Consider the following 123,437-nt stretch of genomic DNA (forward strand, 5'->3'; position numbering starts at 1 on the left):
GAAAGGGGGACATGAGTGAATTCACTCATTACCTTTCATGCATGTCCCTCAGTAATCCAAAAGCCCTACACACACAGCACCTGATGTTCTACAGCACCTCCCCAAAATGTCATGACTTAGCTCTTGTAGTCGTTCTGGGAAGCTGACCGCCTCCTGCACCTTGTCCGGGAAGGGAGGCCTTAGATTTATCCCTGGTTGAAAAGCACCGCCCAGAAGAAAGAGGAGTTGTTGAAACATCTCGTAGATCTCGGGTCGGTGGACTTCATGACAGCAGAAACAGCTTCTTTTCCTGGAAGAAACCTGGGACCCCCCACTCAGAGGCAGGCGCAAAATACACGTACACTAAGGAAAGGGGAGCAGGGCTTCCCCGAGCACATCCTCTGCCCAGGAACCAGTTGAGATCGACATCACAACTGAGCCCATACATCCACCAGCAGCCAGCTTCATTGGCCAATGGCTGGCAGAGTGTGATGGCATCGGCCAGGGCTACTTACTGACCTAGCTGCCCTGTTGAGGGCAGCTTCTCTATCATGTGGAAAGCAGCCGTGGGTTTACTCACCCGATGGGTCGCCCTGTGCCAGAAGAAGGATGGGTTTGTGTGACCCTGTGGACTCTCTTGGCCCTCTTGGCAGTTTTCAAGCTACCCTTCTGGGAAGGCTGTCTGAAGTTGGGATGTGAAGTGGCATTTTGCAACCCTTCCACTGCTGCCTAGAATGCCCCTTAGACCAAGAGGGGGTAGGGGAGAAGGGATCTGCCTTACAGCGGTATTTGACCCCCTTGCTATTCAACATTTACATGCAACCACCAGGACAGGTTCTCCAGAGGCACGGGATGAGGCATCACCCATGACACCTAGCTTCACCTCTCCTTCTCAGCTCATAGCGATGAGCCAGTAGAAGAGTGGGCTGGATGAGGGCCAATAAACCAGGAATCAAGCCAGACGAGATGCAAGTGTTGTTTGTGGGTGGTTCATGGATCCGGTTAAGTGACACTTGCCCTGTTCTGGAAGGGGGGATGACAGGCTTCCTAAAGGATGAGGTCTGCCGTTTGGGGATGAGGATGGATCCATCCTCATCTGCAGAGGCACAGGCTCCCTCGGGGGCTGAGAGCACCACCTGTTCAAGGAATCCTTTTTACTTCTTAGAAGTAGTAAGTTTAACTCTTATTAAACACTTTGCGATTTTCTCTCCTGCTGCTTTTAGTTTAGTATATTTAGTTCTAGTGTTTGAATCTTGGCCAGTTTTATTCTGCCTTACTTTTATTCTGTTTTAATGTCTATTTAAAATGTTTGGTACACCATCTGGGGGGATTAGAAGTGCCGGAAAACAAAAGAAAAAGAAAAAACAGAACCAAAAAAAAATACAACTAAAATACAAAGGGAAATAAAAAAAACTGCGACCCCCGTTGAAACCCACATGATGAAAAGCCACGCTGAGCCACTGAGGGAGCCTGTGCCTCTACGGACGACGGTGGAACCGTGACCATCCCCACCAGAGACGTCACCCTTTAGGAAGTGTGTAAACCCGCCCCCACCAGAACAGGGTGAACGTCACTAAGCCGGAATGATGACCCACCAGCAAACACTACCTCTATTCTGTCTGATTTGAATCTGAGTTTATTGGCCTTCATCCAGTCCATTTTCCTCCCCCTGTGCTGGTTCAGAGCTCCGACTGCCTCACCTCTATGAGCTGTGAAGGAGAGGCATTTGTGAGGGCTCAGCGCGCGCCCCCAGTTAACGTCTCCTGGCGGTTTGATGTAGATGTTGAGAAGAATGGGAGTCAAATACAATGCTGCAGCACCCTGTAGCAAGACTTCCCTAGGACAGAGCCATCATCCCCTAACACCTCAGTATTCTAGGCGAGAGCAGAAGCCTCGCAACACACGACTTCCCACCCCCACTCAAGACAGCCTTCCCAGATGGAGAGCATAAGAGGACCAAGGGAGTCCACGGGGTTGCAGTTCCCCTATCCTTCTGCAGGAAAAGAGAGGGGACGTCACCCCCCAACCTTCTCTTCATGCCGGTTGACCCAGGAGTGACCCCCCTCCTCTAAAACAGGAACAGATGTCTCATGCTTATGACCCCCGTGGAGCTGGATCAGATAACGCTTCAAAGATTATTAGGGCATTTCTAATTCTCAGTTGTTCACTGCAATTACAGGGGTCCATACAGGCAATAATCCATTCACACATACAGTTTAAGGTGAACCAATCTTCTGGCCAAAAGTAGACTCATACAGAGAGACGACATTGAAATGACGTTTGCCGTCATGATCTAGAACACGAACACCAGGACCGTCCCCAGCAACATGTAGGGGCGTGGCCAGTCGTGTTCCTTCTAGAACGTCCCCCTGGGGGCGGAAAAGGCAGGAACTTATTTAACGATCCATCACAGCAGGACACGCAAGAATAACTTTTTGTCTGTTACATATCCAAACAAAACACCTGACAAACAGTACTTGCCTGACTAAAGACATCCCCCCCTTCCCCCGTGCCTGCCTGAACCAGCTTCTCAGAGATAAAATCCTCCCCACCCCATGGCATGCCTTTAAAGTTAGCGGAGGTAGCGGCAGCAATCCCAGTCACCGGTGGCGAAGGGGAAGAGAACAGAAGGGGTGCAAGAACAGAACCCAAGGAGTGTGGAAGTGCAGGAGAAGCTAGAGCAACTTTACGGGCATGTCATTGACACGGCAGGCTACCAAAAGAGAGGCTGTGTGAATTCACAGGCGTACCATGTGCAAATTCATGAATGTGTGTAACCTACCCTCCTTAACTGTTTTGCCTAGCCCTCTGCTGCCTAAAAATCCCTGCACCCAAGCTTATCTTGACCTTGTATGGCACCACAAACCAGAAAAAGTAACTTAGCTTTTTACTCGATCTGACGACCTGTCCGCCTCCTGCTGTGTCAGCTAGAAAGACAGACCGTAGCCTTACTGCTGGTTAAACACTGCCGTCCATGAGAAAGCTGAGTTGTTGCAGCTTCTCATAGATCTGGGTTGGAGAACATCAGGCCTGCAGGATCCGCTTTCCTTCCGACAAGAATCCTGAAAACCACCACCCAGGACAAGTTGCAAAACAGAAGTGCAGGAAATTCACACTAACCCTAAAAAGTTCTAGACACCAAAGCCCTAACACTTAAAACTTCTAGAAGTCAAGGTGCTAAAGGTTCAAAGTCCTAACGTTTAAAACTTCTAGAAGTCAAAGTGCTAAATGTTGAAAGCCCCAACACTGAAAAGTTCTAGAAGTGTAAGTGCTTAATGTCCAAAGTCCTGAAGCTTAAAACTTCTGGAAGAGAATGGGATAAATGTTCAACATCCTAATGCTTAAAACTTCTCAAAGTCAAAGTCCTAACCCTGAGGCCCCTGCACCTTGCTCAGACCAAGCATTAAAGATTATAAAGCCGTTCCTAATTCTCGGGATTTTTCTACAATCACATGCACACACTAATCCATTCACAAATTCAGTAAAAGGTTGAACTAACCTATCGACCAATAGTAGACTCACACGGATGGGTGGCATTGAAACAATATTCCTCTTCACAATCAGGAACATTAACGCCACGACAGTCCTCAGCGACGCAAAGTGCCCTGGGCCAGCCATGATACTTCTGGACTTTGCCTTCCAACAACATGAGGGAAGGTATTGAATGGCAGTTCAAGACACACAAGGATAGTATTTTGTCATTTCCATTCTGAAACAAATGCATGCCAGACACTATCTGACTTCTGAAACCATCCACTCCACTGGAACCTCTGCCCACCATGGCATGCCCTCAAAGTTAGCGGAGCTTGTGGAAGCGTGGAAGCAATCCCAGTCACCGGTGGCGAAAGGCAAGAGAGCACAGGTGGTGAAAGAACAGAACCCAAAGAGTGTGGAAGTGCAGGAGAAGATAGAGCAACTTTAAGGGCATGTCATTGACATGGCAGGCTACCGAAAGGGGGACATGTGCGAATTCTTGGGGAGGGTCGATACTTGAATTCATGAGAGCTGGATTATCAACACTCGTTAATTTTTCTGCATGGCTCTTGGTAACCTGAAATCGCTCCACACACACACTGCCGGATGTTCTAGAGCACCTCCCCCAAAAGTCATGACTTAGCTTTTGCAGGTGCTCTGAGAAGTCCTCGGCTTCCTGCAATCCTGGCCGAAAAGGGAGACCGTAGTCTCACTGCTGGTGAAACCATGCCATTCATGCAAAAGACGAGGTGGTGCAGCTTCTCAGAGATCTGGGGTGGAGGATATCAGGCTCGCAGGATCTGCTTTCCTTTCTAGTTTTACGAGTTAGGGCTTTGAACATTTAGCACTTTGACATCTAGAAGTTTTAAACATAGGGCTTTGACTTCTAGACGTTTTTAGGGTTAGTATGAATTTCCTGCACTTCTGTTTTGCAACTCGTCCTGGGTGGTGTTTCACAGGTTTGTTCTAGAAAGGAAGCAGAGGACTTCTCAGAGCGCCTGCAAAAGCTAAGTCATGACTTTTGGGGGAGGTGCTCTAGAACATTCGGCAGTGTGTGTGTGGAGCGATTTCAGGTAGACTCACACGGATGGGTGGCGTTGAGACAACATTCCTCTTCACAATCCGGAACGTTAATGCCACGACAGTCCTCAGCGACGCAAAGTGCCCTGGGCCAGCCATGATCCTTCTGGACTTTGCCTTCCAACAAAATGAGGGAACGTATTGAATGGCACTGCAAGACACACAAGGATACTATTTTGTCATTTCCATTCTGAAACAAATGCATGCCAGACAGTATCTGATTTCTGAAACCATCCACTCCACTGGACTCTGTAACCCTAACCCTAACCCTGAGGCCCTGCACCTTGCTCAGACCAAGCATTAAAGATTATAAAGCCGTTCCTAATTCTCGGGATTTTTCTACAATCACATGCACACACTAATCCATTCACAAATTCAGTAAAAGGTTGAACTAACCTATCGACCAATAGTAGACTCACACGGATGGGTGGCGTTGAGACAACATTCCTCTTCACAATCCGGAACGTTAACGCCACAACAGTACTCAGCGACTCAAAGTGTCCTGGGCCAGCCATGATCCTTCTGGACTTTGCCTTCCAACAAAATGAGGGAAGGTATTGAATGGCACTTCAGGACACACAAGGATACTATTTTGTCATTTCCATTCTGAAACAAATGCATGCCAGACACTATCTGACTTCTGAAACCATCCACTCCACTGGACTCTGTAAGATGGAACCTTCTGACCACCACGGCACGCCCTCAAAGTTAGCGGAGCTTGTGGAAGTGTGGCACCAATCCCAGTCACAGATAGCAAAGGGGAGGAAACCCCCATGGGTGCAAGAACAGAACCCAAGGAGTGTGGAAGTGCAAGAGAAGCGAAAGCAACTTTACGGGCATGTCATTGACACGGTAGGCTATGGAAAGGGGGACATGAGTGAATTCACTCATTACCTTTCATGCATGTCCCTCAGTAGTCCAAAAGCCCTACACACACAGCGCCTGATGTTCTACAGCACCTCCCCAAAATGTCATGACTTAGCTCTTGTAGTCGTTCTGAGAAGCTGCCCGCCTCCTGCACCTTGTCCGGGAAGGGAGGCCTTAGATTTATCCCTGGTTGAAAAGCGCCGCCCAGAAGAAAGAGGAGTTGTTGAAACATCTCGTAGATCTCGGGTCGGTGGACTTCATGACAGCAGAAACAGCTTCTTTTCCTGGAAGAAACCTGGGACCCCCCACTCAGAGGCAGGAGCAAAGTACACGTACACTAAGGAAAGGGGAGCAGGGCTTCCCCGAGCACATCCTCTGCCCAGGAACCAGTTGAGATCGACATCACAACTGAGCCCATACATCCACCAGCAGCCAGCTTCATTGGCCAATGGCTGGCAGAGTGTGATGGCATCGGCCAGGGCTACTTACTGACCTAGCTGCCCTGTTGAGGGCAGCTTCTCTATCATGTGGAAACGCAGCCGTGGGTTTACTCACCCGATGGGTCGCCCTGTGCCAGAAGAAGGATGGGTTTGTGTGACCCTGTGGACTCTCTTGGCCTTCTTGGCAGTTTTCAAGCTATCCTTCTGGGAAGGCTGTCTGAAGTTGGGATGTGAAGTGGCATTTTGCAACCCTTCCACTGCTGCCTAGAATGCCCCTTAGACCAAGAGGGGGTAGGGGAGAAGGGATCTGCCTTACAGCGGTATTTGGCCCCCTTGCTATTCAACATCTACATGCAACCACCAGGACAGGTTCTCCAGAGGCACGGGATGCGGCATCACCCATGACACCTAGCTTCACCTCTCCTCCTCAGCTCATAGCGATGAGCCAGTAGAAGAGTGGGCTGGATGAGGGCCAATAATCCAGGAATCAAGCCAGACGAGATGCAAGTGTTGTTTGTGAGTGGTTCATGGGTCCGGTTAAGTGACACTTGCCCTGTTCTGGAAGGGGGGATGACAGGCTTCCTAAAGGATGAGGTCTGCCGTTTGGGGATGAGGATGGATCCATCCTCATCTGCAGAGGCACAGGCTCCCTCGGGGGCTGAGAGCACCACCTGTTCAAGGAATCCTTTTTACTTCTTAGAAGTAGTAAGTTTAACTCTTATTAAACACTTTGCGATTTTCTCTCCTGCTGCTTTTAGTTTAGTATATTTAGTTCTAGTGTTTGAATCTTGGCCAGTTTTATTCTGCCTTACTTTTATTCTGTTTTAATGTCTATTTAAAATGTTTGGTACACCATCTGGGGGGATTAGAAGTGCCGGAAAACAAAAGAAAAAGAAAAAACAGAACCAAAAAAAAATACAACTAAAATACAAAGGGAAATAAAAAAAACTGCGACCCCCGTTGAAACCCACATGATGAAAAGCCACTCTGAGCCACTGAGGGAGCCTGTGCCTCTACGGACGACGGTGGAACCATGACCATCCCCACCAGAGACGTCACCCTTTAGGAAGTGTGTAAACCCGCCCCCACCAGAACAGGGTGAACGTCACTAAGCCGGAATGATGACCCACCAGCAAACACTACCTCTATTCTGTCTGATTTGAATCTGAGTTTATTGGCCTTCATCCAGTCCATTCTCCTCCCCCTGTGCTGGTTCAGAGCTCCGACTGCCTCACCTCTATGAGCTGAGAAGGAGAGGCATTTGTGAGGGCTCAGCCCCCGCCCCCAGTTAACATCTCCTGGCGGTTTGATGTAGATGTTGAGAAGAATGGGAGTCAAATACAATGCTGCAGCACCCTGCAGCAAGACTTCCGTAGGACAGAGCCATCATCCCCTAACACCTCAGTATTCTAGGCGAGAGCAGAAGCCTCGCAACACACCACTTCCCACCCCCACTCAAGACAGCCTTCCCAGATGGAGAGCATAAGAGGACCAAGGGAGTCCACGGGGTTGTAGGTCCCCTATCCTTCTGCCGGCAAAGAGACGGGGACAGCAGCAGGGTTGCACGCCACCCCCCAACCTTCTCTTCGCACCGGTCGACCCAAGAGTGACCCCCTCCTCTAAAACAGAAACAGGTGTCTCATGCTTATGACCCCCGTGGAGCTGGATCAGATAACGCTTCAAAGATTATTAGGGCATTTCTAATTCTCAGTTGTTCACTGCAATTACAGGGGTCCATACAGGCAATAATCCATTCACACATACAGTTTAAGGTGAACCAATCTTCTGGCCAAAAGTAGACTCATACAGAGAGACGACATTGAAATGACGTTTGCCGTCATGATCTAGAACACGAACACCAGGACCGTCCCCAGCAACATGTAGGGGCGTGGCCAGTCGTGTTCCTTCTAGAACGTCCCCCTGGGGGCGGAAAAGGCAGGAACTTATTTAACGATCCATCACAGCGAGACACGCCAGAATAACTTTTTGTCTGTTACATATCCAAACAAAACACCTGACAAACAGTACTTGCCTGACTAAAGACATCCCCCCCATCCCCCGTGCCTGCCTAAACCAGCTTCTCAGAAATAAAATCCTCCTCACCCCATGGCATGCCTTTAAAGTTAGCGGAGGTAGCGGCAGCAATCCCAGGCACCGGTGGCGAAGGGGAAGAGAACAGAAGGGGTGCAAGAACAGAACCCAAGGAGTGTGGAAGTGCAGGAGAAGCTAGAGCAACTTTACAGGCATGTCATTGACATGGCAGCCTACCAAAAGAGAGGCTGTGTGAATTCACAGGCGTATCGTGTGCAAATTCATGAGTGTATGTAATCTACCCTCCTTAACTTTTTTGCCTAACCCTTGGTGGTTTCAAAATCCCTCCGCCCACACTGAGCTCGACCTTGTATGGCACCGCACTCCGGAAAAAACGACTTAGCTGATTTAATAGATTGATGACCTGTCCGCCTCCTGCAGTCCCAGCAGGAAAGGGAGACCGTCGTCTTACTGCTGGTGAAACGCTGCCGTCCATGAGAAAGACAAGGTGTTGCAGCTACTCGTAGATCTGGGGTGGAGGACATCAGGCCTGCAGGATCCGCTTTCCTTCCGAGAAGAACCCTGTGAACCACCACCCAGGACAAGTTGCAAAATAGACGTGCAGGAAAGTCACACTACGAATATGACGTCCCTGCAGCTGGCTCAGACCAAGCATCAGAGGTTATGAAGGCGTTTCTATTTCTCAGGCTTTTTCTACAATCACATGCATGCAATAATCCATTCACGAATTCAGTAAAACAAACCTTTTCACCAAAAATGGACTCGCATGGATGGGTGGTGTGGAGACGGCATTCCTCATCATGATCTGGAACATAAACGCCAGGACAATTCTCAGCAACGCAGACCTGGGCCAGCCGTGATCTTTCTGGACTTTGCCTTCCAACAAAACAAGAGGAAGGTATTGAATGGCACTGCAAACCACACAAGGATACTATTTTCTTATTTCCATGCTCAAACGAATGCATGCCAAACAGTATTTCACTTCTGAAACCATCCACCCATCTCGCAGTCCACTGGCCTAAGGTGGAACCCTCTGCCCCCCACGGCACGCCCTTAAAGTTAGTGGAGCTGGTGGAATCATGGCAGCAATCCCAGTCACCGGTGGCTAATGGGAAGAGAGCCCAAGGGGTGCAAGAACAAAACACAAAGAGTGTGGAAGTGCAGAAGATAGAGGCACTTTAAGGGCATGTCGTTGACACAGCAGGCTACCGAAAGGGGGACCTGAGTGAATTCACAGGGATATGATACTTGCATTCATGAGTTTGATATCTACACTCATTACCCATGGTAACCTGAAATCCCTCTACACACACACACGCACACACTGCCAGACGTTCTAGAGCACCTCCCCCAAAAGTCATGACTTAGCTTTTGTAGGCGCTCTGAGAAGCCCTCTGCTTCCTGCAGTCCTGGCCGAAAAGGGAGACAATGTCGTCCATGAGAAAGACAAGGTGTGCAGCATCTCGTAGATCTCAGCCCCTGGAGTTCAGCTTCTCCAGGATTGGCTTTGAATCCTACAAAAACCCTGTGACCCACCACTCAGAGCCCAGGGCTAAATACGAATCATAGAATAGCAGAGTTGGAAGGGGCCTACAAGGCCATCGAGTCCAACCCCCTGCTCAATGCAGGAATCCACCCTAAAGCATCCACTAGCCCCCTGAAGCCAGCTCAGATCAAGCATCGAAGCTCATGAATGCAAGTTAATTACTCAGCCTTTGGCTACAACTAGAGGTGTCACCCAATACAGTAACTGACAAATCCAATATGTGTTTTAAAAAAACCTTTTGGCTGGAACCAAACTCACAGGGATGAGTGGTGTTGAAAAGTCATTGCCTTCCGTGATCACGAACGCAAACACCTCTACGGTCCTCAGCAAGGCATTGGGGCGTGGGCCAGTCGGGATCCTTCTGGAACTTTCCCTCCAAAAGAAGTGGGAAGAAGTTGCTGAACGACACATCACAGCAAGCATTCAAAGCTTGTGATGTACCTGAACCCAGGCCGGAGAGTATTGCCCTTCGTAAAGCCAACCAACCACCCCTTACTGAACCAGCCTCATTCTCCCCGCCCCACGGCAGGCCTTTGAAATTAGCGGAGCTTGTGGAAGAGATTCCAGTCACCAGCGGAGAAGGGTAAAAGAGCCCAAGGGGTGCAAGAAAACAATCCATGGAGTGCGGGAGAAGCGAGAGCCACTTTCAGGGCCTGCCATTGACACAGCAGGCTACTGAAAAAGGTGCCGTGTGAATTTGATCTTCCAGTTCATGAGCTAACAAGATCAATGCCCAGTACATTTTCATGCATAGCCTACGGTTGCCTAACATCCCTGCTCACCCATCAACTGATGTGGTCTAGCACCCACACACACAAAAACACAGAACTTAGCTGTTGCTGTCACTCTGAGAAGCTGCCCACCTCCTGCAGCCTCGGCTGGAAAGGGAGGCCTTAGATTTATCGCTGATCGAACAGGGCCATCCAGGAGAAAGGGGAGTTGTTGAAACATCATGTAGATCTTGGGTCAGTGGACTTCAGGATGGCAGAATTGGCTTCCTTTCCTGGAAGAAACCTGGGACACTCAGAGCAAGGGGCAAACTAGACATACACTAAGGAAAGGGGAGCAGGGCTTCCCCGAGCACATCCTCAGCCCAGGAACCAGTTGAGATCCACATCACAACCGAGCCCATCCATCCACCAGCAGCCAGCTTCATTGGCCAACGGCTGGCAGAGTGTAATGGCATCGGCCAGGGCTACTTACTGACCTAGCTGCCCTGTTGAGGGCAGCTTCTCTATCATGTGGAAACGCAGCCGTGGGTTTACTCACCCGATGGGTCGCCCTGTGCCAGAAGAAGGATGGGTTTGTGTGAACCTGTGGACTCTCTTGGCAGTTTTCAAGCTATCCTTCTGGGAAAACTGTCTAAAGTTGGGATGTGAAGTGGCATTTTGCAACGCTTCCATGCCTGCCTAGAATGCCCCTTAGACCAAGAGGGGGTAGGGGAGAAGGGATCTGCCTTACAGTGGTATTTGACCCCCCTTGCTATTCAACATCTACATGAAACCACCAGGAGAGGATCTGCAGAGGCACGGGATGCGGCATCACCCATGACACCTAGCTTCACCTCTCCTCCTCAGCTCATAGAGGTGAGCCAGTAGAAGAGTGGGCTGGATGAGGGCCAATAACCCAGGAATCAAGCCAGACGAGATGCAAGTGTTGTTTGTGGGTGGTTCATGGATCCGGTTAAGTGACACTTGCCCTGTTCTGGAAGGGGGGATGACAGGCTTCCTAAAGGATGAGGTCTGCCGTTTGGGGATGAGGATGGATCCATCCTCATCTGCAGAGGCACAGGCTCCCTCGGGGGCTGAGAGCACCACCTGTTCAAGGAATCCTTTTTACTTCTTAGAAGTAGTAAGTTTAACTCTTATTAAACACTTTGCGATTTTCTCTCCTGCTGCTTTTAGTTTAGTATATTTAGTTCAAGTGTTTGAATCTTGGCCAGCTTTATTCTGCCTTACTTTTATTCTGTTTTAATGTCTATTTAAAATGTTTGGTACACCATCTGGGGGGATCAGAAGTGCCGTAAAACAAAAGAAAAAGAAAAAACAGAACCAAAAAAAAATACAACTAAAATACAAAGGGAAATAAAAAAACCTGTGACCCCCGTTGAAACCCACATGATGAAAAGCCACTCTGAGCCACTGAGGGAGCCTGTGCCTCTACGGACAACGGTGGAACCGTGACCATCCCCACCAGAGACGTCACCCTTTAGGAAGTGTGTAAACCCACCCCTACCAGAACAGGGTGAACGTCACTAAGCCGGAATGATGACCCACCAGCAAACACTGCCTCTATTCTGTCTGATTTGAATCAGAGTTTATTGGCCCTCATCCAGTCCATTCTCCTCCCCCTGTGCTGGTTCAGAGCTCCGACTGCCTCACCTCTATGAGCTGAAAAGGAGAGGCATTTGTGAGGGCTCAGCCCGCGCCACCAGTTAACGTCTCCTGGCGGTTTGATGTAGATGTTGAGAAGAATGGGAGTCAAATACAATGCTGCAGCACCCTGCAGCAAGACTTCCGTAGGACAGAGCCATCATCCCCTAACACCTCAGTATTCTAGGCGAGAGCAGAAGCCTCGCAACACACGACTTCCCACCCCCACTCAAGACAGCCTTCCCAGATGGAGAGCATGAGAGGACCAAGGGAGTCCACGGGGTTGTAGGTCCCCTATTCTTCTACCGGCAAAGAGACGGGGACAGCAGCAGGGTTGCACGCCACCCCCCAACCTTCTCTTCGCACCGGTCGACCCAAGAATGACCCCCCTCCTCTAAAACAGAAACAGATGTCTCATGCTTATGACCCCCGTGGAGCTGGATCAGATAACGCTTCAAAGATTATTAGGGCATTTCTAATTCTCAGTTGTTCACTGCAATTACAGGGGCCCATACAGGCAATAATCCATTCACACATACAGTTTAAGGTGAACCAATCTTCTGGCCAAAAGTAGACTCATACAGAGAGACGACATTGAAATGACGTTTGCCGTCATGATCTAGAACACGAACACCAGGACCGTCCCCAGCAACGTGTAGGGGCGTGGCCAGTCGTGTTCCTTCTAGAACTTCCCCCTGGGGGCGGAAAAGGCAGGAACTTATTTAACGATCCATCACAGCGAGACACGCAAGAATAACTTTTTGTCTGTTACATATCCAACAAAACACCTGACAAACAGTACTTGCCTGACTAAAGACATCCCCCCCTTCCCCCGTGCCTGCCTGAACCAGCTTCTCAGAGATAAAATCCTCCCCACCCCATGGCATGCCTTTAAAGTTAGCGGAGGTAGCGGCAGCAATCCCAGGCACCGGTGGCAAAAGGGAAGAGAGCCGAAGGGGTGCAAGAACAGAACCCAAGGAGTGTGGAAGTGCAGGAGAAGCTAGAGCAACTTTACGGGCATGTCATTGACACGGCAGGCTACCAAAAGAGAGGCTGTGTGAATTCACAGGCGTACCATGTGCAAATTCATGAATGTGTGTAACCTACCCTCCTTAACTGTTTTGCCTAGCCCTCTGCTGCCTAAAAATCCCTGCACCTAAGCTTATTTTGACCTTGCATGGCACCACAAACCAGAAAAAGTAACTTAGCTTTTTACTCGATCTGACGACCTGTCCGCCTCCTGCTGTGTCAGCTAGAAAGACAGACCGTAGCCTTACTGCTGGTTAAACACTGCCGTCCATGAGAAAGCTGAGTTGTTGCAGCTTCTCATAGATCTGGGTTGGAGAACATCAGGCCTGCAGGATCCGCTTTCCTTCCGAGAAGAATCCTGAAAACCACCACCCAGGACAAGTTGCAAAACAGAAGTGCAGGAAATTCACACTAACCCTAAAAAGTTCTAGACACCAAAGCCCTAACACTTAAAACTTCTAGAAGTCAAGATGCTAAAGGTTCAAAGTCCTAATGCTAAAAACTTCTAGAAGTCAAGGTGCTAAAGGTTAAAAGCGCCAACACTTAAAAGTTCTAGAAGTGAAAGTGCTTAATGTCCAAAGTCCTAAAGCTTAAAACTTCTGGAAGAGAATGGGATAAATGTTCAACATCATAATGCTTAAAACTTCTCAAAGTCAAAGTCCTAACCCTGAGGCCCCTGCACCTTGCTCAGACCAAGCATTGAAGATCATAAAGCCGTTCCTAATTCTCGGGATTTTTCTACAATCACATGCACACACTAATCCATTCACAAATTCAGTAAAACGTTTAACTAACCTATCGACCAATAGTAGACTCACACGGAGGGGTGGCGTTGAGACAACATTCCTCTTCACAATCCGGAACGTTAACGCCAGGACAGTCCTCAGCGACGCAAAGTGCCCTGGGCCAGCCATGATCGTTCTGGACTTCCAACAAAATGAGGGAAGGTATTGAATGGCAGTTCAAGACACACAAGGATAGTATTTTGTCATTTCCATTCTGAAACGAATGCATGCCAGACAGTATCTGACTTCTGAAACCATCCACTCCACTGGACTCTCTAAGATGGAAACTTCCGACCACCACGGCATGCCCTCAAAGTTAGCGGAGCTTGTGGAAGAGCGGAAGCAATCCCAGTCACCGTTGCGAAGGGCAAGAGAGCACAGGAGGTGAAAGAACAGAACCCAAAGAGTGTGGAAGTGCAGGACAAGCTAGAGCAACTTTAAGGGCATGTCATTGACATGGCAGGCTACCGAAAGGGGGACATGTGCGAATTCTTGGGGGGTTTGACACTTGAATTCAAGAGAGCTGGATTATCAACACTCATTACTTTTTCTGCATGGCTCTTGGTAACCTGAAATCGCTCCACACACACACTGCCGGATGTTCTAGAGCACCTCCCCCCAAAGTCATGACTTAGCTTTTGCAGGCGCTCTGAGAAGCCCTTGGCTTCCTGCCATCCTGGCCGAAAAGGGAGACCGTAGTCTTACTGCTGGTGAAACAATGCCATTCATGCGAAAGACGAGGTGTTGCGGCTTCTCGTAGATCTGGGGTGGAGGATATCAGGCTTGTAGGATCTGCTTTCCTTTCTAGAACAAACCTGGAAACACCACCCAGGACGAGTTGCAAAACAGAAGTGCAGGAAATTCACACTAACCCTAAAAACTTCTAGAAGTCAAAGCCCTACGTTTAAAACTTCTAGATGTCAAAGTGCTAAATGTTTGACGACCTAATGCTTAAAACTTCTAGAAGTCAAAGGGCTCAATATTCAAAGCCCTAACACTTAAAACTTCTAGAAGTCAAGGTGCTTAAGGTTCGAAGTCCTGACGTTTAAAACTTCTTGAAGTCAAAGTGCTAAATGTTGAAAGCCCCAACACTTAAAAGTTCTAGAAGTGAAAGTGCTAAATGTTAAAAGCCCCAACACTTAAAACTTCTGGAAGTCAAAGCCATAACACTTAAACCTCTGGAAGAGAATGGGATAAATGTTCAAACTCCTAATGCTTAAAACTTCTCGAAGTCAAAGTCCTAACCCTGAGGCCCCTGCACCTTGCTCAGACCAAGCATTAAAGATTATAAAGCCGTTCCTAATTCTCGGGATTTTTCTACAATCACATGCACACACTACTCCATTCACAAATTCAGTAAAACATTTAACTAACCTATCGACCAATAGTAGACTCACACGGATGGGTAGCGTTGAGACAACATTCCTCTTCACAATCCGGAACGTTAACGCCACAACAGTACTCAGCGACTCAAAGTGTCCTGGGCCAGCCATGATCCTTCTGGACTTTGCCTTCCAACAAAATGAGGGAAGGTATTGAATGGCACTTCAGGACACACAAGGATAGTATTTTCTTATTTCCATTCTGAAACGAATGCATGCCAGACAGTATCTGACTTCTGAAACCATCCACTCGACTGGACTCTGTAAGATGGAACCCTCTGTCCCCCACGGCATGCCCTCAAAGTTAGCGGAGCTTGTGGAAGTGTGGCACCAATCCCAGTCACAGATAGCAAAGGGGAGGAAACCCCCACGGGTGCAAGAACAGAACCCAAGAAGTGTGGAAGGGCAGGAGAAGCTAAAGCAACTTTACGGGCATGTCATTGACACGGCAGGCTATGGAAAAGGGGACATGAGTGAATTCACTCATTACCTTTCATGCATGTCCCTCAGTAGTCCAAAAGCCCTACACACACAGCGCCTGATGTTCTACAGCACCTCCCCAAAATGTCATGACTTAGCTCTTGTAGTCGTTCTGAGAAGCTGCCCGCCTCCTGCACCTTGTCCGGGAAGGGAGGCCTTAGATTTATCCCTGGTTGAAAAGCGCCGCCCAGAAGAAAGAGGAGTTGTTGAAACATCTCGTAGATCTCGGGTCGGTGGACTTCATGACAGCAGAAACAGCTTCTTTTCCTGGAAGAAACCTGGGACCCCCCACTCAGAGGCAGGAGCAAAGTACACGTACACTAAGGAAAGGGGAGCAGGGCTTCCCCAAGCACATCCTCTGCCCAGGAACCAGTTGAGATCAACATCACAACCGAGCCCATACATCCACCAGCAGCCAGCTTAATTGGCCAATGGCTGGCAGAGTGTGATGGCATCGGCCAGGGCTACTTACTGACCTAGCTGCCCTGTTGAGGGCAGCTTCTCTATCATGTGGAAACACAGCCGTGGGTTTACTCACCCGATGGGTCGCCCTGTGCCAGAAGAAGGATGGGTTTGTGTGACCCTGTGGACTCTCTTGGCAGTTTTCAAGCTATCCTTCTGGGAAGACTGTCTAAAGTTGGGATGTGAAGTGGCATTTTGCAACGCTTCCACTCCTGCCTAGAATGCCCCTTAGACCAAGAGGGGGTAGGGGAGAAGGGATCTGCCTTACAGCGGTATTTGACCCCCCTTGCTATTCAACATCTACATGAAACCACCAGGAGAGGATCTGCAGAGGCACGGGATGCGGCATCACCCATGACACCTAGCTTCACCTCTCCTCCTCAGCTCATAGAGGTGAGCCAGTAGAAGAGTGGGCTGGATGAGGGCCAATAACCCAGGAATCAAGCCAGACGAGATGCAAGTGTTGTTTGTGGGTGGTTCATGGATCCGGTTAAGTGACACTTGCCCTGTTCTGGAAGGGGGGATGACAGGCTTCCTAAAGGATGAGGTCTGCCGTTTGGGGATGAGGATGGATCCATCCTCATCTGCAGAGGCACAGGCTCCCTCGGGGGCTGAGAGCACCACCTGTTCAAGGAATCCTTTTTACTTCTTAGAAGTAGTAAGTTTAACTCTTATTAAACACTTTGCGATTTTCTCTCCTGCTGCTTTTAGTTTAGTATATTTAGTTCAAGTGTTTGAATCTTGGCCAGCTTTATTCTGCCTTACTTTTATTCTGTTTTAATGTCTATTTAAAATGTTTGGTACACCATCTGGGGGGATCAGAAGTGCCGTAAAACAAAAGAAAAAGAAAAAACAGAACCAAAAAAAAATACAACTAAAATACAAAGGGAAATAAAAAAAACTGTGACTCCCGTTGAAACCCACATGATGAAAAGCCACTCTGAGCCACTGAGGGAGCCTGTGCCTCTACGGACAACGGTGGAACCGTGACCATCCCCACCACAGACGTCACCCTTTAGGAAGTGTGTAAACCCACCCCCACCAGAACAGGGTGAACGTCACTAAGCCGGAATGATGACCCACCAGCAAACACTGCCTCTATTCTGTCTGATTTGAACCTGAGTTTATTGGCCCTCGGTTAACGTCTCCTGGCGGTTTGATGTAGATGTTAAGAAGAATGGGAGTCAAATACAATGCTGCAGCACCCTGCAGCAAGACTTCCGTAGGACAGAGCCATCATCCCCTAACACCTCAGTATTCTAGGCGAGAGCAGAAGCCTCGCAACACACGACTTCCCACCCCCACTCAAGACAGCCTTCCCAGATGGAGAGCATGAGAGGACCAAGGGAGTCCACGGGGTTGTAGGTCCCCTATTCTTCTGCCGGCAAAGAGAGGGGACGCCACCCCCCAACCTTCTCTTCATGCCGGTTGACCCAGGAGTAACCCCCTCCTCTAAAACAGAAACAGATGTCTCATGCTTATGACCCCCGTGGAGCTGGATCAGATAACGCTTCAAAGATTTTTAGGGCATTTCTAATTCTCAGTTGTTCACTACAATTACAGGGGCCCATACAGGCAATAATCCATTCACACATACAGTTTAAGGTGAAACAATCTTCTGGCCAAAAGTAGACTCATACGGACAGATGACATTGAAATGACGTTTGCCGTCATGATCTAGAACACGAACACCAGGACCGTCCCCAGCAACATGTAGGGGCGTGGCCAGTCGTGTTCCTTCTAGAACGTCCCCCTGGGGGCGGAAAAGGCAGGAACTTATTTAACGATCCATCACAGCGAGACACGCAAGAATAACTTTTTGTCTGTTACATATCCAAACAAAACACCTGACAAACAGTACTTGCCTGACTAAAGACATCCCCCCCTTCCCCCCGTGCCTGCCTGAACCAGCTTCTCAGAGATAAAATCCTCCCCACCCCATGGCATGCCTTTAAAGTTAGCGGAGGTAGCGGCAGCAATCCCAGTCACCGGTGGCAAAAGGGAAGAGAACAGAAGGGGTGCAAGAACAGAACCCAAGGAGTGTGGAAGTGCAGGAGAAGCTAGAGCAACTTTACGGGCATGTCATTGACACGGCTCCCTACCAAAAGAGAGGCTGTGTGAATTCACAGGCGTACCATGTGCAAATTCATGAATGTGTGTAACCTACCCTCCTTAACTGTTTTGCCTAGCCCTCTGCTGCCTAAAAATCCCTGCACCCAAGCTTATCTTGACCTTGTATGGCACCACAAACCAGAAAAAGTAACTTAGCTTTTTACCCGATCTGACGACCTGTCCGCCTCCTGCTGTGTCAGCTAGAAAGACAGACCGTAGCCTTACTGCTGGTGAAACGCTGCCGTCCATGAGAAAGACAAGGTGTTGCAGCTACTCGTAGATCTGGGGTGGAGGACATCAGGCCTGCAGGATCCGCTTTCCTTCCGAGAAGAACCCTGTGAACCACCACCCAGGACAAGTTGCAAAATAGACGTGCAGGAAAGTCACACTACGAGTGTGACGTCCCTGCAGCTGGCTCAGACCAAGCATCAGAGGTTATGAAGGCGTTTCTATTTCTCAGGCTTTTTCTACAATCACATGCATGCAATAATCCATTCACGAATTCAGTAAAACAAACCTTTTCACCAAAAATGGACTCGCATGGATGGGTGGTGTGGAGACGGCATTCCTCATCATGATCTGGAACATAAACGCCAGAACAATTCTCAGCGACGCAGACAGACCTGGGCCAGCCGTGATCTTTCTGGACTTTGCCTTCCAACAAAACAAGAGGAAGGTATTGAATGGCACTGCAAACCACACAAGGATACTATTTTCTTATTTCCATGCTCAAACGAATGCATGCCAAACAGTATTTCACTTCTGAAACCATCCACCCATCTCGCAGTCCACTGGCCTAAGGTGGAACCCTCTGCCCCCCACGGCACGCCCTTAAAGTTAGTGGAGCTGGTGGAATCATGGCAGCAATCCCAGTCACCGGTGGCTAATGGGAAGAGAGCCCAAGGGGTGCAAGAACAGAACACAAGGAGTGTGGAAGTGCAGAAGATAGAGGCACTTTAAGGGCATGTCGTTGACACAGCAGGCTACCGAAAGGGGGACCTGAGTGAATTCACAGGGGTATGATACTTGAATTCATGAGTTTGATATCTACACTCGTTACCCTTGGTAACCTGAAATCCCTCTACACACACGCACACACTTCCAGACGTTCTAGAGCACCTCCCCCAAAAGTCATGACTTAGCTTTTGTAGGCGCTCTGAGAAGCCCTCTGCTTCCTGCAGTCCTGGCCGAAAAGGGAGACAATGTCGTCCATGAGAAAGACAAGGTGTGCAGCATCTCGTAGATCTCAGCCCCTGGAGTTCAGCTTCTCCAGGATTGGCTTTGAATCCTACAAAAACCCTGTGACCCACCACTCAGAGCCCAGGGCTAAATACGAATCATAGAATAGCAGAGTTGGAAGGGGCCTACAAGGCCATCGAGTCCAACCCCCTGCTCAATGCAGGAATCCACCCTAAAGCATCCACTAGCCCCCTGAAGCCAGCTCAGATCAAGCATCGAAGCTCATGAATGCAAGTTAATTACTCAGCCTTTGGCTACAACTAGAGGTGTCACCCAATACAGTAACTGACAAATCCAATATGTGTTTTAAAAAAACCTTTTGGCTGGAACCAAACTCACAGGGATGAGTGGTGTTGAAAAGTCATTGCCTTCCGTGATCACGAACGCAAACACCTCTACGGTCCTCAGCAAGGCATTGGGGCGTGGGCCAGTCGGGATCCTTCTGGAACTTTCCCTCCAAAAGAAGTGGGAAGAAGTTGCTGAACGACACATCACAGCAAGCATTCAAAGCTTGTGATGTACCTGAACCCAGGCCGGAGAGTATTGCCCTTCGTAAAGCCAACCAACCACCCCTTACTGAACCAGCCTCATTCTCCCCGCCCCACGGCAGGCCTTTGAAATTAGCGGAGCTTGTGGAAGAGATTCCAGTCACCAGCGGAGAAGGGTAAAAGAGCCCAAGGGGTGCAAGAAAACAATCCATGGAGTGCGGGAGAAGCGAGAGCCACTTTCAGGGCCTGCCATTGACACAGCAGGCTACTGAAAAAGGTGCCGTGTGAATTTGATCTTCCAGTTCATGAGCTAACAAGATCAATGCCCAGTACATTTTCATGCATAGCCTACGGTTGCCTAACATCCCTGCTCACCCATCAACTGATGTGGTCTAGCACCCACACACACAAAAACACAGAACTTAGCTGTTGCTGTCACTCTGAGAAGCTGCCCACCTCCTGCAGCCTCGGCTGGAAAGGGAGGCCTTAGATTTATCGCTGATCGAACAGGGCCATCCAGGAGAAAGGGGAGTTGTTGAAACATCATGTAGATCTTGGGTCAGTGGACTTCAGGATGGCAGAATTGGCTTCCTTTCCTGGAAGAAACGTGGGACACTCAGAGCAAGGGGCAAACTAGACATACACTAAGGAAAGGGGAGCAGGGCTTCCCCGAGCACATCCTCAGCCCAGGAACCAGTTGAGATCCACATCACAACCGAGCCCATCCATCCACCAGCAGCCAGCTTCATTGGCCAACAGCTGGCAGAGTGTGATGGCATTGGCCAGGGCTACTTGCTGACCTGTTGAAACCAGATAGACTTCTCTATCACATGGAAATGCAGCCGTGGGTTTACTCACCCGATGTGCCCGGAGAAGGATGGGTTCGTGTGACCCTGTGGACTCTCTTGGACCTCTTGGCAGCTTTCAAGCTATCCTTCTGGGAAGGCTGTCTTCAGTTGGGCTGTGAAGTTGCGTGTTGCAACACTTCCACTCCTGCCTAGAATGCCTCTTAGAGAAAGTGGGGGTGGGAGAGAAGAGATCTGTCCTACAGCAGTATTTAACACACAACCCCCGTGCTTTTCAACATCTACATGAAACCACCGGGAGAGCATCTTCAGGGGCGTGGGCTGAGGCATCACCCATGACACCTCGCTTCACCTCTCCTTCTCAGCTCATAGAGAAGATCCAGTGGAAGCTCTGAACCAGCGCTGGATGAGGGCCCATAAACCGAGATTCAATCCACACAGCGTAGAAATACTGTTTGTGGGCAGTTCACGGTTAAGTGACAGTCGCCCTGATCTGGAAGGGGGGTTACAGGCTTCCTAAAGGGTGAGGTCAGCCGTGTGGGGATGATGATGGATCCGTCCTCGTCTGCAGAGGCACAGGCTCCCTTGGGGGCTGAGAGCACCACCTGTTCAAGGAATCCTTTTTACTTATTAGTAGTTATTTTAATTATTATTTAACACTTAATTATTTTACTGTTTTTCTCTACCGCTGCTTTTAGTTTAGTATATTTAGTTCAATTGTTTGAATCTTGGCCTGTTTTGTTCTGTTTTAATATCTTCTTATTGTTTAAAATATTTTGTACACTACCTGAAGACCATTCGGATGGGGGGTGATTAAAAGTGCAGTAAAACAAAAAAGGAAAGACAAAACTAAAACAAAATACAATTAAAATACAAACGAAAACAAAAAAAACTGTGACCTCTGTTGAAACCCACGTGATAAAAACCCACTCTGGGCCGCTGAGGGAGCCTGTGCCTCTATGGACAATGATGAAACCATGACCATCCCCACTATAGATGTCACCTTTTAGGAAGTTTGTAGGCCGCCACCCCACCAGAACACGGTGAATGTCACTAAGGCGGAATGATGAACCACCCGCAAACAGTATGTCTGCTTTGTCTGGATTGAATCTGAGTTTACTGGCCCTCATCCAGTCCATTCTCCTGCCCGTGTGCTGGTTCAGTGGTTCAACTGCCTCACCTCTGGAAGCTGAGAAGGAGAGGCATTGGTGAGGGGTCAGCCCCTTGCCTCTGGTTAACATCTCCCAGCAGTTTGATGTCGATGTTGAGAAAAATGGGGTCAAATACATCCCTGAGGCCCCCTGCAGCAAGACCGGTGTAGGACAGAGTCATCATCCCCAAACACCACCACCTGCAGAATTCTAGTCAGGAGCAGAAGCCTCGCAACGCACAACTTCACACCCCAACTCAAGGCAGCCTTCCCAGTCGGACAGCGTAACTGCCACCAGCGTAAGCTCCCAAGTGGTCCAAGAGAGGCCACAGCATTGCCGGTCCTGCCTCCTTCTCCAGGCAAAGAAACAGGGACAAAAGGAGGGTTGTGAGCCCCCATCCCTCGCCTGCCACAGGCCGACCCAACAGCAACCCACCCTTCACTCAAACAGGAATTTTCAAATGCATGAACTCCTTATTAGATGCACGTGTCTTGGCTAGGGATGTGCATTGCCAGGAAATCTGGTCCTTTTAAGGCTCACGGGACTTCTGAGTTGCACCCAACTCAGCTTGCTTCCATAAATCGAGCCGTGTGGTTTTATCAGGTTCAAGGGGCAGAGGGTTGGTCTTGGTCATAATTTGACCAAGTTGGAAGTTGCACACATTACACCTGCAATTTGCACACACTTGCATAATTACAGCCTTGATTCATGAAAATTGCAGAAATTACAGCTGAAATGGACATGATTTCCAGATTACAGCCATCGCACTCGCAGATTCAGAAAAACTGGAAATCTGCTCGCTGGCCCTACTTGCTGAAGGCCACGTTAGTCTAGTTCGCCTAAGGAGGAGTGGAGTCTGGGGGGAGGGGTGGGGAAGCCAATGAACGTTTGTCAAACTCCACCCCCCTACATGCAAGTGACCGGTTGCCTATAACCAAGCACTGAATCTACATCTCCAGCACAGCTGCACCAGGTGGAGTTCCCAACACCTTCACTGCTTATTTAGTTATTTATTACATTTCTATACTGCCCAATAGCCGGAGCTCTCTGGGCGGTTCACAAAAATTAAAAACATTCAAAGTATAGAACAACAGTATAAAACCATAGTACAAAATACAATATAAAAGCTCAACCAGATAAAAACAGCAGCAATGCAAAATTACAAATTTAAAACACCAAGTTAAAATTTATTTATACACTGTTAAAATGCTGGGAGAATAGAAAGGGTTATTGCTGGAGTTGAGCCCACTCACGCAGCTGTGGCAGATGAAAACCACTTTGCTTTCAAAGGGTCTTGCACACATTCCCCAGAGCACCCGTAAAGTCACAACTCACCCTCTAGCTGGGATCAATTGCAACAGGCTCTTCACCACCCAGGAAAGCTCCAGCAGCCGGCACAGGGGAGGAGCAAAGGAAAAGGTGTCCCTCTTTGCCACTCTCTGCCCCAGTGGACAGACTCTAACCCTCCTCCGGACTGGTGCCAAACACGAAACCCTGGTCTCACGGACTGCTGTTTGGAGAGACAGGAGCCCTCTACTGAACGGCAGGCGGGGAGACTCTCAGCCTCAAAAGGACCCGGAAGGCACCCGGTGGGACACCCCTGCTCTAAACCGTGTCAGCCCTCAGTTACAGACCAGGGTGGAGCATACTTGACTCAGTGTCCCCAAAATGTAAGCTTGCTCCATCTACATACTTGAGAAATTTGACTTGGAAAGGGAGCAGGAGTGAAACCAGCTGAAGATGAAGCCAGAGAGGGAGCCCTCGCTGGGCAGCGCTGAAGGCACAAAGCAGCAAAGCTGCCCCAGGAAGGCTCCGCTGCCGCTTAGGGCAGGGCAGAGGCTTCTTGGCGCCTCCGAAACATTCTCCTCCTACAAGCCTCCTTTATATCCCAGCCTGCCACTGTACCCAGAAGCACAGAGCTGAAGGCAAATAAAAAGTGACACCCCCACCCTAAACTTAAGAAAAAGCAGAAAGAAACACTGAAAAAGAGCAGGCTGGCAAACGCACAGCACCCGCCTTTCCCTTGGAAGCAGCTGCAGGGAGAACGCAGCAGCAGCCCCCACCCTACCCCAAGAGAAGCCCCAGCCTTCCCATCCCCCCTCCAGTACTGATGCTTTTGGGCTCCCCCCAACCACATGATAGGGAAGAGGCTACTAAGGGGGTCACTTTGAAAAGGAGGGAATAAAAAACAGCAGAACGAGACCTCCAGAGGGGGGAGAGTGTTCCAACTAAGCCCCATTACAAGCTCTGAAAGACAGCGAGCTGCTGCAGCCCTCGTGACTCACCTCCGGAGGCAGCTCACCTTCAGCATCTTCTGGGGCCAGCAACCACCTGCCAGCCCTAATTCCCTTTTTAAAGCCCTGAGCCAGTCAATCACATGACCCTACACACACAGAGCGGGACCCGAGTCCCTACACACAGCCCTCCGTTTGCAAAGGGGAGCTGAACGCAGCCTGCCTTTATATCTCTCCGCTGCCCTGTGATTTGGGGTGGACACACCCTCTCATCACCACCTGTTATTGCCACTCCCTAATTATTCAATGAAATTTTGGCCACGCCTCCAATTCACGGCTGGAGATGGAAGGGTTGGCATTAGCTGCCCTTCATTTTCAGCTGGGAATTGGAGGCGTGGCTTAAGTTTAATTGAATGATTGGGGGAGGAGTAACAGGTGGAGATGGGAGGGTGAGGCCAACCCAAGGAACCTATAAAGAGCAGATTCGCCTGCAGCAATAGTTTTGTTGGGTGTTTTGTGCGTGAAGTAGAATGCGAAAGCAGAGCCGGGCTGCCTCCGTGCCTGTCATGCATGCAAACAACAGTGAGTAGCTTCGTAGCCCCCTTAGCAGGATGGTTGTGTGGGTGGTGTCAGTGTTGTGCTTTTCTGGGCATTGGTAGAGTGAAATGCATGGGCTGTTCCTTCTTGCTTTGACAGCATTTTTGTTACAGGGTTGCTCATGCTGTAAGATTGCTTGAGAGTAAGTAACCCTGATTGCAGTTACCTTATTTCAGGATAATACACTGAAAGGCATTTATCATAGACATTCCTATCCAGGATTAATTCCCCCGATGTAAAATCTAGAGTGTCCATTTCCCCGGACAAGCAGACACACATTAACACTCGGGTGTCCGCACACTTGGGTCCGGTTCTTGCACCCCTTGGGCTCTCTTCCCTTTGCCAGCGGTGACTGGGATTGCTGCCACTAGCTCCGGAAACTTCAAAGGCATGCCGTGAGGTGCGGAGAATTTTGTCTCTGAGGAGCCGGTTCAGGCAGGGACGTGGAGGGGGGTTGGGGATATCTTTAGGGAGGCAACTACTGTTTGTCAGGTGTTTCGTTTGGATATGAAACTGACAAAAGGGTATTCTTGCGTGTCTCGCTGTGATGGATTGTTAAATAAGTTCCTGCCTTCCTCCCCCCCCCCCACCAACAGAGAAATTCTATGAGGAACATGACTGGCTCGCATCCCTATGTGTTGCTGAGGATGGTCCTGGCCTTTCTGTTCTAGATGATGATGAGGAACGTCATTTCAACGCCACCCGTCCGCAACCATCCGTGTGAGTCTACTTTTGCCAGAAGATTGGTAAACCTTGAACTGCATGTGTGAATGGATTATTGCCTGCATGCACATCTGGACCGCCCAGACAGCTTCGGCTATTGGGTGGTATAACAATTTAAAAAATAAATAAATAAAATCTGTAACTGCAGAGAACAACTGAGAAGTAGAAATGCCTTAATAATCTTTGAAGCTTTATGGGAGGCAGCTCCAAGGGGGTCACAGGCATGAGTCATCTGCTCCTGCTTTAGAGAAGGGGGGGTCGCTCTTGGGTCGACCTGTGCCAAGAGAGGGATGGGGGGGGGTGCACCCTGCTGTTGTCCCCGTCTCTTTGCCGGCAGAAGGATAGGGGACCTGCAACCCCGTGGACTCCCTTGGTCCTCTTATGCTCTCCATCTGGGAAGGCTGTCTTGGGTGGGGGTGGGAAGTCGTGTGTTGCGAGGCTTCTTCTCTTGCCTAGAATTCTGAAGGTGGTGGTGTTGGGAGATGATGGCTCTGTCCTACGCCAGTCTTGCTACAGGGGACCTCAGGGCTCTTTTTGACCCCCATTCTTCCCAACATCTACATCAAACCGCCAGGAGACGTTAACCGGGGCCGCGGCCTGAGGCCTCACCAGTGCCTCTCCTTCTCAGCTCATAGGGTTGAGGCAGTGGAAGGTCTGAACAGGCACACGGGCAGGAGAATGGACTGGATGAGGGCCAAGAAACTCAGATTCAATCCAGACAGAACAGACGTACTGTTTGCAGGTGGGTCATCGTTCAGGCTTAGTGACGTTCACCCTGTTCTGGAGGGGGAGGGAGTTACACACTTCCTCAAGGGTGACGTCTGTGGTGGGGATGGTCACGGTTCCGCCCTTGTCCGTAGAGGCACAGGCTCCCTCCGTGGCTCAGAGTGGCTTTTCATCATGTGGGTTTCAACGGGGGTCACAGTTTTTTTTATTTCCCTTTGGATTTTAGTTGTAGCTTATTTTAATTTAGTTCTAATTTTTCTTTTTATTTACTGCACTTTAACTCCCCACAAAGCCCAAAGTTGGTGTACAAAATATTTAAAAGAATAAGAAATTAAAAGAGAATACAGCTAATACAGAATAAAACCGGCCAAGACAATGGAAATAAATTCACTAAACTAAAAGCAACAGGAGAGAAAATCACTAAGAGTCCACTAATAATTTAAATAGCTACTAATCAGAAGTAAAAAGGATTCCTTGAACAGGTGGTGCTCTGAGCCCCCGAGGGAGCCTGTGCCTCTGCAGACGAGGACGGAGCCACCGTCATCTCCGCACGGCAGACCTCACTCTTTAGAAGGCCTGTAACCCGCCTTCCAGAGCAGGGCGACTGTCCCTTAACCGGATCGATGAACCGCCCACAAATAGCACTTGCGTCTCGTCTGGCTTGACTCTCGGTTCACGGGCCCTCATCCAGCCCACTCTCCTGCCCAGGCGCTGGTTCAGAGCTTCCACGGCCTCAGCTCTCTGAGCTGAGAAGGAGAGGCGAAGCGAGGTGTCCTGGTTGTTGCCTCAGCCCGCTCCCCTGGAGAACCTCTCCCGACGGTTTCATGTAGCTGTCGAAAAGCATGGGGTGAAATGCTGCCCTAGGAGAGATCCATTCTCCCCTACGCCCACTTTGTCTAAGAGGCATTCTAGGCAGGAGTGGAACCGTTGCAATACGCAACTTCAAGGCAGCCTTCCCAGAAGAACAGCATCGGAGGTCCAAGAGAGTCCACGGGGTGGCACGCCCCCCCCCCCCCATCCTTCTGCTGGCCCTGGTCGACCCATCGGGTGACGAAACCCAGGGCTGCGTTTCCACATGATACAGAAGTTTATCTGGTCTCAACGGGGCAGCTAGATCAGTAAGTAGCCCTGGCCAATGCCATCGCACTCTGCCAGCCGTTGGCCAATGAAGCTGATGGGCTCGGTTGTGATAGGCATCTCCACCGGTCCCGGGCCCGAGGAGGTGCTCGGGGACGCCCTGCTCCCATTTTCTTAGGGTATGTCTAGTTTGCACCTGGCTCTGAGTGTTGGGTCCCAGGTTTCTTCCAGGAAAGAAAGCCGATTCTGCAAGCCCAAAGTCCGCCGACCCGACACATGCGAGATGTTACAACAGCTCCGCTTCCTCCTGGATGGCACTGCTCCACCAGAGATAAATCCGTGGTCTCCCTTTCCGGCCCAGGCTGCAGGAGGCCAGCAGCTCCTCCGATGGACTACAAAAGCTAAGTCATGACTTCTGGGGGAGGTGCTCTAGAACATCTGGCTCCGTGTGTGCGGGGGGGGGGCTTTTGGACTACCGAGGGCCACGCATGAAAGGTAACGAGTGTAGATACCAAAAAAGTATCATACCCCTCGTGAATTCGCTCAGGTCCCTTTCGGTAGCCTGCCGTGTCAAGGACACGCCCTCAAAGTTGCTCTAGCTTCTCCTGCACTTCCACACTCCTTGGGTTCTGTCCTTGCACCCGTAGGGGCTTCTTCCCCTTCGCCCCCGGTGACTGGGATTGCCGCCACGCTTCCACAAGCTCCGCTAACTTTGAGGGCGTGCCGCGGGGGACGGAGGGTTCCATCTTAGAGAAGCCAGTGGAGTGGATGGTTTCAGGAAACAAATACTGTGTGGCGTGCATTCGTTTGAGCATGGAAATAGTATCCTTGTGTGTCTTGCAGTGCCGTTCAAAACCTTCCCCTCGTTTTGTTGGAAGGCGAAGTCCAGAAGGATCACGGCTGGCCCAGGTCTCTCTGCGTCGCTGAGGATTGTCCTGGCGTTAATGTTCCGGATCTTGATGAGGAATGCCGTCTGCACACCACCCGTCCGTGGAAGTCTACTTTCGGCCAATCGGTTTGTTAAACATTGTACTGAATTTGTGAACGGATTATTGCACGCATGCGATTGTAGAAAAAGCCCGAGAAATAGAAACGCCTTCATAACCTCTGATGCTTGGTCTGAGCCAGCTGCAGAGGCCTCATATTCCTAGTTTCCTACACTCCTATTTTGCAACTCGTCCTGGGTGGTGGTTCGCAGGGTTCTTCTCAGAAGGAAAGCGGATCCTGCAGGCCTGATGTTCTCCATCCCAGATCTACGAGAAGCTGCAACAACTCGGCTTTCTCACGGACGGCACCCTTTCACCAGCAGTAAGACGACGGTTTCCCTTTCCAGCTGACACAACAGGAGGCGGACAGGTCATCAGATCGAGTAAAACAGCTAAGTTACTTTTTCCGGTGTGTGGTGCCATACAAGGTCAAGCTAAGCGTGGGTGGAGGGATTTTTAGGCAGCCGAGGGGGCAGGAAAGTTAAGAGCCTAGGTTACATACGCTCTTGAATTCGCACATGGTACGCCTGTGAATTCGCACAGGCTCCTTTCGGTAGCCTACCGTGTCGACGGCACGTCCTTAAAGTTGCTCTGGCTTCTCCTGCACTTCCTCACTCCTTGGGTTCCGTTCTTGCACCACTTCGGCTCTCTTCCCCTTTGCCAGCGGTGACTGGGATTGTTGCCACGCTGCCACTAGCCCAGCTAACTTTAAAGGCATGCCGTGAGGTGGGCAGAATTTTCTGAGAAGCCGGTTCAGGCAGCCACGGGGAGATATGTTTAGGGAGGCAACTACCGTTTATCAGGTGTTTTGTTTGGATATGTAACAGACAAAAAGATATTCTTGCGTGTTTCACTGTGATGGACCGTTAAATAAGTTCCTGCCTTTTTCCCCCCCACGGAGAAGTTCCAGGAGGAACACGACTGCTCGCGCCCCTACGTGTTGCTGAGGACGGTCCTGGCCTTGAAGGTCATTTCAAAGCCACCAGTCTGTGTGAGTCTACTTTTGGCCAGAAGATTGGTTCAACTTAAACTGGATGTGCGAAGAGATTATTGCCTGGACGGACACGTGTAATTGTAGAAAACAACTGAGAAGTAGAAATCCCTTAATAATTGATCCAGCTCCACGGGAGTCACAGGCATGTGTCATCTGCTCCTGTTTTAGAGAAGGGGGGGTCGCTCTTGGGTCGACCTGTGCCAAGAGAGGGATGGGGGGAGCGTGCACCCTGCTGCTGTCCCCGTCTCTTTGCCGGCAGAAGGATAGGGGAACTGCAACCCCGTGGACTCCCTTGGTCCTCTTATGCTCTCCATCTGGGACGGCTGTCTTGGGTGGGGGTGGGAAGTCGTGTGTTGCGAGGCTTCTGCTCTTGCCTAGAATTCTGAAGGTGGTGGTGTTGGGAGATGATGGCTCTGTCCTACGCCAGTCTTGCTACAGGGGACCTCAGGGCTCTTTTTGACCCCCATTCTTCCCAACATCTACATCAAACCGCCAGGAGACGTTAACCGGGGCCGCGGCCTGAGGCCTCACCAGTGCCTCTCCTTCTCAGCTCATAGGGTTGAGGCAGTGGAAGGTCTGAACAGGCACACGGGCAGGAGAATGGACTGGATGAGGGCCAAGAAACTCAGATTCAATCCAGACAGAACAGACGTACTGTTTGCAGGTGGGTCATCGTTCAGGCTTAGTGACGTTCACCCTGTTCTGGAGGGGGAGGGAGTTACACACTTCCTCAAGGGTGACGTCTGTGGTGGGGATGGTCACAGTTCCGCCGTTGTCCGTAGAGGCACAGGCTCCCTCCGTGGCTCAGAGTGGCTTTTCATCATGTGGGTTTCAACGGGGGTCACAGTTTTTTTTTTATTTCCCTTTGGATTTTAGTTGTAGCTTATTTTAATTTAGTTCTAATTTTTCTTTTTATTTACTGCACTTTAACTCCCCACAAAGCCCAAAGTTGGTGTACAAAATATTTAAAAGAATAAGAAATTAAAAGAGAATACAGCTAATACAGAATAAAACCGGCCAAGACAATGGAAATAAATTCACTAAACTAAAAGCAACAGGAGAGAAAATCACTAAGAGTCCACTAATAATTAAAATAGCTACTAATCAGAAGTAAAAAGGATTCCTTGAACAGGTGGTGCTCTGAGCCCCCGAGGGAGCCTGTGCCTCTGCAGGCGAGGACGGAGCCACCGTCATCTCCGCACGGCAGACCTCACTCTTTAGAAGGCCTGTAACCCGCCTTCCAGAGCAGGGCGACTGTCCCTTAACCGGATCGATGAACCGCCCACAAATAGCACTTGCGTCTCGTCTGGCTTGACTCTCGGTTCACGGGCCCTCATCCAGCCCACTCTCCTGCCCAGGCGCTGGTTCAGAGCTTCCACGGCCTCAGCTCTCTGAGCTGAGAAGGAGAGGCGAAGCGAGGTGTCATGGTTGTTGCCTCAGCCCGCTCCCCTGGAGAACCTCTCCCGACGGTTTCATGTAGCTGTCGAAAAGCATGGGGTGAAATGGTGCCCTAGGAGAGATCCATTCTCCCCTACGCCCACTTTGTCTAAGAGGCATTCTAGGCGGGAGTGGAACCGTTGCAATACGCAACTTCAAGGCAGCCTTCCCAGAAGAACAGCATCGGAGGTCCAAGAGAGTCCACGGGGTGGCACGCCCCCCCCATCCTTCTGCTGGCCCTGGTCGACCCATCGGGTGACGAAACCCAGGGCTGCGTTTCCACATGATACAGAAGTTTATCTGGTCTCAACGGGGCAGCTAGATCAGTAAGTAGCCCTGGCCAATGCCATCGCACTCTGCCAGCCGTTGGCCAATGAAGCTGATGGGCTCGGTTGTGATAGGCATCTCCACCGGTCCCGGGCCCGAGGAGGTGCTCGGGGACGCCCTGCTCCCATTTTCTTAGGGTATGTCTAGTTTGCACCTGGCTCTGAGTGTTGGGTCCCAGGTTTCTTCCAGGAAAGAAAGCCGATTCTGCAAGCCCAAAGTCCGCCGACCCGACACATGCGAGATGTTACAACAGCTCCGCTTCCTCCTGGATGGCACTGCTCCACCAGAGATAAATCCGTGGTCTCCCTTTCCGGCCCAGGCTGCAGGAGGCCGGCAGCTCCTCCGATGGACTACAAAAGCTAAGTCATGACTTCTGGGGGAGGTGCTCTAGAACATCTGGCTCCGTGTGTGCGGGGGGGGGGGCTTTTGGACTACCGAGGGCCACGCATGAAAGGTAACGAGTGTAGATACCAAAAAAGTATCATACCCCTCGTGAATTCGCTCAGGTCCCTTTCGGTAGCCTGCCGTGTCAAGGACACGCCCTCAAAGTTGCTCTAGCTTCTCCTGCACTTCCACACTCCTTGGGTTCTGTCCTTGCACCCGTGGGGGCTTCTTCCCCTTCGCCCCCGTTGACTGGGATTGCCGCCACGCTTCCACAAGCTCCGCTAACTTTGAGGGCGTGCCGCGGGGGACGGAGGGTTCCATCTTAGAGAAGCCAGTGGAGTGGATGGTTTCAGGAAACAAATACTGTGTGGCGTGCATTCGTTTGAGCATGGAAATAGTATCCTTGTGTGTCTTGCAGTGCCGTTCAAAACCTTCCCCTCGTTTTGTTGGAAGGCGAAGTCCAGAAGGATCACGGCTGGCCCAGGTCTCTGCGTCGCTGAGGATTGTCCTGGCGTTAATGTTCCGGATCTTGATGAGGAATGCCGTCTGCACACCACCCGTCCGTGGAAGTCTACTTTCGGCCAATCGGTTTGTTAAACATTGTACTGAATTTGTGAACGGATTATTGCACGCATGCGATTGTAGAAAAAGCCCGAGAAATAGAAACGCCTTCATAACCTCTGATGCTTGGTCCGAGCCAGCTGCAGAGGCCTCATATTCCTAGTTTCCTGCACTCCTATTTTGCAACTCGTCCTGGGTGGTGGTTCGCAGGGTTCTTCTCAGAAGGAAAGCGGATCCTGCAGGCCTGATGTTCTCCATCCCAGATTTACGAGAAGCTGCAACAACTCGGCTTTCTCACGGACGGCACCCTTTCACCAGCAGTAAGACGACGGTTTCCCTTTCCAGCTGACACAACAGGAGGCGGACAGGTCATCAGATCGAGTAAAACAGCTAAGTTACTTTTTCCGGTGTGTGGTGCCATACAAGGTCAAGCTAAGCGTGGGTGGAGGGATTTTTAGGCAGCCGAGGGGGCAGGAAAGTTAAGAGCCTAGGTTACATACGCTCTTGAATTCGCACATGGTACGCCTGTGAATTCGCACAGGCTCCTTTCGGTAGCCTACCGTGTCGACGGCACGTCCTTAAAGTTGCTCTGGCTTCTCCTGCACTTCCTCACTCCTTGGGTTCCGTTCTTGCACCACTTCGGCTCTCTTCCCCTTTGCCAGCGGTGACTGGGATTGTTGCCACGCTGCCACTAGCTCAGCTAACTTTAAAGGCATGCCGTGAGGTGGGCAGAATTTTATTTCTGAGAAGCCGGTTCAGGCAGCCACGGGGAGATATGTTTAGGGAGGCAACTACCGTTTATCAGGTGTTTTGTTTGGATATGTAACAGACAAAAAGATATTCTTGCGTGTTTCACTGTGATGGACCGTTAAATAAGTTCCTGCCTTTTTTCCCCCCACGGAGAAGTTCCAGGAGGAACACGACTGCTCGCGCCCCTACGTGTTGCTGAGGATGGTCCTGGCCTTTCTGTTCTAGATGATGATGAGGAACGTCATTTCAACGCCACCCGTCCGCAACCATCCGTGTGAGTCTACTTTTGCCAGAAGATTGGTAAACCTTGAACTGCATGTGTGAATGGATTATTGCCTGCATGCACATCTGGACCGCCCAGACAGCTTCGGCTATTGGGTGGTATAACAATTTAAAAAATAAATAAATAAAATCTGTAACTGCAGAGAACAACTGAGAAGTAGAAATGCCTTAATAATCTTTGAAGCTTTATGGGAGGCAGCTCCAAGGGGGTCACAGGCATGAGTCATCTGCTCCTGCTTTAGAGAAGGGGGGGTCGCTCTTGGGTCGACCTGTGCCAAGAGAGGGATGGGGGGGGTGCACCCTGCTGTTGTCCCCGTCTCTTTGCCGGCAGAAGGATAGGGGACCTGCAACCCCGTGGACTCCCTTGGTCCTCTTATGCTCTCCATCTGGGAAGGCTGTCTTGGGTGGGGGTGGGAAGTCGTGTGTTGCGAGGCTTCTTCTCTTGCCTAGAATTCTGAAGGTGGTGGTGTTGGGAGATGATGGCTCTGTCCTACGCCAGTCTTGCTACAGGGGACCTCAGGGCTCTTTTTGACCCCCATTCTTCCCAACATCTACATCAAACCGCCAGGAGACGTTAACCGGGGCCGCGGCCTGAGGCCTCACCAGTGCCTCTCCTTCTCAGCTCATAGGGTTGAGGCAGTGGAAGGTCTGAACAGGCACACGGGCAGGAGAATGGACTGGATGAGGGCCAAGAAACTCAGATTCAATCCAGACAGAACAGACGTACTGTTTGCAGGTGGGTCATCGTTCAGGCTTAGTGACGTTCACCCTGTTCTGGAGGGGGAGGGAGTTACACACTTCCTCAAGGGTGACGTCTGTGGTGGGGATGGTCACGGTTCCGCCCTTGTCCGTAGAGGCACAGGCTCCCTCCGTGGCTCAGAGTGGCTTTTCATCATGTGGGTTTCAACGGGGGTCACAGTTTTTTTTATTTCCCTTTGGATTTTAGTTGTAGCTTATTTTAATTTAGTTCTAATTTTTCTTTTTATTTACTGCACTTTAACTCCCCACAAAGCCCAAAGTTGGTGTACAAAATATTTAAAAGAATAAGAAATTAAAAGAGAATACAGCTAATACAGAATAAAACCGGCCAAGACAATGGAAATAAATTCAGTAAACTAAAAGCAACAGGAGAGAAAATCACTAAGAGTCCACTAATAATTAAAATAGCTACTAATCAGAAGTAAAAAGGATTCCTTGAACAGGTGGTGCTCTGAGCCCCCGAGGGAGCCTGTGCCTCTGCAGACGAGGACGGAGCCACCGTCATCTCCGCACGGCAGACCTCACTCTTTAGAAGGCCTGTAACCCGCCTTCCAGAGCAGGGCGACTGTCCCTTAACCGGATCGATGAACCGCCCACAAATAGCACTTGCGTCTCGTCTGGCTTGACTCTCGGTTCACGGGCCCTCATCCAGCCCACTCTCCTGCCCAGGCGCTGGTTCAGAGCTTCCACGGCCTCAGCTCTCTGAGCTGAGAAGGAGAGGCGAAGCGAGGTGTCCTGGTTGTTGCCTCAGCCCGCTCCCCTGGAGAACCTCTCCCGACGGTTTCATGTAGCTGTCGAAAAGCATGGGGTGAAATGGTGCCCTAGGAGAGATCCATTCTCCCCTACGCCCACTTTGTCTAAGAGGCATTCTAGGCGGGAGTGGAACCGTTGCAATACGCAACTTCAAGGCAGCCTTCCCAGAAGAACAGCATCGGAGGTCCAAGAGAGTCCACGGGGTGGCACGCCCCCCCCATCCTTCTGCTGGCCCTGGTCGACCCATCGGGTGACGAAACCCAGGGCTGCGTTTCCACATGATACAGAAGTTTATCTGGTCTCAACGGGGCAGCTAGATCAGTAAGTAGCCCTGGCCAATGCCATCGCACTCTGCCAGCCGTTGGCCAATGAAGCTGATGGGCTCGGTTGTGATAGGCATCTCCACCGGTCCCGGGCCCGAGGAGGTGCTCGGGGACGCCCTGCTCCCATTTTCTTAGGGTATGTCTAGTTTGCACCTGGCTCTGAGTGTTGGGTCCCAGGTTTCTTCCAGGAAAGAAAGCCGATTCTGCAAGCCCAAAGTCCGCCGACCCGACACATGCGAGATGTTACAACAGCTCCGCTTCCTCCTGGATGGCACTGCTCCACCAGAGATAAATCCGTGGTCTCCCTTTCCGGCCCAGGCTGCAGGAGGCCGGCAGCTCCTCCGATGGACTACAAAAGCTAAGTCATGACTTCTGGGGGAGGTGCTCTAGAACATCTGGCTCCGTGTGTGCGGGGGGGGGGGCTTTTGGACTACCGAGGGCCACGCATGAAAGGTAACGAGTGTAGATACCAAAAAAGTATCATACCCCTCGTGAATTCGCTCAGGTCCCTTTCGGTAGCCTGCCGTGTCAAGGACACGCCCTCAAAGTTGCTCTAGCTTCTCCTGCACTTCCACACTCCTTGGGTTCTGTCCTTGCACCCGTGGGGGCTTCTTCCCCTTCGCCCCCGTTGACTGGGATTGCCGCCACGCTTCCACAAGCTCCGCTAACTTTGAGGGCGTGCCGCGGGGGACGGAGGGTTCCATCTTAGAGAAGCCAGTGGAGTGGATGGTTTCAGGAAACAAATACTGTGTGGCGTGCATTCGTTTGAGCATGGAAATAGTATCCTTGTGTGTCTTGCAGTGCCGTTCAAAACCTTCCCCTCGTTTTGTTGGAAGGCGAAGTCCAGAAGGATCACGGCTGGCCCAGGTCTCTGCGTCGCTGAGGATTGTCCTGGCGTTAATGTTCCGGATCTTGATGAGGAATGCCGTCTGCACACCACCCGTCCGTGGAAGTCTACTTTCGGCCAATCGGTTTGTTAAACATTGTACTGAATTTGTGAACGGATTATTGCACGCATGCGATTGTAGAAAAAGCCCGAGAAATAGAAACGCCTTCATAACCTCTGATGCTTGGTCCGAGCCAGCTGCAGAGGCCTCATATTCCTAGTTTCCTGCACTCCTATTTTGCAACTCGTCCTGGGTGGTGGTTCGCAGGGTTCTTCTCAGAAGGAAAGCGGATCCTGCAGGCCTGATGTTCTCCATCCCAGATCTACGAGAAGCTGCAACAACTCGGCTTTCTCACGGACGGCACCCTTTCACCAGCAGTAAGACGACGGTTTCCCTTTCCAGCTGACACAACAGGAGGCGGACAGGTCATCAGATCGAGTAAAACAGCTAAGTTACTTTTTCCGGTGTGTGGTGCCATACAAGGTCAAGCTAAGCGTGGGTGGAGGGATTTTTAGGCAGCCGAGGGGGCAGGAAAGTTAAGAGCCTAGGTTACATACGCTCTTGAATTCGCACATGGTACGCCTGTGAATTCGCACAGGCTCCTTTCGGTAGCCTACCGTGTCGACGGCACGTCCTTAAAGTTGCTCTGGCTTCTCCTGCACTTCCTCACTCCTTGGGTTCCGTTCTTGCACCACTTCGGCTCTCTTCCCCTTTGCCAGCGGTGACTGGGATTGTTGCCACGCTGCCACTAGCTCAGCTAACTTTAAAGGCATGCCGTGAGGTGGGCAGAATTTTATTTCTGAGAAGCCGGTTCAGGCAGCCACGGGGAGATATGTTTAGGGAGGCAACTACCGTTTATCAGGTGTTTTGTTTGGATATGTAACAGACAAAAAGATATTCTTGCGTGTTTCACTGTGATGGACCGTTAAATAAGTTCCTGCCTTTTTTCCCCCCACGGAGAAGTTCCAGGAGGAACACGACTGCTCGCGCCCCTACGTGTTGCTGAGGATGGTCCTGGCCTTTCTGTTCTAGATGATGATGAGGAACGTCATTTCAACGCCACCCGTCCGCAACCATCCGTGTGAGTCTACTTTTGCCAGAAGATTGGTAAACCTTGAACTGCATGTGTGAATGGATTATTGCCTGCATGCACATCTGGACCGCCCAGACAGCTTCGGCTATTGGGTGGTATAACAATTTAAAAAATAAATAAATAAAATCTGTAACTGCAGAGAACAACTGAGAAGTAGAAATGCCTTAATAATCTTTGAAGCTTTATGGGAGGCAGCTCCAAGGGGGTCACAGGCATGAGTCATCTGCTCCTGCTTTAGAGAAGGGGGGGTCGCTCTTGGGTCGACCTGTGCCAAGAGAGGGATGGGGGGGGGTGCACCCTGCTGTTGTCCCCGTCTCTTTGCCGGCAGAAGGATAGGGGACCTGCAACCCCGTGGACTCCCTTGGTCCTCTTATGCTCTCCATCTGGGAAGGCTGTCTTGGGTGGGGGTGAGAAGTCGTGTGTTGCGAGGCTTCTTCTCTTGCCTAGAATTCTGAAGGTGGTGGTGTTGGGAGATGATGGCTCTGTCCTACGCCAGTCTTGCTACAGGGGACCTCAGGGCTCTTTTTGACCCCCATTCTTCCCAACATCTACATCAAACCGCCAGGAGACGTTAACCGGGGCCGCGGCCTGAGGCCTCACCAGTGCCTCTCCTTCTCAGCTCATAGGGTTGAGGCAGTGGAAGGTCTGAACAGGCACACGGGCAGGAGAATGGACTGGATGAGGGCCAAGAAACTCAGATTCAATCCAGACAGAACAGACGTACTGTTTGCAGGTGGGTCATCGTTCAGGCTTAGTGACGTTCACCCTGTTCTGGAGGGGGAGGGAGTTACACACTTCCTCAAGGGTGATGTCTGTGGTGGGGATGGTCACGGTTCCGCCGTTATCCGTAGAGGCACAGGCTCCCTCCGTGGCTCAGAGTGGCTTTTCATCATGTGGGTTTCAACGGGGGTCACAGTTTTTTTTATTTCCCTTTGGATTTTAGTTGTAGCTTATTTTAATTTAGTTCTAATTTTTCTTTTTATTTACTGCACTTTAACTCCCCACAAAGCCCAAAGTTGGTGTACAAAATATTTAAAAGAATAAGAAATTAAAAGAGAATACAGCTAATACAGAATAAAACCGGCCAAGACAATGGAAATAAATTCACTAAACTAAAAGCAACAGGAGAGAAAATCACTAAGAGTCCACTAATAATTAAAATAGCTACTAATCAGAAGTAAAAAGGATTCCTTGAACAGGTGGTGCTCTGAGCCCCCGAGGGAGCCTGTGCCTCTGCAGACGAGGACGGAGCCACCGTCATCTCCGCACGGCAGACCTCACTCTTTAGAAGGCCTGTAACCCGCCTTCCAGAGCAGGGCGACTGTCCCTTAACCGGATCGATGAACCGCCCACAAATAGCACTTGCGTCTCGTCTGGCTTGACTCTCGGTTCACGGGCCCTCATCCAGCCCACTCTCCTGCCCAGGCGCTGGTTCAGAGCTTCCACGGCCTCAGCTCTCTGAGCTGAGAAGGAGAGGCGAAGCGAGGTGTCCTGGTTGTTGCCTCAGCCCGCTCCCCTGGAGAACCTCTCCCGACGGTTTCATGTAGCTGTCGAAAAGCATGGGGTGAAATGGTGCCCTAGGAGAGATCCATTCTCCCCTACGCCCACTTTGTCTAAGAGGCATTCTAGGCGGGAGTGGAACCGTTGCAATACGCAACTTCAAGGCAGCCTTCCCAGAAGAACAGCATCGGAGGTCCAAGAGAGTCCACGGGGTGGCACGCCCCCCCCATCCTTCTGCTGGCCCTGGTCGACCCATCGGGTGACGAAACCCAGGGCTGCGTTTCCACATGATACAGAAGTTTATCTGGTCTCAACGGGGCAGCTAGATCAGTAAGTAGCCCTGGCCAATGCCATCGCACTCTGCCAGCCGTTGGCCAATGAAGCTGATGGGCTCGGTTGTGATAGGCATCTCCACCGGTCCCGGGCCCGAGGAGGTGCTCGGGGACGCCCTGCTCCCATTTTCTTAGGGTATGTCTAGTTTGCACCTGGCTCTGAGTGTTGGGTCCCAGGTTTCTTCCAGGAAAGAAAGCCGATTCTGCAAGCCCAAAGTCCGCCGACCCGACACATGCGAGATGTTACAACAGCTCCGCTTCCTCCTGGATGGCACTGCTCCACCAGAGATAAATCCGTGGTCTCCCTTTCCGGCCCAGGCTGCAGGAGGCCGGCAGCTCCTCCGATGGACTACAAAAGCTAAGTCATGACTTCTGGGGGAGGTGCTCTAGAACATCTGGCTCCGTGTGTGCGGGGGGGGGCTTTTGGACTACCGAGGGCCACGCATGAAAGGTAACGAGTGTAGATACCAAAAAAGTATCATACCCCTCGTGAATTCGCTCAGGTCCCTTTCGGTAGCCTGCCGTGTCAAGGACACGCCCTCAAAGTTGCTCTAGCTTCTCCTGCACTTCCACACTCCTTGGGTTCTGTCCTTGCACCCGTGGGGGCTTCTTCCCCTTCGCCCCCGTTGACTGGGATTGCCGCCACGCTTCCACAAGCTCCGCTAACTTTGAGGGCGTGCCGCGGGGGACGGAGGGTTCCATCTTAGAGAAGCCAGTGGAGTGGATGGTTTCAGGAAACAAATACTGTGTGGCGTGCATTCGTTTGAGCATGGAAATAGTATCCTTGTGTGTCTTGCAGTGCCGTTCAAAACCTTCCCCTCGTTTTGTTGGAAGGCGAAGTCCAGAAGGATCACGGCTGGCCCAGGTCTCTGCGTCGCTGAGGATTGTCCTGGCGTTAATGTTCCGGATCTTGATGAGGAATGCCGTCTGCACACCACCCGTCCGTGGAAGTCTACTTTCGGCCAATCGGTTTGTTAAACATTTTACTGAATTTGTGAACGGATTATTGCACGCATGCGATTGTAGAAAAAGCCCGAGAAATAGAAACGCCTTCATAACCTCTGATGCTTGGTCCGAGCCAGCTGCAGAGGCCTCATATTCCTAGTTTCCTGCACTCCTATTTTGCAACTCGTCCTGGGTGGTGGTTCGCAGGGTTCTTCTCAGAAGGAAAGCGGATCCTGCAGGCCTGATGTTCTCCATCCCAGATCTACGAGAAGCTGCAACAACTCGGCTTTCTCACGGACGGCACCCTTTCACCAGCAGTAAGACGACGGTTTCCCTTTCCAGCTGACACAACAGGAGGCGGACAGGTCATCAGATCGAGTAAAACAGCTAAGTTACTTTTTCCGGTGTGTGGTGCCATACAAGGTCAAGCTAAGCGTGGGTGGAGGGATTTTTAGGCAGCCGAGGGGGCAGGAAAGTTAAGAGCCTAGGTTACATACGCTCTTGAATTCGCACATGGTACGCCTGTGAATTCGCACAGGCTCCTTTCGGTAGCCTACCGTGTCGACGGCACGTCCTTAAAGTTGCTCTGGCTTCTCCTGCACTTCCTCACTCCTTGGGTTCCGTTCTTGCACCACTTCGGCTCTCTTCCCCTTTGCCAGCGGTGACTGGGATTGTTGCCACGCTGCCACTAGCTCAGCTAACTTTAAAGGCATGCCGTGAGGTGGGCAGAATTTTATTTCTGAGAAGCCGGTTCAGGCAGCCACGGGGAGATATGTTTAGGGAGGCAACTACCGTTTATCAGGTGTTTTGTTTGGATATGTAACAGACAAAAAGATATTCTTGCGTGTTTCACTGTGATGGACCGTTAAATAAGTTCCTGCCTTTTTTCCCCCCACGGAGAAGTTCCAGGAGGAACACGACTGCTCGCGCCCCTACGTGTTGCTGAGGATGGTCCTGGCCTTTCTGTTCTAGATGATGATGAGGAACGTCATTTCAACGCCACCCGTCCGCAACCATCCGTGTGAGTCTACTTTTGCCAGAAGATTGGTAAACCTTGAACTGCATGTGTGAATGGATTATTGCCTGCATGCACATCTGGACCGCCCAGACAGCTTCGGCTATTGGGTGGTATAACAATTTAAAAAATAAATAAATAAAATCTGTAACTGCAGAGAACAACTGAGAAGTAGAAATGCCTTAATAATCTTTGAAGCTTTATGGGAGGCAGCTCCAAGGGGGTCACAGGCATGAGTCATCTGCTCCTGCTTTAGAGAAGGGGGGGGTCGCTCTTGGGTCGACCTGTGCCAAGAGAGGGATGGGGGGGGCGTGCACCCTGCTGCTGTCCCCATCTCTTTGCCGGCAGAAGGATAGGGGACCTGCAACCCCGTGGACTCCCTTGGTCCTCTTATGCTCTCCATCTGGGAAGGCTGTCTTGGGTGGGGGTGAGAAGTCGTGTGTTGCGAGGCTTCTTCTCTTGCCTAGAATTCTGAAGGTGGTGGTGTTGGGAGATGATGGCTCTGTCCTACGCCAGTCTTGCTACAGGGGACCTCAGGGCTCTTTTTGACCCCCATTCTTCCCAACATCTACATCAAACCGCCAGGAGACGTTAACCGGGGCCGCGGCCTGAGGCCTCACCAGTGCCTCTCCTTCTCAGCTCATAGGGTTGAGGCAGTGGAAGGTCTGAACAGGCACACGGGCAGGAGAATGGACTGGATGAGGGCCAAGAAACTCAGATTCAATCCAGACAGAACAGACGTACTGTTTGCAGGTGGGTCATCGTTCAGGCTTAGTGACGTTCACCCTGTTCTGGAGGGGGAGGGAGTTACACACTTCCTCAAGGGTGATGTCTGTGGTGGGGATGGTCACGGTTCCGCCGTTATCCGTAGAGGCACAGGCTCCCAACGTGGCTCAGAGTGGCTTTTCATCATGTGGGTTTCAACGGGGGTCAGTTTTTTTTATTTCCCTTTGGATTTTAGTTGTAGCTTATTTTAATTTAGTTCTAATTTTTCTTTTTATTTACTGCACTTTAACTCCCCACAAAGCCCAAAGTTGGTGTACAAAATATTTAAAAGAATAAGAAATTAAAAGAGAATACAGCTAATACAGAATAAAACCGGCCAAGACAATGGAAATAAATTCACTAAACTAAAAGCAACAGGAGAGAAAATCACTAAGAGTCCACTAATAATTAAAATAGCTACTAATCAGAAGTAAAAAGGATTCCTTGAACAGGTGGTGCTCTGAGCCCCCGAGGGAGCCTGTGCCTCTGCAGGCGAGGACGGAGCCACCGTCATCTCCGCACGGCAGACCTCACTCTTTAGAAGGCCTGTAACCCGCCTTCCAGAGCAGGGCGACTGTCCCTTAACCGGATCGATGAACCGCCCACAAATAGCACTTGCGTCTCGTCTGGCTTGACTCTCGGTTCACGGGCCCTCATCCAGCCCACTCTCCTGCCCAGGCGCTGGTTCAGAGCTTCCACGGCCTCAGCTCTCTGAGCTGAGAAGGAGAGGCGAAGCGAGGTGTCCTGGTTGTTGCCTCAGCCCGCTCCCCTGGAGAACCTCTCCCGACGGTTTCATGTAGCTGTCGAAAAGCATGGGGTGAAATGGTGCCCTAGGAGAGATCCATTCTCCCCTACGCCCACTTTGTCTAAGAGGCATTCTAGGCGGGAGTGGAACCGTTGCAATACGCAACTTCAAGGCAGCCTTCCCAGAAGAACAGCATCGGAGGTCCAAGAGAGTCCACGGGGTGGCACGCCCCCCCCATCCTTCTGCTGGCCCTGGTCGACCCATCGGGTGACGAAACCCAGGGCTGCGTTTCCACATGATACAGAAGTTTATCTGGTCTCAACGGGGCAGCTAGATCAGTAAGTAGCCCTGGCCAATGCCATCGCACTCTGCCAGCCGTTGGCCAATGAAGCTGATGGGCTCGGTTGTGATAGGCATCTCCACCGGTCCCGGGCCCGAGGAGGTGCTCGGGGACGCCCTGCTCCCATTTTCTTAGGGTATGTCTAGTTTGCACCTGGCTCTGAGTGTTGGGTCCCAGGTTTCTTCCAGGAAAGAAAGCCGATTCTGCAAGCCCAAAGTCCGCCGACCCGACACATGCGAGATGTTACAACAGCTCCGCTTCCTCCTGGATGGCACTGCTCCACCAGAGATAAATCCGTGGTCTCCCTTTCCGGCCCAGGCTGCAGGAGGCCGGCAGCTCCTCCGATGGACTACAAAAGCTAAGTCATGACTTCTGGGGGAGGTGCTCTAGAACATCTGGCTCCGTGTGTGCGGGGGGGGGGGCTTTTGGACTACCTCTCACCTCTCATTCTCCCTTACTGTCAACGATGTCACGCTTACTCCGGTCAAGGAAGCTCGTAGTCTTGGCTTTATATTTGACTCCTCGCTCTCCTTTACTCCTCACATCGAGGCAGTAGCTAAATCCTGTCGTTTCTTCCTGTATAATATTGCCAGGATTCGACCATTTTTGTCTGTCTCTTCTGCCAAGACTCTCGTTCACGCACTGGTTATCTCTCGGTTGGACTACTGCAACCTTCTTCTCTCTGGCCTTCCTTCATCTCACATCAGTCCGCTGGTCTCTGTCCACCACTCTGCCGCTAAGATCATCTTCTTGGCCCGCCGCTCTGACCATGTCACTCCACTTCTGAAATCTCTTCACTGGCTTCCAATTCACTTCAGAATCCAATATAAACTTCTCCTACTGACCTTCAAAGCTCTTCACGGCCTAGCTCTTGCCTATCTCTCCTCTCTCATCTCACACTATCGCCCCGCTCGGGCTCTCCGCTCCTCCGATGCCATGCTTCTCGCCTGCCCAAGGACCTCCACTTCCCTTACTCGGCTTCGTCCTTTTTCTTCTGCTGCCCCTTACGCCTGGAACGCTCTTCCAGAACACTTGAGAACTACAAACTCAATCACTGCTTTTAAGACTCAGCTCAAAACTTTTCTTTTCCCTATAGCCTTCAAATATTGAGTTTGTTCTGACTTTACACTGTTGGTTTTGCCCTACCCTGTGCCTGTTTACACTTCCCTGTGCCTGTTTGCATTCTCCTTCCCTCTTTATTGTTTACTACAACTTATTAGATTGTAAGCCTATGCGGCAGGGTCTTGCTATTTACTGTGTTATCTGTACAGCACCATGTACATTGATGGTGCTATATAAATAAATAATAATAATAATAATAATACCGAGGGCCACGCATGAAAGGTAACGAGTGTAGATACCAAAAAAGTATCATACCCCTCGTGAATTCGCTCAGGTCCCTTTCAGTGGCCTGCCGTGTCAAGGACACGCCCTCAAAGTTGCTCTAGCTTCTCCTGCACCTCCACACTCCTTGGGTTCTGTCCTTGCACCCGTGGGGGTTTCTTCCCCATCGCCACCGGTGACTGGGACTGCCGCCACGCTACCACAAGCTCCGCTAACTTTGAGGGCGTGCCGCGGGGGACGGAGGGTTCCATCTCAGAGAAGCCAGTGGAGTGGATGGTTTCAGAAGACAAATACTGTGTGGCGTGCATTCGTTTGAGCATGGAAACAGTATCCTTGTGTGTCTTGCAGTGCCGTTCAAAACCTTCCCCTCGTTTTGTTGGAAGGCGAAATCCAGAAGGATCATGGCTGGCCCAGGTCTCTCTGCGTCGCTGAGGATTGTCCTGGCGTCAATGTTCCGGATCCTGATGAGGAATGCCGTCTCCACACCACCCATCCGTGGAAGTCTACTTTCGGCCAATCGGTTTGTTAAACATTGTACTGAATTTGTGAACGGACTATTGCACGCATGCGATTGTAGAAAAAGCCCGAGAAATAGAAACGCCTTCATAACCTCTGATGCTTGGTCCGAGCCAGCTGCAGAGGCCTCATATTCTTAGTTTCCTGCACTCCTATTTTGCAACTCGTCCTGGGTGGTGGTTCGCAGGGTTCTTCTCAGAAGGAAAGCGGATCCTGCAGGCCTGATGTTCTCCATCCCAGATCTACGAGAAGCTGCAACAACTCGGCTTTCTCACGGACGGCACCCTTTCACCAGCAGTAAGACGACGGTTTCCCTTTCCAGCTGACACAGCAGGAGGCGGACAGGTCGTCAGATCGAGTAAAACAGCTAAGTTACTTTTTCTGGTGTCTGGTGCCATACAAGGTCAAGCTAAGCGTGAGTGGAAGGATTTTTAGGCAGCAGAGGGCTACGCAAAAAAGTTAAGGAGGGTAGGTTACATACGCTCTTGAATTCGCACATGGTACGCCTGTGAATTCGCACAGCCTCTCTTTTGGTAGCCCACCGTGTCAACGGCACGTCCTTAAAGTTGCTCTGGCTTCTCCTGCACTTCCTCACTCCTTGGGTTCTGTTCTTGCCCCACTTCGGCTCTCTTCCCCTTTGCCAGCGGTGACTGGGATTGTTGCCACGCTGCCACTAGCTCAGCTAACTTTAAAGGCATGCCGTGAGGTGGGCAGAATTTTATTTCTGAGAAGCCGGTTCAGGCAGCCAGGGGGGGATATTTTTAGGGAGGCAACTTCTGTTTGTCAGGTGTTTATTTGGCTATGTAACGGACAAAAAGGTATTCTTGCCTGTCTCGCTGTGATGGATTGTTAAATAAGTTCCTGCCTTTTTTCCCCTGATGGAGAAGTTCCAGGAGGAACAAGACTGCTCGTGCCCCTACGTGTTGCTGAGGACGGTCCTGGCCTTCGTGTTCTGGATCATGACAAGGAACGTCATTTCAACGACACTCGTCCGCACCCATCCGTGTGAGTCTACTTTTGGCCAGAAGATTGGTTCACCTTGATCTGCACATGCGAATGGATTATTGCGTGCATGCACATTTGAACTGCCCTGAGAACTTCGGCTATTGGGCGGTATAAAACTTTAATAAATAAATGAATAAAATCTATGACTGCAGAGAACAACTGAGAATTAGAAATACCTTAATAATCTTTGAAGCTTTATGGGAGGCAGCTCCAAGGGGGCCACAGTCATGAGTCATCTGTTCCTGTTTTAGAGAAGGGGGGTCATTCTTGGGTCGACCTGTGCCAAGAGAGGGATGGGGGGGTGCAACCCTGCTGCTGTCCCCGTCTCTTTGCCGGCAGGATAGGGGACCTGCAACCCGTGGACTCTCTTGGTCCTCTTATGCTCTCCACCTGGGACGGCTGTCTTGAGTGGGGGTGGGAAGTCGTGTGTTGCGAGGCTTCTGCTCTTGCCTAGAATACTGAAGGTGGCGGTGTTAGGAGATGATGGCTCTGTCCTACGCCAGTCTTGCTACAGGGGGCCTCAAGGATCTTTTTGACCCCCATTCTTCCCAACATCTACATCAAACCGCCAGGAGACTTTAACAGGGGCCGCGGCCTGAGGCCTCACCAGTGCCTCTTCTTCTCAGCTCATAGGGTTGAGGCAGTGGAAGCTCTGAACCAGCTCAGGGGCAGGAGAATGGACTGGATGAGGGCCAAGAAACTCAGATTCTATCCAGACAGAACAGACGTACTGTTTGCAGGTGGGTCATCGTTCCGGCTTAGTGACATTCACCCTATTCTGGAAAGGGAGGAGTTACACACTTCCTAAAGGGTGACGTCTGTGGTAGGGATGGTCACGGTTCCGCCGTTGTCCGTAGAGGCACAGGCTCCCTCAGTGGCTCAGAGTGGCTTTTCATCATGTGGGTTTCAGCAGGGGTCACAGTTTTTTTTTATTTCCCTTTGTATTTTAATTTAGTTCTTTTTTTTCTTTTTATTTACTGCACTTTAACTCCCCCCAAGCCCAAAGTTGGTGTACAAAATATTTAAAAGAATAAGAAATTAAAAGAGAATACAGCTAATACAGAATAAAACCGGCCAAGACAATGGAAATAAATTCAGTAAACTAAAAGCAACAGGAGAGAAAATCACTAAGAGTCTAATAATAATTAAAATAACTACTAATCAGAAGTAAAAAGGATTCCTTGAACAGGTGGTGCTCTCAGCCCCCGAGGGAGCCTGTGCCTCTGCAGGCGAGGACGGATCCGCCATCATCTCCGCAAGGCAGACCTCACCCTTTAGAAGGCCTGAAAAACCCCTTCCAGAACAAGGTGACTGTCACTTAACCGGATCGATGAACCGCCCACAAATAGCACTTACGTCGCGTCTGGATTGACTCTCGGTTCAGGGGCCCTCATCCAGCCCACTCTCCTGCCCAGGCGCTGGTTCAGAGCTTCCACGGCCTCAGCTCTCTGAGCTGAGAAGGAGCGGCGAAGCAAGGTGTCCTGGTTGCTGCCTCAGCCCGCTCCCCTGGAGTACCTCTCCCGGCGGTTTCATGTAGCTGTCGAAAAGCATGGGGTGAAATGCTGCCCTAGGAGAGTCTATTCTCCCCTACGCCCGCTTTGTCTAAGAGGCATTCTAGGCGGGAGTGGAACCGTTGCAATACGCAACTTCAAGGCAGCCTTCCCAGAAGGACAGCATCAGAGGTCCAAGAGTCCACGGGGTGGTACGCCCCCCATCCTTCTCCTGGCCCTGGTTAACCCATAAGGTGATGAAACCCAGGGCTGCGTTTCCACATGATACAGAATGTCATTTCTACGCCACCTGTCCGCACCCGTCTATGTGAGTCTACTTTTGGCCAGAAGACTGGTTCAACTTAAACTGGATATGCTTAGGGATTATTGCCTGTATGGACATCTGTAATTGTAATGTATAATTAGCTATAATTATGTGTAACCGATGTATCCTATTGACTATTTTAAGGATAAGAGGGTACCGTTTAAATTATGGGATTTGAGTTGGAGATTATACCATCAAGTGTATAATCTACAAGGGACGAGACCGTGGCTGGCTGAGTCGGCACAAACCTGCCCAAGGCTACAATGTCAAAGAACAGCTATTGTAAAAGGGACAGTGCAACACTTTGTCAAAGACTGCCCTGCATCACTTGCGACATGGAAAGCGATATCCACAGCCCTGGACTGGGCTGATCTTGCTTCTCAAGATTGGGAAACGATCACATCAGGCAATGAGCCCACGCCTCCTTTGAATGGACCCAGGAAACAAGTACCTCGGAAAAGAAGATGGGAAGAGGATAAAAAGGTGGTGCGATCCTTTTTTATAGTACCGTGGACTACAATACTCCGCTTCTGAAATCTCTTCATTGGCTTCCAATTCACTTCAGAATCCAATATAAACTTCTCCTGTTAACCTTCAAAGCTTTTCAGGGTCTAGCTCCTTCCTATCTCTCCTCTCTCATCTCACACTATTGCCCCGCTCGTGCTCTTCGCTCCTCTGATGCCATGCTTCTCGCCTGCCCAAGGGTCTCTACTTCCCTTGCTCGGCTCCGTCCATTTTCTTCTGCTGCCCCTGACGCCTGGAACGCTCTTCCAGAACATTTGAGAACTACAAGTTCAATCACAGCTTTTAAAGCTCAACTAAAAACTTTTCTTTTTCCTAAAGCTTTTAAAACTTGATGTTGTGCAGACTTTATACTGTTAGTTTTACCCTACCCTGTGCCTGTTTGCATTCTCTTCCCCTCCTTATTGTTTTACTATGATTTTATTAGATTGTAAGCCTATGCGGCAGAGTCTTTCTATTTACTGTTTTACTCTGTACAGCACCATGTACATTGATGGTGCTATATAAATAAATAATAATAATAATAAGGTTGATTAACCTGTTTATAATTACGGCATTAGTTTACCAAAGACAAAGGGAGATTAAGGAAAAGTATTTGGTGAATGAAGTAAGTGATGTAACTTTTGTTCAGACAAAAATTAAAAACATTAGTAGAGAAGAGAAAGGAAGGATTTCCCCAGTTCAATGGAGGAAACTTTGGCCTTGTTTATCCAATGCCGATGCACTGATTACTTAAGGTTATACAGAAATGTCATTAGTGAATATAACTTGAATGATATATTAGTGGTAACTTTAGGGACTGAGCAAGTGTATGAGTAAAACCAAAAGTCAAGAGAGAGTATCATGTTTGTGATGGTATCTTGAATGTAGTTGTAAAATTATATGTAGAAAGATTTTAATTTAATAAAAAAATTCAACCTAAAAAAATATTCAACCTAACTCTTCCTCTAACCTCTATAAGCAAGAAGAAGGGAAAAAACAACAAAAACAGTCTTCGTCGCTTTATCTAAAAAAGCCACAATACCCTCTCCTGACTTTTATTGATAAAAGGGTGCCGTACCATTTGTGGGAAAGCAGATGGAGAGCGTATCATCAGGTTTTAAACGTAAACGCAGCTAACCCGTGGTTTAAAGAAATTGAACAACTTTGTCCAAGGCTTGAATGCAGGAAACGAGTCACTTTTGCTGACCGTCCCTGTAAAGAAACAGTAGAGCATTTTGTAAAACAATGTCCGTCAGCTAGGAGAACATGGGAACAATTATCGGTGGTGCTACAATGGCCTTCCCTAAAGGACCAACATTGGGAGACTATGGTGTCTGGCCTCCCCCTTCCAAATGCAATCAAGGGCCCTATAAAACTCAGCTCAAAAAAGAAAGGGGTAGAATGGAGGAATGTACCATAGACGACAATAAGATTAATTAAACTTATGGTTATCCTCGCCTTATCTGTACAAAGAACAAAAAAGTCAGAACAAAATATACAACACACAGGATTTATTATAAATAAAATAGATACTTTAGCCATGGTAGAACGAGAAAGAATGAGTAGCGCACAGTGGCAAAAATTCTGGCCCTGGAAAAAAAGGACAACACCAGGGATCGCATGATTCAATAAAAGTGAAAATAGCCAATAAAAGGAAATTAAAGTTAATAAAGGTTGGTTTTCAGTTTAACACATTGTAGTTTGTATACATAACGTAAAAGTTAAACAAATGCTTTATGCATAATTTTTTAGAAATTATTGCATGTGAAATGTATATGCTTTGTACGTGTTTTTGTATAATTTTTGTAATATGATCTGGTAGTATATTTTTAAATAAAAAAAATTATCTTTCCCCCCCCCCCCCCCAAAATATATCTTAACCCCTAACCCTGGCCTTGCCTGTTTTTGGTCCCAAACATCACGGATCATCAAGTTCTACCCACCACCAACACAGGCATGGGCCTAGCTGGGGCCCCATGTCATTACATCAAATCAGAAGAAATCAGAAAGGCCTTGAACCTGACCCTTGGTTTCAGGGTACAGCCATCATCAGCCCACTGCCCTGACAAGCACCTGGCAGATGCCACTTGCAATTGCAGACCGTGCAAGGCGCTCGCCCTGCAGGTTCTCCAAGCCCTGCTTGGCTGGGCCAGCTGAGTGCTTGGCAAAATACACTGGTTTTATTCTGCACCCACCTGTACTCCTGAAAAGCCTTTCTGGAGGGTGGGGACTCCTGAAAAAAATGTGGGAGGCTGCCTGAAGCAGAGGGGACTTAGCCCTATCACTGATACTTGTGTGACGCCCCCCTGTACCATATCCAACAATTTTGGGCAGAGCTTTTTGTTAGGGGCAGAGATGGCTGCGGGGGGGCGGGGGGGGGAGAGAGTAAAGGACTGTTAACTTCCATAAGTGATCTTTAGGATCCAAGCCATTGAGCCAGTTCGCACGATCACCATCACTTCAACAAGCCATGGTGGGTGCTTTGTTTATGCAGCGGCTCATGCTGGGTACCGGTTGCCTAATCCCCCATCCTGCGCTTGTCGTGTGGTCGGAGCCCAGGCGGTCTTGGCTTGTTGGATGGGGAAAAAATCCTCCAATAATTTATTTGTTACATTTATATGCCGCCCCAAACCTGAAGCTCTCTGGGCGGTTTACAAAGGTTTAAAACAGCAAACATTAAAAAAAGCATACAAAATTCAAAAATCATCAGAAACATAAAAACAACAATAACCCATGGGTTGTTGGGTCTCTGGAATTTCATCTCCCTCTCTAACAACCTTGCCACCTGGATTCAGATGACAAAACAAGCCCTGCCCACACGGATGATGAGGCATGAGCTGCAGCTTGCGATCATGCCAACCTGGTCATAGTGGGCTGATTCAACGATTGCAGTATCAGTGTTCTTTTTGAAAGCCACTGAGGGTTGCTGGCGCTATTGCGCTTCTCTTGTACGTTGGGATGGTACTCAACTTTGCTTGTGTTTTTCCTAGACAGCAACTAGGTTTTTTTTGCCAGTCTCTTCTAGACTCTTTTTTGCCTTAAGCAAGTAATAAATGAGTAAGAGAAGATTGTAATCTGAATTTCTACTTGTTTGAAGTGGCATTTCTCTTTTGGCTCATTCTACGCTGAAAATTTTGAGTATCAAGGAATAGGAAGCTGTGGTCTAGAAACCGGTGTATTTGTCTATAATCGTAGGTTTAGATCAGCCTGCCCCAACCTGGTGCCCTCCAGATGTTTTGGAGTTCAGCACCCATCCGTTCCAGCCTGCAGGGCCAATGGAAAGCTGGGGATTGTGGTCCAAAATCTTGGAAGAGCACCAATTTGGGGAAGGCTGGCTTAAATATTAAAGCTGCACGGATCACATCTTATCCCTTAACATCGGGATCCACTTTTTGCCTAGCTAACGGTGTATTTTTCCATAATTCTTGTCTTGCAGCCACGTAATCCCCAGCTGCCTCGCTTGTCAGCCCAGGCGAAACGCTGCTGAGGATTACAGGGGAGCCGTGTGAATGGTGCCGGCATGGGGAGCAGCCATTCACCAACCCACCTCTTACCGCAGAGGTCAAACTCACCCCCCGCCCCGCAGCTCCCGTCCCTCCTTCATCCATCATGATTTGCCCCTCGACACACCTTGTCAGCAAAGGCCATGAGGCCATAGTCGGTCTTGCCCTGGATTGCCCGGCCCATGCCCTGCGCTGCGTGCCACATGGCATCAAAGGCCAGGAAGTTGTTCTCATGGATTTGGAACTGGTCCCTCTGGTGCTCCAGCCAGGCCTGGGGATAGAAGAGAACAAGAGCTTCCTACCCATGTGTGTGTGTGCGTGTGTGGGTCCTCTTCCTGCTCTTCCTCTCCCCCCCCCCCCGCCAAACGACTCTTTAAAAAAGAAGTACTTCAAGTGCATTTTCATACAGAACACTGTTCACACAGCGGCCACCCAGCTGTCAGCCAGGGACCAACAAAGCAGGACAGGGTGCAACAGCACCTTCCCACCCATGTTCCCCAGCAACTGGTAGCACATAGCCAGCCTTCTCTGAAGGGACCCAGCAGCCACTGTTTGCATCCAGAAGTCCCTGGCTACCCCTTGCAAGCCCCACGCGCGCGCGCGCGCCCTGCGAGAGCGCAGAGGGAGGAGGCGGAGGCGGCGGCGGAGCGGCGGCGGCGGCAGCAGCTCCCACACTGCCGAGCCAGGCCGGAGAGGTCAGGCGCTGCTCCTCCGCGCGGCCTCAGCGGTTTCTACCACGGCCAGCTTCCTTTGCCCGCCTGAAGGGGGGGGCGGGGGGCTGTCGCCTCCCCTGCCCTGAAAGAACACAGGGCGTCTTGCTGCCTCAGCCCAGGAAATAAGGAGTGCCAAGGGGCTTTCGTAGGGGCCTGTGGGGTCCATCCTCACACCCAACATTGGCGCGGTCGGGCGACGTCCCGCCTTTTCCTTCCCTCCCTGCCCGGAAGTACCGCCTTCGCCCTCACACCCAACATGGCCGCCTTCAGTGGACGCTCCGCCTTTTCCTTCCCTTACTGCCCGGAAGTTCCGCCTTCGCCCTCACACCCAACATGGCCGCCTTCAGTGGACGCTCCGCCTTTTCCTTCCCTCCCTGCCCGGAAGTTCCGCCTTCGCCCTCACACCCAACATGGCCGCCTTCAGTGGACGCTCCGCCTTTTCCTTCCCTTACTGCCCGGAAGTTCCGCCTTCGCCCTCACACCCAACATGGCCGCCTTCAGTGGACGCTCCGCCTTTTCCTTCCCTCCCTGCCCGGAAGTACCGCCTTCGCCCTCACACCCAACATGGCCGCCTTCAGTGGACGCTCCGCCTTTTCCTTCCCTCCCTGCCCGGAAGTACCGCCTTCGCCCTCACACCCAACATGGCCGCCTTCAGTGGACGCTCCGCCTTTTCCTTCCCTCCCTGCCCGGAAGTACCGCCTTTCCCCCCACCCGCGAGGACTGTGGCCGGAGCGCAGGGGGCAGAGGCTCCTCCTGAGGGACCGTTTGGACCCTTTGGAGGCCGGAGGGGGGGCGGCCTGTGGTTCTCTGCCTGTGCTTCAGAGAGGGAGCCGCCCCCTCGGGCCTGTGCTTCTGCCCCTTGCCAGCCGCGAGCCCTCGCCGTGGGATGGAGAGGAGGTCGCCCGCCGGTAAGAGGCCAGCTCCGGCGGGGAGGGTGGAGGGGAGCAGGCAAGCGACGCCTGTTTGTCCCGTTGTCGTTTGAGATCTGGATGAAGCACGTGGTTTCAACACCACCCACCCGCCTGCACCCATCCGTGTGAGTCCACTTTTGGCCAAAAGATGAGTTAACCCTTATACTGGATTTGTGAATGGAGCCTTTCATGAATGGGCCCCTGTAATTGTAGAAAAAGCCTGAGAAATAGAACACCTTTGTAATCTGTGGTGCTTGATCTGAGCCAGCTGCAGAGGCCTCATCGGTATAAGTCATCTCTATAATTCATTGAACAGCATATGCAGAGTTTTTTAACTGACCCTAAAATGGTTGTTTTCAATGGATTTTGACTGTTTTTATGCATTTTCTGCTTTTAAATTATATTTGTTTTAAACATTCACTGTTTTGTTTTTTGTAAACCACCAAGAGAGCTTCAGCTATGGGGCGGTATATAAATGTAATAAATACAATTAATACAAGGGCGCAGTTATTCCATTACTCACATCAGTCACTCGCATCACATGAAAAAAATATACAGAAAACTTTCAGAAACTGGGCCTACCAAAATACATCCACACCAAGATCCAGAAATCAGTCATACTGAAAACATGCACAATTGTCAGGAAATACCTGAATCTGTAAAAGACAGCATGAGTTGGCAATGGCCTTCGTGTCCATCTAAAAAAAACCCGCCATGAGCCAGAAAGAGGTGATGATCATCATCATCTGTTGCAGGGGGTGAGCATATAAAAAACTATAAATAGGTGGTAGTTGTAGAATGCAGGAGCTGCTTATTAGAAGAAAAGTTATGCCCTGTGTGCCTGTCCAACAAGTAGTCCAATCAGCAATAAATCAGGGAACTTGGTACTTAAAACCCAATGTTAACGATGTTAGCTGTTAGGACGGGAAGTCCAACACATCACATGTTTTGGGCTCTGTTAACTTGGAACCCCCAACCTAGAATCTTTTCCAAACATATGCCAAAGTTTTGTGCTAGCTTTGTGCCGTTTTGTGCTGCAAACCCTTTTATGCCGCTACCAACAGCTGTGTATTGATACTTCAAGCGTGGGTTCGTAGTTAACACACCAAAAAATGAACTTTGTCATAGAACCTCCAAACTGGTGCCACTTTTGTGCCGCATCCTGTAGTGTGAAAACAACATACCCTTAGGTGCAGTGTGGTGAATGAGAGAAAAATCATGTAAAGTCACTGTATAGAAAATAAATATTTGTTAACATTGAATAAAGAAATCTCTTGTAATTCTCCACACTGAGTAAAGATAAGTCTTCTAGAAACTCACATATTTTACTATTGACAACTAAGTCAAAACATAAACTTTTCAGTAAAGTGATACTTGCAATGTCAACTTCAGGATGGTTCAGGTTCAGTAATCCCTTGGTCTTTTTCATGTGCTGTAAATCATGAGATCACAAATTATTTCTTTGCTTTTGTCTGATAATGATTTCTTGTTTGTAAGGTCGTTGTACTCTTCCCATGTTCCATCATCCCCTACAGCAATGTGCGACATAATGCCCTATGGCATTCACATTGACAGATGTGTCATAGAATCATAGAATAGCAGAGTTGGAAGGGGCCTACAAGGCCATCGAGTCCAACCCCCTGCTCAACGCAGGAATCCTCCTTAAAGCACACCTGACAGATGGTTGTCCAGCTGCCTCTTGAAGGCCTCTAGTGTGGGAGAGCCCGCAACCTCCCTAGGTAAGCAGGGGGGGGCATTGCAGGGAAAAACAGGAGAGGATCAGGGGCAGCACGACGGGAAGAAAGGCAGGGCGCAAGGGGGGCAGGAGGAGCACCACAAGGAGGGGACTCGGGGAGCAGAGGGAGGGCTGGACCAGCAAGCCGAAAGGGAAAGCGCTGAGGGTAGCAAAAGGTTAGACGACAAGGGACTGGGGGGCGGAGGGAGCGGGGGCAAAGGGGGCTATGAGGGCACGATCCGATGCTGATTACTGGGGCGGGTGCCCTGGCCCACGGTCCGGCTGCTCAATTTGTACATCCTGCTGGCCCTGGCCTTTCAGCGGAGATGGGAACTCAAGCACGGCGTCGAGTGTGAGGCAGCACGCTCGGCCGGCATCGTTTGCAGGCAGCTGCAGCAACAATACCAGCGGGACAGAGAGCGCCTGCCCACGCAGCAGTGGAGACGACGACGATGGCCGTGGAAGGGAGGACACCTGCACGCGCCCATCTAACTCCGCCCAAGCGTAGGCACTAAGAATGTATTAGTGAATGTATTACAGGTGAGTCAACCAACAATTGTATTAGTTAGGGGAACACTCAGGGGGGAGGGTTTGAGCCGTTTGTTTTTGTGATGCGTTTTCGCGATCGGGCATGTATTATGGCGGCCAGGTGGAAGAGGTGCTTGCACCAATAAAAATTTCTCAGTCCTAAAAATTTCTCAACCCTGACCCTAACCCCCTAGCCCCTTAATCCCTTAACCCCATTCTATGATTCTATGATTCTAAGAGCCTAGCAGGGCCAGAGAGATGGAGTGGGCGATGAGGACACCTTTTAGGGGCTGGAGTCATGTCTCAGAGGAAATTAGGGTTAATAAATGAACCTCCTGCTTGTGAGCTTCCCAAAGACACGTGGCTGGCCACTCTGGGAACAGGGAGTTCTTTGGTCCGATCCTGTACTGCTTTGTTAATGCTCTTATATGGGAACTCTGGATCAAATTCCACCTCAGCCATGGAGCTTACTGGGTGATCGAGAGCGAGTTACTGGGTCTCAGCCCAGTCTACCTCACTGGGTTGCTCGGACAACAAAAGCAGGATGACAGCATATAGATTCCCCTGCATGCTCCTTCAAGGAAAGATGGGAGACATTTAAGACAAGTCAGTATTTGCTTTTATTTTGTTTATTTATTGCATTCATATCCCACTTTTTTTCCTTTTTCAAGAAGGGCTAAAGCCGCGATGTTGATCTGGCCCACCCAATCTGACCCTCCCAGGATCCCCAGATGGCCACAATCCTTCCCTTGGCCCTAACACCTTTTCCCAGCCTGCTGATCTTTGGGTGATTTCCCAGCATTGGACAGCTTTTTTCCTCATTAGGGTTGAAATGCATCTCCTAAGGCAGCTTACTGCCACGAGGAGCTTGAAGCTAAAATGTAATGGTATGTTCAGCCCACAAGGCCTTCTCTGAAACTGAATCTGGCCCTTGGGCTGAAAGAGGCTCAGCATCCCTTTGTTTTAATTGTACAGTAGTATGTTTTTTGAAAATAAAAAAACTCATTCCTAAATGTTGTTTTTATTCCTAACAGTATCCCAAACCCTAACACTTGCAGCCATTTGGGAAGGCTGTGTTTGTTTGCAGCTCCTGAGCACAGCAAGGGGAAACAGAAATATCAACCCAAGAAACCATAGAAACCCCGAATCCTGATGAAGGGAATCGTGGAGGAAATCATGGAGCATTGGATGATGTCAAAATGAAGAAGTTACCTTGCAACGAAAATCCATTCCTTGGGGAAATGCAGAATGAAGAACAATAGAAAATGGCCACCTCTGCTGAAGAGTCTGGAAACTCAACCTTTTCACACAGGTCACAGCAGAGACTGCCCTTGCCGCAGTCTGTGACGACATCGGGAGGAAAGTGTAGCTTAGGTAGACCCTGATCTATCTTGGATTGTAAGATTCCAACTGCACCATCAGTGAGAGGGCAAGGCGGCATTTGCGCTATATAAAGAGCACTGAGTTTTATGGGCATCAGAAAGAAGAGTTTTGGGGAGTGATATTTCATTCTGTGGAGTCTGAGCCACCCCCAATATGTGCCTGGGCTACCTTCTGGCTGCACAGCAGTTTCTTCTCAAACTCTTCCTCACTAATTTTGCCCTTCTTCAACTTTTTCAAGAGTCGCGTGTCTTTGAGCAGCTCCTCCATATCTTCATCTTCTACATCAGAACCCTACAGGCAGAGACAATTTAAAAAATCAATAGATTTTAGCGCACTGCCCACCGTTCCTTCTCGTGTTTCTTGGCTCCCCCACCCCCCACATTTTTAAACAAGATCAGCTCTCAAAGCAGCTTGCAATTAAAATCACCCATGCAATATCTTTGGTATATGTGGAGGTGTTTCCACCCATCTCCTTTCAGCTTCAGATGGAGCTGTTGTGTGCTAGGGTCATCTACCTTGGAAATGGAGGAGACTTTCCAAAAACTGCTGGCTTCCAAGCAACAACAAAACGGTCAAAATCCTACCAGAAACACCTGAAGTGCCCCGGCAGGGTAGCGGCGTGAACAGCCATTGGGCTCAAAGCAGTGCGACAGCTGGATTCAGGTATCTCTCACTCAGCCACAAACCTTGTTGGATGGCTTTGATCCCACTGTATCTATCCCGTGTCTCGGTAATTTTGAGAACATGATTGAAGAGATGCAAACCACATATGCCTGGGCACGGTAATGGACTGGATGAGGGCTAATAAACTGAGACTCAAGCCAGACAAGACGGGGTACTGTTAGCGGGTGGTTCATCTGACCGGCGAGCTGATGTTTGCCCTGTCCTGGACAGGGTTGCACTCTCCCTAAAGGATCAGGTCCATAGTTTGGGGGTGCTCTTAGATCCAGAGCTGTCACTTGAGACACAGGTGAACTCAGTGGCAAAGAGCACCTTTTATCAGCTTAGGCTGATTTACCAACTGCGCCCTTATCTGGACGGAGATAGCCTAGCTACAGTTATCCATGCTCTGATAACCTCTCGTTTGGATTACTGCAATGCGTTATGCGTGGGGCTGCCTTTGAAAACGGTCCGGAAACTTCAACTGGTACAAAACAGGGCAGCACGGTTACTAACAGGGACTGGCCGATGAGACCACATCACGCCAGTCCTTTTCCAGCTTCATTGGCTGCCAGTCCAGGTCCGGGCCCAATTCAAAGTGGTGTTATTAACGTTTAAAGCCCTAAACAGCTTGGGGCCAGGCTATCTGAAGGAACGCCTCCTCCTGTATGTACCTGCCCGGACCCTAAGGTCATCTTCAAGGGTCCTTCTCCGTGAGCCACTGCCAAAGGAAGTGAGGCAGGTGGCTACCAGGAGGAGGGCCTTCTCTGCTGTGGCACCCCGGCTATGGAATGAGCTCCCTAAGGAGGTTCGCTTGGCACCTACATTATATGCTTTTAGACGCCAGGTGAAGACCTTTTTATTCTTCCGGCATTTTAACAGTCTATAAAAAAATTTAACTTGGTGTTTTAAATTTGTAATTTTGCATTGCTGCTGTTTTTATCTGGTTGAGCTTTTATATTTTATTTTATAGTATGGTTTTGTACTGTTGTTTTATACTTTGAATGTTTTTAATTTTTGTGAACCGCCCAGAGAGCTCCAGCTATTGGGCAGTATAGAAATGTAATAAATAAATAAATAAATAAATAATATGTCACCCCTAAACTACGTAGAGGAATGGTGAGATAAAAACATCTAGAAATAAACAAAAGCACCCTAACAGAACCCAAGAAACTGAACTCAAACCCTGCCAATTCTCATGCAGAAATCTCTTCCAAACCATCACCGATTACCCCACCTCCTCTTTTCTGCGTTTGGCTGTCATCATCTTCTTCTTCTCCTTCTTCGCTTTTTGCTTGGACCAGGCCTTGTTCCTGGTGAATTTCCTCTTCCCTTCTTCCTCCTGCCTCTGTTTCCTTCGTTGCTCTAGAAAGTTCTGCCTTTGCTTCTCTCTGTTTTTGTCTCTGAACGCAATCGAGTCCGTGTCGATATCGACAGGTGTGAAGTTCGGGAAACACTTGCCTTTCAGCTCCGGCATCCTTGGCATCTTCAGCAAAGCAAAGCCTCGAGCTAGGCTGGCAAAATCCAGGTCTGTGGAGAACAGAGGGGTGGTTAGAGAAGACCTACGTGGAAGCCCAGGGCAGAGCAAAGGCACCAGGGGCCACCTCGGAGGTCATGACGAACCAGGACAGGAAGGAGCTGCAGGGAGACTCTGCCGTGCGCATTCTCCTTTTCCAAATCCTCCAGGGCATTGGCAGCAGGATAAATACAAATGTAACAAATAAATAAACTTCTGTTTTGAGTTGAACACAATTGTGGTTCATCTTAATTACAGTTGGGTTAAAAAACAACAGAGAGTCTTGGTTCGAAGTAGACTTTTTCCAAAGAAACCATAATTAAGATTAACAAAACTTTGTCAGGTTCAGATGTAATCACACACTGTAGGTCATCAACAAAGCAAGCAGACGCTTCTCAATGTCTCCTGGGCACATCAAAAGAGGACAAGAGCCGGGGGAGCGCATGTGTCCAAAGGTGGCTGCAGCTCATTCCAGTCACAATTAGCCATGATTTAACCCAACATTCATATCAGCTCATTTGTTCAACAAGGTTCTAGGGAAGTTTTAAAAAGTGCAGTATTCTTTTTTTCCAGGCTGCCTCCTGTGATTAGGCACTGAACATAACAAAGAAATTTAAAAATGACAAAGGTATTGTCATCTTAAGAAACGAGACACGGGGGAGGGAAACTGCAGAAACCAGAGTGAAGAGGAAAACTGACAGCAGGTATTTAAATAGGGCAAAATTCTTTCTAGAAGGGAGGTAGAACCACATTCCCTCCAGTTGTTGGTTCTCTGGCCAGAGGCTGAAGCCAAAGGGGATCTGAGTCGGCTGACAATCTCCCAGGGAATGCTCTCCTATAGCAGCCGTAGGTCCTTATGGGGCGATTTGGACTTGTTCAGTACCTCCCTTGGTTTGCCACCTCAGGGCAATGGACCGTTGGGGATTTATTCAATGAGCCAGTAGAAGCAGACACAAAAAGCAGGGGGCCAATTACCTTTGAGCCGGAAAATCAGGTTGCACTCGTGTTTGGCGTAGGCCTGCACGAAAGACACGAAGGCCTTCATCCCTTTCTCGTACACAGCTCTGTCGGCCAAACCCAGGGACTTCAGCTTGGGCAGAACATTCGCTACGTTACTCTGCAGTTTCATTTCCTGCATGGGACACTATTTAAAAAGAACGGTTACAAATTATTTAAAAAGCAACTGGAACTACTTCCCCCTATTTTTTCAGCTAGTTTAAAATATCACATCACACATGGAGAATTTTGCATGTTTAAAAAGAGAGACAGATTTTTCTGTACTGTGTGTCACGGCGGACAACAGGCATGTAGAAGAGGGAATGTCAGTACCTGCAGCTAGTTCCATTAAAAGTGCTTCAGAGGCTGGAGAAACCACAACAGCCCCTTATTTCTCCTAGATAGATATTGATAACACTGATCTTATACCAGGAAACCGAGGAGGTGAGAGGCAGGGAACAGCTCCCTGTTTGGCAGGGAATTGAAAACGACTTCAGAGATGCTTAAAAATGGACGCAGCAGGTAGAGAGTCATTGTAAGGGGAACGTGGGCACGCAGAGGTGAAGGGAGGCGTGCTCTGGCCGCCGCCAACTGGCCATGAGGCAAAGGGCTGCACGGCAGAGGCTAACCTGGCCTGTCATCAAGTTGCCCCCCAAAGAACTCAGACCTCGTTGGCTCTGTCCATCAGCCAGAGAAGGAGCTCTGCCCCAATGCTTACTTTTCTTTCTACCACCACCACCTTCCTCCCTTCCTTCTTCTGCGAGCTGGAACTGTCTCAGTTTTCAAAATCTGTACGGCACTTAGAAAATTTTGGTCGTTTACAAATGTTGGATAATATTCAAGAGCTCCATTCCAGAGCCAACCTGGAAATGCTTCTCTCTCTCTCTCTCTCTCTCTCTCTCTCTCTCGTCTTTTGGAAAAATCAAAGTGTCCACTCACCTTTTGGTTAATGGCTAAGAAATTTATATAGGCTTCTTCCATGGGAAGCAAGAAGACCAGGGCGTTGCCCAGGTGGCCGATGCGGGCCGTGCGGCCACAGCGATGTACGAAGGCACTGAAATAGGGGGGAGCAGGGAAAGCGTCTCAGCCAGAGGGAACGGAGGCCGGGCGCTGGCTCAGGAGCACAAAACGAAGCAGCAACACTTACAGAAGGAAACATTACTAACTACTTAAAATTAACAGTTGAAATTATTGAAATTTAAATATATACTTTTACCTATCAAATACCAACCATTATAGACAAATATAAGAATACATTTCTCATATTTACAAATTTCCCAGGCAGTACACAGCAATGGAATCTAAATATTTTTCTCTACATTTAGCAGACTTTACTGGAAAAGAAGCAACCATCCAAACCACATACTGGTTACTTCTTTGTAACAAAAACCAAATTTCCTCTTTGCAGCCTAAAATCTCATCTTCTTACAAAATGGATCTAAATAGAAACCTCTAATGAGCTTCAGTCTCCCTACAGCTTCTACAATTGTTGGGGGGGTGTTTATGTAAATGAAATAATTGTAACAAGAACAACAACAACAAAAATGTCAGTATATAATTAACATTCAAGGATATAATGGGCTAAATCCTCCAAAAATGGTTTCCCAGAAACACACAAACTCTCTTAGACTGGTATCCGATAACATCTATCCAGTTTTATCATGGAGTCCATTTGTTTGAAGCACAATTGTCAATACCCCAGTGTCATGGGTGTGTGTGTGTTAAAAAGGACTTTCCTCTTAGCCAGAGGAAAAGGTTTTGCAGACCACATGCTCCTGGAAGACAAGCACATCTTCCCTGATTGAGAATTAATATGCCACTTTTCTGTGGCCGTACACAGAGCGGCCAATAGATATTAGTTCTATTCATAAGAAGGAAGAAAGCGGATACCTTGCATTGCTTGGAGGGTCATACTGCAAAACCCAGTTGACTTCTGGAATGTCTATGCCCCGGGCCATGACGTCAGTGCAAACCAGAATGCCACTAAGAAATTGAGGGGAAATGCAAAAGGTGTTTTGTTTTGTTTTAAAGCAGAGCGGGGCAAGATGATCCTGCCAGGGGCGTAGCTTTGCTCCTAGAATTGGGATTCTGAAAGTAGCAATTCTGAACCTTTAATAGTCAATGCAAAGGTCCTACACTTACATCAACATGCAGAATGAAATGCATGTCCCATTCATATCCCATTTCTCCTCCGAAGAGCCCAGTGAGACATATATAATCCTCCTCTCCATTTTATCTGAACAAAATGGAGAGTCCATGACTGGCCTAGAATCACCCAGCGAGCTTTACTGCTGAGCTGGGACCAGAAACTGGATCTCCAGAGTCCTACTTCAACACTCTAAACACTATACAACACTTCCTATCCATATAGTTATATGCATATACAAACAGGGAGGGGGGGGGGGGGAGACTGACAAACTAAATTATAGCTGTTGACTGAATTAGCCCTTGAAAAAAGGTTCCCAACCTTGAAAGTTTCCGGAAATCTGTGAATATCCTATTCCGTTTGTGTTTCATTTTCCCATGGATGCACATTATTTTCACATTCTTGATCAAGGATTCCAAAGCCTTCCCATAATACTCCACGCAGGCACAGGTACTGGAAGAATAAGCAAAACACCACCAAAAGAGTCAGCCATGCAAATCTTAAGTTTTCTGTGACCCACAGGCGAAGATCCAAAGAACTGCAAAAATACCTTCCACCAAGAATCCAAGGTAGACCCATATTTTCATCTCCGCAGTGCAGCTGAGGTTGAGAGGAGCTTGCTCAGGAAGCCCTCTACCACCCCGAAAAAAATGTTCGAAGCATAAAGGCAGAGTATCGCTTCTTGGCCTTTTGGCTAGGATCAAGTGTAGTAAGGGAAGAACTCTTGAAATGAATCAATCTCCCTGCCGCTACTTTCTGCCTTAGTTGCAGTTATAGGAATCTCCATACAACCTGCCCCCACCTGCTCACAAGGATTGTGGTGAGGCTTTCTTGCAGCTCAACATGGAGGCTGTAGTCCAGCAATACTTGGGAGGGCCACAGGTGCCCAACACCTGCCACGCCAACTGGGCCTGTTCGATTAGGTGTGGGCAGAAGGTAGAAAGGGATCTACTGATAAGGCTTCGGGTTACTTGCAGTCGATCAGAAAGAGTTTCCAGCTCCCAATGGTTTAATAAGAGCACCTCTGGAACTGAGAACGCTTCGGGGCGGGGGGGAAGGTTTGTGCAAGGAAGCGTTTGGCATGTGAGCTCCAGTTCTGGCGGAACAGCAAAGTCTCCGCCTGAGGAGGTGCTCGGAGCCGCCCTGTTCCTCAATCCTAGGCCTCCTGTCCTGTGCTGTTAGTTTTCACCTGGCTCCAGTGGGTGGAATTCAGCGTCCTAAATCCAACAGACCTCCCAAGCCATCCCTGAGTTAGGTGATCACTCTACAAAGAACGGAGGCGCGAACTGGGAGTTACCTGAAAAAGACAAGGTGCTTTTCTGGCTTGTGGTGACGAAGGAAGTCAACCAGCTGGTTAAATTTCTCATCTGCATTGCAGATCTAGCAGCAAAGAATGGAAACATAAATAAGCGGGAATAAAATAAACGGCTGCGGGAGGCGGAGAAACAGAACGCCAGGGTTTTTATGACAGGGCTAGGAACCCCCTGCCCCAACCCCTCACAAGGGAGAATGGAGCCCTGCCTGTGGCCTGCCCCACATCTGAGCCACGCCTGTCCTCTTCTCGGCGAAGTGTGGGGAAGACGGAAGAGGAGCAAAGCTGGCGGAGTCACTCCTGGAAGTGCCGGCTGCGCTCTGGCTGGGCAAAGCAATGTCCCCAATGCGGGTGCTCCGAATGCCCTAGACCTGATGAATCCGCGGGGCGGCATCCAGCCTGAGGGTCAATCTCCCCTGCACCTTTCTAAATGTAGATTCTCAGCTCCTCGGGGAAGGGAGCTACGGATTGCTTCTGATACTGTATAAACCAGCAAGTGCTCTAATAGCACCATGACATCCAACCACTCATCTATGCCAAGGTCAGCCAAGTGGCCCTAGCAGCCTTGTTCCTCCACATCCTTCACTGTCCAGTAGGAACGTGGTGGGGTCGAGTCACGTAAGGTGGTCACACAGAAGGTGGGAGCCAAGGAAACAGGACCCATGCCTCACCATGTAGTAGTTTTGGAGCCGGGTGGGAGTCTTCTGGGTGTTGCTCGCTGCCATCCCCTTCTCCTTCACCGAGATGCGGACGGGGTTCCGGAGGCCGGCCCTCACCAAGTTCTCGACTTCTTGGGTCTGAGTTGCTGAGAAGAGGCCTGTCCGTCTCTGCTTGGGCAAAAAGCCCAGGATGGTATTTAAACTGCAAGCGAAGCACCCAGCGGAAGAGGTCAGGAGAACCCTGCTTGCTCCCAAATCCAAGCATGATCGGGAAACGGAGATGCGTGGCTCTCAGCAGTCTGTGCCAGCCTCCTCTCCCCAACAGGCTGCCCTCCAGGTGTGCTGAACACCAACGTCCATCATTCCCAGCCACTCCCAGGGGATGATGGGAGTTGGTGTCATAGGATTGTAGAATCATATATAGCCCAGCACTGTCAACTCTGACTGGCAGCAAGAGCTTCCTAGCGTTTCAGGCAGGAGCTTTAGCCTTCCCTGGAGATGCCGCCATGGATTGAACATGGGACTATCTGCGGGGGGGCGGGGACACTCCAATCAGTCAAGCTTGCAGGCCAGGCCAGAGTGAGGGTCCGCGGGGATGGAAGACTCACACGACTCCCAAAGCAAAGCACACACCTTGCTTCAAAGCCCATATCCAAGAGCCGATCAGCTTCATCCAAGACCAGGACGTCGAGAGATTTCACACAGCTGGTCAGATCCAGCCCCTCCGATTTCCTCCGGAACATGTCCTCCAAACGACCCGGAGTGGCTACGAGGATGTTTCCGCTGTTGAGAGGACAGGGGAAAAAAGCTCTATGGACTGCTTTGTAGAAGAGGTTACAAGGCAGTCCGACCTTCCCAGAACTGAGATCAAGAGAGAATGGATGTTCGGGAGATGCTCTCTATTGGCGTGTCTTAAACAAAATTAAAACCCTCAAAACTAAGATATTCTAGCAGGCATCAATCCTTTTCTGCAACTTCAACACCACCTCTTCCTCCCCCTTGCACCAACCCCCCTTAGTTTGATGCCTCCAGGCTCACATGAAAAATCTGAGAAGCCGGGCAGCAAATAAAAGACAAGCACATTTTTAAAGGTGACCGTTTCAGTTCTCTACTTGGGACTACGGTGCTCCTGCTCAGCGCTACTGAGAGAGAGAATGAGAGAAAGGCCACATGCAGAAGTCACAGTCAATTCAAACACCGCGAGGGTTCAGAACATTCAGCGCCACAGCCACAGGAGTCCTGCAGCCTTCGTTGACCTAGTCAGTAACTCACCCTCGTTCTTTGAACCTTTCGACATCTTCCATGGGATTCTTCCCTCCAATTAAAAGACACTGGCTGAAACAAAAGGACATTTTTACTCACTCCCACAAAAAAACACTCATGCATGCCATCACACCAGATATCTTAGCAATCGTAATCTACCCACCTAAACTGTGGGAAATGCTTCGTGAAATGGGTTATCACCTCATCTATTTGAACAGCAAGCTCTCTTGTAGGCGTGATGACAATTGCGCCAACCTGAAATGTAAGGGAGGAAAAATATGAGCAAAACGCAGGTGAGGGCTTTAGGGGGGAACATTAATGAAATTTAATCCTTAGAAAAATGGAGCTGTGGTTGCACTTGTCATGGAATTTCTGAGAGCCAGTGACAGCAGAGAGGCTGAGGGCTGAGAAAGAGAGGAGCTAATGATGGTGAAGGCACTCTGAGCTCATTCTGTGCCACTGCAGCATAGCAGCCAATGGAAAAGTGCTGCTGAGCTGACTGCTCTCTTGCTGCTGCCTCTTGCTTCGGGTGAATAAGCAGCCTGTAACCACTTTCCCTGAGACAAAAGGTGGCTGTGGCTGTGAGACCCTCTCTTTCCCTGGAGCAGGGTGCTGTTGCACCATGGCCTGCTTGTCGGTCCCTGGTCGACAGCTGGTTGGCCACTATGTGAACAGAGTGCTGGACTGGATGGACCCTCGGTCTGATCCAGCCTCTGGGCTCTCCTGATCTTCTTATGTTCTTAGGAGGAGCAGGAGGAGGGGATGGAGTCAGTACCCAGTACGCCTTCACCCTTTTCTGTTTTGTTAACCATCTTGCCTGATTTAGAGCTCTGGAGAAGTCAAAAACTTGCACACTATGTTATGACCTGGAGCCGATCTAATGAAAGTATTTCTCCTAATACAGATGTTGGAAATGAGCTATGTATGCTCAGGGTGGGCAGAGAGAAGCTCTCCAGATGTATTGAACTACAATCCCAGCATACCTGACCATTGACCATACTGATAGGGGCTTCTGGGAGTTGTAGTCTAAAACATCTTTTACCCACCTATGATCTAAGGGAAACAACTTTCTAATTCGCCAGTCCTGAGCAGAAAACAGAGAAGACACATCAACATTCTTAGGTCCCACCATGAAATATTTAGCTGCCTGGCTGGCCCATTGCTCAGGAGTCTTCCCCGCATCTTCCTGTTATCTTTTTACAGCAGAGCAGAGAGAATCTGTGATGTTTTACCTGCATTTTCTTGAGCTTTTCTTCCCGCCGGAGCAGAATTTCTATGATGGGAATGACAAACGCTAATGTTTTGCCGCTGCCCGTTACCTGGAGACACGGAAATAAGATTTTCTTTAGCGCTGCGCACAACTGAAGGGCAAAATGAAGGCCAAGAGGACCAGCGAAACACTCACCGCTTCAGCAGCCACGTCCTTGTTTGTCATGAATAAGGGAATCGTTGCAGACTGAGAGACAGACAGACACACAGAGAAAAATGCACTTTTAAAGGAGCCACCGCGGGGCCAGGGCTGGCCTCTCCCGCGCTTGATTCAAGGGCTCTGCAGGCAGAGGCACTAGCAGGGAATAGTCCTTCCCTGAAAGCAGATGTGGCACATGGGCCTCATGCCTAGGAGGGGTGGGGTGGGGGGGGTGTTCCTTTTCTACAAGCATTCACGGGTCCGGGCTCTATAGCAGCAGCAGCCAAGCTAGGGGAAGGTGAACCTGGCCATTGCCCGAAGGGGATGAAGACCACTGCCACCCCCTTACCCAGAGCTGGCTGGGGATGCTGGGAGTGGTAGTCCAGATGAGAGAAGGCGGAGCGATTTCCTCTCTTAAAGGGGAGCTCCCCCTCCCACCGCGCCCACTTCCTACCTGCACAGGCGTCATGTGAGAAAAGCGCAGCTCCTGCAAGGCCAGCGCAACGCCGGGGCTCAGCTCCACGGGCAGGGAACCCCACGTCCCCTCAGTCACGCTCTCCATCGCGCAGGGCTCCGCCTGGGACAGGCATCCGCCGGCCGGGCCGCCCTCGTGCGGTCCCCCACATGGGACGCGTCCTCCCCTTCAAGCGTCCGGTTGGGAAACCGCGCTCGCGCAACTTTGGTTCCGCCTCAGCGCCAATGATCCTAGCTGCCTGGGCAGCGCTGCTCCCGCTCCCGCTCCCGCTCCCGCTCCCGCCTCGGCCGCAGCCCCGTCACCGACGAGAGGAAGGGCGACATAGTGGTCAGACTGCTGGCCTGGGGCTCCGGAGACCCGGTTCAAGTCCCCATTCGGCCATGGAAACCCACTGGGTGGCTTTGGGCCAGTCACTGACACTCAGCCGTGCCTGCCTCACAGGGTTGTTATGCAGATGAAAGGGAGGGGGAGGAGGAGGAGGAGGAGGAGGAGGGTGTAAGCGCCCGCCGTTAATGATACCTCACACAGCATTTCCCAACCTTGGGTCTGGAGATATTGTTGGACTACACTATCCATCATGCCCAAACAACACGGTCAATGGCTAGGGATTGTGACCATTTCAGTCCCAGAACATCTAGGGCAGCCTTCTCCACCTGGAGCCCTCCAGATCTCTTGGACTGCAACTGATATCATCCCTGTTTTAATCTTTGTAAACTGCCCAGAGTGCTTCAGCTATGGGGCGGTCTATAAATGCAATAAATAAACAAATAATCCTCCAGCCTGAGAGATGCTAGGACTTGCAGTCCAAGGCATTTGTAGGGGACACGTTGGGTGCAGGCCGATCTAGGGACTCCCGGCTGGGAGAGGCTGCTGTGCGCTAGTACCGCCTTCCTGTAGCAAGTGGAGGAACTCCCACAATCCTTCAACTTAGGTTCTGCCTGCTGGGGCTGAAGAGGGTTGTAGGTCAAACATCTGGAGGGAATCCAGTGACCTCATTATGTCCTACAGAATCCAGGGCAGTGGAGCTGTGGCCTTCCTGGCGTTGGGCTACAGTTCCTATCGCTCAACCACTGGCCATGCTGACTGGGACCCATGGGTGTTGAAGTACAGCATTGGGAGGGCCACAAGCGCCTCCCTCCAGCTGGCCCTCCCAGCTCCATAGGTAAAACAAATCCATCAAGGTCTGCAAAATGCTGCTAGCCATCATGGATAAGCTGGCCTGGGCCATTTTCTTTTTTAACACCAACGAATAGTTGGCACTTTATAATTTAGTGATAAAAGCTGAAGTTGAAACTGGAGAAACACTCTGGCCTCTCTCAATGGCCAGGGGCTGCAGGGAGTTGTACCCACAGCCTTCCAGTAAGGAACAGCACCCCAGGTTGGCCCCATCCATACACTAGAGGCAAACTGGCTTCCCTCCCCCATTGCCTGGAGAAATGCTCTGCTCCAACAGCTGCTTGCCCGGAGATCCAGAAGGCCAAGGGTTGCTGTGTGCGTGTTTGGCAAGTTTGGTGCGTGCACAGATGGGGGTTACATTATTACTACCTGTTGTAAGCTGTCTAGAGATAATTGACTGACAGATGGGGTTTAAATCTTCAAAATAAATATATTCGTGACCAGTGTGGCGTAGTGGTTCAACTGTTGGACTGGGGCTCTGGAGACCTGGGTTCTATTCCCCATTCAGCCACGAAGCTCAGCCCAACCTCCCTTGCAAGGTTGTTGTAAGGAAAAAATTGGGAAAGCAGGAGGACCATATGCGCCCCCTTGGGTTCCTTGCATGAGGAAGTGAGGCAGGATATATATAAAATAATTTCTAAAAATAATTAAATAATCTGTTTTTTACCCTTCTCCAAACTTTTGAAATAGGACTGGGTGTACAGCTTACTTTCTTCCATGGGACGTGAAAAGGGGGGGGGGGGGAAGTCCCTTGAAAATAAATGTGAAACTGAGTAGGCTTTTTGATCATCGTCATCCCACAAAACCCAAAGAGTTTCCACATAAGGATGCTGGGGGCGGAAGGTTGAAAGAAAAATGCTCTTGAATATGCAAGACAAGCATCAAGCGCATGCTCTCTCTCTCTTTTTTAAAGAAGGTGTTTATTTATCAAATCTGGCCATATTTCAAGCACTCTTTAAGGTACATCTTCTAAATCAAATTCCACTTGTCTCACACACGGAGTTGGCGTACGGCAGCTGCACTGAGATGGAGACGGACGCCCATACCATTTGAATAACGGGTGTTCTGGTCCACCTGAGGCTGAAAAGGATTACTTGGACCATGAAAACTTGTAACAAATTTTAATTAAATTAAATTTGGTACAAAACTCTTTATGTGTTACCGATAGAATGCCCCCCCCCTTTGAAAATAACCCATTCCCACCCGCCCCCAAAATTACAACCAATATACATCAGTCCAATATACATTAGCCACAACATAATCTTGGATCAGCACCCCGCTCCCGTAGACAGATGCGGCGATTTTTAAACCCATCATCCAGATAGCAAGAAGAAAAATAGTTTGTACAAAAGCTGAAGACAGCATGTGTTTGGAGAGAGAAAAGGAGAAAATATACCTCAAGATAGCCTAATTGGGAGTGCCAAGTCAGCCTAATTGGGAGCGCCAAGTCCTTTCTTGAAAAAGGTTCCTGTTTTTAACAACAGTCCAACAAGAAACTCAACAGATATAGTACGGAGTTACAGGGACAGCTACAGCTCTGGAGGTTTTTCCTGCAATGCTATTAAATGCACAAGAGCCCCTTGGGAAGATTCACCAGCAAGGAAAAAACAGCACCCGTTTCATTTTTCTCCGCCATGTACAAGGCACAGGGGTCTCCCTCACAAAACAGGTGTGTACAATCCCTGTGTTGCTGTGACCCCATAACAGCCTATCTGCTGCTCTTTTAATATATATGTGAACTGCATAGCTTGGTCATAACTTCCCTCCCCACCCTCCAAATCGTTAACCCTTTGGCATCAAGAACCAGCATCCTGAACACTAGTTCTACAATAATGCTAAACACCCAGGGAGCTCTGTGGCTGTAAGCAAAACGGGGCAGAGATTATATTCAGCCAAGTAGTTTCCATAGACAGCTTCTGCCTGGTTCACCGGTTTGACAGCTAAGACCACATGGCTAACTGACAAGAGAAGTATTGTTGTAGTTTCAGCTCTAATTAAAACAAAAAAAATGGAGGGGGGAAACCAGTGAAATTACAGTGGAAGTATTGGAATTCTTAAATAAGCCACCTAACCCTAACCCTAACAGGACTGACAGCTGGTTTCAGTGTGCCTGAACAAGAACATGCCTGTTTCTTTGTGGACATAGTGGCAGATTTGCTTAGAATCATGGCAGGTGCATGTCATAGTTGCTCCCTATCTAAAGTAGAGAAGAAATTCCTCAATAGTTAGAGTATTCCCACAGGTTTAAAGGGTGTTACATAAAAGCTTCTTTTAGGATCTTGTACCCTTTCGCCTACACAAAACAGCCTTTCATTACGCCAACAACAACAAAACGGAAAGGAGGGGGGAGAGAAAAGAATCAAGAAAGTTTAAGATGACTGACAGCATTTAAAACCCACTTTTGCAATTTTAGATGAAATCACTTTGGTTTGTGAGTCTGCCAATTTCAGTGAATAACTCTCAGCCACATATTTCAATACAGAAACTCTCTCTCTCTCTCTCTCTCTAAAAATTAAGCTAAGAAAAAATGTATAGCTCAGAATGGAGGGATAAAGAAAACTAAGTGATTTTTGCAACCAAGTTGTTTGATAGAAGCAGTGAATGGAGACTCTGGGATCATTGGAAAAGGGGGGGTGTGCGGGTGGAGTTTGATTAAACGACTCTCCGGACTTCAAAAAACCTCTTCAGATAGTAGATCTGTCCCAGTGTCATGGCAACTAGTACGAGGGCTTCAAAGAATGACCAGAGGACCACTCTGCTATTTGTGTTGTCGTTAACTGGTGAAAAAGAAAAGACAGCTCAATTAACACAGAGAATTACATGGAACCAAAACAGTTTGGGACCTAGACCACTTACAGATGGTCTCCTTGCAGACAAACCTGTCCTGTGTGTTTATGCCACAGGGTGAGGCCCTGCTCTGAGTCCCACTGCAGGTGGGGGTCCACTGGGTGGGTGGGGGGGGCTTTCTGGGCGGCAGCAGGGCACAAGCTAGGGAACTCTCTTCCAAGAGACCTGAGTGACCGCTTTCTTCACCGTCAGCTGATGCCAGAACAAGGGGCCATCGTTTAAAAGATCCATTTGATCTCGATGGCTCTTGAAAACTTTGGCCGTCTCTGGTTTTTGGTTTCTTTCTAAATCTTTGCATTGCTGGTAGATTTTATTTGGTTTTTACTTCTATTTTATGCAGTAGTTTAAACCTTTTGGAGTGCATCTGCTGGTGCACTGAATTATTTTAATTAGGGTAACCCTATGAAAAGGAGGACAGGGCTCCTGTATCTTTAACAGTTGCATAGAAAAGGGAATTTCAGCAGGTGTCATTTGTATATATGGAGAACCTGGTGAAATTCCCTTTTCGTCTCCACAGTTAAAGCTGCAGGAGCTATACTAGAGTGACCAGATGCAAAAGAGGACAGGCCACCTGCAGCTTTAACTATTGTGACGAAGAGGAAATTTCACCAGGTTCCCCATATATACAAATGACACCTGCTGACATTTCCTTCTCAATACAACTGTTAAAGATACAGAAACCCTGTCCTCCTTTTCATAGGGTCACCCTATTTTAATTGCCAAAGGTTGGCTCTGACCAAGTAGACTGGCAGGGTACAGATGAAGAAACCTGTCTATGTGATCCATAATGCACTGCCCTCCACTACTGGTCATGGAGGGCTAGGGTCCCACTGCCCCCAGCCTGTGGCTAGCATGGGAACAGAGCAGACTGGTGAATGGAGGGACCCTGCTCCTCCAGGCCAGCTACATTGTTTGCATTGAATTCTTCTCTCTATAGCTACAAGGCAGGTTGTGAAATACAAAGCTGATATAAATGTAAAGTCTTACTATTGATTATTACTATTGATGCTACTGCTACTACTACAAGAAAGAGCCCCACCCCCAATGCCAAACGAATCCGCCTACTTGCTCGGTGTATCCTTTCACGGACTTCCATGTACTCCTGTTCATGCTTCACAGCTGTCATGGCCACTGCTAATTCATTAATCATCTCTTCTAGCTTGTTCTGATGAGCTGCAAAAGAACCACAAGAAATCATATTTGAGATACAAATACAAAACTCAAGTAAATCTCCACTTTTTTAAAAAAAACAAAAAAACTTCACAGCTGGCAAATACACATCTTTGTGAAGGGGAGGGATGTGTACAAAAACATCTGTACCCAGGTATGTGGTCCAAACCAAGGGTACTTCCTGGTTGGGTATATCTGCTCGGGAGCAGGAATGGTTGCCTGGTTGCCCTCGCCACCCACTTTCATACAGACACACACAAGATTCCCTGCAGCTCGACTCACCCACATTGGGAAACAATGGCAGAAATTATTTGATAATCATCTTGTTCTGATATGACAAATAGGTGAAATTATTTCTACTTTGGGAGAAACTGGTAAAAAGTGAGAACGGATGAGGAAAAGCAGGAAGTCTTCACACTTGCATCACCCCCTTCAGCACAAAGACAATCAATCGCGCAAGTAATGCAATATGGGTGCCTTATTAGTAAGACCAAACTGATGCAACTTTAAACATACGAACACCTACACGTGCGTGTTTGCATTAAAAGCCCCCTTCAGAGGATTTCAGTTCACCAGAGTTTTGTGGGTGGGGACTGAGGGTCAAGAACACCATGGCCTAGTCAAACGAGATGGCGGTGGGTGGGTTAGCTGGCTGTAGGAGCCTGCATTTTCCCTGGGTTCTGGCTGCACTTCTGCACAGGACCAAGATCCAAACCATGCAACTGGTTATGGAACCAATGAGGCTTTCGAAGTTGCATTTCTCAAACGGAAAGGTTTAGCTCCAGGCTTGGATTAATGGGGTCTGCTGTTCAACTGGGCGGGGGCGGAGAAGAGAGAGGCAGAGGCCCTTTCTACACCCAAGGATTATCCCAGGAAAATGGAGGGATCATCCCTGCCTGCTCCTGGGAATCCCTCTGTGTCATTTGCATGCACAGGGATGATCCCAGGAAAAAAGGCAGGTGTAGAAACGGCCAGAGATCTCTTTGGATCAGAGTGGTTTAAGGCCTTGACAATGACAAGTGCATTGGACGATGACGTCATTGTGCTAATTAACAAATGTTAGTGATAATTCTCTCTCACACACACATCAACAGCCATTAGCAAGTTATGAGAAGCGAGGCAGGAAGACCAACAAGCTGCTTAGAAGTGGTGCACCTACCATCCCAGGTATCTCCGCCACCTAGAGAAAAGCGCAAGAGATGAAGGCAGGTTCGAGGCCAGGAGGCACAAGACGTCCCTCGCCCACTGTCACCCAGGACAACCTGCCCGTTGTCCAGGATGGTGCCGCTACAGATGGAAGGGGCTGGCCCTTTTCACTGGACACAGCAAGGGCTGACAGCTCTGGCAGGAGTGGACAACCCTTGCAGCCTTAACAGCCCCAAAGAAGCAATTTATTTTTTTATTTATTTATTACATTTTTATGCCGCCCAATAGCCGAAGCTCTCTGGGCGGTTCACAAGGCCTTAACAAAGAGTTTCTGCCCCAGACGCTCCCTTGCTGCAAAGCACCCTGGGAAGACGGGAAGCATGGTGGGCTGCAGCATGGAACAGGAGAACCACGGAACGCCCTTCTGAGGGAGGCAGGGTCAGCTGCCTCCCTGTGACCCTTCCGCCAGCAGGCAAAGAGGGTTTAATTCAGGCAGGCCGGCCTTTGGGACCGTTGCTGAAGGGGCATTTAATTGGTTGGGGAAAGTTTATTTTCCATTATTGTCATGTTTTAATGCATTTGTTTTTATGTTATAAGTTTGTTTTTAATCTGTATTTTTCTGTTAACCACCTTGATCAACCATTTTTGGGTGGAAATGTGGGATACAAGGTAAATAAATAAAAGAAACATACACCCCATTTCCAAATCACAACTCACTGACTGAGGTGCAAGCAGAAAAGGTTCTTCTCTCTGGAACTGGCACGTACAGAACAGGGACACAGAACCGTGGTCCATCTAACCCAATATGGCCAACACTGACTGACAGAAGCAGCAGCTCTGCAGGGATTTCTCAAGCCCTACCTGGAGATTCTGGGGACTGAACCTGGGACCTTTGGCATGCAAAGCTGCTCTACCACCGTCCTACAATCAGTGATGAGGGCAAGGTTGGGAATGTTTCACAGATGTATAGGAAGAGAGAGAGATGAAAGAATCCTGAGGAGAGGTGGAAGGCTACCAGCTACCTGGCCCAAATATTTTGGCATTGACCAGTGTTGAGAGGCTAGCTCTGCAGGGAGCTAAAGAATGAGGCACAATTCTAAGAAGCCAGTATTACGTTTGAGGCATTCAAGCAATGAAATGATCTGGAATTTTTCAAACCCATGAGAGAGATACTCTTAATTAAGTAGTCCATATGTTTTCCTGACCAATTTCTATGGTGTTGCAAAAACAGCTAATTTAGTTGCATCACAAAGCATTTCAACCCAAGGGAGAGAATGACTTGGAGTGTACAGGGCAACACTGGGGAGGTGCAGAGTTAGGGCAATGACTTCTACCAGAACATGTCGCTTCCTGGATCTGGCCTCACCTTCTGTCTCCATATCTTGCCCCTTTGGAGCTTCACCAATGTCAATAGTGAACATCACTATCTTTGGCGTCATGGTGGACATTCTGTTGCTGAAGCAAAACTTGTACGTTCCGTCCATGTGAGCAGCAAAGGTGTATTTGCCACTGGACTCTCTGTCTCCTTTGTAGATGCCCTTGTTATCAGGCCCCGTTATCTGCAAGCAAGGGAGAAGGAAAGCCGTTACTCTTGACCCGTCTTCCACGCCAGCAGGGTAAGCGAGACGTCGTTCCGAACAAGGTTCCTCGCATTGGGAGGGAAACGGCAGACACCGGAATTAAAAACCCACCAGGCCAAGCTATTTCCACACTCAGATCACCGCAGGCGTTTGGTGCTGCCACAGCAGTTGCCTTCTGAACTTCATTTAGTGCTATCCATTGGTCAAACTGGACATCCCTGGAGCCAATGGCCTTGAACTCCAGAGCCTTCTCTGTGTCTGATTAGGTCAGCGTTTCCCACCTTTGTCCTCTCCAGGGGTGTTAGACTAGAGCGTATGCTGGCAGAGGGATGCTGGGATTTGTAATCCAACACATCGGAAGGGCACCAGGGTGTGTGCGGCTGGATTACAATATTTTGCAGTCAAGACTGGAGAAGAATTTCTCTCTGTGACTTCCCTAACTAGGGCATTCCACCACATTCCCTGTGTGCTGCCATATTCCAATGCTGTGTTTGCTTCACTGCAGGAGCCGCAGGCAGGAAACACGACAAAGGGCCGGGGGGGGGGGGGGGAATGGGTTACGCCCAGGTGGGCAGGCTTCGGGGGATCGGCTTTGTTTTTTACTAATAAACCACACACTTGCAGAGCTGAGGGATTTGTTTTCAGTAACAGAACAGAGCAGAGCACATGGCTCTTCCTGGCAAAGGTCCGTTCCTGGTTACCTCAAGCTTTCTTGATTACAGCAGTAAATTTAGGAGCGGGGGTGGGAGGAGGTTCATTTCTTTACTGCTATTGTTAAACAACTGGAAATCAGAATTCCTTGCTGATATAGGTCAAATCCTCCAGAGATCTGCCAGGAGATCCAAATAGAACTTTTGTATTCCCTGTAGCAGCTACACAATGGATTTTTGAACGCTCCTCCCCAAAAACAAACTCCCGGGGAGAAAAAGTCCACCCCAGTCTGCTCACTACTGTGAGGGCCTTCCAATTTGGAATTTCTAAACATTTTAAAGAATGTTATAAAGGCATTTAAGAGAACAAGTCTGTTCTATATCAAAGCAGAAAACACATATTCGACTCTAAATATGAAGTCTGCAGCTGGCAACCTCAACAAATAGGGATTACATTCTGAATGCTTCCTCATGCAAGTTAAAAGGAGAAACGTTTTGGGAGAGGACTTGAAAACAACGCAACCAAGAGGCACCCTGCCTCCCTGGGCTGGCTTTGGGCAATGAGGCTGGCACAAACACCAGCCAAGGTGGCATTGCGCAACCTGAGCTGCCAGAGTGGCTCCAGCCTTGCTCTGTGGCTGATCCAAAGCCACCGGGAGCAATGAAGGGCTTTTCTCCAGGCCCACATCGACAAGTGGAGTTCTAGTGGGCCCCAGGAAAGATTTCATTAAGCCTATGTGGCAGGGTCTTGCTATTTACTGTTTTACTCTGTACAGCACCATGTACATTGATGGTGCTATATAAATAAATAATAATAAAAACATTTTTTTTGAGAAGTTAGGACACCTGAAGACCACACCTCGTCCTACAACAGTTCCATGCCACGCACAGTCAGCACAGTGTGCATGCATGGAGCTACCCCTTTCAGGGGCCACAGCCACGCTCTATATTAAGGATTTAAGTGGGGGGGAGGGCGGAGATAGAGGATTAAGAAAGAGTCTTGTGGCACCGTACGGAATAGAAAAATTGTTCCGGCAGCAGCTTTCGTGGACTACAGCCCACTTCTTCAGACACACGAAAGCTTACGGCATACGGGTATTAGCCCATAAGGTGACACAAGACCTTCTGCTGCATTACTCCTACACGGAGACCCTGGAGAAACAGTTTCAAAGAGAGACCCAAGACCACCCAGAAATGACCCCCTGATCTAGGAGCCGCCTTGTCCTGCTGCACGCATAGCTGCCTAGGAGGGTTTCCTGGGCGCATCTGGGACTCGGGAGTGCCTGAGGGTGCAACGGCTGGCTGCGGAATACGCAGGGGCCCCGCGGGGAGGGGCTTTTCCTGCCCCCCACCCCACCCCCGCTCGCAACAGGCAGGCTGAGTGCCACGAGGGAGGCCTTCGCCCCGCTTTCTGATGCGTGGCTAAGCGCTGGGAGCCTCGAGGGCAGCCCGGGCCCACAGCACGGCCAGATGTGTTGTGTACGACTCGGCAGGCAGGCAGGCGGCGGAGGCCTGGGCGCTCGCTCGCTCTGTTCTGCTCGGAGGATGGGCGGCCCTGTTCCGCCTCCACTCGGGACCTGCTCCGGGACGCCCTGAGCTCCCTTTCACGCGCGAACAGCTCGCTCCGCCCCGCTGGCACAGCGAGGCTCCCGCGGCGAGAGAACGGCGCCCGCCTGCCTCCTCCGCCCGCAACCCGCCGGGAAGGACCCCACCCCCACCCCCCACGGCCTCCGAGGAGATGCCGGGGGAGGATCAGGGCCTTCTCCGGGGCCACGCACGGGTCTCCGCGCAGGCCCCGCCCTCCCCCTCCGCCCTGCGCCGGGACTCGCCTCCACGTCGATGTCGAGGAAGCCGCCCTCGGCCACCTCGAAGATCAGCCCCATCTTGGTGCCGGACGGGACCCGCTCGAGGAAACACTCCTCCGCGTGCGCGTCGATGCTGACGAAGTAGCCGGCCGCCGGGGCCGAGAGCGCGGCCAGCAGCGCCAGCACCGCCCGCACCGGCGACATGGCGGCGGCGGCGACGAGGGAGGGAGGACGGACGGGGGAGGAGGCGGCGGCGGCGTCGAGCGGGGCGGGCGGAGGGGGGCGGTCAGGCCGGCGGGCGCGCGGGCGACTGCCAACGGGCAGAGCGAACGGACTTCGGCGAGAGAGCGCTTCCGGCCCTCGCCACGCCCCTTCCGGGGCACGGGGCCCTCGCTCATAGGCCCTCGCCGGGCCCGATGCCACGTACAGGACAAGCTGGGGACTATGGCGGCCGTCGAGGGCAATCCGGGGAGGCGAACGGGCGGCGCCGAGCTGCGAGGCGCGCGCCGATTGGACGCGAGAGGGGAAGGAGGGAGGGGGACGCGAGCGGGAGTGGACGGTGGCCTCGCAAGCCCAATCCGCGCGTGGTATCACGACCTGGGCTCGGGAGGAGCGGCGATGGCGGTCGCGTGGGGACATTCCTGGGCTATGGGCAAGTTGCGGGGCGCTTTACCCGCAAGAGCGCCCCGAAGTGCTGCCCCAGTCTGGTGCCCTCCAGATGTGTTGGACTACAACTACTATCTCCTCTGGCTGGGGATGATGGGATTCATAACCCAGCACATGCAGAAAGGTACCCAGGACTGGCAGCCTTCCCCGAATGCGCGCCCTCCAGGTGTGTTGGACTACAACAGCCATGTTGGCTGGGGATGATGGGAGCTGTAGTTCAACATGCTTTAGGTTGGGGAAGGCTGGAGTCAAGGAAGTCTGTTTCTAGAGCTCCAGTTTCAGGGGGAGCAAAGGAAGAAAAATCCCAACAAGCGCCTTGTGCTGCTGCCTGGAAGAGAGCCGGTTGAGCAGCATAGCGGTCAGACCCACCTTAGCCTCACTGCAGAAGCCCTCTGCTTGCGACCAGTTCAGTCCTCGGTCTCTTTCCTGACAGCCTGCTGCGTGAGGAAAGAAATGGGCCTGGCAAAAAGAGAGAAGAAAGGGGCAAACCGCCTCCGTTTGCCTCTGGCCATGCCCACCACTGGCTTCAGCCCGCTCACTGCTGGCAGGCGACCCTAGACAGATGACCCATGAAGGAACGCAGCCCTTGACGGAAAATGGTTGCTCACCCCGGCATTAGTGTGCTGTGCCAGGCCAGGACTGGAGAGACCCAGGTTCAAGCCCTCCCCCTCAACCATGGGGCTCACCGGTTGACTGTGGCCCAGTCGCTCTCCTTCTCTCTCTCTCTCAGCCTAATCAACCTCACAAAGTTATTGTGAGAAAAAATGGGCAGAGGAAGAACCCCTTCACACTGCTTTGTGCCCCATGGGTGAAAGGCAGGGAATTAATGTAATAAAGAAACAAAATATCATTCTTTCTAATGATATTCATTCTTCTTCTGCATGTGAAGTTGGAGACAGAATGGCACCACAAGAGGGAGGGACTGGCAAACTCGGACAAACCTCAAAGTTCGCTGGTGTAGAAGGAATGTCAGCAAAGTCCACGATGGAATCAAATGACTTCAGATATCTTTGAATCGGACTCGCAGATGCCAAATAGGGCTAGCTTTTCACGAGTCGCAATGATTCCGTGGACTTGCAGACTGCCTTTTTTTACTTTCTGGAATTTTACACAAATTTAGTTGTAGAAAAATGGGTGAAATCAAAAAGCACCAGACAAAAATGCACATTTTCTCCATAGTTAAAAGCATAGCATAAACATGAGCCTTTTGCGGGGAGGGGGGGATTTGTGCATTTCCGCAAATATGAATTTGCCCAAATGTGGAAAATTTAAGGGGAAATCTGATTCTGCCATTGAGCAAGTGACTGAATGAAAGGACCTGACAACCTGTGAAAGGTTTTAAAAATCTGTACATCCCCATTTGTGATAGTGATGGATGGATAGACAGAAAGACAGGACACATTTCTTATCCTGTGATTTGTGGAAGAATTTCCTGTGGAAAGTTTAATAAATAAAAGCCTCACAGATCATTTCTTATCTGGACTATCTCAAGGAATTTGTTTTTAATCTTTACAAGAGATACACTGTCCTTTTTGTGTTGCCTGCTCAACCATGAAATTCAATGATTTCCGAATGGCTCTTGGCTATATACAGGGGAAGTTAGCTCATTTCACTTACCATAACTAGCCAGGATTTTTTCACAAGTGATATTGGACTTAATAATTGCATTCTCTACTTCCGTAAATTGAACAGCAAGGCTCATTGAATTTAGGAATGGCTCTCTACTGCTATGCATTTGATATTAACAGCGTTCACAGATGCCATATTCCAACTGTACAGCCCAATCTGAAATGTGTTCCTTACACAGGTAAAGTCTCAACAGTTTCTATGGGACTTACTCTCAAGCAAGGGTGCATCCAGATGAGGCTTTTATCATATCATCGCTGCCATCAGAAAAAGATCAGAACAGCCACACACGACCTTCTGATTAGTTCAGGTAGCAGACCCTCTGTTTAGAAGCACCTTACATGTGCAAAGCACCCTTTGCAACCCAAAGCATTTAGTCCCAGTGAGCACAAAAGGAATGGCTGCTGAATAAGCACATGCAGAGCTGGGATACAGAAGCCTTTCTCTACTAGTTGTCCTCCTATTATTTCTTCCCTTCTTATTGCCGGAATATGTCTAATTGCTTAACATCTGCTTTGCCTTTTTACATTTTGGATTGTTTTTCATCATCCTGGATTTTTATCCATTTTAAATGCATCGTTACAGTTTCCAGTGCGTTAGCCTTGCCAGTGTGTTGCAGCAAAGAAAAACACCAGCACACTCTTGTGACACGTTAAAGACGGCCACGTTTATGATGGCAGAAAAATCTTTCGTACATTCGAGTCCTTTTCCTGGGATACACGAAATGCCATCCTCAGTGAAGGCTTGTAAAGAATTACACCACTTAAAATATATTAATCTTTTAACAACTTTTTAATGTATATTATTATAATGAAGAGCCCTGTGACATCTTAAAGACCAACACACTTATGATAGCAGAAGAATATTTGGTGGACTAGAGCAGGGGTTGGCAGAAGGAGAAGGGGCTCTACTTGTACATCTCCAAGCTGTTTCCTATGGATCAGCAACGTTTTTCAGCTCCAAGTTGTTTATTAACGATAATGACACCTGCGCACACAAAAAGTATTTTTCTTCCCCCTACCTTCTGAATTGGGCTGCTGGCAGAGGGCGGGAATCTGCGCATATGAAAGGATTTAGGGGTGACTTCCGGTGGAGGATGTGTTCGACCAAGGAAGCTTTTTCTGCAATTCTATAGGGCACTTTCTTTAGGGCACAATTCTATGCATGTTTAGACCCAGGGAAGTCCGACACCTCCCGGTGCTGGATGGAGAATGCAGGGACCCTAGGACCTTTTGCGGTCCAAACCCGCAAGGCATTGCCCCAATGAGGACCCTCCTTTGCACAGCCATCTGCATTACTTTAATTGTGAACCACACAGCTACTATTTCTCTCCCCCGCTCCTTCATCAAGCCACTAAATATAATCTGTTATGGTGAAGAATTGCAAAAAAACAAAAAACAAAAAAACCCAAAAGAATATCTTGGCTTGTAAGGTGAAGGAACCATAGACAGATATGTTAAACGTATTACCCTCTGCCAATCATTCGATTTCAGTCCAATGTATTTGTATTTATTTATTTTCTTCTTGTCCTCCTGTTGTTCGTTCGATTTTGTTTGGGAAATCCGCTGTCTCCCAGCCCCTGCCTTAGTGCAGTTCTGCATTTTAAACCCGAGCACCAGCACGACTGCAGCGATGACACGCGAGTTTGCTGCCGCCACCCTCCTCACCTGCCACTCTCGGGGAGGGGGGGGGCGCAAGCCCCGAGTCCAGCCCTCGCCGCACCGCCGGCTTGCGCGTCCCTCGGCCGCGGCGGGAGTGGCTGTGCCTCCTGCCGTTCCCGCTTCCCCGACCCGCCGCCTACGCCCGGCGCCCAGCGCGGGCCGGCAGCCGCACAACTCGCCGGCCCGGGCCCGCCTCCCGGGCATCTCTGGCCACAGGAGTCCGCCTCCGCCTCCCTCTTTGCGCCTCCCTTTGCGTGGCGACAACAAGCTCAAGGGAGGCGGGGGCTGAGCAGGCGGAGGCGCGGGCGAGGAGGGGGCGCGTGGGGCTCGGCGGGCAGCGCCGGAGGGAGGGAGAGAGGCGCTGGAGACGCCGAGGCGGCAGGCGCTGCCCCGACTGCCCGGCCTCCCGCCGCCGCTCGCCAGGCAGGCGATGCCAGCAGCCGCCCGGGCCCGGCCAGCCCCCATCGCCTGCTGCCTGTAGCCGAGTTCGGCTCCGGAGCCCGAACGGGGGGGGGGGGGCGGACAAGCCGCCGGCGCGAGAAGTTCGCCCGTGGCCGCGCTCGGCCTGGAAGGCCGGGGCGGGGGCTCGCTGGCGCCGCCGTCTATGCGGGGCTCTGGGCCGGGCCCGTCGTCCTCGGCGAGGCCCGCGGGGCAGCAGCAGCAGCAGCAGGCGGCGTCGGGCGGCGCCCTCGCCGGGGCCATGGACGGCGTCGGGGGCGGGGGCGCGGGCGCGGCGGCGGCGGCGGCGGCGGCGGTGCTGGAGAAGAACGCGGCGGAGCTGACGGTGATGGACGTGTACGACATGGCCTCGCTGGTGGGCCAGGAGTTCGAGCGCCTCATCGACCAGCACGGCTGCGAGGCCATCGCGCGCCTCATGCCCAAGGTCGTGCGGGTGCTGGAGATCCTGGAGGTGCTGGTCAGCCGCAGCCACATCGGCTCCGAGACCGAGGAGCTGCGCCTCGAGCTCGACCGCCTCCGCCTCGAGCGGGTGGATCGCATCGAGAAGGAGCGGAAGCACCAGAAGGTCAGCGGGGCTGGCGGGGACCGGGACCCGCGCCTCCCCAGGCCCGCCGCTCGGGGCCAGCGCCCCCCCCCCCCGCCCGACCCGGCGCCCAGCAGGCGTTTGGGACTACGGCCCCCAGCAGTCAGGCCCGTTCGCCGTGCTGCCTGGGGATGGTGGGGGTTGAAGGCTGAAAGCCTGCTCTAACCACTGCACCACCGGGCTCCCTCCCTCCCCCCACCCGCCCACCACATCCCTTATCCTGTTGGGGCGGAAGGATGGGGCTGCCAGCCCCTCTGGGCATCAGTCTCCTGGCTTGTGTGGCTTCGTCTACCCCCTGTGACCGGGTGAGCCCTCCAGCTGGGTCGTCGTGCTACAGCTCCCACGCATATGGAGGGTGCCAGGATGGGGGAGGCTGTGAGGTCAATAAACGCAGCAGCAGAAGAAGAAGAATCCCATGATTAACACGGGCCATTTTAGGGTCCCCCCAATCCTGGCCATGTGAATAACAGCACCAAGGGTCCACGGGGGGGGGGGGAGGGGGGACTCACTCCCTGGAAAGACTGACCTAGGACTGCTGATTCAGAGCTGTCGGGATTCCCTTTGGGGATGCAGAGCATTTGGGGATGCCAAAGGGAAGGAGCTGGGCCCAAGTGGGCTTTCGCTTCTCCCCAGCCCTCCTCTTGAAGCCAGATGTTAGATTATTTCTAGTTTATCCCTAGAACAATGTATTTGAAGAAAGGGTGCCTCTGAACGTTGGGAGAAGTGCCTTCACATAATCAACTGCTAGCTTGCTTCTGCCTCCATACAACTGAGGATTGATTCCACGGGTGAAACAAACCCTTCAGATCAAGCTCAGGCCGCTGGGCGTCATTCGACTGGAGGCCGTTCAGGCAAACTTCTGCCTGGGCACCATTTGGCATCTTGCGGGGGGGGGGGGGTGGGGGAGCCTGATCCTGTGCGTGTTTACTTTGAAGGAAAGCCTACAGCTTTCCAGGAGATTGACACACCCAAGGAAAGCGTCCATCCCTGGCAAGCTCAGAAAGATTCCTGTCTGTCGTCTGGGAGCTGGACTCGTCCACTGAGATTCCAGAAGGGTTAGGGTTAGGCAAGGGAGATGAAATGTTTAATTCTGCTATTGTATTCCTATCCCACCTTTCCCGCCAAGAAACTCTATACATGACATTCCTCCCTCTTTTATTTTATCCCTGTGATGTAGGCTCAGCAGAGAAATTGTCTAACGCCACCCGACAAACCTCATGTCTAAGTGGGGATTTGAGTCTGGGTCGCCCCGGTAGTCCAGTCCTCTGACCACGGCACCAGCTTTCCCAACCTGTAGCCAGCAGGGAGCTGTAGTGCAGCACATCTGGAGGGCGGCAGGTTGGGGAAGGCTGCCCGGCACCCACCCCCTGCTTCTGCACTTACCCCCCAGGCACGTGGCACGCATGTCTTGTGCAGGTGGGTTTAGTATTACTTTTTCTTTGCTCCAGGAGCTGATCTCTGGCTTTGAATTAAAGTTCTGTGACTTGGAGATTTGGCAAACTGAGCTCCAGCCATGTGCAAGACCTGAGAGGAAGGAAAGAGGGGTGGGGGGCAGGGAAGGAAGCAAGGGAGGGAGGAAGAGCCGGGAAAGGATAGGGAGCCAGGAGCCGGAAATGACTCTTCTCTATTTCTGGGTCCTCTATGCACATCCAGTTCTCCTGGTAGAGTTACACGCTGAGCTCACATCCACCTCCAATTTGGTTGCCCCTTCAAGGGGAAAACAAGAGATGAAAAGAGAGTCATCCAGCCTTGCAAAGATCACGGGCCTTTTGACTCACTTCTTTCTCTGCCTCTATGTGCGCCGGGGCGGGGGGGGGGGGAACAGCCCAGTGTTCACCTCTGGACCTTGAAGCCAGTGCCTTCACTCTGCTGCGGGGAACCGCATCGCTGACGTCCAACAGTGCCATCCTATATGTGTCTACTTGGAACTAAGCCCCGTTGATTTCAACAGGGCTTACTCCCAGGTAAATGCACATAGGATTGCAGGCGAAATGACTTTGCATCTGATGGGAGAAAGACTCATTCCCTGCTTGTCACTTCCAGGCTTAGTCTGGAGAAGGCGGGGAGGAGATCCCTCGGTGGGTGGCGGGGTGGGTGGGTGGCGGGGTGGGGGTATCGATGGCCCTCCCCAGTCTCTTGCCTGCGCTTAAGTTTTCACCTGGGATTGTGCCCTGCTGGTGCTGCAAAAAGCCCATTTTGATTCCATCCTGCGCTACAGACTTGAAAGCCAGGAGAGGTGGGTGGAGGTGCATAGGCTCATAGCAATCAAAGGCTCTCGGATTCATTTTGTATTAGGAGCGAGATGGTTCCATGCTCTCCCTTCCCAAACAGCACTACTACAGAGAATGTGTTGTATCCAGTTTAGCCCTACTTAGAATAGACCCATTTGGACTTCAGTTAGGCTAACATTGGAAGCGGCCCAAGAACAGGGTTGCCAGCTGAGCAGAGTGTCACCTGCTCCTGGAACTTTAACAGCAGTAGTGGTGTGGTACATCAAGAAGCTGTTAAAAGACACAGGAGTGAGGGCTAATCAGAAAGTTGGCAATAGCTTTCCCTCGGGTACTAAGTTGTGGTGGGGGTTGGCGCCTCAGCCGCCACGTTACTCTGCAAGTGCCACGCAGGGTCCTCAGGACACTGGGGAAGGGGCTGGAGTGACTTGTGGCTGTGCTTTACAGGCTCCCAGCAGAGCCACGGCCTCTCCACGGAGAGCCACGGTGGCTTGTCAGGGCAGGCATGGTGAACCTCAGCCCCATGGGACCCCCTCCAGCCCCCCCCCCACTCCCGGCTGCTCCAGGTGGCCCCTTTCCCCTCCCCTTTGCCCAGACCTCCAATCCTTTTCCCCTCATCTAAGAGGTCGGGACGCCTCTGCTCCATCTTCGTGACTGGCAGCAAGAGCTTTGGACAGTCTGATGGCACTCCCCCCCCCCCGCAGGATGCAGCCCCCGAGCGCCTCTCTGAGATTTAGTCTGCCCCTCCTCCGGCAGACAGAGCTTTAACCCCCCTCCCCTGATGTGGGCAATACTGAGCCGGAGCCACCAGCGCCCCCTAACCTCTTTGTATTCGTTCACGCCATTGCTCTTCAGCCCCAGGCCCCCTGCCCAGCCTCTGGCCACCCCAGAGCCCCTTCACCTCCTCAAGGTATGTGTATTTGTGGGACCAGGCCCCTGTGGGCGGGACGCCACACACCCGGCGCTGAGTGACGGCTTGTGGTCTCCTCGCCCCTTTAGGAGCTTGAACTGGTGGAGGACGTGTGGCGCGGGGAAGCGCAGGACCTCCTCACCCAAATCGCGCAACTGCAGGAGGAGAACAAGCAGCTGATGACCAACCTCTCCCACAAAGGCGAGAGCTTCTCGGAAGAAGAGCTCCAGAAGCGTGAAGGCGAGTTGGGGTAGGGCGGGGCAGCGGGGCGGGGCGGCCCCAGCCAGGGCCAGGCGCAGCTGTCAAGGAGCACTCCACGGGGCCGAGCAAAGTGCCTTCGCCGGCGCTCCAGACTGGTTCTGACTGGAACCCAGAGTGGAGTCACCACCCCACTCGCCCCGGGATCACCGGCCTCCTCTGAGTAGGGGCCTTTGTCGCTGGAGGGTCTTGCATTAGCCGCGAGGCTTTGGAGGGGAACGGAAAGCTGCTGGGATCAGGCCCCGCAAAGGTATGAGGGAAGGCCAGTTTGACATCCACCTTATTCGCCTCTTCCCGGTTTCTAGGCCCAGTTCAAAAACCTCGTTTGGACCATCAGAACTTTGCTTCAAAATAATAAACGCTTGCACAGATCCCTGAAATCGGAGGGATAGAAATTAATTAAACAGCAAACTGGCCCTGAAGAAGGCCCAGGCTCAGGGCCACAACCCGCAGAGCCGACTTCTTCGAATGAAACCACATATATTTTTTCGACAGCTAGAGACTTTGTTTATTTCATTAGATCATTTCGGATGCTCTCCACTTTAGTTTTACCCTAAATTTGTATCGTGCCTTTTCACTGAAATGGTGCTACATCGAAGCCTGTGGCAGCCCATTCCCTTAATTTAAGCACTTGTGGCAGAAAATCCCGCTGGATGAGTGCTGCCTTGCTGTGCTGGTCTATGACCGAAATAAATAAACAGTAACGGTACTGCCTGTGCGAAGGGGCGGAGCTCTGTTCTGGTGTGGGCTGCATCTCCTGTGGGGCCACTCAAGACTCCCTGGGTGCCGCGTTGCCCGCGTGACGGCTGAGACTTTTTGGGAGAGGGGGGGACTCCTTCTGTCCTCCCTGCTTCAAGCCCCTTCCCCCTTCCTGGGACAAGATCCCAGGCCAGCCTGCACAGCGCTGTCGCACTTGCCCTGCCAGAATTGGTGGCACACAGGTGGCTCCTTGGGCAAGCGAGCCACAGGGCCAAGCGGCCAGCTTCACTTTTCACGTCCAGCTATTGTCATACAAAATCCCCATCATGGGCAGAGGTGGCCATGGCCCCTGCTGGGCCAGGGTTTCATTCAGCCAGGGGGTGCGGAGCGCAAGAAGCGGCCATGGAACATTTACTTTATTTTATACCCTAACCCCTCCAGGAAAAATATATATGCACCAAACAGAAATAAAAGCAAGATTAAAATAAACATTGCTAAAGCTATCATAATTAATAGATTAAAAATGCAATTAAAAACACAATAAAGAAATAAAAACAGGACCCAATCCAATGGATCTCACCTCAACCACAAGTCCTACATGCAAGCTGGGGAATGCTGGGAGCTGTAGGACTTTTTTCTGTCTAAACATGCTTAGAATTGCAACCTTACATGTCAGAGACCTGCCTTCATAGAAATTTGACACCAGGAGAGAAAACAGAGGGTAGGCAGCTAAATGGAGGAAGCATTTACCAACCTGCAGCATGGTCCTGCACTTTAGGAAATGGGCAGAAGCAGCCATTGGGAGGCTGGACTTCCTTCTGAGTAAACATGGATTGGATCAGGCTGCACAGCAGCAAGCCCCAAAAACGTCCCTGGGAATAATTTTGACTGAAGTCGCTATGGGTCTTCATTGCTGAGTCTTCCAGGAACCACATTCGTCAGAACGCCCCTTCCAAGCCTCCATGGCATGTCCACATTCAGAATGAATGAGGCTGTGATAAACCTACATACATCAGAGGGCAAGTTCTAAGAACTTCTCCCGAGAAAGGCAGGGGAGCGGTCGGGGTTGGCCACACCGTCGTGAGACACGGCAAAAGCATCAGAAGTGGCCGGCAAAGAAACGAGGGAGGCGACTAGCTCTAGAGGGCTTGCAGAAACACAGGTGCTTTTCTGAGCATCCTTTGGATGTGGGCGGAGGAGTCAGCTGCTCTCACACACCTGGAGAGAGAGAGAGAGAGAGAGAGAGAGAGAGACCTCCACCTCCACCTCTCCCCAGTGGGACTCTCAGGGAGGGAAGACGTCTTTTGTGTGGTGATGAACTGGACCTCCCTGGCGCACCTGGTAACTTCAGGTCTGCATGGTTCTCCTAGCTGTATTGTTCAGCTCCTCTTCTTTTATTTTTGTTCTGGTATTTTCAGAACTTCCCTGGGGTGATGACTCCTACTCTCACTGACAATCTCTCTCTCTTGTTTTTTTTTTATAGCAGGAATGTCAGAAAGGGAAAGACAAGTAATGAAAAAACTGAAGGAAGTGGTAGACAAACAAAGGGATGAGATCAGAGCCAAGGACAGAGAACTTGGACTTAAAAATGAAGATGTGGAAGCAGTAAGTGTTTTCTTTTCCCCGCCTTCCCCTTTGGGAGAAATGCTGAAGTAATGCCAAATAATAAGGAATAATAATAACATCAGAAGAGCAGGCCAAGGGTCCACCGAGTTCTGTTCACACAGGGGCTGACCAGCTGTTGACCAGGGACCCACAAGCATCAGCACCCTCCTGCCCATGTTCCCCAGCAACTGGTGTACAGAGGCTCACTGCCTCCGATCCTGGAGGTAGTACCTAGCCATCAGGACTCATAGCCATGGGTAGCCTTCTCCCTCTAGGAATTCATCAACCCCCTTTTAGAGCCATCCAAATTGTTGGCCATCACTACATCTTGTGGAAGCGAATTATATACTTTAACTCTGCACTGTGTGAAGAAGGACTTGCTTTTATCCATCCTGAATCTCCCACCCACTGTTGAGTTCTTCCGTTTTGAGAGAGGGAGAAAAATGTTTCCCTGTCTGTATTTCACTGACTCACCTCTCTTCTAAACTAAGCAATCACACCTGCGCTAACTGTTCCTATTATTATTTATTTATTTATTTATTTATTTATTTATTTATTTATTTATTTATATAGCACCATCAATGTACATGGGGAGATGCTCCAGCCCCTGGATCATTTTAAACTATCCTTAAATGGAAATATTTTATGCAATTTAGGCGAGCCTCTGGACATTCCCCCTGTTCTTGGCAGCAGGGAATAATTAAAAATAATTCCTGAAATATAGGTTTATTTCTAGATAAATTGACCAGTAGCCAATTCCCGTATGTAGACAGCCTCAAACATGTGTGCACACTGGTGAACGGACCCAGCTTTGCATGGGTTGGGATAGTCCTTAATTTGATACTGCAAACCCTTAAATCAAACTTTGTCAGCTGTTAGAGCTGGAGACATTACCTGACTGACAGCATGCCTGGGGGCAGCCCTGTTCACGCCCCCCTTCCCCTGCCACCATGGCGAATCCCTATAGCTCTCTGAGGGAGGGGCCGGTCCATTCCATTCCCTGGAGAGGGGGTTGCCACACAGCAGGTAGGAGCCTTATAGCTCTGCCACTTGGCCTGCAAATCTCCCCAGGCTTCAAACTGTGTGGACTGCAAAGGCATGTGCTGGTCCGGGAAGCCTGCCCCTAGTGGCCAAACAGGTGACTGTGCGCTTCAACCACATGGAAACATTGCAATTAATCAAGAGCTTTAGAAAACAAAATAAGCCTGAGGGGTGCACCCCCAGGGTCCCCTTAGGGTGCATGTTAGGTTTCGCATGTCTAGGTTTCATGATCTTGATGCTGTGGCCCTGACTGAGGGACGGACGGACGGACAGACACACATCTTCACTGGTTATTTATCTATCTATCTATATATATGAAAGATAAATTGCACGTTCTGTAATTTAATTGTGGCGGCCCTATCAGTTGCTTCTGTGGCTCCCTTCTCTCTCTCATGCTCTCTTGCAGCTTCAACAACAGCAAAACAGGCTGATGAAAATTAACCACGACCTCCGTCACAGAACCACGGTTGTGGAGGCACAAGGCAAAGCTTTGATTGAGCAGAAAGTGGAGCTGGAGGCCTCCCTGCAGACCCAGGAGCAGGAGATGGCAGCACTGAGGGCTGAGCTGGGCAAACTCCGGGAGAAAGTGCAGGGGGAGCCTAGCCAAAACGGGGGAGGAGTTCAGGTAGGCGGAACCTCCAGACCTCGCGGTTCCGTTTTGTGTATTGGCCACTGCGTTCAGGTGCCCTCCTTCCCCCAAGGACCTCAAGGTGGTCTGCTTCGCTCTCTCCCCCCACAACTCATTTTGTCTTCACAACAACCCTGTGAGGTAGGTTAGGCTGAGAGCGCGTTGGGTGGTCCGGGACTCAGACAATGTCAGGAAGAGAACGAGCATGCTGAGCACCGCAACAAGCAAGGGACATTTCGATTGGTCCCTCACCCTAAAGAAGCCTCTCTGTCTGGGCACAAAGTTAGTCTTGAGGGGGCGTCCTGATTTTCCTGCATTGAGCAGGGGGTTGGACTCGATGGCCTTGTAGGCCCCTTCCAACTCTGCCGTTCTATGATTCTATGATGGAGGGACCGAGCGGTACATCCCCAGAGGCACCAGGCAGCCGGTACATCTCTGGTTCTGTAATAGGTTTGCAAAAAAAGGCAGAGGAAGCAGCAGGAAAACACGGGAGGGTTGTGAAGGGGGGGAAGACAGTGGGACACCCCCCCCCAAAAAAAAGTTTTTGAATGAGATAGCGGTAATGGCACCGTAAAAGCCAGGACCGGAAGCACCCCTGGGTTTCACCCACATCCCGTGTGGCTGAAATAGCGTCTCCATTCCCTCTCTTGCTACGAGGGTGCTCACTCGGAAATTGCAAGAAATAAATAAAAACTAAAAGAGGATACCTGTTTGCATGAAATGTGCATAAGCGGATTTATATGTATACATGCACATTTACAAATTATTCTTCTAACTGAGATGGGAACGTAGTACATCTCCCCTTCATGTGAGAGTGCCGTGGGCCCACCTGCCGTCCAGGTGGTGTTGATGGCAACGTCGAGGCCCGTTAGCTCTTCCTCGGGATGGTTCTTCTCTTTTCAAATCACACGTGGACCGGATACCGCTTGAAACAGGGGACCCCTCAAAGCAGAGGACCGTCCTCTGGCAGCTCTTCAAACGGGAGGGGGGGCTGTCCTCTGTTAAACAGGACATCTAGCCACCCAACACAACCACCTTCATTTTTGCGGGGTACAATTCCTTCTACTTCTTATCTCTTTAAGATCTGAAGTCTAGCCTAACCTTGAGATGCAGGGTGGCTGGGTAATTTCTCCCGAGTGAATGGACCTGGCTGTGCACGGGTTGCAGCCTGGCTTTGAAAAGGCCAAGCCTCCAAGCCCAGCGACGCAGCTGCCAGAACTGGGCAAGCGGGCCCTGCCCCCTCTCAGCGAAGCCACGGCCGGCCGTCAGCCCCCCAGGCGGCAGGGCCCCTGCCCAGCTGCCCCTGAGGGAGGGGCCTGCCCAATCCACTTCCGGGCCCACCGTTCTGCCATCGCCCAGGCTGCAGGCATCAGGGACTGCAAAGCAACGCCGTGCTTAGGGCAGCCGGCCCTTGTGGCTGAAGATGTTTAGCCGGTGCCGACCCCACGGACACCTCAAAATTCACACATGCATTTTAAAAATGAAATCATCCTGAGGTGATTCACACACCCCTTCCTATGCACGCCAAGACATAGGAGGTTTCTGGGCTACGGAGTGGGCGGGGCCCGTGCGAAGTGAGAGCCAGGCAAAAAGGTTCACGGGCAGCTCCGTTTGTTCCTCCAGGCAGACGAAACAAGAAACGATGACTACGTCTCAGAATCGGAGAAGGCGGCCATGGATTCGAAAGACCCCAACCGCCCCAGATTTACGTTGCAAGAACTACGGGACGTTTTGCATGAGAGAAACGAGCTGAAGTCTAAAGTCTTTTTGCTGCAGGAGGAACTTCTCTATTACAAGAGGTGTGCGGTGGCGGTGGCTTCCCGTTTCTATCCTGGGCAGGGTTAAGCAGGCCAAAGTGGCTTGGATTTTTTTTGGGGGGGGGGCTTTCCAGGGATGATGGGACTTGTAGTCCAAAACCTGTGGAGGGCAAAAGGTTGGGCAAGGCTACCTTAAAACAGGTTTGTGCGTAGCTGCTCCACTTCCCACCCACCCTGAGGCTGAGCTCATGGCAAAGACCAGCTGCGACCTGACCGTCTGCTCCTGCACTGTGTTGCCCGGTTGCCTTTTGCCACGCTGGCCGTGCCTTTCGTTTATAACCTTTCTGGGCCTTCTTTCAGGGCAGAAGCCCTCCCAAGGTGGCATGCAGAACGAAACACATAAAACCAATAAAATGCAATAAAAGCAGTGAGAACACAATAAAAACAGCAATAAAACCAACCACAAAAGCAGCAATGAAAGGAGCCCAAGTAAAATAATCCGTTTTCACGGCCTGCTTAAAAGCCTGCAGTGATGGGAGGGGGGGGACCCAACTTCTGCTGTTCTCAATACTTTCCAGCGGAGGACTCCTCTCTTTCCATTCTGTGTGATGTGTGTTTGTGTGAGTGAGAGACGGTCACCCTCTAAGGCAAAGGTGCAAAGCCTTGCTCAGCCCGAGGGCCGCATTCCATTCGGGAGAAGTTCTCAGGGGGCCGCATTTCAGGGGTGGGCAAGGGCAAAAGGGGCAGGGCTAAACCTACCCGCCTCTTTCAGTCCAAAGCTCTGACTGCCAGGAACGACCGAGAGGCATTTCGGCCTTTTAGAACTGGGGGGGAGGGGGGACTGCACAAGAGCCTCGAAGCCACCAGACAAGGAGGGCTTGGGGGTGGGGGGCAGAGCTGCTAGTTTTTGTTAGTTTTGTTCTCCTGGTCAGTGGGTGCAACTCCATGCAGGTTTAGACAGGGAGCAGGGCCTTTGGCTCCTAGCTGGATGCCCCCAGCCAGCACAGGCTTCTGCGGGACCCTTTCCCCCAGTCGAAGCATGCGTAACATTGCGTGTTAAGAGATCCTGGTGTGCAGCATGTCCCGTGTGTTATCTTCTGGGTTTTTAAAAATTTTCTTTCTTGTTTTTTTCAAGTGATGAGGCTGATGAAGAAACTCAGTCCTCCCAATCCACCACCGTGACGACCTCGAGGCCCTCAGCTCAGCCGGAGTCAGGAATCAAGCGGCTGTAAGTCAGAGCTTCTTTCAAGCGTGTTTCGCGGACCGCGCAGTTCTTCCCCAGGTGCCAAGGCTTGCTGGGAAGCAAGAAACACTGGCGGGCCCTGGTGCTCAGCACCCGCTCGTGTACCTGCTTCACCTGAGCCCACCATGGCCACAAGAGCCGCCACTTCAGCATGGCATTTCATCCCTCCCAGCGCATCTTCACTGTCTCTTTCCCATTTCAGTGGCTACCAAGTTCCATTTTACTCTGTTAATCCAGGTTTTGCAGAATATTTTTCCTTGAGCTACTTACCTTCTTGATGTGCAAGGATTTGGGGGTTACCTTTCCTTCAAATAACTACAGGGGTCCAGCCATTTTAGGGGGCAGGCAGAGGGGACAAACTCAGCTGGGGTGGAGGGGTGGGGAGCTCCATTCCCCTCCCCACTCCCCCCCAGTTCGTTGCCAACAAGAGACTAGCATGGCTTGGAGACGGCTGAGCCATCCCCAAGGAAGAAACCGAATTTAAAAATGCCTGTCCTGTGGCGGGATTTGTGCTTTGTCTGGTTTTGACAAGGCCAGCCCCTGCTCTGCCTAGTTTTCTGCCCAGAGCAGAGAAGCGGCCTTTTGTTTTGAGGGTTGTTGGGTCTCTCTTGTTTGTCGCTGGCTTGATGACTGTGCTGTCCGTAAAGTGGAAGGAGACAAATGCCTCCGTGTGCGCGTGTGTGACGCGCGCCGTTGCTCAGTGTAACCCAGCCAGCCAGCCAGCCTGAGCGACTGCAGGCCACCCGTGGTGAAGAAGAGCCGCATGCGCTGTGTTCGACTCTAAGAATAGCCGTGCCCAAGGGCAGTGCTGGCAGGAATGTCTCCGGAGAGGCACGAAGGTCAGAAGCAGCGACAGCAGCAACATAGCTGCTGGGATCTCAGCTGTGTCCTTCATTGACAGCAAGACAAAAGGTGGCGCTGCCTATAGCTCCTGTTCAGGGTGCTCCATTCCATTTGCCCTTGCCGCCCCCTCCCTCCCCCAATTCCACCTTGGCAGGCAGAGAGCCAGTGGGGCCCCTGCAGCAGCCGCTGCTTCCCCCCCTTCCCCTGCCGCCATCTGGGCCAGAGCAACAGGCAGGGGGGAGAGCAGGTGGCAGTGGGGAAGAGGAGGAGGAGTGGGGGGGCACGTCTGGGGGGCGCTGGCCAGTGGGGCCTTGCTGGGCCGTGGCTCTTGGCAGCGACCCGCCCCGCCCGGACCATTCCAGTGTCTTGATCCAGCAGGGTGGTTCCGATGCTCACAGGCTGGGGGTGGGGGCAAAGCTCTGTCCCTGCCTCACCCTTTCCGTAGCGTTGGCCTGGGTGCAATCCTGCCCCTGAGCTGGCGGCCGGACCTCCCTCCGTTTGCTCTGCTGCTCTTCGTGCATTTGCACGCCTTGCCTTTCTTAAGCCTCTCATCTCTTTTCTGTCTGTACTTTCCCAACCAGGATGTTTACCGCCATCATGCCCATGGTGGCTGCCGGATTGATCCCGGATGATCCCACATTGCAGCCAATAAGAAGACTTATGTCCCTTGTAGGAACTTTTGTTTTTTAATTGGTTGCTGTGGAGTTCTCGTTCCCCTCTTTTGTGCATGAGATGTTGTCCTTCCTCACTTTAACCCTGGTTGTATTCTCATTGGCTGACTGTGGGATCATGAACCTCCCCTTAAGCAAAAAGATGGCCAATCAGAATGCTCCCCTGCTGCATGACTGTGTACCTGCTTATACGTCAGGGACGCCTGTTTCATTTTGGCTAAACTGGGCATCCTGCGGGCCATAAATCCCAGTGAAGGGTTTTCTGAACAAATACTTGAGGTCAGTGGGTTCTAGCGAAGGCTGGAGCCCAAATCCACTGCCCAGGTGACCCCACCCCTTTCTCCAGGCCATGCCTCCTTTGCCCCAAACACCGATTGTTGGAAGGTTTCCCAACTTTTGCATGCTCTCCGGTTCTCTGAAGGCTTAGCTACCAGTAGTAAGAACTTTGAGCTGCAATAGGCTGGTATTCTGGCCCCACCCACCACTGGGATGTGGCCCCTGGGAGTTCCTCCAAAATGGAACTTGGCCTTGGTTTGAAAGAGGTTCAAAGCCTCTGGCTCAAACGGTATGTGACACTCAGCACACACCTTCTGTCTGTCTGGTCTTACTAGCCCACAGCCGGAAGGTCCCTGGCCTGCCCGGTTACAATCTGCAGGCCTTTCTAGCCCTGACATCTTGTGGCCTTTACGAAACTGGTACCACTTTGAAACATGATATGATTCAGCCTTTTCCTTTAGTAGTTAGAATGTGTTTAAACATTCCATGACATCAGTGGTGTTCTACCAGGGATGGAAGGCTCTGTGGGCCTGTCAGACAGACAAGAACCTGTGGATTAGCCTATTATATATCAGCAAATTAATCACTAATGGGACTTAATGCTTAATGATGCTTTTGGATGCCTACCTACTGACAGATTGTGGCAGATTAGGTTAATAGCTGTATGGCTATTAACCATAAAGCCGACATTGTCCAAACTCAAGGTGACTGTGTAGTTATTTGTGTGCAGGAGTTTTGGACTTATGCTTATCAAGGGGACAACCCCTTCCTCTCTATCTGCTGTATAACAAACTCATTTTGAAAATGTGGGAATTAAGGTTGTATTTCTCCCCCGCCCCAGAGGACCAATACTGGGTCTGATTGGCATCAGAGGCCCTCGGTAAAACAGGTACCTTTGCGCAACCTCTGCAGTCATCCCCACAAATCAGGTCACCAATGGGAAACTGAGGCTGGAAGAGACCCAACTTGCCCAAGGCTATTGACCGAGTCGAAGGATGAGTTGGCAATTTGAACCTTGGATCTGTGCCAACCACAAAACCTGCTTAGAGCCAACCCCTCTGAAAAACCCCTTGTTTTGAAAGAGGCAGGTTTTGGCCATGTCTTCCTGAGTGTTAGCCTACCTGGCTGCTCACTTTTGTTTCGCTTTGCAGAACAGAGAGCACTATGTTGTGAGGCCAGAACCACCGACACGTCATGTTAGAACAGCCATCCCCGCCCTCCAGGCGTTTGGGGCTTCAACTCCCATCAGCCCCAGCCAGGGGTGAGGAATGCTGGGGATTGTAGTCCAGGGTGTCTCAAGGGAGAGCCCATTGGGAAAGAGGGTCTCCACTGTTGGAATTTGGCCACGCTGTAAGATCCTGACATCTTACTCAGCACCGCAAAGATCTTCAAATCCATCCTTCCTCTCAGCTGCAAGGTCGTAACCTCTTTGGTGTTTTCTTTGCTTTTCTCCTCCTCCCCTTTCGGAAGGTTTAGCTTCTTCTCCCGCGACAAGAAGCGGACGCAAGCAACCCACAGAACCGCCTCCTTCCAGGGCTCTTTTGGTGAATGGGCCGACTCCCACAAAGGCGACGCGTACACTGAACAAGGCCTGGAGGCCCTGCAGCACCTCTGAACGGGACCCACCGGGGCTTCGGTTGCTATGGCCATGGCACGCCAACTCGCGGAGGGACTTGTGTGGTGAACTGTGCGCCCCCCGGGGCCCCTCGATTGGCTTGGGGGCCGTGGCTTCGGACACATCTCCCACGAATGATTCCTCAGTGCTGACTTCTGGCGCCTGCCCTCCGAAAGCAAGGTCCGGGCCTCTGTAGGAAGGGCTTTGTCAGGTTCGCTAGGCCTCTAGTTGCATTAACAGGCCTCTGGGTTGTTTTGACCGCAGCATTAACGCCCTTAACAAAGGCGCCGTTTAAGCAGAAAAAGAAAGAAAAGGCCTGTGCTGTTACTAAAGCTTTACCCTTGTGTTCCTTTTGTGTCTTTGAATCGTCTCCTCGCCCAGGGTGTTGGAGCAGGGCCCTTCTTGATAACTATTACTAAGTTTCTTCTTCCTCGAGCCGCTGTTTCAGACGGGAAGCACCTGGCCTCGGCTGTCGTGCCAGAAGGCAGGTCCTGTGTGCAGCACCACTGGCACTGTGCTGTTGCAGAAGGAACCCGTTTTGGAAACACGGCTCACATGAGAGGCGTAGAACTGGATCATCCTCCAAATGGATCAGGACGGTGTATTTTCAGTTTGTTATTTATAGTGCCTCAAACATGATGTACGAGGAGGCTGTGCCTTGAATTTTGCTTCGAACTCTCTGACGATATTAATGGAAACTAAACGGCAGAAATCTTCCTTTTCCCTCCCTGTCTCTTTGAGGAAGGATGTCGGCATTTCCCCCTTCAGAGCTTTGGGGACAGAAGTCGGTCAGCGTTTCAGCACATTTCTTTCATCTTCCAGCTTGGGACCTAAATAGGTCATTGAAGCCTTGTTCTCCCTAATGGGACAGCTGAAATCGAGAAAGTGGCAGAGTGGAATAGGAGGCACTGAAAACAAGTTCCCGGACTGAGCATGTGTTCAGCGGCACCGGCTTCTGCAAATCTACACGCAGCTCCCGGAGCAACTCTCTTGCACCCGCTCTGGCTGGTGAACCCCGTGGTTCTGGGGCTATGCAACCCCCACCCCCGGTCCACTCAATGAGTTTGTGTGGAGGGGAGCTGGAGCGCAGGCCTGGGCTCCCATGCCGACGGGGGTTGTGGGCCGTGCCACTCAGACCGCAACATCCTGCAGCGCATGCTCCCTCTCCCAGAACGGATCTTGACCGGGGCATTCACTCCCCCTCCCCTTTCAACTGACATTCAACACCCTGTTTTTAGGTTTGGGTTTTATTTGGATGGGACTTCTGCAAAACTCCGGGGGGTGGGGGGGGAGCATGCCGGTAGCACCCTTTCGTTTCTCAGCAGACCTCGGTTCAGCTCCCTCTCTATCCGCACTCACCACCGTAGTTCACTATTAGGAGGAGTGGCGGCTGATGTGCTCAGAGCTCCTCTCTTCTGGTGGGAGGAGCTGGATCGGTCTGGATTCCTTGGCTGAAGCAGCAGTCACCACGCTGGGCTCCATGGAAGTGCAGCCACCAGAGGGGGTGGCCAGTGGCCACCGTCCTGCTTCCCCTGCATCCATTCAATGAAGGCGGCCTGATGAGAAGGTCCTTATAATGCAGCAGCTGCCAAGAGCATGAGCTGGGAAGCCCCCCCTATTCAACACCCCCCCCCCCTCAGCAGGGCGTCCCTTTCGGGGGCCTTTACCAAGCTGCTGTTCACTCACCCTCAGCTCAACAATAAAGGGATAAATTCAGTAAAGATTACAAAATAAAAATATGGAAATGACAGTATAGGACCATGGAAGTTTAGGATTTTTTTGCAGCAGTGGGTGCTGCTTTGCCCAGCACGTCTGAGCACCCCCTCTTCTATTGATCCCAAGTGCTCTAAGCCCAGGGGGAGGGGGGGAATCTCAGGCCCAGGAAACAATCCCCACCCTCAGTCCAGTGCCCCATGGAGCCCTGCTCCCCGCCCCCCTCAATCACTGGTTTCCCTGCTTTTGGGCAGTCCCCCCTTCCTTTCTTAAAAGTTTAGAATGAGTGGCAGTAACAGCTTTAAGCTACAATAGAGCTGTTTGGGAACTGGATAAACAGACGGGATGGACCCTTGACCTGATCCAGCATCAGGGCTTTTTCTGTGTTCTTAAATGATATCCAGCACCACCAAGCTTCCCTGTAATGGGATTTGGCCCTTGGCTGGAAAAGGTTCGATGCTGCTGTTCTACACATGATCCTTAAGCTTAATAGTATCTGAACAAGAGTTGTGTTTTAGTTTATTCCAGGATCTTTTTCTTTTTTTAAACTGAGCAAATCCTGTCCTAATAGCAGACGCCAGTTTGCTCTTCGGCTGACATAGCAGCCATCCCGGAATACTTTGAATTAAACATGCTGACATTATATTGACTCTATTGGTCCTAAATCCATGTAAACCTCAGGATTCTGTTTTAATATGGTTCTGTTCAGCAGACTGCCAATGTCAGTTTCAGAGTTTTGGGCTGAGACGGCCCCAACTGGTACCTGACTGTCAGCCCTGTGGGAACGCTCAGACGCTTCTCCCACTCTTGGGGGACTTCCAACAAGGAGCCCCATCTCAGCGGTCCCCCAGCCAGTGCAGCCCAACAGCAATTTGCTCAGAAGGCTTTTGACTCACCTTTTGCTACAATTCAAAGAAGTAGACCTGGCCTGCATGTAACGACAGCCCAGAGAACGGGCTGAGTATGGTTTGTTGTAGAACTTTAGGTTGTCATTACGTGCAAACCCTGAACCATTAAAAAAACCATTTAACCATTAAAAAAGCCCCAAAAAGCCAGATGTGAACAACCAACAACAAACCATGGGTTCTCTTCCTGGGTCATTCCCAGGAAGCTGAACTCACTCCCTGCTAGATGCCAAATTCTACATTAGTGTTGTGGGATCATGAATGCATTGGACTGATACGCAGCTCTGAAGTCATCCATGTGCCCTACGGCCACATCCGTGGCTGACTAACGTCCCAACGAAAACACAGTTTCCCTACCAGCAATCCCTAAAAGTAGCTTATACTTTAGCAACAGTTCTTATCATGTACCTGTCTGGAAAGGTCAAGCACAGGAACAGGCAATCATACAGGTATTTTGGATTACAGTTCCTGTCAATCCCAGCCAATATGGCCAATGGTCAGGGTTTATGGGACTTGCAGTCCAAAATACCTGGAGGGCCCAGGGGTGCTTTCCCCTTGTTTAGCATATAGGCAAAGAAGCAGAATGCAGCAGTAGCATATGCAAAGGAGTGAATGGGTGTTTTTATTAAAAGTTCAGGGTGCCATAAGGCAAAACGGCAATAAACAGGGTTTGTTTGGAGGGAATGGGTCGTGGGCTACGTCAACTGTAGATCTTTTTAATACTCTAAATAAAGTATTTCTGAATTAACGAGAAGCCTCCTGTGTTTTCAGGAACAACAGAGCTCAGCCAAACATCTGGCTAATTCAGCAGGAACAATTTCTTTCATTCCCGCTCGAGGCTGCAGCCTCCTTTCTGTGGGCCTTTCCTTGCCCCAACGAATCGTGTGTGAGAAGCCCCAGGAGCACTTCTCAGCCTGTTGCCCACTCGGAGTTCCCTTCCTTTTGCAACCTAAGGCCTGAGGGCCTTTTCCTGCTCCCCTGGAACGCTTGTCTTTCACCCCCGTCCTTCCTGCCCATCTGTGCAGGCTTCCCCAAACGGGTGCCTCTTGAGATGGGTTGGACTACAACATCCATAATTCCCAGTCGCTGTGGGCATGGGAGTTGCAGTCTAACACACCAGCCTGGGAAGGGCTGCCCTAGTCAAACAGACTTTTCCTCTCCCTGAGCCACTGATTAACGTTCTATTAACGTTGTCAACCGCCCAGAGAGCTTCGGCTGGGGGGCGGTATATAAATGTAATAAAATAAAATAAATAAATATTACCGATGGTTTTCCACCCGAGCAGTGGCTGAGTTTATGAGCATTTTGTGGCGCTGATCTTGTACTTTTAAAAAGCTCGGAGAGAGCAGCATACCGGAGATAAAGGCGGCGGAACAGCTAAACAATCCTAACAAAATCCACAAGACGGTATGGAAGTGTGTCTGAGTAGGGAAATGAGAACCCTTCAACCCCACCACCCACCCTGTTTCCAAAGCTGGCAGAGGGGCAACGTCCATGGGGTGACGGGGTCCTGGAAGCTGAACTCCTGTGCTCCCCCATCACCCGCCAGGGTCCTCTGGGCAGACAGCGCTGGGCGAGAGTCTTCCCTCAGGGCCCCTCTCCGTCCCTTTGCTTCCTGGAGCCCTCCCGACTGTGTCTCTTCCTCTCGCGGTCTCTGCCCTCCCGCCCACCGCCCCGGTCCTCCCTGCCTGCCCGCTCGCGGTCCCTCTCGCTTTCGCCCCTGCCCCGCTCGGGCCACCTCTGCTCCCTGCTCCTCTCGCGATCTCGGTTCCTAATTTTCCAGTCCCTCGCACCCTCCCTGGACCAGGCCCGCTCTCTTCTTTCTGCAGATCCTTCTCTGTAAAAATCGCTTTTCATGGCAGGCAAATTGATGGGCTTCCGGAATGGCCTGTCCCTGCCCCCAAAGCGCAGCTGCCCCGACTCCTTCTTGCCTCCAAAGCCGCCCCCAAGCCTCCGGGGGATCCATCCTTTGAGAGTCCGCTCCAGCTCAAAGTCGACAAAGACCTCGCGCTGGTCGATAATCAGTTTGTTGGCGTCCCGGTGGGCTTTCACGAGGGCACGCTCCTCTTTGTACTCGATGAACGCGTAGCCCTTGGAGAACCCGGTGACCAGGTCTCGAACCAGGCGGATCTTCCGGATATCTCCGTATCGGGAAAAGACTTCCTTCAGTTTATCCTCCGTGGTTTGCAGGTTGAGCCTGGCTACAAACAGGGTGAGGTGGGGGTCCCCGGAGACGCCTTCGTTGGGGATGTACCGTGCCGACATCCCCCTCCACACAGCACGGTCGTGGGGGTCCTCATCTGTGCCGTCAATGCTCCCTGCTTTGAGGGGGTCATACTCCTTTGCGATGGGCGCCCACTCGTTCATCCTCTGCGGAGAGAGAAAGAAAAGAGCACCCCAAACACGAACCTTTAGGCATTCATGGTTCCAAGAAGTTCTGATTATTATTATTATTATTGTTGTTGTTGTTGTTGTTATTATTATTTGCACGCATTTGTATACTTCTTTCCAGTGGAACCATGAAAGCAGTTAACTTAATACTATGGTGTGATGTAGCAGTCAGCTTGCTGGACTCGGAGGCTCAGGCTGGAGATCCGGGCTCCAGTCTCCACTCGGCTAAGAGGTCCACGGAATGACTTCGGCCAGTCCCGGACCCACCGCCCAGAGCTGCCCTTCTGAGGATGAAACCGAGGGCAGGCGGGCGAGGGACACGCGGTGTGCACGCAGGCCATGAAAAGGCCGCCGAAGAAGGCGCTCGGCAGCGCAAACGCATCTCCCGTGGCTGGGCGGAGGCCCCCGCCGCTGCGCCCCCGCCACTGCCCACCCCCCCGGGCCAAGCGGCCGGACGCCGCTTGAAGCCGGTGGAGGCGGTGGCCTCGCAGAGCGACCAGAGCCGGCCTTGGCCTTGGCAGCGTCCGGGCAGCCGGAGCGGCGCCCTTCCGCGGGCGAGCCAGGCCTCTGCGCCCACCTCCCGCCCGGGAGGCGCCTCCAGTCCCGGCCAGGGCAGCAGGGCCGCCCCCGGAGCCTCCGCCCGCCCGCGGCCTTCCCTGGCGGCCCTCCCGCCCAGACACTCACGCAGCCCGGCGAGGCCCCTCCTGCTCCTGCCGCCGCCCGGCGGCTCTGCGCGGCCCGCGAAGGCGCGCTTGCGGAAGAGCCGCGCCCCCTGGTGGCCGGCGGCGGCGGCGGGAAGGGGCGTGGCCAGGGAAGGCGGGGGTAGGGCTCCGAGGCCGCTGTCCAGGGGCGGTCCCGGGGCTGGGCCGGCCTGGGGGCCCGGGCGCAGCAGCAGCAGCACCGCGGAGAGCTGCTGCTCGGGAGGTCTGGCTGGTTTGGCGCCCCCAGATGGCTGCCCCACTCCCCGTCTTCCCCAGCCCTGCCCTCTGCGGCTCCCGAGTCCTTGGGGCAGGAGTTCCGCAGGCCAATAGGACTAAAGACATGAAGCCCCACAGTGGGATATGGGCAGATGTGAGCGGCCGGGCAGGCCCCCTCCCACACGAGTGGGGGAAAGCGCTGGGAGCAACCCCCCCGCCACACACACACACACACCCCGCTCATGTGGGCTGGGGCTCATGGGAGTTGAGGTCCAAAACATGGACGCTGAAACAGCGGTTAAGCGGGGCGGGTGGACTCGCTACCAGCAGACGCGGGATGGCTTCACCCGGGGGCGCGGGGGCGGGCCAACGAGCTGAGGGGTTCCGCTCCTGCGCCGCCCAGCAGCAGCAGCAGTTGCAACGGGGCCCGGGGCTGCTGGAAGGCTCCCGGGCGGGCGGAGGAGCGCCGCGGGAACTCGCGGCGGCGGCGGCGGCGGCGGCTGGGCGGGCCCCGCGCCCGCCGTTGCCTGTGGCTCCACCTCTCGTGCTCCTCCTGAAACCCCTCCGGCCGGGGTTTCAGGAGGAAGGAAGGAGGGAGGGAGGGAAGGAGGCACCCAGGCAGGCCGTTGGCGCGCGCCTCCTGGTCAGGCTGGCCGCGCTTCGCCCGGGCTCCGGAGGCGCCCTGCTTCCAGCGCCCGGGCTGCTTCCTCCTCTTGCGGCCGGGCCCCCGGGACGCCCCGCTTGCCTCGGCAGGATGCAAGGGGACGAAGGCGGCGGCGGCGGCGGCGCGGGCCCCGGGAGCGCTTTGGGCAAGAGCGCGTTCCAGCTGAGCGCCGAGGACGTGTACGACATCGCCTACACGCTGGGCCGGGAGCTGCACGGCCTCCTCAGCAGCAGCAGCAGCAGCAGCCCGCCCGGCGCGGAGCTGCCCGCCCGGGTGGCCCAGCTCCAGTTCCAGGTGGTGCGCGTGCTGGAGCTACTGGAAGCGCTGGTGAGCGAGAAGGACCTGGCGGCCGAGGCCCTGCGCATGGAGCGCGACAGCCTGCGGCGGGAGGCGGAGGGGCTGCGGGCGCAGGCGGCCGCCGGGAGCCCGGACGAGGTAGGCCCGAAGCGCGGGGGCGCCGACCTCCCGGGGGGCCCGGTCCGTCAGAGCGGCTCGCCTGGCTCCGGGAACGCTGTCCGGGGAAATCCGCCCCCACCCATCCCGGCAGGCAGGGCCGTGGTGGTGGTGGTGGTGGTGGGCGGCTGCGCTCAAGGGGAGCAAGGAAGGCTGAGGCCGGGCCCCCTGGGCTGGCCTGCTCATCCAGGAGACCCCCCCCTCCATGGCAGCAGCGGCGGCTCTTCCGGCCCAGGTTCTGTGAGGGCACCAAGCAGCTGGGTCTTTGGACCTTGGCACTGCTGCTGGCTTTTGCCCGTAAGATCTTTATCTTTCTTCTTTAACTTTGGTTGGATTCTGTTTTAAACTTTTGAGGAACACTCAGAGTTTTGGCTACTTGGGTGGCATTGAAATGTAATAATCAGTTTAGCTTTGGCTGCAAATAAACGCTGATGGACCAGTCGCCCTCAAATCTTTGTCTTTTCCTTCCAAAGCCATTGGGCCGTGTGATGCTATGCATGCGTACCGTGAAGTAAGCCCCACTGAGTGCCATGGGACTTACTCCCAGGAAAACACGTACACGATGGCAACCTAAGCCAGCAGCCACTACCACTTTTGCACGAAGAAGTCCACGCGCACAGAGGCCTCCCTGGGGCTTTTCCACCTTTCTTTTCCAGCTGTCCCCTGATATTCCATGGCTGGGGGCTGAGCATTCTCAGTGGTGCTTCAGGGGTTAAAGCCTTTGGGGTATTTGAAGATGCTTCTTTGTACATCTGCAATCCTTGGGCTTCCCTCGTTCCTGGGTGGCCCCATTTTGGCTCCTTGCCTGTGGGCACATGGCTCCCAGAGCTGGCTGTCATGCGGTCTTGTAGGTCAACCTCGGCCCCAACAAGGTGGTCATCGATCTGACGGATGTGAATCGCCCCCGCTTCACGCTGCAGGAGTTGAAGGAGGTGCTCCAGGAACGCAACCGGCTGAAGGCCCAGCTGCTGGTGGCCCAGGAAGAGCTGCAGTGCTATAAGAGGTCAGTGCAGGGGCGGGCGGGGGCAGCGCCAGTCTGGAGGGGCCTCCTGTGCATAAAGTGAGTCAGAGAAGGAAAGAGAACACTCACACACACACACACTCTGGGCACGAATGGTCCTGAAGTGCCTTGCCTCAGTGCTGCTTCTCTGCACAATGGAGGCTCCGGCTAGAATAGAAACACGGGGCTGCAAAGGAGCGCTTCTTCCTTGCTGCAGGCATTGCCACTGCTCCCACCCTCCTCTTTGCAGGCCCGATCCCCAGGTGAGTTGGCCTGTTTCCCTCTGTGGATCACCCTTGTTTCATGGATCACCCTTGGCTCCCCCTGACTCCGCCTGCCAGCTGCCACTGCCCTGTCCACCACCCCACCAGCTCCTTGGAATGGAGAACCCAACTCCCTTCACGCGCTGGAGTTCAGGCTGACCGGACCGGACCGGGCCGCATTGGCTGCTTGTGAGCAGGTCAGGAGTTCAGCTGTGTGGCTGCCTGTCTCCTTTTCGACAGCTGCCAGTGTGCACGGAGGAGACCCGACCCCACCCCACCCCTGTGAAAATCTCCTTCCCGCTAGAAACAAGCAGTTTGTGGTGAAGCAGAAATCGGCCGTTCTGCTCGGTTAGCTCTGGCTCCACCCCGTGCGATGATGCAACAGAAGTAATGGCGTGGGAATCCAGTGGCTACCCTGCTTGGTACAGTGGTCACCCAGATTCTGCTGGGAAGCCACCAAGCAGAACTTGAAGCCAATAGCCTCCCTCCCCACCCCCAAATTGGTTGCATCCCAGGCTGATGACCGAGTAGCGAGTACTATAATATGTTTGCATGGCGAGTTCTATTTCACTTTCACGTAAGCGTGGATCGTCCCACCCACAATGGCCGAGCAGGGGAAGTTGCACAGGAGTGCAACAAAAATGATCAAAGGGCTGCAGCAACTTCCCTGTGAGGGAGGGTTACAATTTTGGGGGTGAGGAGCTTAGAAAAAAGGCAAGTGAGCATGAAAGAGGCGTCTAAAATTCTGCTTGGTGTGGAAATAGCAAACAGCGAGATGTTTTCTTCCCTATCTCATAATGCTAGAACTGAATGGTGGGAAATTCAGGACAGAGAAAACAAGTCCTTCTTCACGTAGCACATAATTAAGCTGCGGCTTTAAAAGGGGAAGACGCGCGTTCAGGGAGCCCACCGGGCTCTCCGCAGCTGCTAGTGCTGGTGGCTACGTATCACCTCCAGCCTCCAAAAGGGCCTGTTCTGCATGTCAGCTCCAGAGAATCCAAGCAGGACGGTGCCGTGGCCACCGTGTTTTGCTTGTGGGCGTCCCAGAAACCTCTGCGTGGCCACTGGGCCAAAGGGGCCCGTAGGCTTAGCCAGTAGGGCTCTTACCTTAGCCTGGGATTATTATTTTCTAATCTCATTTAATGAGCTCTGTAAAAACACTCTGTAAGGTCTGATCTGTGAAGATATTTGTTGACCCTTCCCTTTTGGGAAAGGCCTCTTGCCACGCATAGGCAACTCATGGGATCTCTCCCCCCTCCCCAGTGGCCTGATCTCGCAGAAGCAAGACTGGGTGGAGCCGACCCAGAAGGAAGCAGCCTCAGGCACTGCGGTCGCTTCCCGTACAGGAACAGAGGAGAAAGGCGCCATCAGGCGACTGTGAGTCCTGCAGCTTCCTCTTTCGATAGACGCTGCGGAAAGGAACCGCAGGGCCTCCCTGTGGGGCCGTGAGACTGGGGTGGGCAGGGGACAGAATCCGTAATATGCAGGCTAACAACTTCTGTTAGTTCTAACTGGGCAACTTTTAGCCCTCTGGATGTTTTGGCCTACAGTTCTCATCTCTCGCCACTGGCTATGTTGGCGTAGGCTGACAGGACTTGAAGGTCAAAACATCTGGAGGGCTACCACTTGCCCACTCAGGGACTAACATACCACACACTAGTGAGCAGGCGTTTTGCATCCTGAGGGGAAGGAGAAGACGGCAGCCCTCTCCCCCCGTGGGTTATGCAGGAGCCGATGGGGCAAGCATTGGGCTGGGACGGACATTGGCGCCAGGACAGGGCTGTCTCCTGCACCCGGGGGCCGGAGCCTAGCACAATGGGTGGGGAGAGCGCTTTGCATGGCACATGTCCCATTCAGCACCTGCGGTGTGAGGCAGCTGGTTCACTTTGCCCAGTGGGAGGGGCAGGCAACACCGTGACCCTGCCAGCCCCCCGCCAGCATTCTTCAGACGCTTAAAGGGGCAGGGAGCGTCCAACACCCCCCACCCCACCCCCAGAGAATAAACAAAATACATGCTGGATGGAGAATGCTGGGAGCTGTAGGCCTTGTTCTACCTCAGCAGGTGCAGGGTTGGGTCTTGAGAGAACCACGCAGGGTCAGCTGAGGCTCCCTCCAGCTGTTGCTACAGCTGCAATGTTGGATTCAGCTTTCTCCAACCCAGTGCCCTCCAGATGTGTTGGAGTGCAACTCCCATCATTCTTAGCTGTGTTAAAAATTGGAACAAACAAGTAACTTTGCCAGAAGGCAGACAAGCTCTTGAGATCAGTTGCTTCCTTCCTAATGGTATTGACTCAAGTCCACATCAGATTTAATAAGGCAGATAAAATAGGTTGGAACAGCGAGAACTGTTTTTTTTAATAGTTAATTTTAGCCTTTGCTTTGGATTGTTTAATAGACTTGTTTATAAAAGTTGGAAATCAGAATGAGGGAACTTTTATGATTAATTACAGTTTGCCAGCTCCAAATTATTATCATTTTCTATGATAATAGTAATAGTCTGAATTTTTTATTTTTATTGTATTGGGAAGGTTGTAAACAATAACGCCCAACTGCATGGCTGGCATCTTGTTCAACCTGGAGCCTTCTAGGTGTTTTGAACTTCAACTCCCAGAATCCCCAACAATTGGTCATATTAGCTACGGGATGATGGGAGATTAATTTGATGTTCAAATCTGCAAAATCTCGCAAGATGGTTGGAAGACGCTTCTTCTAAGATGGCACAAGGCTGTGATGCATGAACCTCCACTCTGGAAAAACGGAAGAGTCTTTTCTGTTCCAAACAATGGTTCTTATCGATGCACGACGTCATTAAACGGGCGAGACTTTTCGTTGCCTTGCCGAGAGGTCGGCTTGGCAGTCTTTCTGCGCCAGGGTCCACCTCCTTCACTCACATCGCTACTTTCCCTTCAAACGCAGGTTTGCCTTTAAAAGGCCACGGTGAGGAAGATGTCTTGCTGCACTCCGAGGATTCAGGCTGCGCAGGAAGCCAACAACATAAACCCCCGAATGCCGAGACCGGCAATATTTGAGGACTGTGCTGATGGTTCTCTGAAGCCTGGGCCCGTCTCAGGGGTTGTGTTGCAATGTGAAGTTAGCTTCCTCCCTTGTTTTGATTTCCTTTTGCTGAGGTTCAAGAATAATACCTGTTTTGTTAGGAGCCTCAAACTTCTCCTGGAGATGCTTATATGTGCTCTGCAGGGGGGGGGAGAGAATAAATGCACCCACCTTCTTTTCTAGAATCCGTGCGAGTCTGGCTTTTCTCTGAATTGGCTCTCCAGGAAGAATGAGCTCTTTGGCTAGTCTGTGCACGTCTGTGGTTGAGCCCGGCGGTTTCAGTCCCAGAGTCGCCTAACAAACACGTGCCACATAGCAAAGCAGGTGGCCAAGCATGGGGTGTTGCTCTATGAAACAGAAGAGTGCTGTTGAGTCTGCAGCAGAGCCCAGGCAGGCCAACGCTTTGGTTCTTCTCTTGGAGGCGTCTGGGAGAGAATGCCCCTCTGGCAGGTGGGGCCTCTGTGCCGCCCGGAGCGGCGCGTTTCGGCAGTGGTCTGGGCACAGGGGGCAGGGCTGAATATTTAAAAGCGCCAGCATCTCGTAGCTTCAAAGCCCTGACGGCCGCTAATGAAGGCTTGGGAGGTCCAGCCTTGTAGCACGGAGGGGGAATGGCAAACGCCGGGGGCCAGGACAAGGGGAGGTGGCCAACTGGGCCACTCCCCACCCAGCCTGCAAGGCTGCGTTGGGAACCCAGGGGGGCTGGGCTGGGCTGGGCTGGGCCTCAGGGTCTCTACCCCTGAATTAATGGACTTCTCTCCCCGCCCTGGTGGGAATCCGTGCATGGATTTTTAGAGCCTTCTAAGCTAGTGGCTGCCACCGCCGCGTCTCGTGTCAGTGAGCTCTGTGAACTAGTGGATGCCACCCGGTAGGCATCTGCAGGCTCCAGGGACCCGAATAGCCCCTTGGCATCGACGGGCACTCAGGCCTCCCTGGGGGGCCCTGGGAAATAGAGGTGGCGCTGGGGGCCGAGTCTAGCCACACCTCTGCCTGGAGCCCCTGGGGAATTCTGAGAATGGGGGCAGCACCCTTGCACCCCAGGAAGCACCCAGGAGCAGAAGCACACCCAGCATTAGTTAATAAATACCTCATTTTATTTATTTTCTTGTACAGAGAAATATTTTCTTCAAATTCAGTTGTCCTTTTGCTTTTACAAAATACATTACTAAGACAGTTCATCCCTTGCCCCCGATACTCTCCCTCCCTCAACTGCTGCTGAAACGTACAGCCAAGATGTCCCAGCGGTTTTGTGAACTAACATCCACAGTCTCCTTCACTCCCCCCACAACAGCACTTGGCTGAAGTTGCATGGAAACCCTTTGGGCAGTGCTAAAAAACCCCAAAACCCTTGGAAGGCACGACGCAGCTGGAGGGGGGGGCGAACAGCCCACGTTGCCCGCTGTGCTTTCAGCGAGGCCTTCCGGCGGAGCGCATCCAGGCCCTTCGGTGCTTCAGGTGACCAGAGCCAGTGGGAGAGGGAGGGGCAGAGGAAGGGAGCACCCCCGGGCTGCAGAGGACGCCCAAACCAAGACACGGCTTGGATCAGCAAGGACTTCCTGAATCCCAGGAGCTCTGAGCCAGGAGGAGTTTTGCGAGACGGCTCCGTCACACGGAGGCAATAAATAATCTAATGCTTGCACCAGAACTAAGTGATGCAACGGAGCAAGCAGTTGGCTTAGACACTGTTCCCTGGCCTAAACGCCCCCTCTGCCCCCTTACAAATGCTCTTGCTCAAGCAACAGCCAGCCAGTGATTCGATAAACAGCATCAACAGCCCAATGCTCTCTTCGAGTTGCTTCTCCCGCTCTGCTCTTCTAGGGATAAAGCAGGGAGAGACAGGAGACACTGGTTCCTCAAGTTCATTACTCACATGTCACTTTCACAATTCTACATGGATCAAAACACCAATTATTAAAAAAATATCCAGCAACCTCAATTGTGTTCACATCTTTTAAAAATAGTAATAATAATATAAGAGACGGAGAAACACTAGCTGGACACCCACCTCCCTCACCCTGGGGTCCTCCAGATGTGTTTGGTGCAGCTGGACTGGGGATGCTGGGAGTTGTACTCCAACACATCCGGAGGACGTCAAGTTGGGGAAAGCTGCGTGAGAGCGTGCCAATGTGAAGGGGCATGCCCCCCTCCAGGCAGCAGCTTGCCTCTCCTCACAATCCAGCTATGCATGAAGCCCCCCCTCCCCCCAGGCTCTCGTTCAGACCCCCTCCCCTCCCAGCTCTTCCCTAAGACCTTCCACACTTCCTGGCACATGCATTTTGGAGCAAATGGTTTTTACAGGCCTAGAAGAAGCCAAGGCCTTGGAAGGCAAGAACCCCACACGACAGTCAACAGAACTTGGCTGTGAAATACAGGGAGCCTTTCCGTTCCCTCGGGACGCCCTAGAACCCCCAGACAAGACTTCCCTTCGTCCGACAGATTGGCCACGTTCTGGGCCACCTTCAGGCTTTCCAGGGCTCGGTTGAAGGCCGAAGGGCGTCCTGCCAGCGGACGTAAAAATTGGGCACTACTGAGTCAAGTCCCTGGACGGTCTCACCCAGGTTTTCTTCCTCCTGACCGAAAAGGAGGCTGTGGTGCCAGTGACGGGAGCACAGTGGGCGACTTCTGAAAGGCCAGTGGGGAAGCCCCTCTGCCCACACAGTCGCCGCTGACCGAGGAGTTCCTGGGTATCCTCTCGGTGGCGGGATCTGACCGCTCCCTTCAGGCACCTGCAAAACTCAAGAGACATCCCAGCCAAGGTTGCTAAATGCAACTAGCACACATCCCGAAGCAGAGGAGGGGAACAGGTATCCGCAGACATCCCCCAAATTGGGCTGGGCTGGGCTGGGTTGGGCCAGGCCGGGCCACGCTCACCTGATTCTGGCCCTGGCCTTTAACAGGATCCTCTTTTCCCCTTCACCCCATGAGCAGAAACGTGGCCCCCAACGTGGAGAGACCTCAAAAAGAGCATCCCCTCCCTATTAGTTTCCACATGCACTGTCTGGAAGCTCGGATAAATCTCTTATTATATGAAGGGGAGGAGGAGGAGGGGATCCAGATGATCCCAATACATACAAAACAATATAACCTGGAATTCTGCTCGAAGTCTGTTCAGCCAAAGACACAGAGACGCCCCAGCAACAGGCGCCTGAAGCCTTCCTTATGAGGCAGACTTCGGGAGGGATCTCTACCACAAGAGCTGTAAACAAAGCCATCAAGTCCTCTTGCAAAGAAAACGGCGCACCTAGGAAGGCTTGTGCCAGCGCCAGAGCGGTGGCCCTCGGCTAGTGCTTCAGCCACGGATGAGCCTCCAGGGACGCTTTGCTCCTGTCCCCGTAGTCGTACAAGAGCTCTTCGCCTGCTTCAATGTCCCGGGAAGCCACCAGGATGAGGTGCGGGATGCCGCCGAGGGCGTGCAGCTTCGTCTGGCAGTTGCCACATTTGCTGTGGTTGATCAGTCTTCCCAGGCGATTCGTCTCTTTTGTGGCATCGACGCTGGGTTGGTGGACAGGGCCACGGGGAGGGGAAGGAAGACCCAGAACAATCAATCAGTACATGCTTCTCTAAAACACAGGCACAGAAGACAGGAAGCCCCTGGGGAGACTTCCAACGGGACACAGGGCTTGGTTCTTAATTAGGTGGCCCGCAAATTCAACGGGTAGAAAGAAAGACAGAGCTTAAATCCAAAAGCCTCTAGGGTCGCGTGTCTCTCTCATCTGTCAAGGACACTAAGAAGAGTAGCTGTGAGAACAACTCCAGGCACACTGCTGGTGAACCCAGGTCCTGGAGGGCACAAAAGAGGGGATCCTCCAACCAGGCGGTGGGTTTTCTATTGCTGCGTGTGACATTCATAGATGGCACAAGGGCCGGAGTGCTCTGGGTGGGCGACTTTCCACCCAGCCCCAGTCTCAAAGACTAACTCGACAGAAAGGCCCAAGAGGAAGCTCACCAGTACGTTTTGCTCAGGAATTGGAAGTAGTACATGTAGCAGCCAGTGGACGGGTCCTGGGCATAGGCGGCCTCCCGCTTCTTGGCGTCTGTGATCTCAATGAGATCCCCGTGATATTCGACCACGAAGTCGCCCCGTCTGAACGGCCTGGTCGCAACGACCCCTCGTCCCTTGCCGGCGATGACGTCGATCTGGGGAGAACAGGAGTATGGCGCTTACACGCGAGCCAGGGGGCACTTTGGAGGGGGCGATGGACTTGCAAGCATCTAGCCAGATCCCTTCCGCTCACTCTTTGAAGAGCAGCTTCCGAGGAGTTCCAAAGGGAACTTCCCAGGTAAGGGGGAGGCTACCGCTTGACAAAAACATTAAAGGCCCCAAACTTAGCAGCATGCGCATCTTTAGGCGATGGCAACAGTCTGTGAGGAACAGAGACAAAATGAGAAGCCGGGATCTAGGCGGCCTTGAGGAGTGCACCTTCTCCGTGGGGAACCGGCCGCCATCTTCTTTGGAGGCTGCTCCAAGGTTTTCAGGGCCCTCGGTGTGGGAGCTTAGGGGACTGCTCTGGCCTGGCTGAGGCACGAGATGCAAACTGGACATTCTCCTGGGCTGCGTCTCATCGTGCAAAGTGGAAATCCCCTACGCAGCCTGGGGACAAGTGAACTGAAGGGGGGAGGCTCCTCCTCCCCCCCCCCGTACCTGCCCAGATGTCAGGTCAGCTTCAGTAATCCTTTTCTGGCGGGGGGGGCGGGGGGGCTGCCAAAGGAAGTGGGGCAGGAAATGGCTACCACAAAGCGGGCCTCTTCTGCTGTGGCACCCCGGTTGAGGAATGGGCTCCTACGTTGTGCTCCTTTTGGAGAGCCAGGGGAAGGCCTTTTTATTCTCCCAGGCATTGTAGTTGTTCAGTTTTTTTATATCTGGTTTTATACTGAAAATTTTGGCACTGCTGCAATCTCGGGTTACGGCCTTTATTTTTACACTGTCCTTTTAAATTTTGTTTTATCATGTGTATTTTATGGTTTTCATTATTGTGAATTATTCAGGGAGCTTCAGCTCTTAGATGGCATAGAAATGTAATAAATGAATAAAAACGGAAGCACGGTTTGGGCAGTGGGGCTTGCAAATACCCACACCTGGCCGTCCGCTGGAAGCGGCCTGATTTGGAGGCCCTCCCACGTCCCCACACAGCCTGAAGTGTGGCCGCGGGCGACCCAGGACTCGGCCCTCTTGCCACGGTGGTGCCGTGACCGCAGCCCTCCCTTCTGAGGGAGGTGGGCTGGAGCCCACGGCCACCGGCTCTCAGGGGACTCGCTTGCAGCTGGAGGGGGAGCCCCGCCGCGTTTAAGAGAAGCCGGCCTCTGGGTGCCTCTGCTGCCTGAAGTGGCTGGGTTCGCTGCTGTGCGACTTGGGACCTGGTTTTGAACCTGAAAGGGGGAGGGCTTTCTGAGTTGCACCTCCCATCTTGTAGCTCTGTCAGTGCAGAGGCGGCACACAGATGCAGAATACTCAGAGCAGACTCCTTGCCCAGGTGTGGACTCTTAGCCATCCACAGACAACAGCGAGAGATCAGTAGGCTTAGGGGAACCCCAAAATTTGCAAAAGGTAGGTGTGTGTGTGGCTGGTTGTATATATGTGTGTGTGTGTAGAGAGAGAGAGAGAGAGAAAACTCTAAGGGAGCAACCCCAGGCCCTCAGGAGTCCCAAGGCTCAACGGCCACTGACTGCTGGCTGGGGAGCGGGAAACGGAACAGAATGGAGTATTCAGGAAAAGGAGCACTCCATACTGCCACATTCTGTTGCAGGTTCCACTTGTATTTTTAAGTTAATGTGCATTGTTTTTCTTACGAACAGTCCCCCGCCCCGGCAGAGGGACCAGAAGTGACCCAAAAGCTGCCACCGGCCCCCACCAGCACACTTGCCTTCATGCCGTCTTCTTTCCCACTTTCTATCAATTCATCTATCTGCTTCTTCTCCTCGATCTACAAAGAGAGAAGACAATGCACATTGTGAAGCGTTCAGAAGGCTGCTGTCATTAGAGGAACACACACGTGAGGCTGCGATCCGATGCACCGTCCTCCCCCGCCCCCCCGACACATTTGGACACTGGGGGAGGGCTGTGGCCAAGCAAGCCTCCACAGGGGGGCGCTGCTTGGGCTCCCGCCTGCCGTGCCGACGGATCCGAGGCAGCGCCTTATTCAGCGAATGCTTTTGCTGTGGGTCTGCTGGACAGAGCAACGTGTCTTTCAGAAGGGGGGGTCCTACTTCAGCCGATTGCTGACGGCGCACTGCAGCTACAGCTTCTCCTAGACGTATGTTTGCAGCTATGTCCAGTAGATGCTGCTTTCGAAGAAAGTTGGTTATTCTGCAGATAAATTTTGAACTGGAACGACTTTAGTATTCACTGATGTACACGCCCTTTTCAATTACTAGCCTGCTTCATGGAACCTAGTGCATGGTCAGCATAAAGGGCACTACAATATTGGAAGGACAGACTCTTCCAATATTTGAATGGGTGACGTGTAGCCAAGGCAATTCTTGCCGCTCCAGCTCTGCCTCTGCTCTTGGAACTGGCGCTTGGAGAGGGTGAACAGGGTGCAGTCCAGGAGATGGGAGGGGTCCGCGGTCTTCACGCGGCTTCTTACTGGGATCTCGGGGGCCTTTTCTCCTGCCAAGCCAGGCACGGACAGGTGATCTTGCCGTTCTAGTCAAGAAATGCAGGATGGCCGGAGCACGGAGGAGAGGGTCCGATTTCGGAGGCTGGCAACCATCCAGATGGGACTGCGCCCTACATGTCTTTACCCAGAAGAAGGTTCCCGGAAATGTACTCCCAAGTAAGTGCAAACACTTACTTGGGATAAAGACTCATTGAACTCAATGGGGCTTACTTTTGAGTAGAGATGCACTACATTGCGTAATTAGGCTGCAGTCCTAAAATACACTTGCTATGGAGAAAGCTCCACTGAACACCGTGAGACTTCCTTCCGATTAGACATGCAGAGGATTGTACTGCATGATAAAAACTATTGTTCTCTTTCAGATAAGCATTTCACAGGTGTTTTTTTTTTAAAGGAATATTAAGTACTACGGCTTTGAAGAATTTAAGTATATGCAACATGCTGAAGTTTCATTACAGTTATACAGATTGGCTAGAAAACTTTCCAGAGCCCTCAAGTCCTCTGTGGGAATTTAGGATGTTTAGGATTACTTAAAAGGCCGGGGTGGGTGGGGACCATGTCCCAAATCTGCGAGTTGGCACTTCAAGTTTAGCTGCCAAAAGTGTCCCTTAAAAAAAGCCAGACGAAACCTGGAGCTGGACAAACGCCTGGCAGAGCCGCCCCTGAAGTCGTAACTGCCAAACGGTGCAGCAACAGAGCGGCACCTGGACCGGCCGGTCTTCACGTCGTGGGAGTTGGGCAACGCGTGGGCTGCACATGTGGACTGCAGGCCTGAGCTGCCCAACCCTGCAGCAGATGACACCCTTAGCTTTGCTTGTTTTTAATATCTAGATCTCCCGATTTCCCTTTCTGGTGGAAAGATGGGATATAACTCAAATCAATCAATCAGAAATCTCAGGCTGCCAAGTCCACAAGCCCGGCACTGCCCTGGCAAGTTGGGCCGCAGAATTCCCACGGTCCCCCTTTGCCACGGGGGGGGGGGTCCCTTGGCCCTCGAAAAGGGGTGCTTTGGGGTGGAAGGCTAGAAGCGGTCAAGAGAAGCCGTACCTGCAATTCTTTTTTACTCTTCCGGGAGCTTCTTCGTACAGGGTAATAATCTGTAACCTTCCGGTTCTGCTGCGTTTTCCCTTGGGCTCTGAGAGAGACAGAGAAAGCCAGGTGAACACGGGAGGGGTTCTCTCTCTCTCTCTCTCTCACACACACCTTGGCTCTCTACATGAGGAGGATCTCTGTTCCGGATGAAGCCAAGATTTTGACACACACACTCTGCTCGAAAAAGAGTTTGGCGTCACCCCAAAGTCTTGCATTCTGTTAACACAGCGTTGGGGGAACCTATGCACTGCAGATTATGATGAACTACAACTCCCATCACCCCCAACTACTGGCCATGCTGGCAGGGGCCAATGGGAGATGTAGTCCAAAAGCAACTGGAGGGCTACAGGGCTGCCAACTCTGCTTCTTGTATAAACACCTAGGGAGAGTTTAGATAGTCGATGTGTGAGATTCTCTCTCCAACATTTGTTCTGTGAGCCTTTCTCCCCATTCAACGTACTTCTTTTAATCCAGTAATGGATGTTGTAATGCTCACTGATCGTCACGAGGGGTCGCTGTAGCACCCTTTGGCCATGTATTATACTTTGAAACTGCCATGATAGTGGCACAAATGCAGGCATTACACTATGCAAAATATAAATCATCATCATCATCATCATCATCATCATCTCCGAAATCAGCTGCTCCTTCAAAAGTTATCCACAATAGGGGCAAGACTAGCCTGTTCAGCTGTGTGGGATCAGATTGAACATGACAAAGCTCACTGGAGAGAGCGAGAGAGAGAAATAACAACCTCAGAAGAGCCCCGAGGCTGGATCAGACCAAGGATCCACCTAGTCCAGCACTCTGTACATGCAGTGGCCGACCAGGAACCCACAAGCAGGACACGAGTGCAGCACCAGCTTCCCACCCATGTTCCCCAGCAACTGGTGTACATAGGCTGACTGCCTCTGATACTGGAGGGGGCACAGAGCCATCAGGACTAGTGGCCACTGATTGCCTCCTTCTCCTCCAGGAATTTATCCAACCCCCTTTTAAAGCCATCCAAATTTGGGACCATCACTATTCCATCTTGCATTGGCAAATTCCATAGTTTGACTCCGCGCTGCATGAAGAAGTCCTTCCTTTGATCTGTCCTGAATCTCCCACCGATCAGCTTCATGGGATATTTACGCTATTTTGGGTTATAGCATTATGGGAGAGGGAGAAAAATGCCTCCCTCTCCACCTTCTCCACTCCACGCATCGTTTGTACACCGCGACCATGTCTCCCTGTAGCCTCCTATTTACCAAGGTACACTGAAGTCAATTCCACAGTGAAGACATATTCTGGCGCCATAAGAACATCAGAAGGGCCCTGATGCTGGATCAGACCCAAGGTCCATCTAGCGCAACACTCTGTTCACACAGTGGCCAACCAGCCATCGGCCAGGGACCAACAAAGCAGGACAGGGTGCAAAAGCACCCTCCCACCCATGTGCCCCAACAACTGGGGCACATGGGCCGTTGCTCCCACTTCAGTCCTCCCACCAGTGGCAGCAGCTCAAGGAACCACAAACTAACCAGGCAGCCAAAGCTCCGTGTCGCACCTACACTGAGACGCCTGGCTTGTCGCTCCCAAACAAGCCAGGAATGGGAACCCAACTACAAACCGTGGCATCAGACTTGGGCTTGTTCACGGACCAACAAGCCAGGAATTCCAGTTCATGCACAGCTTTTGCTTCTTGGTTCATTTCTGGTTACTTTGACAGCAGGAGCTGAGCAGACGCCATCGAGGAGGGAGCTGAGCTGGCCGTGCTCGAATTCTCCAGAATTGTGGCTTACGAGGAAATGCGGCCAGCGTGACTTTGCCAGTGCCGCAGAGGCACTCACTTTCTCTTGGGGCCGCCCTTCGACGAGATGCCCTTCTTCTGGGCTGGCCTTTGGCTGGCCGTGTCAACGGTCTTGGAGGGCAGGGCTTCCGGAGACGCAGTGGCTTCTAGTTTGGTGTCGGAGGCGGACGCTGGAGACTCACAGCCAGCCGCTTTGTCATTCGGGCCCTCGGATTTCATAGCACCGTCGGCTGCATGGCCAATATTGATCCTGTCTGCAAATAGTTGAGAGGAGTGTGTGTGTGTGTGTACGAATTCAAGCCAGCACCAGGGGACGGCCCATGTTACTTGGCTCCATTCCAAACAGTGCTCTAGCATCAACAGTGCTCTACCCTGCATCAGCAGGAGGAAAGCCAGGCTGCATACAAAACCCTAACCCTACCAAAGGGTTAAAAATAGGCAAGTGGAGATTGCTGTCAACACGCTCTGCTCTCCCCCCCCACACACACACTATTTACCTCTACTGCAGGGGTCCCCAACCTTTTTGGTCTCATAGGCACATTTGGGAATTTGAGAAAGTGCTGTGGACACCACCACACAATGGCTCCCACAGAGGATGTGGCTTGTTACATAATGGCTGCCTGGCTAGTCAAAAGTGAGCTAAAGAGGTCGGGGTGGGGTGGGGAGCGAAAAACAGAGCGTGAAGGCTGGGAGGGATAGGGATACAGCAAGGCAAAAGGGGAGAGGGGAGAGAAAGACCAAGGCTAGAGGCTAGAAACAGAGAGAAAGAGGATGGCCCTAATTACAGCTCCCAGCAGTCTTTGGCCATTAGCCACGCTGGCAGGGCCTTCTCGGAGTTGAAGTCCAAAACATCCAGAGGTCTAACTTCTACACATTCCTGGTAAAAACGGGTCGATCTGGACAGGGAGGGCCCTGGGTCCAATTGCGCACTCAGCCACAAAGCTTACGGGACAACTGGTCTAATCAATGTGTCACAGCCCAGTCTATCGTGCAGGACTGTCGTGAGAAGGAGGCAAGAGGGCAGGATCCAAAGCCCATGGAGCCAAATGCCACACCACTGCATGGAATCCCTCCCCCCACAGGCCACTTTCAAACAGGGGGAGCCTTTGAAAGGGGGACTCTAGCTGGGCCAAACCTTGAAAGCAGGCACCCAGAGACACGATCCCCCAAGAACCCCCAGGATGGACATACTGCACTGGCCAGGCCACGAGGCGAACCCACGAAGCCGCTGCTGATGCACCTCCTTACCGTCCTCTTCCCGGGACGCTTTGCTCAGGCACTTTGCCTCGTGATGCGTGGCCGAGTTTTCTTCTTGAAGTGGAGGCCGGACCGCCGGAGGTTTGCTCGGGCTCAGATAGGTATGGATTTTGGACTGACAAGAAAATATGTTCTCCTAAAGCAGAAGACGTGAAAGGTGAAGGTTCTGATATCCTGGCATGGCGGGTGGTGGTTTGTATTCCCCAGAAAACCTCCCCCTCTTTTTTATTTTTTAAAAGAACTGGAATTTGGTAGGGAAGGGCTGTTTTTATTTGGTGGGATGTTTCTAGTCCTTCTGATTGAGATCTGAACCCGTGTGAGCTGGGTGAAGGCAGCCACCGCACCACAGGGCTGAACAAATTGCACAAAGGGCTATGGGTTAGGGTGGGCTTCAGGGCTGTGTCCCCACGCAGCCACCCACTGAAACAGGGTCGCCGTAACCAGTCGGGCACTCAGTGCCACGGAATTGTCCTTCCAAAGCCTCCCCCCCCCAATATTTCGTCCAATTGAGCCCCAGAGCCCACTGCCAAGGGCTGCCCAGCCCTCAAGACCCGTCAGCCCAGCTGAGGTAGGTGGGTGGAGGAGTTGCAGCCTGTCACGCCTGGATGGCCAAAATGGATTGGGGGGTACATTGGGCTGCTCCTGGCTGGATCTTTTCCAGCGGCGTCCCCGGACCTCGGGCCCTCCAGGCGGCTTGGGCGCAACTCCCAGCTTCCGCCAGCCAGCATAGGAGTGGGGTGGGGGGGTGAGAGAATCCTCCCCACTCCCCACCTCCAGAAGCGCAGCCGCAGCGGGCTTTCCGCAACGCGCAGCGCCCCCCCCACCCACTCCGGTCGCCCTCCCTCCCTCCCTGCCGGCAGCAGGGGGGCTTCCGCATTCGCCGGGCGCCCGGAGAGAGGCGCTCCCTGCGCGCCCGCCGCCGGAGCGAAGAGACACCGCGCCCCGTCTCGCCTCTCCCCGGCTCGGCGAAGGCACGGATCGGGCTGGGAGGCGAGAGGAGGGCGGCGATGCGCCTTACCCCGTTCATCCTGGGCCGGCCGGGGCCCCGCTTCTCGGCGCAGTCCGCCGCCGCCTGCTGCTCGCCGCCGCCTCTGCCTTGCTTGGCTTTGGACATCTTGCTCCTGCCTGCGAGAGGGGAGGCAAGGCGGGCGCCCGCCCCGGTCAGAGGGGGGCGGCCCGGTTCATGCCACGGCCAGCGCCGCCACTGCAGGAGCGGGAGGAGGAGCCGCGGCGGCCGCCGTCCCCACAGCCGCCACCGCCATGTTTAAAGGGCTCGATGCGCTTCGGGCGGGCGGACGCCCAACCAGACAACCAGGCCGGAGTGCCTTCCCGGCCGCCAGGCGGAGCGGCGGTTCTCTCGCCTTCCTCCCCCCCACCCCCGGCCTCGGGAAGATGCCCGCTGCCTCCTAGGGTGCAGAGACCGCGGGGGGCCTCCGCGCGCGTCCGCCCGGCATTGAATTGTCCCCTCCAGTTTCAGAGCCCCCCCCCCCCCGGGCTTCCCCCTTAGGGCACCTAGATGGAAGGGCTCTTGAGCAGGTGCAGAGTGCATTCCCCCTCCCCGAACAACTAGAGAGAGAGAGAGAGGGCTCCCGCAGAAATCGGGGCCTTGGCTTGGAAGCCCCTCGCGGCAGGGACCTCTCCTCTTCAGCGTAAAGCGCCACACAAATGCATGGCGGAGTCATCAGGAGCGGGCCCCTCCTCAGGCATTTGGCCAGAGGGGAGGAGTTTCATCCGGCCCGGGATCGGTTCTATGGTGGATCGCTTAACGTGGCTTCCAGGTGGATGCTGCCTCCGTGCGCCCTGTAAGGCTGCAAGCGGAGCGTGTGCGTTTTTAATACGTAGTTTTTTAATCTTTGTAATCCGCCCAGGGAGCTACGGGGCGATGGAGAAATGTCATGAGTAGTAACAACAACCACCATCATTCCCGGAGGCGACGATCCGGGTCAGAGGCGGGGCGGGGCAGGGCATTCCAGAGGGATCGGAGGTAGAAATTAAGCAGCACTCATTGGCGCGGAATGGGAATCCAGCGCCAGTGCGCCACCCCACCCCACCCCACCCCACGGGGAACGCCGGAAAGGCCTCAGCGGCCCCCACGTCCCTCCATGCCACCCACCACGCGTGACTTCGCCTGCCATCCATTTATAGACTTCACACTCCCCGGCGGTTAATCTTGAGACCGCCTGGAATCCACCACAGTGTCAGATGTTTGCAAGAGGTGGGTGGGAAGCTGTTGATAACTGAGTGGTAGGGGAAAAGCAGTCCTGACATGCTCAGAGGTGCTGTCGGAAGTCCACCAACCACGGCTGCATTCCAGCCTTGGAGCTCTGTTCTGAGACACGCCCCCCCCCATTCCCCACGGATCTCACGCCGGATGAAGAGATCTCTCCCACCCACAGCCTTCATCCTTCGACCTCTGACAGCAGAGCAGCTGGAAATGCAACAGGAGAGAGAGGAAGCACTACCCGTTGGATTGCTGCTCCTTGCGCGCTCTTGTCCCTGGCTAAAGCAGCCCCCGGGGGGGCATCCACACGCAGGAGGGCGGCGCGCAGGGTAGCCCCCTTTCCCCTGTCTCCTCGCAGCAGGAGTACTTGGGTTCCCAAACCCCATCCCCTACTATTCCCGAGGGCGGAGGAGGAAGATTACCTTTGGCCATAACGCCCGCTAGCCACGCCACGCTCCGCCCGGTCCAGCCGCCGCCGCCGCGGGGGCCTCTCTTTTGACAATCCCCTGCCAGGAGAGGGAAGCGGAGGCCCCGCCCCTCCAGGCAACCGACTGCTTCCAAAAAGATACAATCGATTCTCTTCCAGTCGCCCGGTTGGCTCCCCGCGGACTGCCACTCAAGGCCTTCCGCCCACTGATTGGCTGTTTGCGCTTGAAGCTCGGCCAGCTTCCCGAGAAGGAGTGTTTGAAATGAGCGTTCGGCCGCCGCTGATTGGCCGGTGGGGAGACAAGCCGGGCTGCGATTGGAGGCGGCGGCGGGTGGCCGCTGTTCCACCTCCGTGCTTGGGCTGCGCCACGTGTGTGCGAGTGGCAGCCCCGAACCCGTGGCCCTGGCTGACAGCGCTCAGCAGTAAGCTCTGCAATAGGGATATTTCCCCAGAGGCCATGGCCTGCGTGGCAAGGCCGCAGCCCTGCATGCACCAAGCCCCACTGAACACGCGCAGGGCTTCCGAGCACACGTGGGAACGGATGCCGGCGCCGTGTCGCGGGCATTACTCACATAGGAGAGTTCGAAGGATGGCCAGCACAGGGCAGGACGGGCGGAAGAGGCGCGCGGGATCCCACAGGCAGGAATGGGAGGGCAATTCCGGGTCGGGTCTCCGCATTTTATATATAATCTATATTACAACGCGGCAGGCGAAACTCGGGAGGCCAAGTCACTACTGCCGCCCCTGACAACCGCCTGTACTTGTCTGTCAGTTGCGCAGCCATTAGGATGCAGGGTCCGCGCAGATGGGTGGGAGAACGAACAAGACTGGCGTGTGCAGCAGGAGCCATTGCAAGAAGGCGCTCCTGGGCCAAGCGCGATCACCGCCCCGCGGCCCTCAGCGCGTGGACCTTTCCCGGCTGCAATGGGGTTTCTTCTGCTACGCCTTCGTTTATAGCGTGAGGGAATTCCATTGCGTCCCGTGGTGTTGGCAGCGCAACGAGCCTTCAAAGCCGCTACTGAGCATGCTCAAGGCGGCATACTGCGACACCTGACGCTATTTTTTTCCCCTTTTGACCTCCTCTCTCCCATCGTGCTCCAGGAAAACAAACTCTCGCGATATGGGGAGTCGCGCGACCTCTGTGCCTTGCGTGGAGACGCAGAGCGCCGCCATCTTGGGGAGCGGGATCACGTGACTCCTAACGGCCGTATACTCGTCCTCCTCCTCCTTGCCCCTCCCAACGGGAGAAACCGGGCCTAGATCAGCTCTCGACCCCGAGGTGCCAGCGATGAGGTTACTCCAGCCGGTCATGAGTCGGCCGCGGGACGCGCCGAGGGGTCTCGCCGACGGCGGACGTGATTCCCCCCTCCCTTCGCATTCTTCTGAGGTAAAGGCAGGCCACGACGCGACGTCGTGCCACGTGACCAAGCGAGGCGGCGAGAAATCTGCTGGCGACGGAGGGGAGGCGCCGAGGAGAAGACCGCCAGGGCGCATGCGTGGCCGCGTGAGGCGGGGTGATGGTCACGTGGTTGAGCAGAGGCGGCGCGCGGCGCCCGGCAGGAGAAGACGACGAAGACGAGGCAGGAGGCGGCTGCGCTGCTGCTGCTGCTGGAGGGAGCAGGAGTGGGCCGGCCTGCCGGCCAGCCGCCGAAGTCACGTGGTGCGCCGTCCCAAGCTCCTCCCCCTGGCGCGCCGCCCCCTCCCCCGCGCAAGGGGAGGGAAGGCGCGCGGGCAAAGATGGCGGCGGCGATGAGTTAGAGAGCGGCAGGCGGAGCGGCTGAGGCGAGAGAGACAGAGAGAAAGACGGAGGGAGGAGCACGGCGGGAAGAAGGAAGCACACGCGACCCTCCCCGGCGCAGCGCCCGAGGGCCGGCCAGAGTGAGTGCGCCTCCCGCGCCCCACCCCCGCGTGTTGTTTTGGTTTTTGTTTCCCCTCGCGAGGAGGGGAGAGGCGGCCTCGGGGGTCGGTCCTCGGTCCTGCCGCCGGCTCTCCCCTGCCCGCGCCTCTGTCAGCGCTGCGCTCCGGCTGTCCCAGGTGGGGGCGGCGGCGGGGCTGGGCTGGGGGCGGTCGCGCGGCCTCCCTCGGTTGATGGCCTCGGACACCACCCCCGGTCCCCCCTCTCTTCTCCCAGACCGTTGGCGAAAGCCTGCTGCTCTCCCGCCTGCCCTCCTCCCCCCCCCCCCCAGACACGCGCCTGGATGCATCTGGGCTCGTTAGGGCTAACAATCCGTGGCGAGGTGGACCTGCCCTGCGCTGGAGCTCGCGGGTTCGGTGAGCGCCTGCCTGCCTGCCTGCCTGCCTGCCTTCCCAGGAGGGGGAGGCGGGGTGTGCCTGGCGGCGGCTCCTCTCCAGCTGCCCAGTCGGCTCATGGGCGGCTTCTGGAAGGGGCTGAGATGCGGCTTCTCTCTCTCTCTCCCCCCTCCAGCTTCCCGTTTGAACAGGGCCTTCCCACCTGTAGGACCTTCCTCCCGTTGCGGTTTATGTCAGAAGCCCGCATTGTCTACTGCTTGACCAGCCAGGCGGAGCGGGCTTTAAAGGGGGCCCTGCCCCACAGGGTTTGCCGTCTACATTAAAAGAGTGGTGCAGGCAATGAGGGGAGCAAGAGACGAGGGCTCTCGGCCGCCCCCTTCGCTGCAGGGCTCAGGACTTGGCCATCCTGGGCTCAGGTGTTCTCTGCCCGTGGTGGGCGAGAGAGCGGGGAGCCCAGTGCCATGCTGGCGGCTGGAGCTTCCTCGGGGACCCAGCAGTCAGGCTCGGTTCTTCTGCACGTGAAATGCCTTGCAAGCTTTCCCTGCTAGCCCTTTGTCGAAGGACGCCTGGAGCTGGCTGGCTGAGCACTGGAGAGAATAGGCTGCCTTTG

General features: G+C 52.0%; 6 protein-coding genes and 1 long non-coding RNA gene across 8 annotated transcripts; 2 read left to right on the top strand and 5 right to left on the bottom strand.

Moving 5' to 3' along the window:
* Positions 1-48,132: 48,132 nt before the first annotated feature.
* On the bottom strand, positions 48,133-51,896 carry LOC134410613 (uncharacterized). The gene is made up of 3 exons (XR_010026281.1): positions 51,854-51,896; positions 51,094-51,237; positions 48,133-48,675 (listed from the first exon to the last, which is right to left on the bottom strand). It is a non-coding gene; the product is annotated as an uncharacterized LOC134410613 (long non-coding RNA).
* A 4,450-nt stretch (positions 51,897-56,346) lies between these two features.
* On the bottom strand, positions 56,347-66,766 carry DDX55 (DEAD-box helicase 55). The gene is made up of 14 exons (XM_063143854.1): positions 66,651-66,766; positions 66,194-66,244; positions 66,021-66,107; positions 64,952-65,043; positions 64,798-64,860; positions 64,159-64,308; positions 63,538-63,727; positions 62,852-62,934; positions 61,876-62,007; positions 61,299-61,391; positions 60,348-60,462; positions 59,388-59,556; positions 58,134-58,426; positions 56,347-56,527 (listed from the first exon to the last, which is right to left on the bottom strand). The coding sequence occupies exons 1-14, from the start codon at positions 66,756-66,758 to the stop codon at positions 56,360-56,362; spliced, it is 1,794 nt and encodes a 597-aa protein (XP_062999924.1). The 5' UTR covers positions 66,759-66,766; the 3' UTR covers positions 56,347-56,359.
* Positions 66,767-68,748: 1,982 nt separating this feature from the next.
* TMED2 (transmembrane p24 trafficking protein 2) lies at positions 68,749-77,273 on the bottom strand. Of its 2 annotated transcripts, XM_063143890.1 has the most exons (5): positions 77,070-77,273; positions 74,377-74,569; positions 73,024-73,044; positions 71,760-71,867; positions 68,749-70,624 (listed from the first exon to the last, which is right to left on the bottom strand). In XM_063143890.1, the coding sequence occupies exons 1-5, from the start codon at positions 77,247-77,249 to the stop codon at positions 70,500-70,502; spliced, it is 627 nt and encodes a 208-aa protein (XP_062999960.1). In that variant the 5' UTR covers positions 77,250-77,273; the 3' UTR covers positions 68,749-70,499. The 2 variants fall into 2 exon arrangements, with proteins under 2 accessions (XP_062999960.1, XP_062999961.1); XM_063143891.1 differs by lacking the exon at positions 73,024-73,044 and having other exon boundaries at positions 77,070-77,272.
* A 4,464-nt stretch (positions 77,274-81,737) lies between these two features.
* Positions 81,738-95,756, top strand: RILPL1 (Rab interacting lysosomal protein like 1). Its single transcript, XM_063144401.1, has 8 exons — positions 81,738-82,022; positions 85,268-85,418; positions 87,622-87,740; positions 89,188-89,406; positions 91,033-91,208; positions 92,302-92,394; positions 93,834-93,921; positions 95,670-95,756. Exons 1-8 carry the CDS (start codon positions 81,786-81,788, stop codon positions 95,673-95,675), a joined length of 1,089 nt encoding a protein of 362 aa, XP_063000471.1. The 5' UTR covers positions 81,738-81,785; the 3' UTR covers positions 95,676-95,756.
* A 3,277-nt stretch (positions 95,757-99,033) lies between these two features.
* On the bottom strand, positions 99,034-101,592 carry SNRNP35 (small nuclear ribonucleoprotein U11/U12 subunit 35). The gene is made up of 2 exons (XM_063144402.1): positions 101,508-101,592; positions 99,034-100,802 (listed from the first exon to the last, which is right to left on the bottom strand). Exon 2 carries the CDS (start codon positions 100,797-100,799, stop codon positions 100,020-100,022), a length of 780 nt encoding a protein of 259 aa, XP_063000472.1. The 5' UTR covers positions 100,800-100,802; positions 101,508-101,592; the 3' UTR covers positions 99,034-100,019.
* Positions 101,593-102,336: 744 nt separating this feature from the next.
* RILPL2 (Rab interacting lysosomal protein like 2) lies at positions 102,337-107,359 on the top strand. The gene is made up of 4 exons (XM_063143707.1): positions 102,337-102,839; positions 103,709-103,860; positions 105,384-105,497; positions 107,037-107,359. Exons 1-4 carry the CDS (start codon positions 102,495-102,497, stop codon positions 107,059-107,061), a joined length of 636 nt encoding a protein of 211 aa, XP_062999777.1. The 5' UTR covers positions 102,337-102,494; the 3' UTR covers positions 107,062-107,359.
* Positions 107,360-109,399: 2,040 nt separating this feature from the next.
* KMT5A (lysine methyltransferase 5A) lies at positions 109,400-120,631 on the bottom strand. The gene is made up of 8 exons (XM_063143706.1): positions 120,573-120,631; positions 118,948-119,054; positions 117,921-118,065; positions 116,713-116,926; positions 114,836-114,923; positions 113,033-113,092; positions 111,118-111,308; positions 109,400-110,663 (listed from the first exon to the last, which is right to left on the bottom strand). The coding sequence occupies exons 1-8, from the start codon at positions 120,580-120,582 to the stop codon at positions 110,453-110,455; spliced, it is 1,026 nt and encodes a 341-aa protein (XP_062999776.1). The 5' UTR covers positions 120,583-120,631; the 3' UTR covers positions 109,400-110,452.
* Between the last annotated feature and the right edge of the window lie 2,806 nt (positions 120,632-123,437).

The sequence above is a fragment of the Elgaria multicarinata genome, chromosome 18 (genome assembly GCF_023053635.1).
Source record: "Elgaria multicarinata webbii isolate HBS135686 ecotype San Diego chromosome 18, rElgMul1.1.pri, whole genome shotgun sequence".
In the NCBI taxonomy this organism is placed as follows: domain Eukaryota; kingdom Metazoa; phylum Chordata; class Lepidosauria; order Squamata; family Anguidae; genus Elgaria; species Elgaria multicarinata.

What these genes read in the sequence shown, in the direction of transcription:
- DDX55 (XM_063143854.1), bottom strand. Translation starts at nt 66,758, where the DNA reads ATGGAGAGCGTGACTGAGGGGACGTGGGGTTCCCTGCCCGTGGAGCTG. An exon ending in GAAAGGTTCAAAGAACGAGG is followed by an intron (nt 64,309 to 64,797) that starts GTGAGTTACTGA and finishes TCCTCTCAACAG; the next exon opens with CGGAAACATCCTCGTAGCCA. An exon ending in GACCCTCCAAGCAATGCAAG is followed by an intron (nt 60,463 to 61,298) that starts GTATCCGCTTTC and finishes CCCCTATTTCAG; the next exon opens with TGCCTTCGTACATCGCTGTG.
- TMED2 (XM_063143890.1), bottom strand. Translation starts at nt 77,249, where the DNA reads ATGTCGCCGGTGCGGGCGGTGCTGGCGCTGCTGGCCGCGCTCTCGGCC. An exon ending in GCAAGATATGGAGACAGAAG is followed by an intron (nt 73,045 to 74,376) that starts GTGAGGCCAGAT and finishes GCTTTTCTCTAG; the next exon opens with GTGGCGGAGATACCTGGGAT. An exon ending in TGAAAGGATACACCGAGCAA is followed by an intron (nt 70,625 to 71,759) that starts GTAGGCGGATTC and finishes CTTTTTCACCAG; the next exon opens with TTAACGACAACACAAATAGC.
- RILPL1 (XM_063144401.1), top strand. Translation starts at nt 81,786, where the DNA reads ATGGACGTGTACGACATGGCCTCGCTGGTGGGCCAGGAGTTCGAGCGC. An exon ending in AGAGCTCCAGAAGCGTGAAG is followed by an intron (nt 85,419 to 87,621) that starts GCGAGTTGGGGT and finishes TTTTTATAGCAG; the next exon opens with GAATGTCAGAAAGGGAAAGA. An exon ending in GAGTCAGGAATCAAGCGGCT is followed by an intron (nt 92,395 to 93,833) that starts GTAAGTCAGAGC and finishes TTTCCCAACCAG; the next exon opens with GATGTTTACCGCCATCATGC.
- SNRNP35 (XM_063144402.1), bottom strand. Translation starts at nt 100,799, where the DNA reads ATGAACGAGTGGGCGCCCATCGCAAAGGAGTATGACCCCCTCAAAGCA.
- RILPL2 (XM_063143707.1), top strand. Translation starts at nt 102,495, where the DNA reads ATGCAAGGGGACGAAGGCGGCGGCGGCGGCGGCGCGGGCCCCGGGAGC. An exon ending in GAGCTGCAGTGCTATAAGAG is followed by an intron (nt 103,861 to 105,383) that starts GTCAGTGCAGGG and finishes CCCCCTCCCCAG; the next exon opens with TGGCCTGATCTCGCAGAAGC. An exon ending in AAAGGCGCCATCAGGCGACT is followed by an intron (nt 105,498 to 107,036) that starts GTGAGTCCTGCA and finishes CTTCAAACGCAG; the next exon opens with GTTTGCCTTTAAAAGGCCAC.
- KMT5A (XM_063143706.1), bottom strand. An exon ending in GGAAAGAAGACGGCATGAAG is followed by an intron (nt 111,309 to 113,032) that starts GCAAGTGTGCTG and finishes TGTTCTCCCCAG; the next exon opens with ATCGACGTCATCGCCGGCAA. An exon ending in TTCCTGAGCAAAACGTACTG is followed by an intron (nt 110,664 to 111,117) that starts GTGAGCTTCCTC and finishes CCACCAACCCAG; the next exon opens with CGTCGATGCCACAAAAGAGA.